This window comes from Pelodiscus sinensis, chromosome 7 (assembly GCF_052426305.1).
Source record: "Pelodiscus sinensis isolate ZL-2025 chromosome 7, ASM5242630v1, whole genome shotgun sequence".
NCBI lineage: Eukaryota > Metazoa > Chordata > Testudines > Trionychidae > Pelodiscus > Pelodiscus sinensis.
This window is the reverse complement of record NC_143058.1, coordinates 2,504,857-2,618,527: the sequence shown is the minus strand read 5'-3', so window position 1 is coordinate 2,618,527 and position 113,671 is coordinate 2,504,857. Positions and strand designations below refer to the sequence as shown.

The 113,671-nt window shown below is 53.0% G+C and overlaps 4 protein-coding genes across 8 annotated transcripts in view; 3 read left to right on the top strand and 1 right to left on the bottom strand.

Annotated features, from left to right (window-relative positions):
- The first annotated feature begins 9,143 nt into the window (after nt 1–9,143).
- Nucleotides 9,144–31,178, top strand: VIL1 (villin 1). Its single transcript, XM_075932971.2, has 20 exons — nt 9,144–9,289; nt 11,287–11,393; nt 11,743–11,817; nt 12,259–12,455; nt 14,389–14,497; nt 14,973–15,083; nt 16,998–17,200; nt 18,775–18,853; nt 19,250–19,348; nt 20,710–20,863; nt 21,850–21,950; nt 24,688–24,825; nt 25,488–25,646; nt 26,518–26,697; nt 26,838–26,983; nt 27,768–27,912; nt 28,386–28,574; nt 29,194–29,262; nt 29,714–29,848; nt 30,991–31,178. Exons 2-20 carry the CDS (start codon nt 11,319–11,321, stop codon nt 31,102–31,104), a joined length of 2,478 nt encoding a protein of 825 aa, XP_075789086.2. The 5' UTR covers nt 9,144–9,289; nt 11,287–11,318; the 3' UTR covers nt 31,105–31,178.
- A 2,450-nt stretch (nt 31,179–33,628) lies between these two features.
- USP37 (ubiquitin specific peptidase 37) lies at nt 33,629–88,241 on the bottom strand. 3 transcript variants are annotated; one of them, XM_075932969.2, is made up of 24 exons: nt 88,062–88,241; nt 86,307–86,519; nt 80,799–80,970; nt 80,165–80,268; nt 77,419–77,600; nt 76,971–77,045; nt 76,240–76,337; nt 69,836–69,920; nt 68,022–68,180; nt 67,437–67,568; nt 61,170–61,293; nt 60,749–60,954; nt 58,758–58,875; nt 57,296–57,375; nt 54,267–54,431; nt 52,197–52,262; nt 50,452–50,602; nt 47,886–48,141; nt 45,264–45,430; nt 42,767–42,827; nt 40,392–40,507; nt 38,627–38,696; nt 38,323–38,461; nt 33,629–37,575 (listed from the first exon to the last, which is right to left on the bottom strand). In XM_075932969.2, the coding sequence occupies exons 2-24, from the start codon at nt 86,460–86,462 to the stop codon at nt 37,488–37,490; spliced, it is 2,970 nt and encodes a 989-aa protein (XP_075789084.2). In that variant the 5' UTR covers nt 86,463–86,519; nt 88,062–88,241; the 3' UTR covers nt 33,629–37,487. The 3 variants fall into 3 exon arrangements, with proteins under 3 accessions (XP_075789084.2, XP_075789085.2, XP_089635745.1); XM_075932970.2 differs by having other exon boundaries at nt 86,358–86,519; XM_089779619.1 differs by lacking the exon at nt 88,062–88,241 and adding an exon at nt 87,154–87,507.
- Nucleotides 88,242–88,282: 41 nt separating this feature from the next.
- CNOT9 (CCR4-NOT transcription complex subunit 9) lies at nt 88,283–100,666 on the top strand. 3 transcript variants are annotated; one of them, XM_075932979.2, is made up of 8 exons: nt 88,283–88,439; nt 92,096–92,275; nt 93,043–93,158; nt 94,522–94,631; nt 96,060–96,169; nt 98,483–98,581; nt 99,361–99,452; nt 100,123–100,666. In XM_075932979.2, the coding sequence occupies exons 1-8, from the start codon at nt 88,416–88,418 to the stop codon at nt 100,289–100,291; spliced, it is 900 nt and encodes a 299-aa protein (XP_075789094.1). In that variant the 5' UTR covers nt 88,283–88,415; the 3' UTR covers nt 100,292–100,666. The 3 variants fall into 3 exon arrangements, with proteins under 3 accessions (XP_075789094.1, XP_075789093.1, XP_075789095.1); XM_075932978.2 differs by having other exon boundaries at nt 100,120–100,666; XM_075932980.2 differs by lacking the exon at nt 88,283–88,439 and adding an exon at nt 88,616–88,781 and having other exon boundaries at nt 100,120–100,666.
- A 3,761-nt stretch (nt 100,667–104,427) lies between these two features.
- The window catches only part of PLCD4 (phospholipase C delta 4), a 20,564-nt gene continuing 11,320 nt past the window's right edge, over nt 104,428–113,671 (top strand). Inside the window, exons 1-8 of the mRNA XM_075932973.2 lie at nt 104,428–104,592; nt 108,209–108,245; nt 108,843–109,001; nt 109,768–109,996; nt 110,324–110,453; nt 111,958–112,189; nt 113,012–113,213; nt 113,520–113,664. Of these exons, the coding sequence (XP_075789088.2) occupies nt 108,227–108,245; nt 108,843–109,001; nt 109,768–109,996; nt 110,324–110,453; nt 111,958–112,189; nt 113,012–113,213; nt 113,520–113,664 (1,116 nt within the window). The 5' untranslated portion in view covers nt 104,428–104,592; nt 108,209–108,226. The remainder of the gene's footprint in view (nt 104,593–108,208; nt 108,246–108,842; nt 109,002–109,767; nt 109,997–110,323; nt 110,454–111,957; nt 112,190–113,011; nt 113,214–113,519; nt 113,665–113,671) is intronic.

The window sequence follows — 113,671 nt, the reverse complement described above, 5'->3', positions numbered from 1 at the left end:
AGACCCAGGCCTGTGTGCGCTGCCCCCTGCTGGAGAGACCCAGGCCTTTGTGTTCTGCCCCCTGCTGGAGAGACCCAGGCCTGTGTGCGCTGCCCCCTGCTGGAGAGACCCAGGCCTGTGTGTGCTCTGCCCCCTGCTGGAGAGACCCAGGCCTGTGTGCGCTGCCCCCTGCTGGAGAGACCCGGGCCTTTGTGTTCTGCCCCCTGCTGGAGAGACCCAGGCCTGTGTGCGCTGCCCCCTGCTGGAGAGACCCAGGCCTGTGTGTGCTCTGCCCCCTGCTGGAGAGACCCAGGCCTGTGTGCGCTGCCCCCTGCTGGAGAGACTCAGGCCTGTGTGCGCTGCCCCCTGCTGGAGAGACCCAGGCCTGTGTGCGCTGCCCCCTGCTGGAGAGACTCAGGCCTGTGTGCGCTGCCCCCTGCTGGAGAGACCCAGGCCTGTGTGCGCTGCCCCCTGCTGGAGAGACTCAGGCCTGTGTGCATGTGAGTGTCAGAAACACACACACCCATCTCTAGCATTCTGCTGGCAGAATGGCAGGTTCTAAAGTTGTGTTGCACTGCCCCTTGCTGGAGGAAAGGCGGGGTATGACCTGCATGTATGTGCCTCATTGTCTGCTGGCCCAGGCCACTGGGTCTTGCCAGCACCTCCGCGCTGCCCTGGCGCTCTGCGCCCCCCCCCCCTCCCGATTGCCCGGCTCGCGGGGCTGTCCTGCCAGCTCTGGGCTGCGGGCGAGGCAGGGGCTGTGACCGGGGATGGTTCCTGCCCACGGCACAAGGGGATTTAAAGGCCTGTCTCGCAGCAGCCGTTCTGTGCGGCCTCAGCAAAGGGAAGAGCCTTGTGTTCGGTGTGCTGCCCTCGGGGCCACCCACCGGCGCCAGCCACCCCCCACTCGCAAACTCGCAAACTCTGGAGGATTCGGGGGGGCCCTGGCATTGCAGTGAGGGGAGGTGGCTAAGTCACAGGGCTGGGGTTCAGGAGACCCCCCCCCCGATTGGGGCAAAGGACTGACCCATCTAGAGGTACTGCGAGGGGGAGGCACAGGGCAGCCAACCCCCCCCAGGCAGCAGCACTCCGGAGCCAGCCTCAGGAAAGCAGCAGGTTTGGCGCCAGGTGCATTCTGGGCTGGGGGGCCGACCTCAGGTTGGGAACGCAGCCCCCAGCGCGTCTGAGACACATTCTGGGGGGCTGGGGCCACTCCGAGCACAGCCCAGCCTCTGCCCCCACCAAATCTGCTCAGACCCAGGATTGGGGGGGGGAATGGCCATTAGGTGACCTGACTCCCCTCCCCCCCTCGCTCTCCCTGGTTGGGGAGGGAGGCTGCTGGGGGGTTCCCCGGACCCTGAGCACCCCCCTTGGGCATTTGTGCTGGCCTGGCTGCTTCCAGGGCTCTGGGCCTCCCCCCCCGGCACATCCCACCGCCTTATGAATGTGTTGGCTGTCGGCCCTGGCATGCCCCCCCCCCTTTGGTGCACTAATTGCTGGAGTTCAGCTCATTAGCGGGCAGGAGGGGGAGGGGCGGTCTGGCGGACAGGCAGGGTCCCCTCCCTTGCCCAGAGCTGGCTGGCTGAGCCCTGGGCATAGCAACAACCCACAGCAGCCGAGAGCAGACGGACAAGTATTTGGGGGGGGGGACAAGCCCCCCCCAGCCCCAGCTGCCCTGTGCCAGGTAAGGGGGCGGCTTCCAGCTGAGCAGGGCGGGCAAACCCGGGTCTTGCTGTGGCAGGGGGGCCGGGCACTTGGAACCGCTGGTGGCAAAGGCGGGCGTGTTCTCGGTGCCACTGTGGGCGAGTGGGTCTCTTCTGGGCCCCACTGTGCCAGGCACGGCCCAGCCAGCTGGCACCGAGACCAGCCCCAGCGCAGGATGCGGTAGGTGGAACGGCCCACGGAGCAGGAGGACACGAGCCGGGGGTTCAAGGCTGCGCTCCCCGAGCCCAGGGGGGTAGCTGGTTTTATGCGGCAGCCAGCTCCGTGGGGAAGAGGGGCCCTGAGGGGGGTGGCCTGGCTCAGTGATGGGGGGGAGCCTCCAGGCCTGAGCCCCCTGAGGGGATGGCACAGGTAGTGGGGGCCGGGTGGCTGGGCTGGGGAGGGAGATGGGGCTCCATGGGGCAGGGCCTGCCAGGCAAAGCCAAGGAGTCTGTTGTGAGGAGATGGGACTGGGATGGGGGTGCCCAATCCGCTGGGCTCCAGCAAAGCAGCTATGGATGCCCGGCCTGCAGCTGGTGTCAGGCAGAGACTAGGGCTCCTGACGTCTGCTCCCGGCCAGGAGGTGGGCCTGGCCCCCTACCTCCCCCAGGCCACAGTGCGGCACAGTGCGGCACAGCCCAGCAGGAGCCCACCCCTGGCCTCCCGTCCCGCCATGCAGAGCCCAGTGCCAGGGTGCTGGCCTGTCACTCTGCCCTGCCCCACAGCCACCGGCTGCCCATTCACAGCTTGGGAGGCTGGCCAAGGGGGCCCTGGTGCCCCACACCTGGGAGGAGGGGTCGCGCTGCTCCCGGGAGCTGTGACCAGGCAGAGAGCCGGGGAAGGGGGTCCTGGCCCAGCTGATCTCAGCCCTGGCCCAGTGGGCAGCCAGCCCACCGCATTGGCCCCAGCACAGTGTGGGCCCCGCCGGGGGGTGCAGCCCTGTCCTTCGTGGGCGCCGGGGGCCATGAGAAAGTCCACAGGTTGCCGCAGAGTCAACACTATAAATTACCTCTGCACCTTCATTTACGGGCTGGGCCATAAATGGCCCCGGGGAGGAAACATTAGTTACTGTTTACAGAGGGCTGGGCTGGGCCCCCGGTGAGGGCCAATAACAGGGACCGGGGGCCTGTCCCCCTCCCCAGCTGGCGCTGCCATTGTCAGCCGGGCTGCCTGCCTCACAGACACAGCTGGGGAGCCCAGGGGCCCAGCCCAACACGGCCCCACCCCAGCCAGCCACAGCCCCGCGGCTCTGCATGGGGCGTGTTCCCAGCAAGGCTGATACATCGCGGTTAATTGACTGGTCGGCGACTCGCCAGGCACTTCCGCGTTCCTCCTGGGAACTGTACAAGGGCCCGCGCTGGGCCCCCGCTGGGGCTCTTGTGCATTTCCGAGGAGGAATGCGGGACTCCGTGTACAGCCCGGGGCCAGCGGGAAGTCCCCCTGACTCCGGGCTGCACATGGGTTCCAGCTTTGAAATGCACAAGAGACTCCAGTGGGGGCTCTTGTGCATTTCAAAGCCACGGAGCCCGGGGCCAGCGGGGGCCAGCGCCCCAGCTTCCTACACCAGCCAGGGCCAGGTGCTTCAAAGGGCACGGACAGACCCAGGGAACCATCGAGTGACCCATCCCCTGCATCCAGCCTCAGCATCTGGCCGCCAGACGCTCAGGACCCCGGAGCAGGGGGCTGATAGCCATTGATGGACCTGCCCTCCAGAAACGTGGCCAGTTTTGTTTGAAACCCGGTTGTACTTTTGACCTTGACAACATCCCCTAGCGAGGAGTTCCACAGGTTGGGCTGTGCACTGCGTGACAATGCACTTCCCACTGTTTGCTGCCAACCTGCTACCTGGTCATTTCCTTGGGTGCCCCAGCCCGTGTGATGTGGGGTGGGGTAAATGACACGTTCTGATTCGCTGAGGGGTGGATACAAACATGGTGCTTACGGCCGGCCGGCACTGAGGCCGGGATCATGGCTGGGGGTCCCAGAACTGGGCCACTGCCCCCGCCGGTGTGATCAGCCGTGCACAGCGCCCTGACGTGTCTTGCCTGGGCTCGGAGCAGCAGCACTAAGAAGGCCAAAGCCAGGCAGGAGTTCCCGGTCCAGGGGCCGCAGAGGCCTGGACCAGCCACGGCCCCTCAGCGCCTGAGGCCACGGAGACCCGCTGTGGGATGCTGTGCGACGGAGCCCAGGGCGAACGCTGCTCTGCCGGCCAACGCGCTCTGGACACCAGCTGCCCAATGGGCATCTGCTGGGGAGGCCACAGCCTGGGACACAGAGAGCCAAGCTTTCCTGTCAATGCCTGGCGCCTTCCTGGCTGTTGGAGCAGCAGGGATTCAGGGGGTGCGGAGCCGCTGGGAGCCCAGAATGTGGGGGACTCCGAGCCCCTCCCCGGCCCAGAACTGCGCAGGCACATGCAGCAAACCAGGGCAGTTCGGAGCACCCAGGACCAGTGGCGTGGCTGGCACGTCCGGCACGCACACGGCTCCAGCGCTCGCTCAGACCGGAGCAGACGGCCAGGCAGCCCTGCTGCCAGCAAGCCAGGACCCAGCCGGGCCAGGCCTCCCTGAGAGGTGCCACATGGCCTGGGGACCCTTCATTGCATCCCAAGCCCGGTGCCACGGCCCCACTGCTGGAGGGGCAGCTCCCTCTGCTGCCACCCTCCTGGTCAGCTGAGACATTCCCCCGCCATGCCTAGGGGCAGGGGCGCCCCCTGCTGGCCGTGTGGGGTGCTGCAGCAGCTGAGCCGGGGCAAACGGGGGACCCCCATGAGCTCCAGGACGCAGGAGGATTTTCCCACCGGTAATCTCAGCCCAGCCCAGGGCCTGCCCTTTCGCTTCCCCTCCGGGAGCCGCAGACATTGGCCCAGGGAGGAGGGGGACGCTGGCTCAGCGCAGGAGATTAGATAAGCTGGAGAAACGCCCCTGCACTGTAAAGCGATAAAACAGGGTGAAGGCTCCCACCGAAGCTTTCGCTCCCCCCTTGGGCAGTGCACGCGGGGGGCGACCTCAAGGGGGGATTGCCGGCCTGGCCGCTTGTAGGCCTCAAGGATCCCTGGCCCCGAACTCCTGGTCCCTGGGATAGGGGCTTTCCTGTCCCTTCCTGCCCCAAAGCCTCACAGAGCTGCCAATCCCACCCCAGAGGTGGGGCGTGTCAGCACCAGGCAGGCACGTCCCGTTCAACGTGGCTGTTCAACAGCTGCTGCTCCCCCACCACCCCCAGCAGTGGCTGCATTTAGGAGCTGGGCGAGGGACTCTGGTCCGCGGTACGAAGTGCTGGGTGAAATAGACACAGTCGTCGCCGGTGATGAAGGGCTCCCCGGGGCTCCCCCAGAAGCCGAATGCAGCACACGCTAAGGGTCTGGCTGGGGACCAGCCATGACATGACCGCTAGCTGCAAAGACAGACCCAGCTGTGCAGCCCCTGGCCAGGACCCCGGGGTCCCTGGGCGCCCGCTGCCCCAGAGACGTTTCGTCCCAGGATGGGGGCGGGGGAGTTGGGCTGCGCCCTGGGGGACGGGGACGCGGAGGGTGCAAGGCCGGTGAAAGTGCTCAAGGAGTCTTTTGGTTTTGCTTCTCATCAGCTGGGTAAATATTTACCAGGCCGGGAGGGATTCTCACCAGGCAGCGGGCGCTACCCGATGACCGCGTGGGCAGGCGTTCGCTCCTGCTCTGCTCACGCCCGGACCTGTCCCGCCCTCACAGACCAGGATCCACGGCCTCCCCCCCGGGCTCCTTGGGAGCAGGGCGTGTTTGGAGCAGCTGGCCCCTCTCGGCCCCTTGCCCCAACGGGGGGCTGGGCTAGTCCCTGCCCCTCCCCTCGGGCTGGCAGCATGAGGTCATAACAGCAGGCCCCTCCCACACCTGTGCCACCAATAATTCCCTCCCCCCCAGAGTCAGCCAACCCAAGAGCCCAGGGCCCGCCCCAGCCCCACGGAGGGATGCCGGGAAGCCAAGCGGCTTCAACCATTATTCAGCCACCTTTCCAGCGGCCAGCGAGCGACAGCGTCTCATTTCAGTGGCTCAGCCGGAGCAGAGAGCGTGCTGTGGGCGGGGCTTGGAGGAGGACCGCCCCAATGATTTTTGGGGGCGGGGCTTGGAAGAGGTCTGCCTCCTGTTACCCCAGTCTGACTCTTACAGCAGGCCAGGCCGAGTGGGACGCCCCCCTGGCCCTTTGGCTGCTGTGAAATGGGCAGAGTGCTCTGGCTGAGCAGGGGCACGGGGCGGACTCCCCCTCCCTCCCGGAGGCGTCACAGGACGGACCGGGGTGGCGCTAAAAGAGACGGCAGGGAGCTTCTAGGAAACCAGCCGGCGTGTGTGTGTGACCTTCTGCCTGGAATCCGAGCGGCCGAGCTGTGTGTCCTAGACCCTGTCCTGCTAGCCCTGGTGGGGATTCCCCTTTAACTCCACTAGCAGGTGCTGGGACAGTGGAGCAGGCAGTGCTGTGTTCTCGCTCTTGCTGTGCCCAGCGGCCGCACAGTCCAGTGGCTGGACGGGTTGTTACAGAGCCATGTGTCCCCGTGGCCCAGCTCTGAGCCGGTGTCTGGGCTCTGCTCAGAGGAGAAATCCTGTTTCCCTGCACCCAGGAGGAGCGAACCCCAGCGGGCACTCCCCTTGCGCTCCGATTCCATGCTGCTTCCAGCCAGTCCTGTGCCCCACAGAGTGCTAGCTCTGCCCCCATTCAGGTCCTGGGCTAGGCTGGTTCCCCGGCTGCCTGTTGGCTTCACTTTGCAGCCCCTGGGAAATCCCTCAGCTTAGCTGCCGCTCGGCCCTGCGGGCGTCCGAGAGCCTTGGGCGGTGGCTTCCACTGTCCCCACTCTCCCGGAGCTTAATTGCTTCTTCCGTTTAGCCCGCATGAAGGGCGGCTGGAACACCGGCCGGGCTGCCTGGGGGTCAAAGATGCAGCCGCTAGCTCCTCCGGAACCGCAGGGGCGCACAGGCCCTCCAGCCTTTGGAGCGAAATGCTTCCTTCCATGGTAAAAAAGAAAAGAAATGGGGGGGGGGGCTGACAATGTCTCTGTCCTCCTAAGCCAGGCCCGGCTTGGAACTGAACCAGGATCCAAGCCCCACTGCACCCCGAATGTCTGGGCAGGTCAGATCCGGCCCGGAGCGTGGCAGCTGGGCACAGCAAATGGCAGCGTTCTTTGCCGTGGGGGTTGGCTCATCCGGCCAGAGCAGCCTGCAAGCCCTTCGGGGACGGGTGTATCGGGGAGCCCTGATTCCTGCCGACCTCAGCAGGACCATCTAGCCCAGCGTCCTGTCTGCCCACAGTGGCCAGTGCCAGGTGCCCCAGAGGGAGGGAACAGAGCAGGGAACCATCCAGTGATCCCTCCCCTGTCGCCCATTCCCATTCCCAGACAAACTGAGGCCAGGGACTCCATCTCTACCCATCCTGGCTAATAGCCACTGATGGACCTAAGCTCCAGGAATCTATCTATTTTGAGCGGGAGAGATCCTGCATGATTGGAAAAAGGCAAATGCAGAGCCCATCTTTAAGAAAGGGAAGACCCGACGATCCAGGGAACTACAGACCCGTCAGCCTCACCTCAGACCCCGGGAAAATCCTGGAGGGATCTTCAAGGAATCCATTTTGAGGCTCTTGGAAGAGGGGAAAGTGATCAGGAATAGTCAGCAGGGATTCACCAAGGGCAAGTCGTGCCTGACCAATTGGATTAGCTTCTACGATGAGGTACCTGGCTCTGTGGACATGGGGAAGGCAGTGGATGTGATAGACCTTGACTTTACCAAGGCTTTTGATACGGTCGCCCACAATATTCTTGCCAGCAAGTTAAGGGAATGTGGATTGGATAAACAGACGGTAAGATGGATAGAAAGCTGGCTAGAAGGCCGGGCCCAGCAGGTAGTGATCAATGGCTCGATGTCAGGATGGTGGTCGGTTTCTAGCGGAGTGCCCCAAGGTTCGGTTCCAGGGCTGGTTTTGTTCAACATCTTTATCAATGACCTGGATGAGGGGATGGATTGCACCCTCAGTAAGTTTGCAGCTGACACTAAGCCAGGGGGAGAGGTAGATATGCTGGAGGGCAGGGGGAGGGTCCAGAGTGACCTGGACAGATTAGAAGATTGGGCCACAAGAAATCTGATGAGGTTCAACAAGGACAAGTGCAGAGTCCTGCCCTTGGGACGGAAGAATCCCAAGCATTGTTACAGGCTGGGGACCGACTGGCTAAGTAACAGTTCTGCAGAAAAGGACCTGGGGGTTACAGTGGACGAGACGCTGGAGATGAGTCAACAGGGGCCCGTGTACCCAAGAAGGCGAATGGCGTATTGGGGTGCATTAGGAAGAGGGATTTTTCCCCTTTTTTCAGCTCTGGGGAGGCCACATCTGGAGTCTTGTGTCCAGTTCTGGGCCCCCCACTACAGGAAGGACGTGGACGCATTGGAGAGGGTCCAGTGGGGGGCAACACAAATGATCGGAGGCTGGAGCACGGGACCTGCGAGGAGAGGCTGAGGGATTTGGGCTTATTTAGTCTGAAGAGGAGCAGAGTGAGGGGGGGTTTGAGAGCAGCCTTCAACTTCCTGAAGGGAGGTTCCAAAGAGGCTGGAGAGAGGCTGTTCTCAGTGGGGGCAGGTGGCAGAACAAGGAGCAATGGTCTCAAGTTGCAGTGGGGGAGGTCTAGGTTGGAGATTAGGAAAAACTCTTTCCCTAGGCGGGTGGGGAAGCACTGGGAGGGGTTCCCTAGGGAGGGGTGGAGTCTCCATCCCTAGAGGTTTTTAAGTCTCGGCTTAACACAGCCCTGGCCGGGTTGATTTAGTTGGGATTGGTCCTGCCTAGGGCAGGGGGCTGGACTTGCTGACTCCTGAGGTCTCTTCCAGCTCTATGAGTCTATGATTCTATCTAGTTCTTTTTTGAATCCTGTTCAAGTCCCTGTTCAACATCCCTTGGCGAGGAGTTCCACGGGTTGACCGTGCGCTGCATGAAAAAAAACTTCCTTTGGTTCGTTGTAAACCTGCTGCCTGTTCATGTCATTTGGTGCCCCCTAGTTCTTGTGTTATGGGAACAAGTCCGTCACTTTTCCTTCTTCACACCTGCCATGATTTTACAGCCCTCTATCATAGTGCCCCTTAGTCTCCTCGTTCTAAGCTGAAAGCCCCAGTCTCATTACTCTCTCTTCGGTGGCTGCTGTACCGAGGCCCTGGCGGTGGGTAGGTGCCATCTCCCGGGTACCCAGCCGCCCAGGGGCTGGGGCTGCTGTCCCTGGTGCTTCGCTGCTGGCCGCGCCCCACCAGTTCCCTGCTGATTCCCGGCACCGTGAGCTTGGGCTCCGCACCTGCCCGGGAACCCGGCCCTGGCTGCGTTCCAGGTGCCTGCGGCTGGCCCCGGGGCCAGATCTGTGCCGTGATAGCGCTGCCGCCCACCTGGCCATAAACGGGGAGTAACGGTGCCAGGGCAGTGGGGAAGCGCCCAAGGGACCTTGGCTCGCCTGCGTGTCCCTCCCAGGCTCCTGCCCTTATATGGCGAAGGCAGGCCGGGCAGAGGAGAGGACAAAGGGCACCTCGGCTCCGGCAGGCGTGCACTTTGCACAGGTGCCAGGCGTCTCCAAGCTGCCACCTGGACGCTGCGTCCCCCTGCGCTGAGCTAGCCCCACAGGAGAGGTAAGGGGCTGGGGCGGGCCCCCCTCAGGGCATCCCTTATGCCCAACATCGTCCTGCAGGCTCCGGGGCAGATCCAGGGCCCAGCCCCAAACAGCTGGGACCCGCCTGCAAGACTTTTCCAGCCCCGTTTGCCCCCCGGGCCGGGGTGGGGCAACCCTGGGGGGCAGGAGGGCACAAGAGGCTCCAGATGGACGAGGGCTGCTCCTGGCTGGTGACTTTTGGGGGAGCCCCCAGAGCCCTGAAAGGGGCTAAGGCAGCAGGGCCTGATCTAGAGCGCGGGGCGGGGACCCCTCGGGGCTCGCCCTCCTCCCATGGGGCACAGGCTCCGTTCCCTGATGGAGGCCAATTGCCGACCCCCAACCCTGCTGGGACGCACCTTGACCCCCCCCCCCCGGCGTCGACTCTCAGGTACCAGGCACCTGCCTGGCTGAGCAGTGGCCAGGGCCTGGGGCGTCTGCGTGGCAGCAGCAGTATTTCCATGGAACAAATGGGGGAAACTGAGGCAAGGAGCAACACCAGGCCACAGGGTTGCCAGGGGCTGAGCTGGGCCTGGAGCAGGTGCCCAGGGAGGCTCTGGGGCTTGATCGCTGTTTGAGGTCACTGCAGGGGGTTGGGTGGAGATGCAGCCGAGTGGAGGGGCAGGCAGGTGGGGGCTGGGTCCAGCCGAGCATGCGGGGAGGGCGGGGGGAGCGGCTGAACCCCACACCCAGAGCAAAGGCTCCATCTGGGCAGATCGTCACCCCTGCTACCGAGCCCAGAGCGGCCTGGCCGGGCCAGGGGGCAACCGACCCAGGCTGAGCCCGGGGGGGGGGGCAGATCAGCTGACTGCCGCTAGATCTCGGGGGGTGCCACCCCCAGGGCTCCGGGGGGCCATGGCGCCACAGCGGGAGCTGCCTGGGGCCTGGCTGGGGCTGGCGGCCCAGAAGGGCAGCACACGCTGGCTTTGGGGGTGGGGGCATCGCTCAGCGCTTGGGGACGGCGAGTAGGCAGCAGAGGACTTGGGGTTCCTCCAACCCGGCGTAGGGACCCCCAGCTGCCTTCCCCCGGCCCCACTGCCCAGCGCCTTGCCCTGCCTCCTGGGCCGCCCTCTCCTCACTCGTGAGCGCCCCGTTAGTCCCCCCAGGGGGAGTCACCCCAGCCTGGGCAGCCGCTGCTGCCACCCATTACACCCCCCCCCACCACCCCCGGGCACAGGGCTCCGGCGCCAGGTCTCCCACCTGGGGAGCGGGGTCCTGGCTGGGGGCAGGGTCGGGGTTCCCTTGCCCCCCCCCCCCGCAGGCGCATCCCACCCAGGTGGCAGCCACCTGGGCAGAGGCAGCAGGAGTGTTCAGCCAGCCCGGCTGGCAGGGAGCGCCCGGGACAATCCGCTCGCACTTTGCCCACGCGCCAGGTAACCCCCCCCCCCCCCCGCCCGGCACGACGGCTGGGCTGGGACCAGGGATTAAACGGGGCACCTCCGAGGCCGACAGCACTGGGCCCCCCAGCTGGAGCCCTGCAGCCCAGGCCTGGCTCAGGGACCCTGGGGCTGCCAGTCCAGCCTCCGCCCAGCTAACCCCGTAGCCCCCTCTGCTGCTGAACCACTGAGGCCAGTGCAGGGCGGGGCAGGTCTGCAGCTGCCCGGAGAGGAGGGCAATGCAGGGGGCAGGGTGCCTGCCAGTCCCGCTGCCCCCAGGTCTGTGCTCGGGTCCCTCCTGGCCAGCGGGTTCAGCTCCCCGCGCCCCTGCTCTGTGCCATGCAGGGCCCCGGCCCCCAAAACCGGCATCTCTCCTGGCCCCCCAAGGCCAGGCCTGAGATCACAGCGGGCCCTGGCACACGGATGGGCGCTGCTAGGCCCAGCCTGGGGGAGGGGGGCACCGAGCCATCTCTGAGAACGAGACCCGGTGCCTTGGAGCCTGGGGGGCGCACGGAGCCCCCCACCCGCTGGGGCTCGGCTCAGTGCCCCTGTTCTCAATGAGTGCTAACGAGGGCGTCACCAGCACTGCCTCTCCCCCCACCAGGCCCCCGCCAGGCCCCCGCCGCGCCAGCCACCATGCCGGAGCTCACCGCCCAAGTCACCAAGACGCTCAACAGAACCACCCCCGGCCTGCAGATCTGGAGAATCGAGGTGGGTGACGGGCCTGGCGAGGGGCCCTGGGGTTCCTGGCCAGTGTCCGGGCCTGGGGAGCCCTCTGGGGCAGCTTTGCCTGCTAGCATCTCAGCCCCACGGGCGGGGGACACAGCCTCATCCCACACGCAGCAGCCGCGGCCCAGATGGGTCCAGCTGCTTCCCTGGGACCAAGGGCTCCCCTAGGGCCACTGGTGCCAGAGGGGTGACCCTCCTCACGGGCTGTGATTCGGGGGCCGTGGGCTGGGACTTGGGGGGCACGGTTCCTTGGTCTGCAGCACTGAGGGGGCAGGGTCTGCCAGGGGAGCCCCCTCCGGACTCAGCGCCCCACCTTTCCTTCCCGTTCCAGAAAATGCAGATGGTGCCGGTGCCTCCCAAAAGCTACGGGAACTTCTACGAAGGCGACTGCTACGTGCTGCTCGCGGTAGGGGGCTCCGTGCGGGGGTGGGGGCAGTGGGCAGCCTGCTGCCTTGCCCCAGGGGGAGGGATCGGGGGGCAGGGTGCTTAACACCCGGCAATGGGTAAGAGCAAGCGGGGGGCACGCCCACCCGATCTGGGCCCAGCCCTGAGGGCACACAGTCACCTGCCACCTGCTGGGGCGCCATGCCATGTAGGGAAACTGAGGCACACACCGACCTCCTAAATCTGTTCCCAACGACGCCCACATTGGCCCCGTGCGAGGGGGCGTGCGAGCTCGTGCAAGTCACCAGGCAGCCCCCGTGCTGGAGCGAGCGGCACATCTAAGTGCGGGCCTGCCGGCTGGGGGCTGCGTCCGGCTGTCGGCGCCCTGCCGCGGTCCTGGGTCCCAGCCAAGGCAGGTACCTGGCTCCGGGCCCGTCGCTAGCGCAGGCTCCTTTGGCTGCAGACGCACAAGACCTGGAGCAGCTTCACCTACGACCTGCACTACTGGCTGGGGCGGGAGTCCTCGCAGGACGAGCAGGGGGCGGCCGCCATCTACACCACGCAGCTGGACGAGCACCTGGGCGGGGCGGCCGTGCAGCACCGTGAGGCCCAGGGCAACGAGAGCGAGGCCTTCAGGGGCCTCTTCAAGCAGGGCCTCACGTACGTAGGGGCCGGGACGCCGCAGCCCAGGGGCGGGGGGGGGGCTCTGTAACTTCCCCAGCCAGCGCCTGAGGATGCGCCACCCCTAGTGCATGGGACCATATCGCCCCCTGCTGGCTGGGCCTGGAAACGCCAACAGCGGGCTCCTACCCCTGCTCTCCGGGCCTCTGTCACCCCCTGCTGGATGGGCCTGGAAACGCCAACAGCGGGCTCCTACCCCTGCTCTTGGGGCCTGTGTCGCCCCCTGCTGGCTGGGCCCAGAAACGCCAACAGCGGGCTCCTACCCCTGCTCTTGGGGCCTGTGTCGCCCCCTGCTGGCTGGGCCCGGAAACGCCAACAGCGGGCTCCTACCCCTGCTCTTGGGGCCTGTGTCGCCCCCTGCTGGCTGGGCCCGGAAACGCCAACAGCGGGCTCCTACCCCTGCTCTTGGGGCCTGTGTCGCCCCCTGCTGGCTGGGCCCGGAAACGCCAACAGCGGGCTCCTACCCCTGCTCTTGGGGCCTGTGTCGCCCCCTGCTGGCTGGGCCCGGAAACGCCAACAGCGGGCTCCTACCCCTGCTCTCGGGGCCTGTGTCGCCCCCTGCTGGCTGGGCCCGGAAACGCCAACAGCGGGCTCCTACCCCTGCTCTCGGGGCCTGTGTCGCCCCCTGCTGGCTGGGCCCGGAAACGCCAACAGCGGGCTCCTACCCCTGCTCTCCAGGCCTGTGTCGCCCCCTGCTGGCTGGGCCCGGAAACGCCAACAGCGGGCTCCTACCCCTGCTCTTGGGGCCTGTGTCGCCCCCTGCTGGCTGGGCCCGGAAACGCCAACAGCGGGCTCCTACCCCTGCTCTTGGGGCCTGTGTCGCCCCCTGCTGGCTGGGCCCGGAAACGCCAACAGCGGGCTCCTATCCCTGCTCTCGGGGCCTGTGTCGCCCCCTGCTGGCTGGGCCTGGAAACGCCAACAGCGGGCTCCTACCCCTGCTCTTGGGGCCTGTGTCGCCCCCTGCTGGCTGGGCCCGGAAACGCCAACAGCGGGCTCCTATCCCTGCTCTCGGGGCCTGTGTCGCCCCCTGCTGGCTGGGCCTGGAAACGCCAACAGCGGGCTCCTATCTCTGCTCTCGGGGCCTGTGTTGCCCCCTGCTGGCTGGGCCTGGAAACGCCAACAGCGGGCTCCTACCCCTGCTCTTGGGGCCTGTGTCGCCCCCTGCTGGCTGGGCCTGGAAACGCCAACAGTGGGCTCCTACCCCTGCTCTTGGGGCCTGTGTCGCCCCCTGCTGGATGGGCCCGGAAACACCAACAGCAGGTTCCTATCCCTGCTCTCCGGGCCTGTGTCAGACCCGCTGGCTGGGCCCGGCAGCTGGCACGACCCATGCTCTCGAGCCCGGTTCGATCCCCCAGCGCCAGCACACAGCTGTGACTCACTCCCGGAACAACAGCTCTGCTGCTGCCCCTCCAGCCACTGCTGGGACCGAAGCCCCTGATGTGGGGCTGGGCCCAGGCTGGAGCCCGAGGCCAGCCAGAGGAAAAGGGAGCCGCCTGCTAGCCACTGCGGTATGGGGGGGGCACCAAGCAATCCCCACAAAGCAGGGCCAGCAGGGCGGAGGCATGGCCCCTCCACCCAGGCCAGGTCGGGGGCCTCTGCGGATCAGATGTCCTGGAGAACAGCAGGTTTCGGTTCCCAGGGGCTAAGGGACTCAGTTTCCCCAGGGAAGGAGACACTCTGGGCCAGGAGTTCAGGCACCGGCTACCCGTAGCGTGAGGCAGCAGAGTCTAGTGGGTAGAGCAGGGGAAGGGGAGCGTCTGTGTTCTACTCCCATGCCACTGGGGCAGGTCCCTGAACACCACCCAAATAGAGTGACCCTGAAAGGCCTGCTCCCTGGGGGAGGCGAGTCTGCAAACGGGGGCCTGGCTGTGGGCCCCAGGCTCCCCATGCTGACTCGGCCTCTCCCCCCCAGCTATAAGAAGGGCGGCGTCGCCTCGGGGATGAAGCACGTGGAGACCAACACGTACAACATCCAGCGGCTGCTGCACGTGAAGGGCAAGAAGAATGTGGTAGCTGGAGAGGTGGGTAGTGGGGGGGAGGGGAGGGACACGCGTGCCCCCCCCCCCCCCCGCTGCATCTTAAACCCAGCTCCTGGGGCCCTTTGTCCGGGCAGCATGTAGACAGGGGGTCTCCTTCACTTCCTGTCCCAAACATTCACACAGAGCCACTGGGTGTCACTAGCATCTGTGCCTCACCCCAGAGGTGGCTGCATTTTTATGGGTCGGGGAGGCTGTGGCTAATGAAATTCAGTGTAACAGGAGAGCGGAGGCCGACAGGCTCATATCATGGTGAGCCTGATGGCAGTGGCTAGGCACTGGGACAGGGCATGTGCAATGCTGCCCTCTGTGGGGCAGACTCAGAATTGCAGTGCTGTGTGTCATAGGCCCTATACTGCTGGTGGGGATTCCCCTTTCACTCCCCTCCAAGGAAGAGAGAACCCCGGCGTCCTGCCGCCAGCCCTGTGCTTTACCCCCTTGTGCTGCCTTCCTCCGGCAGGTGGAGATGAGCTGGGACAGCTTCAACAAGGGGGACGTTTTCCTGCTGGACCTGGGCAAGCTCATCATACAGTGGAACGGCCCCGAGAGCAACCGCACCGAGAGGCTGAAGGTAGCGGGACCGTGGGGGGCTAGAGCCCTTCCCCCAGAGGCCTCAGCGCTGGGTCCCGCCGCCCAGCCCGGCTGGTGATTGGGCGAGACCCGGGGGGGACGTGAGACCCGAGCGGGAGCTCCAGGGGCCTTGGCTGCTGGTGCCTGGGCGGCCGCTCGGCCCCAATACCTTCCCGGGAGCCACACTGCCCCCACCCCCCTCCCGCCCCGGCCCTGCAGCGCTCGGGGCTCAGCTCTGCCACCGCAGGGAGACCCACAGAGCCCTGTGGCATGGCAGAGGCTGGGATGGGGCAAGGGGAAGCTGCCCCCACACGCCCTTTGCGTGGAATGGGAGGTGGTCCTCATATCATCCCTGCCCAAGGGGAGGTCCCCCATATCATCCCTGCCCAAGGGGGGGGTCCCCCATATCATCCCTGCCCAAGGGGGGGGGGTCCCCCATATCATCCCTGCCCAAGCGGGGGTCCCCCCATGGCAGCGCTGCCAGTGCTCCTCAGTCCCGGCCTACAGCCCATGCCAGCCCAGCCCTGCCCCCTAACCCTGCCAATGCCCCTCAGTCCTGACCCACAGCCCCTGCCCCCCAGCCCTGCCAATGCCCCTCAGTCCTGACCCACAGCCCCTGCTCCCCAACCCTGCCAATGCCCCTCAATCCTGACCCACAGCCCCTGCCCCCAACCCTGCCAATGCCCCTCACTCCTGACCCACAGCCCCTGCCCCCCAACACTGCCAATGCCCCTCACTCCTGACCCACAGCCCCTGCCCCCCAGCCCTGCCAATGCCCCTCACTCCTGACCCACAGCCCCTGCCCCCCAGCCCTGCCAATGCCCCTCACTCCTGACCCCCAGCCCCTGCCCCCCAACCCTGCCAATGCCCCTCACTCCTGACCCACAGCCCCTGCCCCCCAGCCCTGCCAATGCCCCTCACTCCTGACCCACAGCCCCTGCCCCCCAGCCCTGCCAATGCCCCTCACTCCTGACCCCCAGCCCCTGCCCCCCAACCCTGCCAATGCCCCTCACTCCTGACCCACATCCCCGTCCCCCAACCCTGCCAATGCCCCTCAGTCCTGACCCACAGCCCCTGCCCCCCAGCCCTGCCAATGCCCCTCAGTCCTGACCCACAGCCCCTGCTCCCCAACCCTGCCAATGCCCCTCAATCCTGACCCACAGCCCCTGCTCCCCAACCCTGCCAATGCCCCTCAATCCTGACCCACAGCCCCTGCCCCCAACCCTGCCAATGCCCCTCACTCCTGACCCACAGCCCCTGCCCCCCAGCACTGCCAATGCTCCTCACTCCTGACCCACAGCCCCTGCCCCCCAGCCCTGCCAATGCCCCTCACTCCTGACCCACAGCCCCTGCCCCCCAGCCCTGCCAATGCCCCTCACTCCTGACCCCCAGCCCCTGCCCCCCAACCCTGCCAATGCCCCTCAGTCCTGAACCACAGCCCCTGCCCCCCAACCCTGCCAATGCCCCTCAGTCCTGACCCACAGCCCCTGCCCCCCAACCCTGCCAATGCCCCTCAGTCCTGCCCCCAGCCCCTGCCCCCCAGCACTGCCAATGCCCCTCACTCCCCACCCACAGCCCCTGTCCCCCAGCCCTGACAATGCCCCTCAGTCCTGAACCACAGCCCCTGCCCCCCAGCCCTGCCAATGCCCCTCACTCCTGACCCCCAGCCCCTGCCCCCCAACCCTGCCAATGCCCCTCAGTCCTGAACCACAGCCCCTGCCCCCCAGCCCTGCCAATGCCCCTCACTCCTGACCCCCAGCCCCTGCCCCCCAGCCCTGCCAATGCCCCTCACTCCTGCCCTCCAGCCCCTGCCCCCCAGCACTGCCAATGCCCCTCACTCCCCACCCACAGCCCCTACGCTGTGCCCGGGTTGCTCTCTCACGTGGCGCGGGCCCCGTGGCCTGTTCTGGTGCAGGGCATGAACCTGGCCAAGGACATCCGGGACCGGGAGCGGGGCGGGCGCTCCCAGGTGGGCGTGGTGGATGGCGAGGACGAAGACGCCTCCCCTGGGCTGATGAAGATCCTCACCCACGTACTGGGGGAAAGGAAGACGATCAAGGCCGCCATCCCCGACGCCGTGGTGGACCAGACGCTGAAAACCTCGCTCAAGCTCTACCAGTGAGTCCCCCACATGCGGCACTCGGGGGGAGGGGGAGGAGGAAGCAGTCAGCAAGAGACCCCTGCGCAGAGTCCTTCCCTGGACTCTCCCACCCCTGGGCCTGCCCCCACTGCATCTTAGCTGAGGCTAACAAGGGCTTCAGCCTCCAGGGCCATGAACCCAGCCCCCGAAGCTGTGTGGCAGCATCTTGCAGCAGTGAGTTCCACAGTTAATTGCAACGCCCTTTCTTTGCCTCAGTCTCCCTAGTATCTTTCCTGTGCTCTTTAGTGCCCCCTGGTGCTTGAATCATGAACTACTCCCCCTACAGAGGCAGCCAGGACAGGTCTGGAGCAGAGTGAGAGCCGGGTCGGGCGATGTCGGTTCCCATGTCTGTTTTAAAGTCAATAGCTCCAGTGCAGTCACCGTGTCCTGCCCACAAGCGCAGCGCTGCCGTCAAACGCCCGGCGTGCTCCCCGGGCCCTGGCCCCTTTGCAAGCCGCCGCGTCCCCCAGCTACAGCAGGGCTCCCCGACGTACTCAAGCACAACCCCCCTTGGGATTTCAGCGCAAGCCAGGAGCCACGGCAAACCCAGACCCCGCCCCGCCGCCTTCTGCACCCCGTCTAAGCCCCGCCCCTCCCGAGGCCCCGCCCCACTCACTCCAGCCTCCCACACCTGCACCAGGAGGTTGGGGCACAGGCTCTGCTCTTGGCCCAATGGGTGGGGGAGGGGGCTCTGATCTGAGGGGGTTCAGGGCAGGCTTGGGGGTGTGGGTGCAGGAGGGGAGCAGGGGTTCAGGATCTGGGCTCCATTTAACCTCAGGCAGCGGCACAGCTGGGCTAAGGCAGGCTCACCGTTCCCTGGCCCTGAGCCACTCCTGAAAGCAGCCAGTGAACCGCCCTCTTTTCCCCACCACGCTGTGGAGGGGGGCTGCAGGGCTAACAGGAGGGGGACACCCCGACATCAGGGCCCCCTCTTCTGCCTGCCCCACCCCCCACCCGGCCAGCAGGCGGCTCCAGGGGTCAGCGCAGCAGGTACAGGCACTTGCTGGCCTCCCAGCCAAACTGCCCAGGGTCCCCCTACCACTGAATCCCACTCTCATGAGCCCGACTCCGCAGCACAGAGGAGAGGCCGGCCCCTCCCCCGGCTCTCTGTGCCGTGTGGGCTCGTCTCCCGTCTGTCCCCCGCGCGGGGTCGCCTCTGGGGCGCAGGGCAGGTCCTGGCTTGCTCCTTCCCACAGCAGCCGGGTTCCCTCCCGTGCCCGGTTTACTCCTGACGCCATGTCATGCGCTTCCGTGGCCTCCTCACGCCCGCTGGGCCCTGGCCGAGCTCAGAGGTAACAAGGGTTTCACACGCAGCGTCCCGCATGTGTACCCGCCACGGGGCAGATTCGAACCTGGGATCTCTGAAGTGGAGTACAGGAGCCTCCACCCTCTGAGCTAAAAGCCATCTGGCTCCCAGCCCCCGCTGTAGAGGTCTCTTGGTTCTAGGCACCACGTGCACTGCTCAGTAACCACGCTGGGTGGGAGGGTTACGTGGGCCCTGCGCCAGGGGCTGCGCCAGGGCTGAGCGGGCGCTGGGGCTGGTGTCTTGCAGTGTCTCGGATGCGGAGGGGAACCTGTTGATCCAAGAGGTGGCCACCCGCCCGCTGACCCAAGATCTGCTCCGGCACGAGGTACGTGGCCCCCCGGGTTCCCGCTGACTCCCCCAGCTCCCCGGGGCTGGGCGCCCAGACGGACACGAGGGCCACTCGGCAGCGGATTCCTGAGCGGAGCAGCGTGGGTCCCTCCCTCGCACCCCCGCCACCCCCCGCCCACCCGCTGGCATCTCCTCGCTGACTCCGTGCCTGCTCCCGGTGGCCCCTGCATCTCCATCCCCTCTCGTCTCCGGCAGCCACCTCCCATGCCCCGGGTGACCCGCGGAGACGCCCCAGCTGAGCGGGTGCCGGGGACCCAGGGCGGGGGGGCCCTGACCCAATGAGCCACCAGGGGGCGGTGCAGCGCGCGCTCAGGGCCCTAGGCTGATGGTGCTGGGGGGCACCAGCCTGACCCCTCTGCCCCCCCCCCCCCAGGACTGCTACATCCTCGACCAAGGGGGCCTGTCCATCTACGTCTGGAAGGGCAGGAGCTCCAGCAAGCAGGAGAAGCAGCAGGCCATGAACAGAGCCCTGGTGAGTAGGGGTGGGGGCGGGAGATCCCCTGCACCCCTCCCCCCCGTCCCCAAGGGGGCCCACTGGGTGGGGACCACCTGCTCCCCGCTGTCGCCCCCTGCCAGCCCCGTGGGAATTAACCCCGAGGGTCGGGCCGGCTCCGGCCGGGGGGCTGTCCGGGAAGCCTCAGGGGGGGTGCAGGCCCCCAGGGGGTCCCACGGGCTGGGGCAGCCCTGGCTGAGTGGGGCGCGGCAGCAGGTGGGGCCCTGAGCCCCTGGCCCTGGGCTCTGGCTCTTCTCGCTCCGCTGCCACGGCGGAGCCGGGCTCCCAAAGCTCTGCCCCATTCACAGCACAGCCCCCCGGCAGGGCCTGGTGGTGCACACACGCACACGGGGATCCCCCAGGCATGCACACAGCCTCCTACACACACACACACACAGAGCCCTACACATACGCACAACCTTTCTTACACACACACACACACACACACACACACACACACCAGGCATGTACCCAGCCTCCTACACACACACAGAGCCCTACACATATGCACAGCCTTTCTTACACACACACACACACACACACACCCCAGGCATGTACCCAGCCTCCTACACACACACAGAGCCCTACACATATGCACAGCCTTTCTTACACACACACACACACACACACACCCCCCAGGCATGTACCCAGCCTCCTACACACACACACACAGAGCCCTACACATACCCACAGCCTTTCTTACACACACACACACACACACACACCCCAGGCATGTACCCAGCCTCCTACACACACACACACACAGAGCCCTACACATATGCACAGCCTTTCTTACACACACACACACACACACACACCCCAGGCATGTACCCAGCCTCCTACACACACACAGAGCCCTACACATACGCACAGCCTTTCTTACACACACACACACACACACACACACACACACACACACACACACACACACACCAGGCATGTACCCAACCTCCTACACACGCACACGCACACGCACATGCACACGCACACACGCACATGCACACGCACACACACGCACATGCACACGCGCACATGCACACGCACACACGCACACGCACACACACACGCACACACGCGCACACACACGCGCACACACACGCACACACGCGCACACACGCGCACACACACACGCGCACACGCGCACACACACGCGCACGCACACGCGCACACACACACACACAGCTGTGTATGTGCCGGGGCCTCGAGGAGACGGCTGGGGGCCGTGCAGCTGCCGAAGCGCCTGGCGCACCCCGGGCCTGGCGGTGGTTTCCTGGTGCCCCGCCCTGCCCCCCCAGAGTGTCCTTGACTCCCCCTCGCCCGCCGGGCCCTGCCCCTTGCAGGGGTTCATCAAAGCCAAGAAGTACCCGCCCAGCACCCGCGTGCAGACCGAGAACGACGGCGCCGAGTCGGCCACGTTCAAGCAGCTCTTCCAGAAATGGACCGTCACCAACCAGACCAGCGGCCTGGGCAAGACCCACACCGTGGGCAAAGTGGGTAAGTGCTGAGGGGCCGGGCACAGCGGGGAAGGGCCATGCGCCGGGCACAGCGGGTAAGGGCCGGGGGGGCACAGCGGGTAAGGGCTGGGGGAGGCACAGCGGGTAAGGGCCATGCGCCGGGCACAGCGGGTAAGGGCTGGGGGAGGCACAGCGGGTAAGGGCCATGCGCCGGGCAGAGCGGGTAAGGGCTGGGGGAGGCACAGCGGGTAAGGGCCATGCGCCGGGCAGAGCGGGTAAGGGCTGGGGGAGGCACAGTGGGTAAGGGCCATGCGCCGGGCACAGCGGGTAAGGGCTGGGGGAGGCACAGCGGGTAAGGGCCATGCGCCGGGCACAGCGGGTAAGGGCTGGGGGAGGCACAGCGGGTAAGGGCCATGCGCCGGGCAGAGCAGGTAAGGGCTGGGGGAGGCACAGTGGGTAAGGGCCATGCGCCGGGCAGAGCGGGTAAGGGCTGGGGGAGGCACAGCAGGTAAGGGCCATGCGCCGGGCACAGCGGGTAAGGGCTGGGGGCGGGCAGAGCGGGTAAGGGCTGGGGCTGGGCACAGCGGGTAAGGGCTGGGGGAGGCACAGCGGGTAAGGGCCATGCGCCGGGCACAGCGGGTAAGGGCTGGGGGCGGGCAGAGCGGGTAAGGGCTGGGGCTGGGCACAGCGGGTAAGGGCTGGGGGAGGCACAGCGGGTAAGGGCCATGCGCTGGGCACAGCGGGTAAGGGCCGGGGCCGGGCACAGCGGGTAAGGGCTGGGGGAGGCACAGCGGGTAAGGGCCATGCACCGGGCAGAGCGGGTAAGTGCTGGGGCCGGGCACAGCGGGTAAGGGCCATGCGCCGGGCAGAGCGGGGAAGGGCCGGGGGCCAGGCAGAATCCCAACGGCCCAGCCCAGCCCTCGGTGCCATGCTGGGTGGGGGCTGAGGAAGGGGCCCGGCTGCAGCCCGGTGCGGAGGGGGCAGGGCTGCTGGGTGCCCCCGCCTGAGTGCCCGCCTTGCCCCCAGCCAAAGTGGAGCGGATCAAGTTCGACGCCAGCACCATGCACGCCAAGCCCGAGCTGGCCGCGCAGCACAAGATGGTGGACGACGGCTCCGGGGAGGTGGAGGTAAGGGGCGGGCGGGCGCCGGTGCTGAGATGGGGGGGCGGGCGGGAGCCGGTGCTGAGATGGGGGGGCGGGCAGGCGCCAGTGCTGAGATGGGGGGGCAGGCGGGCGGGCGCCGGTGCTGAGATGGGGGGGCAGGCGGGCGCCGGTGCTGAGATGGGGGGGGCTGGGCGGGCGGGTGCCGGTGCTGAGATAAGAACATAAGAACATAAGAACGGCCGTACTGGGTCAGACCAAAGGTCCATCTAGCCCAGTATCCTGTCTGCCGACAGTGGCCAGCACCAGGTGCCCCAGAGGGGGTGGACCGAAGACAATGATCAAGAGATTTGTCTCCTGCCATCCCTCTCCAGCCTCTGACAAACAGAGGCCAAGGACACCATTTTATCCCCTGGCTAACAGCCTTTTATGGACCTAACCTCCATTAAATTATCCAGCTTCTCTTTAAACTCTGTTCTAGTCCTAGCCTTCACAGCCTCCTCTGGCAAGGAGTTCCACAGGTTGACTACGCGCTGTGTGAAGAAGAACTTTCTTTTATTAGTTTTAAACCTGCTCCCCATTAATTTCATTTGGTGTCCTCTAGTTCTTCTATTATGGGAACTAATAAATAACTTTTCTTTATCAGCCCTCTCCACACCACTCATGATTTCATAGACCTCTATCATATCCCCCCTCAGTCTCCTCTTTTCTAAACTGAAAAGTCCCAGTCGCTTTAACTTCTCCTCATATGGGACCCGTTCCAAACCCCTAATCATTTTAGTTGCCCTTTTCTGAACCCTTTCCAAGGCCAAAATATCTTTTTTGAGGTGAGGAGACCACATCTGTACACAGTATTCAAGATGTGGGCGTACCATAGTTTTATACAGGGGCAGTAAGATATTCTGGGTCCTATTTTCTATCCCTTTCCTAATAATTCCTAGCATCCTATTTGCCTTTCTGACCGCCGCTGTACACTGTGTGGAAGTTTTCAGAGAACTGTCCACAATAACTCCAAGATCTCTTTCCTGATTTGTCGTAGGCAAATTAGCCCCCATCATACTGTACGTATAGTTGGGGTTATTTTTCCCGATGTGCATTACTTTACACTTATCCACATTCAATTTCATTTGCCATTTTGTTGCCCAATCACTCAGTTTGGTGAGATCTTTTTGGAGTCCCTCACAGTCTGTTTCTGTCTTGACTATCCTAAACAGTTTGGTATCATCCGCAAACTTTACTACCTCACTGCTTACCCCTTTCTCCAGATCATTTATGAATAAGTTGAAAAGGATTGGTCCCAGGACTGACCCTTGGGGGACACCACTAGTTACCTCTCTCCAATCTGAACATTTACCATTTATTCCTACCCTTTGTTTCCTGTCTTTTAACCAGTTCTCAATCCAAGAAAGGACCTTCCCTCTTATCCCATGGCCATGTAATTTACACAAGAGCCTTTGGGGAGGGACCTTGTCAAAGGCTTTCTGAAAATCCAAGTATACTATATCTACTGGATCCCCCTTATCCGCATGCTTGTTAACCCCTTCAAAGAACTCTAATAGATTAGTAAGACAGGATTTCCCTTTACAGAAACCATGTTGACTTTTGTCCAACAAATTATGCTCTTCTACATGCTTCACAATTTTATTCTTTACTATTGTTTCGACTAATTTGCCCGGTACTGAAGTTAGACTTACCGGTCTGTAATTGCCAGGATCGCCTCTAGAGCCCTTTTTAAATATTGGTGTCACGTTGGCTACCTTCCAGTCATTAGGTACGGAAGCCGATTTAAAGGATAGGTTACAAACCACAGATAATAGCTCAGCAATTTCCCATTTAAGTTCTTTTAGAACCCTTGGATGGGGGGGGCGGGCGGGCGCCGGTGCTGAGATGGGGGGGGCGGGCGGGTGGGCGCCAGTGCTGAGATGGGGCGGGCGGTGGTGCTGAGATGGGGCGGGCGGGCGGTGGTGCTGAGATGGGGGGGCGGGCGGGCGGGCGCCGGTGCTGAGATGGGGCGGGCGGGCGGTGGTGCTGAGATGGGGGGGGCGGGCGGGTGGGCGCCGGTGCTGAGATGGGGGGGGGGCAGGCGGGCGGGCGCCGGTGCTGAGATGGGGGGGGGGCAGGCGGGCGGGCGCCGGTGCTGAGATGGGGGGGCAGGCGGGCGGGCGCCGGTGCTGAGATGGGGGGGGCGGGCGGGCGGGCGGTGGTGCTGAGATGGGGGGGGGGGCGGGCGGGTGCCGGTGCTGAGATGGGGGGGGCGGGCGGGCGGGCGGTGGTGCTGAGATGGGGGGGGCGGGCGGGTGGGCGCCGGTGCTGAGATGGGGGGGGCAGGCGGGCGGGCGCCGGTGCTGAGATGGGGGGGGGGGGGCGGGCGCCGGTGCTGAGATGGGGCGGGCGGGCGCCGGTGCTGAGATGGGGGGGGCAGGCGGGCGGGCGCCGGTGCTGAGATGGGGCGGGCGGGCGGGCGCCGGTGCTGAGATGGGGGGTGGGGGGGCGGGCCAGGCACAAGGCAGACTCGCCGGCGCGCGGCTGAGCAGGGCCAGTGCCGTTGGCAGGGGGCTGGTGGCCCCAGCCCGGGACGGGGCCGCCCGTCGCCTCAGGCCTGGCTGGCCCCAAGCAGGACCCCACACAGCGGCCCCCGGCCCATCCTCCAGGCGCCACACAGAGACGGAGAAGTCGGCCCCCTGGATCCCAGGCCCCGGCAGCCCCCGACCCCCCAGCCCAGCGCTGCCCAGGGCCCGCCCGGCTCACCCCCTGCTCCCGGCAGGTCTGGCGCGTGGAGGACTTGGAGCTGGTGCCGGTGGAGAAGCGCTGGCTGGGCCATTTCTATGGCGGCGACTGTTACCTCGTCCTCTACACGTACCTGGTCAGCAACAAGCTGCACTACATCATCTACATCTGGCAGGTGGGTGAGCCAAGCCCCGGGCTCCAGGGGGGCCAGGGACAGCAGGCATGGGATGATCTCTGCCCCCCCCCCCGGATACCTGACCGGGCTCCCCCTGCGTGTCTTGTCCCCCACAGTATGCCCAGTCCCTTGGCTGCAGCTGCATCATGTGGCAGGGAGTTCCACAGGCCACACACGTGCTGGGTTTAGCTCTGAATTTGCCCCATTTCAGACTTGTCTAACGTCTCCTGGTTCCCACGTTTGTAACCATGAGGCCAGAGCCCACACGCACGGGACCAGCCGCTCCCCATGGGGCACCCGCCAGTCACTGTGCAGCACCCCAGAGCTGGGGGTGGGCGTGGGGGTTGCCCTACCCACAATGCTTTGTGCCCTCAGAGTTAGTGCTAGCCAGTGGCCACACTGGGTGGGGGTTTGCATGTGCCACTCATATGCTAACTCGCTCAGTAATTCGTGCGCTCGCTCGCTGAGGGGCGGGGCCTTGTCTTCACTAGTCTATCTCAGATGGGGAAACTGAGGCCCGGCGAGGGGCTGGCCTGACTCTTGGCAGGGCTGGCTGCCCGCGCTCGATGCGACTCACCCAGTGCTGGGGGGTGGGGGGCCGAGGGGGCTGGGGCCCTGCCGCTCCGCTCTGATCCCCTCCCTCTGTCCCTCCGGCTCCCTAGGGCCGGCACGCCAGCCGGGATGAGATCGCTGCCTCGGCCTACCAGGCCGTCGCCCTGGACCAGAAGTACAATGACGCGGCCGTGCAGGTGCGGGTGCCCATGGGCAAGGAGCCCGCGCACCTCATGGCCATCTTCAAGGGGAAGATGGTGGTGTACGCGGTGAGTGCCCGGCCCGGGGGGATGTCTCTGCCCCCGTCGCCCCGTCTGCCACTCCCCCAGTGCCAGCCCAGAGCCCGTGGGCAAGGGCCGTCAGCAGCGTTCCCTGGGAGCTGAGTGCTTGGGCGGCCACCCAGGGGGGACTGAGGTGCCGGCCGGTTGATTAGCAGAGCGCCCCCAGCCGGCAGCGTGTGTTCCTCCTGGTGGTGCACACCTGCCCTTGTCTCGGTGCGCAGAACACTACTGATTCTGCACACGGATGGAAGCAATCAGAAGGAACATTGGCCGCGACACATGCTCATGCGTGTGGCCAGCCACTACACCTGCTCCCAGCCGGCTGGTGGGGAGTTAAAGAGCCTTGAGCAGGGAGGCCCTGGGCCCGCCGGCATCCCTGGGCTGGCCAAGTTTGGGCCCGTAGCAGCTGGGACTGGTTCTGCGGCAGATGCTGTGCAGCACTGGGCACCATGCCCCCTGCCTGCAACAGCCGCGCTGCTGGGAGACAGCTCAGCTCCCCGCCAGCCACGGAACCCCGAGGGGACGCAGGCGGTGTTACCCACTTTTGGCCACAGGGGAAACTGAGGCACGGGGCGATGCTGCTCGCTTGGGGCGGAGGCGCGTGTCACTCCCAGCCTTGGGCGCTGGCGGGGCAGGCGGCCTGGTTACTGATGTCCAGGGCTCTGCTTCGGAAACCTTCCCACCAAGGGCTGGGGTGACATCGGCAAGCGGCCGCCTGGGGCCGGAGCCGGGGTGGGCTCCTCCAGGCTGCTAAAGCCGGTGAAGGGGCTCCCGGCCTTGTGTCCGTGCTGCTGAGGGCCCCGTTCCCCGAGGCTGGAGGCCGGTTTGACGTCTTCTCCCCCGCCCCGCCACTCCCCAGGGTGGCACCTCGCGGGCGGGCAGCACGGAGCCAGCGCCGCCCACCCGCCTCTTCCACGTGCACGGCACCGACGCCTCCAACACCAAGGCCTTCGAGGTGCAGCCGCGCGCCTCCTGCCTCAACTCCAACGACGTCTTCGTGCTGAAGACGCAGGCCTGCTGCTACCTCTGGTACGGGAAGGTGGGTATGGCGCTCGGCGCGGGCTGGGCGTGGGGCGAGCGGGAGCCGGAGCCTGCCGCAAGAGTCCTGGGCTGAGCCGGTGGCGGGAGGCCGGGGGACCTGCCGGGAGCCCTGACCCAGCCCACTCTGGTTGCCCGCAGGGCTGCAGCGGGGACGAGCGGGAGATGGCCAAGAGCGTGGCCGACCTCATCTCCAAAACGGAAAAGCTGGTGATCGCCGAGGGCCAGGAGCCGGCCCAGTTCTGGCTGGCACTGGGTGGGAAATCCCAGTACGCCAGCAGCAAGCGGTAAGCCCCGGTCGGGCAGGGCACATGGCGCATGGAGCCACGCCCCAGGCAGGCCTAGCGGCAGGAGCCACACATGCATGATGCTCAGGGGGGAGGGCGCTCTCGGGGGGGGGGCACCCTTCAGGCTGCTTGGAGAACAGAGAGGAGCTCTGAGGTTGGATCTAGCCCTTCCCATCAGCAGATCCCGGCCTGCTTCCCTAAGGAGGGCAGCGCTGCCACCCCATGCCACAGGCAGGGGAAACTGAGGCACAGGCCCGTGACACAGCTCGCCCAAAGGCTACCCCCCGACCGAGCCCCTGCGTGGCGCAGTGCAGGCAGCCTGGGTGACTGGAGCAGCCGTGGCCAGGCCCGGTGGTGGCCGTGCCTGCCCCAGAGCGGTGAGCGTGTTTCCAGGCTGGCCGGCACGCTGCCCACCCACTGAGGGTAGTATCCTGTCTGCGGGTCCCAGGGGGTGGCCCTGACGTGTGCTGGGCGTGGGTGGGACGGGGCATGGGCAGGTCATCACTGGGGGCAGCGCGCGGCTGTCGCCCCTCCGAAACCCCTGGGGGGCAGACCGTGAGCCAGAGGAAATGGGATCATGGCCGGAGCCAAATATCCCTCCATCTGAGCAAACCCCTGGGCCACCCTTGGGTGCTGGCCCCTGGCGGTTCCCCGTGTCCCGTGGGCCGGCTCTGTTTTCCAGGGCAGATGCAGCTGAAGCCTGAATCCAGCTGGTGCCGCACGGGCGCCCCACGGCCGGGCCGGGTTCCCTGGGACCTGACCCCCCCACCCCCTTTGTCCACAGGCTGCAGGAGGAGACCTTGTCAATTACGCCCCGCCTCTTCGAATGCTCCAATCAGACGGGCACCTTTGTTGCCACGGAGATCACCAATTTTAACCAGGACGATCTGGAGGACGACGATGTCTTCCTGCTGGACACCTGGGACCAGGTGTGTGTGGGGGGGAGGGAGGGATGGAAGGGGGTGGCGGGGCACCTGTTGTTCCTGAGGTGGGCAGCGGTCTTCCAGGCTGTATGCTCCCGGGGAGCCTTCACCACCACCGCCCCCCCCGGGGGAGGGAGTGTGAAACATCCCCCCCGCACAGACGAGAGAGCCAAGGGGCCACTCTCCCCCACAATGGCTCAGGCAGGGTTAGAACCGGGGATCTCCCTACCCCTCGCGTGCTCCACCAGGCCTCATTGGCCGCCCACGGTCCCAGGGGAGCCCGCAGCCGAGAATTCCTGACCCCCGGCTCCCTGCTTTCAGCCCCAGCTCCCTCTGCGCATCCTCCCCTGGGAGAGACCAGGTACGGGGAAGCAGGATCCCAGCAGGCCCAGCCCGGGGCGAGCTGGGGGTTCCCCCGGTAGCGGACGAGGAGGGGACGCTGGCTGGCCCCGGCCCGGAACAGGCTGTTTCTCGCCCAGGTGTTCTTCTGGATCGGGGAGCAGGCCAACGCGACGGAGAAGAAGGAGGCGGCGGAGATGGCGCAGGAGTACCTGAGAACTCACCCCAGCGGGCGCGACCCCGACACCCCCATCATCGTGGTGAAACAAGGCTACGAGCCCCCCACGTTCACCGGCTGGTTCCTGGCCTGGGACCCCCTGAAGTGGAGCGTGAGTGCGGGGGGGCCCTGGAGCCAAGGGGGCAGGCGGGGCCCAAACGCTACGTCCCCCTTCAGAGCGAACTTGCTGCACGCTGACAAGCGGGAGAGACGCAGCCCTCAGGCTGGCCAGCTGGGGAGGCGGCTCCGGGCAGTGCTTGGGCTTGGAGACCAGGCCGGGACTGTGCAGTTCTTGGCTCCACTGAGGTGCCAGCGAGGGCAGGGACGTGGCAGACGCCCAGGAACCAGCGAGCCGGCCCCGTCTTCCTTTGCCAACTGCCCGAGAGTTACACCCGGTGGCTGTCGCTTAACGCACCCGGCAGCCCCGTCCCCGCCCTCCCTGGGTGCTGCTCACGGAGACACTCACGTCCCCGGCCGCGGCGAACGTTGCTCCCCAGCAGGTCCCTGGGGTGGGCTTGCGCCATGCGGCCGCATCTCTCCCTGATCCCTGGCCACCCCCTCGGCGAGCTACATGCAGAAGTGCTGGGAACGGGAAGGCCCAGGGGGAGCACGGCGCAGCCAGGGCATTACAGACCCGGTGAGGGAGCGGTTCTGGCCCAGTGCCCCCTCCAAACCCAGCCAGCTCTGCCGTCCCCGCCCGCCTGCCCCTGAGCCCTTGCGTCTCTCCCCAGGACAGGAAATCCTACGAGGAGCTGAAAGCCGAGCTGGGAGACGACAGCAAGTTCAACCAGCTAGCGACTGTGAGTGTTTGGGGGAAGACAGCCCAGGCGCGAGCGAGAGGGCAGCGGGGGGAGACAGGCCCGTCGCCGCTGGGCTGCCAGGATGCTCTACGTGCCCGCTGCTCCTGGCTATTGCAGGAGACAAACACTCCCAGGCTTCCCCCTCCTATGCTACCTGGGACCCAGCTCGGTCAGGAATCGCAACCTGGTTTATGGTTTGATCCCAGCTGGGGCACACCCCGCCCCACGGGGCTTGCAGTCCAACTGAGGCATGGCCCCCCGCAGAAGACTTCCCCCGTCCTCCGGAGGCCGTGCCAGGCCCTGGGGGTGCAGCCCGATAGCAGGTCCAAGCAGCCGCAGGGAGGGCAGAGGGCAACGGGATGCACGTTGGCCAAGGCCCAGGGTGAATGCAAGAGGCTGGGGGCTTTGCCGAGCTCCCAGCCATGGCGCTGAGCGACTCTCCCCCGCCCAGGAATTCACAAGCCAGGAAGTGTTCACTGCCAAGACCAGCCTGAGCCAGGTGAGCTTCCAGACCTACCCCCCGGAGGCGCTGCTGAACAAGACCCTGGAGGAGCTGCCTGCGGGAGTGGACCCCAGCAGGAAGGAGGTGAGCAGCAGGGCCTGGGGTGGTCAATGAGCACGTGGCCCCAACGGCAGCCATGTCTCTCTCACTGCAGTCTGCTCAGACGCCCCCCCCCCCCGTGGTAGGTAGCGGGGTGTTTGCCACACGGGCAGAGCAGGTGGCATTCACAGCAGGAGCTAGGCCCGGCCTGCAGGGCCAGGGGGCTTGTAGGGGCTGACCCGGCCCCAGTGAGATTAGCAGCATTTCCTGTGGCCCCGCTAAGCGCAGCTCCTCAGCGCCCCGCTAAGCACAGGTCTCCGCTGGGTGGCACCCCCAGCTCGGGGGCCAGGGGCCGTACATACGCAGGCGTCGGTTTAGGGGTGAGGGTTATTCTAGGAGCTCGGGGGCGGGGCTGGCACCTCCCTGCCCCTAAAGCGGTATGGAGGAGAGAGGCGGCTTAGCCAGGGGCCAGGATTACTCATTTGGGGCCAGTCGCAGTCCAGCGTGGGTTGAATGCTGGGTGCACTAAATGCTACCCAGGCCCCCAGAGCCAAGGCCGAGCCAGGGCAGCCAGCCCTGCATGGAGAGCAGGCTCGAGAAGCAAGGGGGGGACCCCACTCCCCACCCCCCACCCAGGACGGCTCCTTTGCCGTTTTGCCCCCTGCTGGGCCCAGCAGCGTTAGCTGGGCCAGAGAATTACACCAGCATGAAGCACCCACCACCGCAGTCTGAGCAGGAGGAAAGACCCCCTTGAACCTCCAGCCCCCGGCTCCAGGCCTGCCTCTTGCAGGCCTCCCCTGGGCCCAGCTCTGTGCCAACCGCTGCTGAAATGAACCCGGGGAAGGCGGGAGGGGAGCAGGGGTGGGTGCCTCAGCTGCTGCAGGCAGGGATGCAGCTTGGGGGGCGGGGGGGCAGGAGCAGTGTGCCAGCAGCACGGAGCTGTGCTCAGTTTTACGACAGCAACATGGAGGCCGGGGCGAGGGGCGTCCCTAGAAATGGAAGGGGAGGAACGCCAGCCCCCTACCCGGCTCCCGGAGATCTGCCACCGTCTAGCAGAAGCCAGTGCTCCCTCGGCCCCAGTGCTCTTCCCAGCATGGCAGTGCGGCCCAACAGCTCGGCGAGCCCCCTGCCCGGTAACGGCCCAGGGCCGGGGGCTGTGACTCAGCCTCGCCCCTTGCCTCCCGCAGGAGTACCTGTCCGGTCAGGATTTCAGTGGCGTCTTTGGCATGACCCAGAACGCCTTTGCGGCACTGCCCCCGTGGAAGCAGCAGGCGCTCAAGAAGGAAAAGGGGCTCTTCTGAGGGGGAGCCGCAGCGACCCGGGATGTAGGCGGTGGAGTATTTTTATTAAAGTAAAATTAAAGCTAATTCTGAGACCAGGGCTGCGTGCCTGCCCCTGCACCCCTGCAACGAGGCAGCCAAAACCGTTGCTCCCGCTGGAGCCTTTCTGAGCAGGGAGGTACCTATTTTGGCCAAGCTCCCAGCTGGGTCCGGTTGGTTTGACAGCTGCAATTTGTGCGTGGGATTTTGCCTTAAGCCAAGTAGCCTGGCAGCACAAAGGCCTGGAGACTGTTCACCAGGCTCCAAGTAGCTCAGCTCCTTCAACCTCGGGCTTCTTTTGACTATTCTCCAACCTCCGGCCAGGACAGCACAATCAAGGCCAGCACGGGAGCAGAGCTAGGAGTCAGAATCCCAGTAACCCAGACCTGCTGCACAGCACCGGTAGGGGTAGGGGGGGGGTCATGGCATGTCACGGTCTTAGTTTTCCCCGCTGTAAAGTAGGGCTGCTGGATTGGAGGTGGCTAAGCGGCGTTGGCGTGATCTTCCATCTGCGGAGAGGTCAGATCTTCGCAAAGCTGTTTACATTTTCACTTGTATTCAACCGCCTGCTGCAGCCTCCGTTCAGGTTTCGTGAAAAGACTTATGCAAATATTTGTGGTGCTGGAAGTAAAGGTTTCAGCCACAGCAGGGACTGACATTTAAAAACCCACACGCCAACAGTACTGAAGCACAGCGTGCCCTTCAGTGACCATGGCCCTGTTTGTCCTATCTGTATAGTCACACCTCCAGGGCCCGATCCTTTGGGCTAGGTGCTATACAGGCAGGGCAGGCTTTGTGGGAGCAAGGGGTCAGTCCACACATTAGCTCTAACTGAGGTAGGTAATATCTTCTAGGGCAGTGGCTCTCAACCAGGGGTGCGGGTGCATGGGGTGGGGGGTGGGCAGAGGGTGTAGCAACTCAACAAGCTGTTGATATAAAAAGCACAGGACAAGTCAGTGCAAACTAACATGTCAGACAAAATGAGCAAGTCAGCAAATATTCAGTAATAATCTGCATCGGGCGGGGGGAGCCGGAGCCAATACACATGGGGTGCTGGTGTTTAAGCCAGCTCCCCCACACACACCCTACCTACCACAGAGGCACCAGTGCAGGGGGGCAGGCAGGAGCCGGCAGGCTTTTAAGACAGCCCTCGTGTATGCTGGCTTCCTTGGAGCCGCCTCCCTCCAGCCTGCTTCCCCCAGATGAAGCAGGAGGCAGGCAGGAGCCAATGTTCAGGCACCGGCTCCGGTGAAGCTGCCCCTCCACGCCGTGCTGCCGCCTCTGATCAGAGGCAGCATGGGGGAGGGGGAGGGGGAGGGTTGCAGCAGGAGCCAGTGCTTCTCCCCCCCCCCATGTAAATGTGTAACCTTTACAATTTCAAGAGGTTACAGGTTTACACAAATCCTCGATAGTTAACATCCTATGTGAGACGACGGTATTTTAGGTCTGATTGTCCAAGCAGGTCATTTTTAAGTGAGGTAAAATTTGGGAGAACACAAGACAAATCAGATTCCTGAAAGGGATACAGTGGTCTGGAAAGGCTGAGAGCACTAGGGACGCAGGGCCTGTCTGCTACAGCAGGCATTGCTAGTTGGATCAGACAAATATTCGTGTGTGTGTTCTCAGTACGATTCCCACTCACTCCGTATTGAGATGTGAAAACAAAATTTCCCCTGGGACTTCAATTTGGGTTTTCACTTTGGGCTCCAAGGGAAAATGCAAACAACTTCACTACAAGCCCCACTTTTTGATAAACATCTGGGTGCAGGGGCAGAGCTGTGGCTCTACAAAAGAGCCATGGGAGAAGGGCCAGTAAAGGGGGTAAAGTACTGGAGTACCAGGGATCCTTGCTAACCACTGAAGGCAGGTCTGCACAGTCGTGCATAGCTCGAAATGAGCTACGAATTTGAGCGAAGCAATTTGCGGAGCTTATTTCAACAGAGCCTATTTTGAAATCTGGCGCTGTCTACACAGTGCCAAATTGTGACATAGAGTGCTGTTCTGACGTCTTCCTTTTACAGGAAGCCGGCTAAGACATCCAATATTTAAATGTATTTCAAAATAAGGGGTGTGCTGTTAAGACACGCCCGATGCTATTTCGGGATAATGGATGTTACTCCGAAATGGCGCCGCTGTGTGGACATACCCTGAAAGAGCTTGGAGCTGCACAGTCCAGATGCTCTTGTTCAAAGCAGCTTACAACTGAAATAAAGGTCCATCTCACCTGGGGGCATTAGAAGAGCCTACACACGCTAGTCTCTGTGCAGCAGCCAGCACCAGCAATGGCTTGTCACTAGCACTTACGGTCACTACAAAAAGCACACAACCCAGTGACTGAGCAATGGATCAGAACTGTGCTCTTCTACAGTCCCAATGCTTTTCTTCTTCACTAATGGTACAGTACAGGCCCCGATGTATGCAGAGCAGGGTCAAATGCTCCAGTAAACACATCTCCTGAAGTCTACGGAAAACGCCATCTTGGTGGAAAGAAGAGTCGCACCCATCAGAGGGTTAATAAAGAATTTTTAATTTCACAAAATTCTATCTACACATTTTAAAAAGGAAAAAAACAAGAGCAACCCTGTAAAGAACACAGAGGAACAGATCTGCTAAAACACAGAAAGTGCTGCTCCACGTCAGCTGTGTGCAGAATCAAGTCACTCACTGCAGAAACTAACCCAGTCATATGGCACCCACCCTGACTGCTCTCAAACACACACACTTGGGAATCCCCCCTCCCCTCACACACACACACCCTTAGGTTTTAAAGAATAATTATGTAGTCAGGAGGCACACAAGATCTCTGGGGGGACGGGGAATACTGAAAGCAGAGTGCAAGGGGTACATACTCCCCTTTTTAGTCTCTTTCTTTGGCAGTCAATTACAATCTAGATTAGATCAGTTAAAAAGTGACCCAGTTATAGTTCTTCCCAGCCACACACAGCTTCCCCCTCAAGCTCCTCAAGAAAAGAATTCCTCACGAGTATCTAAAAGCTTTTGTGAGTTTCAATAAAAATGTTAACACTGGATAATCAACTGCTTCTCCCTTCAGCTGCAGTGCAGACAGCATCTGTTAACCCTTCCAAGACATGAGAGAGAGCACACACAGAAAAGGAAGTAGAGTTCACATCAATCATGCCATCTACACCATGATGGACACATGTCTGGGAAGGCAATCAGCCACGCTGGAGAAATCAATGATCAAGTCCTCACATCAGACTGCAGCTTTAATTAGGAAGCTAGTACCTGTTGGAGTTTTTTTTGTAAGTTCTTTTGCACATCCCAGCACAACAGTCCTCTCTATGGACTTGGACACACACACAGTGCAGTATCTTGGACAAAAATTCCAGTTCATTTACATAAACACACATTTACCATAAAAAGTAGTCAAATACAGTGAAGGACTAAACCAAGAACAAGTTAGAACAGACATTTGATGAGGAGTGGGAGACAAAGGAAGAATAGCATTGGTGTTTTCTTTCTTATACTCTGAGGCACGCTCAGACCGAACTAAACTGGCTCTCGGGTTCTTTTGAAACGGATGACTCTGTATATTTCAGGAAATGCTGAAGTTTTATCATATGCACTCCATGTAACCCTCTTTAATTAGTAAGAAACATAATCCATACCAACCACCTTCCACCCTCTCCCAGAAAGCCCCATTCTCTTTAACAGGCTCCAATATTATGAACACTGCCACTCTAATAAAAGCTTCAAGGGTTTGTAGGCTCCTTAAATTATTTCCTCTCCAAACTATCTGATGCTAAACTCTCTTGTATGTGCTGGGTTTTATTTGGTTTTTGTCTGTCCTACATTTAATCCCAGATGGTTATAAAGGTCCCTCAGGGCTAAGCTCTACTGAATTTCAGAGTTATTGCAACAATGCAAGTAGTATGAAATGTAAAAGTTCATTAGGTATGAAACGGAATGCTGGGAACCCATATTTCCCCCTCCCCCCTGCCAGATTCTGAATAAAGTAGCCATGTTGTGCAACCCCCTAACGTATATATTTATACATACAACCCTTGACAAGTTGCATACTTCCTTCCCGATTGCCACCCTGGAGTGGAGAGAGAATCCATCGTAGATGGGGGTGCAGAGTGTTGAGCTGACAACCTGCTCTGTGTGGGAAAAGGCTCCTAGGGCCACTCAAGCAGTCATATGCCAAAAAATGGAAGCCACATGTTCACAAGTTGCTAGTAGCTATGCTAAGAACCTGGTTTTCACAAGAGGGACCATGAAATCTGGTCTCAAGCATCAGCTCTCAACTCTGGGTCTATGCCAAAACAGGGTTTAAACAGAAATTAGGATACTCAAGTAAAACTAGGCAACCTTAGATTTTATTACAAACAAACCGATCTGGAGTGCTGTGCCTCCAAATGATAATTAGCTCCCAACCAAGCAATCAGCAGTGCTAACTTGCTTGTAAGTAAAGCGTCACGTGTGCTGCTCTCAGCATGCAGGGAAAATGGAGATGCTGGTTAAAATGAGGAAGGAAGCTTTGTTTTAGTGATGGAAGAGATCTTGGCCACATTTTCACAGGTATGTGCCCTACTCTGTAAAAGAAAACTCCTACATTAAATCCCCCCCCACACATTCCATTCACATATTCACTGTTAACAATACAAAATCATACTGATTTATAATAAATTAACATGTCATGTACTACTGGTGCTGTACCTTATGAGGTAAAAACTTTATCCTGTTTGTGACAGAAGTTTAATGCTTAGGTTATTTACGATGAGACCAACACAACCAATACAATATTTTCCAAGTTGTAACAAAACTCATTTAGACTCGCTAGTACACAGACCAGAAGATCGGCCGCGGAGGAATTATTTTGCCTACAGCAATGGTTTGTAAAAGCTCTGGATGGTTTATTCCTGAGGAACTCCTAATGGTAGTTTAAAAACAAATATATTTGCACTATCTGTAACCAATTATTCAAATCGCAAAATCCAAAGAAGGACAAAAGAAGAGTAACTGGTCCAATGATTAGCAACAATTTTTTTGCAATAAAAGTAAATACCAATTAAGGAAATATTTGCCCATATTAAATAAAAGATTGTTTGAAGGTTCTAATAAAAATTAAATCACTGGATATTTTTGCCAGAGTCAGCTATAAAATGAGCATCATGTTACCAAGTACAATTAGGACAATAAAATGTAACAGTTCTGCCCTGTAATATCTTATTTTAACACTCTATATGGGTTTTCAAAAGCTTCTCAACTGATTCAGTTTATTCTGTCTGAGCAGCCAACATGCCTAAAACCCCACAGATCATATAAAAACATCTGTCTGTGTGAGTTCTGGGATGTGCAGGAAAAACGTGACATTATGGAATGGCATAATAGCAATCTAAGTGCTAAATGCATTTTTCAAACTTTCCACTTGAGGAGGACAGAGACAAACACTGATGCCTGCGAACCCTGAAGGGTTAAGGCCAGAATGCTCTTGAACCAAGGTGTGATGCGAAAAGAGTTGTAGTTCATTTCCTTTTACTGCTCAGTGCTGGCTCCGCTTCCCTTGAAGAGAATCTGCCAGTAGGCCAAAGCCTACCTTCCACCCCACTAGCTGCTTCGGTCAGAGTCAAAACAGGGCAGCTGGAAGCGATGTGAAGTCAATGAGAAGACGATAAACTGACAGAAAGATGTCAACTGCAGTATGCAAGGACACTATGAGGAAAATGCAGCCAGAAAGAATAAATTTTAAATGAAAAAATATAATCTCATTTCTAACCAAAGACAACGAACCGTGTAGGATGACAGAGAAGATATGAAATACATTCCCCAGCACCAATTGCTTGTTTCCTGGAAATGCATGTAAATGACAGGGCATTTACAACATCATGAATGTCAAAATGTGTCAACTTGAGTGATGTTGACACACCTGTTAGCGGGATAGACTGGCAATAGTGTACTTGTGATCTAGGGTTCCAGTGAATATTACTGACAAGATACATGCCAGGTTGCAGGCTGTATTGCTTTAATTGCTCGTGGAAAAAAAATAGAATGCCATGTGATATGTAAATCTTCCCCATTCACATACCATAGTTAATGGACTTTTAAAGTCTAGTCTCTCTTTGCACTATTGTTTCATCAGTTTGTGATCAGCTGTGATCTCGTGGCTTGATGGAACTCTTTTAAGGTTCCACGGTGACAAAAATGTGTCTGGAACAATACAAATCTCACTGCAGGAGGGTGCCAAAGGTTCACAAGTGTGGTTCAGGCCCAAGGTTTGCAGGTGTGGTTCTGCAAATTAAACATCCCACATGCCTTACTTTTTTGTCTCTTGTTTGCTACTCCTGCATGTGTGGCACAAGGTCCGAATGTTCCATGCTCAAAAGAAACAAGGGATTTGCTCTTCACAGAGGCTGACGAACAGACCGCCCCACTTCCATACTAAGTGGCTGTGTGTTCTTCTCAGTTTCTAGTAACTCATCGAAGATTTCCCTAGAAAATACCGGAAGGATGATTATGAAATCAATGAACACAAACCGGCTGTACAAGAGGAAGATAGTCCTGAGGAAAGGGAGAATGACATACAGGGACTGAGTGGTTTCACTTAAGCCTTGGAAATTTCAGAACTATAGACCCTCCTAGTGAAACCTAAAGAATTACATCTCTGCACAGATCTCTAAGCAGGGCTCCTGGAACTCTGAAACCATTCAGAACCAACTGGAAGCTGCAGTACAACCCAACAACACATTATAGCAAATCTAGGAGCATGTTAAGTCTTGCAGGGAAGAGGACAGCCAATATAGAATAAATTAATGCTAATAAAAGGGTTTGGGGGAATATGAGAATGTACAGATACTGGACTATATACCAGAGGAAAACATATATTAAGGACTAATGCTTAGCTGAGATACTCAAAATCCTCTTTAAACATGCCTTTAACTCAGCTCTCATCACACTACAACGAACAAACAGAATCATAAGATTAGAAGGGACCGCAAGGGTCATTTACTCTAATGTCCTGCCAACATACAAGATTTGTTGTGTCTGAACTATTCTGTATTAGCAAAGGATTATTCTGCGCTACTGAATTTTCAGAGGAAGCTCCAATGCTGGTCAAAATCATATGCAGCAATAGCAATCAAAATTAAGCTGCACTGACAATATTAGCTTTGGCAGCTCCACTGGAGAGGATGGTAGGGAGAGAGGCACAGAATTTCATGACTGCTGAGATTCTCTTACTTGTGCATGTAAAAGAAGATATAGCCACTTCGGTCTCTATCACACTGCACGGAAGCTTCTAGAGTTCTAGACACTTCGAGGTCGTTGTAGGTGAACCAGGACTGTTTCTTGATATCATAGACATCACTAATATAATGGCCTTTTAAAAAGAGAGGGAGAAGCCATATTTATTTTCATGCTATAGTTCAAAACAAATCAGTAAATTGCTGCTTTTCTGCATCTTTAAAAACGATTACAACCATTTTCAACTGCATTTCTTTAACCTACACAAGAACACAGAGAGAAAAATACCGTATTTCCCCACCTGACGAGGATGTGCTTCCAATATGGCTGACAATGCTGATGAGACGATAAGAATGCGGGAGCTCTCCTACCTGGAAAATACAATCCATTAATTTGCTTTTAAGTATGCTCTTAATTCCCCTTGCTCAGAACAACAGGCCTTACAGAAGAGAGACTCTGGCTTCGGGTACTCTCTACACAAAGTTCAACTGCTGGAGAAAAATGAACAAAGAACATAGGAACGCCCATACGGGATCAGGCCCAAAGGAAAACGGCTCTTTAAAATTGGTGTTTTTGTTGTTTTGTTTTCCTCCATTAACCAATCTGCTAATGGAACAGCAACCATGTAGTCATTTATCAGAGGGGTAGCCGTGTTAGTCTGAAGCTGCATCTGACGAAGTGGGTCTTTGCCCACGAAAGCTTATGCTCCTACACTTCAGTTAGTCTATAAGATGCCACAGGACTCCTCGCCGCTCATGTAGTCATTGTTTTGATTCCAAACCAGAAACATACCTAGTCCTCCATTTTGCTTTGCACTGCCAATTGTGTAGACCAACTATTTCTTGAGTGATTATTTTCCACTGGCATCAATAAGACCACAAAGTTTAAAAAAAAAAAATCAGAGAACTACATTGATTTTTGCAGTATTAAAAACCCATTTGTCTAATGAGGTAAATGAGTAGAGAGAGACTGGATTGGTGGCCTAGAGATGCTCTCTTCCCCTGCTCTGCAGAAAGGAGAAAATAGCCTTCTCCTCTTATTTGGAAGCAAGTTCTTCTCATCAACTCAGCAGCGACAATTAAGAACAGGTAATGCTGGCTGGCTTTAGAGAGATTTCCTAGTCCTCCTTGGCCTGACAGACCAAGTGATGTGCGGGGGAGGGATGTTAAAATGCATTTAATTAAGTAAGCGTGTAACAGTTACACTCCGGGGGGGGGAGGGGGGGAAGAGGAGGGGACAGGGAAGGCAATTGGCTCCCCACATGCACTGGCTCCCGTCTGCCCTCTGATGGAGGCAGCAGCGCAGGGGGAAGGAGGGGACAGGCAGCTTCCTGCGCGTCCTGGGAGCCTGTGTGTAACTGTGAAGGTTAACCAGTGAGCCAGGCTCATCCGGTAGCAGTGCACACAGATACCCTTTCACATCCCTACTGTGGGGATTGATGGGGTATGACAATACAGCTCTCTGATAAAGGTACAGCAACTGGAAGGGAAGTAAAACTTCTTTAAAGGACTTCCCTATAAAAAACATTAACTCTTTCCTTTCTAGATGGCCATATAGCATTCTCCTTACAAAAAAGATAAGTGACACTCAGTGGCTCAGATAGCATAGGCAGACAGCAGATGCTGCTGTTATATTCCATGCAGGTCTCATTTACAACTCGTCTGACCCTAAATGTTCCAGAAGCCAGAAACCCACAGCAGTTACGATCACACACCACTCCACCATCTGAAATGCTGTTTCTTCCTGTGTGCTAATTAAGCAGCCCATTCTTGTGCTTGTTTGACACACAGCAGAATGCTTCCAGGAGTAAAATGACTCTCTTTCTCTGTCCTCCTCCCCACGCATATGATTTCTCACAGCAACTGAGTAGTCTTGACAGCTCTTCTCACTGTAAGACATGATCTTAAGAGGGGGAGACTAACCATACATCATTTCCCAATGATAGTGGGAGACTGCTACTTAACAAGGTCCTCTAACAAAGTCCATATTTGCTCCAGAATATCTAGTGCTGACCATATGAAGAAGCATTAGTTCCCCATATGGTGCTTGAAACAACGGACCATCACCTCAGCATTCCTTTTCAGCTCTTCGGCTTCAGCTTCCGAGTACTCCATGTCGAGAACATCCTCAGTCCCAGAGTCCTCGTCAGAGCCAACACTGTCCAGAAGTGAGCTGTTAAATTCTAAATGGCATAAAGACACAAAGTTGCCATATCAGAATCTGCGGTCTATGTTCCTGTATATGTCGAAGAAGATACAGAAGGTTGGGGTATATTTATCTCCATAAGCAAACACAAAGGAAATGCTAACGCTAAAGATTCTCCCTTCTGAGGGAAGCAAGAGACATTGAAACTTTACAAAAAAACTACCTCTCCTCCCCTCTCCACCTATCCATCCATTTATTCAAAAAAGCAGTGACTTATGCTGTGTATGAGAGTCCAGTAACAGACTCTGAACTACAGATGGCAGAATAAAAAGTAACATACCAACCTTTCACCTTTTTTTTTTAAAGTCAGTCTATGTTAGAAAGTGCAAAACCAGTTAGTGCAACAGTAAAGCGGCATGGCAAACTTTTTTGCAAAGTCCATTTGACTCCACAGCTGTGTTTTTCATAAGCTTTGATGGCCCCTGGTCAAAATCCACATTAAATGAACTGTACCCATTTTGCTCAGTGATTGGGAAGTTTCCATGGTGACAAGCATTTCTCTATAATTCAACTATAAACTCTATTCACAAGTACATTTATCAATTAAAACTGGCATCTCAACCTCCTGCTGGCAGCATCCATCTTTTCATTGTTTATACATGATGAGAAGGGCTGCTCCCTGCAGGAACTTTCAAAATGCTTGGCTGAACAAAATGCACACCGCTTTCTGTGCAAGGCGGAAGGGCTCTCGTACACACTGTTCTTAATTTTTTAGGATTCTGCAGTTACGCAACTAAAGCTTTTTACCCAGCACTTATTACAGAAGCACTTAAACTTTTCCCAGATCATTTAAATTTGCATGTTGAATCCTGATTGGAGTTCTCTGCTCTTCTCCGCTCCCTGGTCTTTTAAAACAGTCATGATGCCAGTTATGATGGAAATACTTGCCAAAAGGAAGGTTCATGCAACTTGCTCTGTAAAGTCATCAGACACTGGATTAGACTAATCCTCTCATATGTGTTTCACAGTTGAACCCTCTTAACTGAGAATGTTTAATTGTCAGGTCTCATGATGCTCTTTGTTCAGAGCTTTGTAGGCTACACTGTCCCAGGGAAACGCAGGCTGATAAGTGTCACACATGGAGGCACAGTGACAGAGGATGCTTGGTTTCAATGCACTGATAACTAAACCAACAACGGACCATGTTAAGCTGGCTATATGTGAGAAGGGAATAGCAGCTTCATAGTGAAAACTTATTAGCTTCCCTTTCAGCAGGTACATGCTGTCCCAATTATGAATGACATGACGGCATATGAAAGGCATTTGACAATATTCATGATGTCAAACAAAATTAAGTGACTGTAAATCAAGAGGATTCTAAATTTCTGCTGCTGGACCCTGCCAGCCTGCTACAGACTTGAAGTGCTGGAGGGAGAGTGACCTTAAGCCTGGCTGGAGAAGGAACTTTCTTTGCTAAAACACCACCCGTAATATCTGATAAAAGAGTGAACAGTGGGCTGCAAAGAGAGCCTGAGGACACTGGTTAGAGTACACAGTAGTGACTGGCTGAACCTTTATCTATACAATGTGGCATTATGTGTATTATGTTGCATAACTCCTGTTAAAGAGCAGACAATAATAACTGTCTTCAGTAATAATCAAGGGAGGACTTCTTAAGGAACCTAGGCAAGCTTAAAAGCGAATTTTAAGTAACACTCTTGTATTTCACCCTCACAAATGATGCAACCACGGGGCTTACAGTGCTACCTCAGTTTAGAAAGGACAGGCAGTGTTCCCGCCCACGCTGAGTGCTCTTCAGTGCTACATCTTGCAGTGGGTTATTGACCTCTGTGTTCTCATTAGAAATAAAGCATTTTTCCATTATCCTAGGAAAATGTGTTACATTTAAGTATATTAAAATGTTAATCCAAAACTACAGAAATATGACAACCCAGGGCTTTGGGAACTGATTCGCCCTAAACGGTATTCTGCACCTATAGAGAGCTGACTTTTCGGGAACACAGAATTTAAAGATCCAAATATCTGTGTATAAAATATTTATAAAAAAATTGAACTTAGGAATGAAAAACAACTGCCATTTTCACACAAAGAATTTTTGCTGGCATTTACTTCCATAACTGAAAGAAATAAAACTGAAAAGAGCCGAGCCAAGTACAACCAAACACAAAAAAGGGCATGAAATCCCAGCTGCCTTTCAGATGCTTAGAGTTGCATTCACACACACAGATATTTCCCCTAAGAAGCAGCATTTTAGAAGCTGTTAAATAAATTTTACCTTGTAGACTTAATTCAGTAGCTCGTTTAAGGTCATCGTCTTCTTTTTGTTCTCGTGCCTCCTGATGGAAAGAAAACAAAACTTAGTTCACTGAGACACTTCACTCTTTAAAATTCGTGTAGTGTGCTTTTTCTATTGAACTGTGATGCTTTGGTTTCTATAACAAACCTGACATTGTACATTAAAAGTTCCATGTGAAGGAATGTTTACAACCAGCAAGAGACCAATGTTCCAGTGCAACAGAACCTGGGACAAACCTTAATTAAAGCTTGTCAAAGCTGCTGAAGCTTGGTATGCAGCAGAGCAAGTCCTAGTAACACCATGAGCTCTCTCTGGATCATTGCTCTGAAAAGCATCATAATGAGTTTGTGAACCGTTTGCAAAGTAAAACTGTCACTTACACACAACGGTCCCCAGACTACGACAATGTATTTACTATTTTCTGAACCAAGCTAACAGAGAACACAGGCCTCAATCAAAAGTGAAAAAAAATCTGCTACACTTTATCTTAAAAATTACTGAGAGGGGCTTGGCATGCACCTTAAAAATTATATATATCTATAAAACTCCTGAACAATGGGTAATCCTGTGGCACCTTACACCCTACCTAAAATATATATAATTAGTCGGTCTCTAAAAGTGCTACAGGACTACTTGTTTTTAAAAGTTACATGGCTACCCCTCTGAGATTACATAATTCATGGAATTTTTAGTGTATTTCCCAACTTCAGAAAAGGATTTTGAAGACATTACATCAATTAACCTTAAGAGGTGGACATAGATAATAAAAGTGAAATATTTTTAAGGTCTCTGCCCTGTCTCCTCCCACCTCTCTGAAAAGAGGTTGGTGATGTAGCAACATTTATTCCAGCTGAAGAGATTGTATGTGGCTGTCTCCAAAGCCAGCCAGCACTACTCTATGAACAAAAAACAGGACTATGTAGCACTTTAAAGACTAACAAGATGGTTTATTAGGTGATGAGCTTTCGTGGGCCAGACCCACTTCCTCAGATCTATGAACAGGCTCCTTAATTTAGGGTCTGAATTCACCTGCCTGAATCACAGGTGGAATGGCAGGTCCTCATTATAACTATACCAGAAGGTAACATGTAAATCCATTTTCCATTATTGTCATAGGGGTTTTTCATTTCAGTTCCTAAAGCACCTAGGAATCTGTATCTGAGATCACAGCTGAAACAAAGCAATCCATCAATGCGCTGCAAAACAAATTACACTAGAAGGAGGAAAATTTCCCCCTTGATATCTAGGTCAATTCCATCTCTTACAAGGAAGACCATGATAGCTAATGTCAACACAAAGCAGACAGGATCCTCAGTTTGAGGACTCCTAACAAATTATCTCATTCCCCTGCACAGTAAACTGTAGTGAACTCGATTTGTCCATGCGGGAAGGATGAAGAGTGAAGTTGACTGCAAGCTGTCTAAGTATTTCAAACTTGCAAAGAAGCAGGATTGGCAAAATTAGATTTTTTTCTAATGTTAACAATAAAAATAGATGCAGAAGATTTTTTTAATTTTAAAATATTTTACTTTTGACTCAGTGGTGCTGGAACAAGCTGTACAATGGGGCGCAGAGAGCCACTGAACCAAACTAAACCCTGTATATAATGGAAATCACTCAAGCCAGGGAATGTGGCAGCTCCCCAAGTTCCTGCACCCATACAGATGTTGGAAATTAAGGGGGGGGGGGGTTAGGGTTACAGTTAGAGCAGCACTGACAAGCAGGGCTGCAAGGGCTTCTCTGAACAGCTGAGGTGCCCAAGACAACAGGGCACAAGATGTGGGGGTGGCTGCTATCCTGGCCATAGGGTGCTGCTGCTTGCTTAGCACGCGACAGAAGTACTGTAATATCTGCACCAGCTCCCAATTTATCTTGGCATGTAATTCGAGTTCCTAATATTAACTTAAGTGGTTTGGGATCGAATTATCTGAGAAACCTGCCCTTTTCCCTCATGTGATACCTCAGCTGTTGAGCTCAGAAGAATAGTTTGAGCTAAGCCTGTTCTGATTGAAACAAGAGACCTGCTGGCATAGTTACTTGAGGGGGTGGTCATCTGCATCACAACTTGCTTCTTCCTGTCTCTTGACAGGCTGCAAGGCCTTCAAGTGAGGGATGAATTTGGGAGGTGAAAGGAAATTAGAGTGAGGCTTGTTAATTTTCAATACATAACCACGTGAGAGAAAGCTTTTTTTTTTTTTTTTTTTTTTTTTAAGTATAGGTGAATCTTTTAAATATCCAGATGTGACTGTCAACATCAACATTTACATACTGCTGTCAGGATTAATATAGCTGACCTCAGTGATCGCACTGGGTAGTGCATTAGAATCTGCTTTTCATGCTGGTCTCTCCTAGGAGATAAGTATTAGCAGGAGAGACAATTTGCAATGATTGTCCAAGCCTAGGGTGAGTTTTTATTTGGCCATCGGGTTTCTGAGGCTAGGACAGACTACTTAGGGAAGGGACTCTTCGCTCTTACTTGTTCTTGGAGGCTCTGAGCCAGTGCCTGCTGAAGTTCTTGCTCCTCCCGCTCGCGCTCCATATCGTACTGCTGCAGCCAGTCAACCTCCCCCTGCGAGCCTTCCGGCGTTTTGTTTTCCTTATTCTCATCAAAATCTTTAGTTATCTCAGTGAAATTGGCAGGACCTGAAGAAACAGAGGACATTTATGGCCCCTTGTTTGTTACCAGCTAAGTTCTTTATGCCACTGATTTCCTTGGAGCACAGCGGCATCTACTGGTAGAGGCTCAGCTCATAAGTTCTTGTGAATGTCTAAGGATTTGATGGGAGGGGAGAATGCTAGAACAAGTGTTCCATGTTTGGGACTGAGCAAGGTTTTATCAAAACCTCCTCTCCCCAGATTCTATACTTTCATAAGGTGTGCGCCTGCGCGGCCGTGCACAAGAAATTCGAAGCCCGCCCACCTCCTGCCCAGTGTCATGTAGCAGCACTCACCTTCCTATTGGACATGGAAGGTGAATGGTGTGGCTGCTCCGGCTGAGGCCACCCATGGCCGGCTGCCAGGGCTGCATGGGTAGGCTGGGACCATGTAGGGAGTGGCAGCTCTGCTCCAGCGGCCAGTGCCGCATGAAGAGTGGCTGTTCTGTTGTGGCGGGCTGGGGCTGTGTGGGGAGCAGCTGCTATGCTCCTGCAGACTGGGGCCGGTGTTTTAGGTGGCTGCATAATGCTAACAAAGAAGGAGTACTTCCTATGAAAACATAGCTTTGGCACAAATGCCAAGCACTTCTAGAAATCAGGCCATCAGGGTCTAATGCCAGCCCATAAGACCCTGAGTGACTTTCAGATGACACAACTCCTAGAAATTCACAGCACAGACCGTACCCATTACTAGAAAAGAAACGTAATCTGAATTCTGCCTTCTTTCCATTCCTTTTTCCAAACCTCACCTTGATTTTTCCTGAATTGAAAACTGAAACACTTAAGTGGCAGAGGAATCACAAATCCATCACCTGTTGATGCTCTGATGGTGAAAGCAATGTATTCCATCTTGCTTCTGGCAAGATGGAAAATATAGAAGGCACAAAGGGGGCTTAGATACACCTTTTGACCTTCCAGCATTCCTGCACCGATGCACTGTGGCCATGCCTTGGTAGCCTTATAAAAGTTGAGATGCTGTAATTCAAACTTTAATGCTGGATCTCATACTCTTGATATTGCTAGCAAACCTGCCAACATCCTGTTTGTGTTTTGAATTCCGACAGTAATCATAGGAGTGGAAGAGAGGCCCAAGAGATCATCTCGTCCAGCTGGGGGAGAGTCCGGGAGAGGGCTATAAACAGGCTACTGAAAATTTTGCAGGATTAATTCTCTTTTAGTTGACTTCATATAAAATATTTAAAGTCATGCACCTTGTTAACGATCCCTTGTTTTAATACGTTTTTTCCATAACATTGTAAATGTTATATACATCCAAGCAAGTGCACATGACCTCAATATAGGCGCACAAGACAAAACTCACTCTGCTCGTAAGTGGAAAATCTTAGCGGGAACACTGACTGCCATCCTAGATGATTTACAGATTTTTAAATAGTGCAAAAGCACAAGTACTTAAAAACTTTATAGTTCACCTGTAAGAAGAAAGAAGCTGTTTTACAAAGCTTCTGTAGGGAATATCTGTTGCCACTTCTCCTCTCTGCAGCATACTTTCAACGCCCATTTGGCTACAGGTAAATGGTCTGCATCTCCCTACAAGAACTTGCAAAGCAATCTATTCCTCCTCCCCCTTCCCCCCACACACCACTTTGAACTGAAAAAGCAAATTTCCACATTGGTTCATTAGTTATTAGAGGATTACAGAAAGCAAAATGCCAGCATCTACGACATTCTGAAAATGCAGGACTTCCAGAATCAGAATTGTAACTCTGCTCGGCCTAATTATTTTTTCATATATTGACTTCTGAGATGAAGTTTCATTTGATAATACCTAACATTTTTAGCAGGATTTGGGGCTTATTTGGGATTGCTTATTCTGAAGGATTTTCATAATTGTAAAGCAACATTTTAGTAAAACCCCTTTTTTAAACTGTATACAGATGAGACCAAATTAATTACAATTCTATTTATTTTTCATTACCCACCAGAGAGATTTGAGCCTTTATCCTCTGAATATATTAATCTTGCACAAAACAACTGTCTTCAGATGCTATTTCTATGCTACTCAGGACTGCAACTATCTACAGTTACAGAAAAAAGTGCACTCAGAATATGGAAGAGTAAATTCTGAATCCTGTTAATTTCAACAAATTTGAACTCTATAGTCAGAAAATCGACAGAGGTGACTGTCAAACAGGAGATGGAAAAAAAATAATCACCGAACAAAACATTGGTGATGACCTCAAGTTTTGCACAGACAAACTACAAATGTTTGATATGAGAAGATTTTCAAAATTCAACAAACAAAAAGCTTTAAAGACGGAAAAATTGTAAGGTGTTTATATTTCTCCCTGTATATCAGACACTGCATACAACCCACACTCACATGCAGTTTATGCACTGTATATCGCTGACCTCCTGTTGTAAATACCTACTTCAGAATCACCACCGCATCTGTTCAGTTAAGATAAAGTTACTTCTCATCATACCTGATTCTGTAGTTGCTTTGGATTTCTCCATCTCCATAGATTGCAGATTTTCTGGCAATTCCTGCATCTCGTCCTCTCCAAAACCAGTGTCTGGGCTGCTCGTGGGTTTATCTTCATCATGGCTCACAGAGAATGAGGATTCCCTCTTGCTAATCTCTAACACGGCTGCTAGCAACTCATCCTCGCTCATTCCATCGAAACCGGCATTTCCCAGGTCAGACGATTTATCACACTCAGGTTTACCTCTTTTTGAACCCTACAAAAGAATGGATATAGGCTTAAAAGGCTTTAAAGACATCACAGAGGTGTCACATCCAGTTTGCATTTACTGTGCACATTTCTTCTGGATTAGCCAGCAGGAGGTGGCACTTTTGGTCTTAATCATATTAGATACAGTTCAGATATACAGAATACGACTTTCAGGGACTAAGGTTAACTATGACTAATAGACCAAATACAGTGGTTTTCAACCTTTTTTCCATTTGCAGACCCCTAAAAAATTTCAAATCAATGTGCTGATGCCTTTGGAAAAGTGAGACAGTCTTTGACTCTCTAGGGTTCTACAGATCACAAGCTGAAAATCACTGATCTACAACTATTAGGATTTGGAACATGTGCAAGGATATAGTTCTCTCCATCTGTGATCACACTCCTCCTTCCTCTCGTGACACTCTTTCCAGGTAGTGGTGAGCCCTCAACCTCTGGTGACCAATGTGCCCTGCATGTGCAGAATACATTTTGTTCTGTGCACCAAAGCATGTGTGGATGTGCACCACCAGTAAAAACACATGCTGCCAGCTCTTGGCACTCTGCTAATCAGCTGGGTAGCACCTGAATCTCTCCTGGGTGGCTACCCAAGCAAAGAGCTGACAGGGAACACTGCTGATGACCTCCATGTACCACTTGCAAAGTCATCACCAATAGGAGTTTAATGAAGCTAGGCAGAACAGACAAGAGATAACGCAACTTGAACCAAGAGACAGAAAGAGAGCCACTGAACCTGGACCAGGATGAGAAGGGAACTGGAAAGAACTCAGTTTCTCAAATTAAACATAGACAGTCTGAGCACATGTAACCAGGAAAGAACAAAATATGACGATCAGGGCAACAAATAGCAAGGGATAAAAGAAAAAGAAATGGTTCTCTCACAAATAGACAGGACTGTCAACTCTGGCTAATGCTATATCTTTATGCTGCTGGTATGTTAACCAGCCCATGGACTGATGCAGTAGCCTTCTGTACTTATCAAGCAGCTGAACATACAAACTGGCTAATGCACTGGTTAACATAACCATGCACTCAGATCAGACATCTCTTACATCTCTGATTCTGTAAGATCAGTAGTAGGGGTGTTAACCTATAATTTTTTACACAATTACCTGATAAGCCCAATTTTACCAGTTAATCTTCCACAAGATTCCCCTCTCCCTTAGTCCTGCTTCCACAATCCTAATGGTTACATGTACTCCCCTTTTGCTGCCTCTGTATCAGAGGCAGGGGAGGGGATAGAAAGCGGTGCTTGCGGGGAATGCCCCGCCATCACCAGCTACCACCTGACTCCCGTGTGTGTAAAAGTGTAACCACTAAACATTTAAGCAAATACACAATTAACAACATCCCTAATCAGTACTACCACAGGCAGACCATGGACAGGAAAGGAAGACAGGTAGGAGGGTGAAATTTTAGAGAGAGTTAGCCCAGTTAGCAATAACTGGTGGACTAGAAATGACTGATTTGCTATTCACATAAATTGGCTTCATTACTCCATTTTTGCAATAACATCTCTTGTCCCAACAACACTGCAATCTCTCACCTATCCCTTGAGGAGAGTGCAAAGCAGAACCCTCAAAGTTTGTTTTACTTGCCATTCCCCTCCAATACAACCCCGAGGCAACTCCTTCCTACTGCACTTATAATGCCATCCTACAGGCAAGAAACATCTGTCACAACACAGACCTCAAAGGCAAAACGTATTGAACTATGCCCCATCAGAAACTAGGCCTCTAAACATGTCTAGTACTCATCACCTGAGCCTGACAGCTTCACTCTTCAGGGTCCAAAACACTTAACTTGAGAGATCACAAACTCAATAACTGTACATTATTATTTTTTCTTCCCCATCCTCAATGCATATCTTGGCACCGGATTTAAATAAAGAATTTTACTGGATAATTATTACCAGTGACGTGTTTTCATCCTGCATCAGCCAGTGAGCAGCTTCAACGGAAGATCATTCAAACACCCTCTAAACACTGAATAGTGAAACTGTTGTGCAGTTGGCACACCTGAGCTAAAGACTTCAGTGCAGTTCTAATACAAATAACTCTACTGCCAATGGGATTCCAAACCAACACATACAGCGAGGTCAATTAGATTCCCCTTCAGCAGCATTGTGCTAATTATGAACCAATCTTGTATTTTCATCTGTTTTATTCACAGTCTACTAGACTGACAGTCCAGACACAAATATGCAAAGGATTTGTTTAGGTTTGAAGGGGTCTGTTTTCCCCTCTCGATAACGGAAAAAGCATGTGTATTGTAAGTCCTACAGAGAGGCATCTTTTACCTTTTCAGGCTCTTCTTGCTGTTGCTGCTGCTCTCTGCTTTGTACATCACACAATCTTTGACTGTGAGCAACAGAACGTTTCAATGGCTCATCCTCACTATCTGAATCCACATAGAGTGCCACGGAGCTCTTAGATTTGAATGTATATTTTCTGCAAATTAAAAATGCAGCTATAATTTTCTAACAACGTAGAAACCTGTTAAATTGTTTTAAAAAAGGAAATTTGGGTGCAGATAGGACAGTTATGCAGACTTAGATCAGACTCCAGCTTGCTGTATTTTAAAATCTATTTACTTAGCAGATCAGTGTTCTATCCTAGCTTATCTTCTGGTACATGTTACTATATTCCTTTATAAGGTATTCATAAAGAGAACTTCCCCGCACTTCTATGTTTAGGTATTTACAGTGCATGAACAACGTTCTGTAAACATTAAGTGGACTCCACTGTAGTATACAGAACACATTACTAATATACTGCTTAATTTGGGAAAATTATATAAACACTACAATTATTCTCTGAAACCAAGCTGTATAGATCATAGGGATGCTAAATAGTCTTGGCAGGACAAAATTTCAAACACGTAATATTTTTCAAATTTTCCATTTGGCCTTTTGGGTGTTAGCTTTTGGTTTTATTAAAACCAAAAGCAAGGATGGCACCAGAAGGTGTCAAATAAAAGCACTTTATATAGGTTGAAAGAGAGGCTCGCTACCTTTCCAGACTACTGTACCGCTTTCTGGAGTCTGATTTGTATTGCATTCCCTAAGTTTCACCTCACTAAAAAAATAGTTTGTTTACAAAATAAGACATAAGAATACAAAAGTGTATTAGCACACTATTACTGATAAATTGCTGACTTACCATATAATTATAAAAATAAATCATTTGGAGTATGAACATTGTATTTGCATTATAGTGTATTGCATATAGAGTGATATAAACAAGTCATTGTATAAAATTGGACTTTATATTGACTTCACTAGTGCTTCTTATGTAGTCTGTTGTACAAGTAGGCAGTTATCTAGATGAATTGATGTATTCCCTAGATGACCTCTGCATACCACCACGAGTACACATATTCCTGGTTGAGAACCAGTGGGTTAAGAAAACCTGTGCTCTCCACATGCATCTTCAAGTGCCTTCACTTTTATACAATGTAACATTACCCTACACTACAAGTAACACAGTTTCTCAGAATGAAGTATAAAAACAATGTCCAACCCAACATATAAAGCCTAGGATTAAATGACTCTTCCAGAACAACTTTGGTGTGTCAAATGTAAGGACAGAGAAAAGAGCTAGCTTTTCAAATAAGAGACTATTTTGCTTCTCTGGAAAACAACTTCTAAACCAACTTGCTTACTGTTCTGGTTATAACTGGTTCTTAAGAGTGGAATGATAAGAGTACAGACAAACTAAGTTCAGTTGTCCTAACTACTGGAAAAATCTAGTCTATGTTATAATTATAAACCTCAGAATACAGGTTTATAAGAATTATGTGGAAAGATAAAATGTGGGATGTGTGACAACCCACGGTGCCCTTAATATTTGAGCCCTTGAATATGCAATTTAAGCACAACTTTGGAGCATGGAAAAGAGCGTATAGTCAGAATAATTCAACAGAAAAATCAACAGGGAGTAAAAATGGTAAAGGAAAACACAAGTGGGAGAGAAAGGCAATATTGTTATTTACATGTGCAAAAGAGAACCCCTAACTCATGGAAATGTCATAATTTCAACTCACCTACAAGGTGTGGAAGTGCTTACAGTACAGGAATTCACCATTTGGGAGGCTTTCAAGGGTCGAGAACTATAAAAAGAGCAAAGTAATTATTGCCTCAGTTACATGCTGAGAAAAATGTGTTTTTTACTCATCTGCATGTTAGCACATGACCAAAAAAGCCATAAGGGAAATACCCATTTGTATTTGTTTATCACAGATAGTTAGAATTAGAATGCTATGTTATGAATGTAGAAAAGGTGTTCATAAAAATAATTAACCCTTTCAACTTGACTCACCTCTTGCTGGCACACCCTAGGACAGCTCTCGGAGTTAAAGCTTGCAGTACTCCTGTCAGGAGAGCAACTCATTCCTTTTTCTACCACCTTCCCTGCTCCTACTGCCAACTAGGACCCTGCTCTCCCACAATCTGCCCTAGTGGCTTTACTGGCTCCCTTATCTAGTGTTTTTCTTTCTTTCTTGAAAAAAAAGTTTTCAATTATAAAAATATGGTGTTGAAAAACTGTATTCAAAACTAGAACATGTGGGTGATATTGCTCAACATGCCAGATACATCCCAACTCACTATGCTATTATGGTTATAGCACTGGACTGGAACACAAGAGATCTGGATGCTGTGCCTCACTCTGCCATCCGTCAAAATGAGAAGCTGTGGTACACCCACACTTGGAATGCTGCCTGCAGTTCTGGTCATCCCATCTCAAGAGAGATATTAGCAATGGAAAAGGTGCAGAGAAGGAAATGAAAACTATACGGATATGGAACAGATTAAAAAGGATAAGGAGAGATTAAAAAGACTGGAACGGTTCATCTTGGAAAAGAGACAACCAAGAGGGATATGATAACGGTCTATAAAATCATGAATGGCATATGGAGAAAGTGAATGGGGAAGTGTAATTTACTCCTTTAAATAACACAACTGGAGGACACCAAAAGAAATTAATGGATAGCAGGTGCAAAGGAAAGACTTCATCAAATGTACTGTCAGCCTGTGGAACTCATTGCTATGGGATGTTGTGAAGGCCAGAAGTGTACTGGGTTGAAAACTGAATGAGGAGAAATCCATCCGTGGCTATTAGCACAGACTGTCAGGGACACAACCCCGTGTTCCACGTGTCTCTAGCCCAGGGGTGGGCAAAAGCCGTTCAGCGGGCCTTGATCCAGCGTGCGCGGCAGTTCCAGGCCTCGCCCGCTAGCGTGTTGCCTGGGAGCCGGAGACGTGCGAGCCCCTGTAACTGCATCTATTAAAAGGGCTCGCACCTTCCTTGCACTTGTCAAGTAACGCACTGCCTACAAGAGCAGCGAGCCCTTTAAATAGCAAGAACTGAAAGGGCTCGCAGCTCCCATCCCCCTCCTGGGAGCTGCAGGGGAGGCGCGAGCCCTTTCAGCTCCTGCTGTTTAAAGACCCACCCCTTCCGCCCGAGGCTCCATCCCCTCCGGGGCAGCCTATGACCACTTCAAACATTTTTGAAGTGGCCCTTATTGAAAAATGATTGCCCACCCCTGCGCTAACCCCTAGCTGCCATAAAATAGGACTGGATGATAGGGTATGGATAATTAAAGACTGCCTTATTCTATTCATTCCTCCTGAAGCAGCTGGCCCTGGCCAGGAATAGGCTACTGGGTTACACAGACCCTTGGGTTTGATCAAGTATAGCCACTCTCATGTAATACTCCCTTCCTTCACATTGTATGAGGTAATAGATACCGTAGTGACCAGCAAGACAAAAAAAATCCTATAAATAAATTAATGGATAGGACAACACAGCAAAAGGTGCAGGGGAAAATCAGCAGTGAAAGGATATGAAGTTACATCTTATGGTAAGGTCTATCTTGGTGCACCAAATATGTAGGGCCCTACCAAATTTGCAGCCATAGTTGGTTTTTAATTTCATAAGGGGAATCACAATGACCTTTCAGAGGGTAGGAGCAATTTTTTAATTTCTTTTATTAATTTGACTCTCTCTTTAGTAGGTCTTAATAACCTCTTGATATCATCCCCTCCTGTGTGCAACACATGAACTTAATGCCCGAGAATAGGTAAATGTGGTAAATTCTGCACTCCATACTTACACTGCAGAATGTGCACTCCATCCCAGAGTAAGCGGGGGCCTAGTGCTTTCTGTACAGTGAGATAGCAGAGTTAAATATCTTGGTATAACCACCTGCTGTCCAACTTTGTGATTGAGAGAGAGTGCCACATTGAAGCTATATCGTTTCAGATGAAGAATCAGAACCCTGAAAGACAGGAGGCAGGGCAGAAATAGCATTAAGTTCAAAACCAAAGTCAGTAGCCAGTAAACGAACACATCCAAAACCCCACTTGCCCTACCTACAAAATAGTCACCTCAGTTTCTAACATTTTATTATAGTTCTGGGAATTAGGCCACTTAGGGCTCTGTAGATAATAAACAGCCTCCTGAACATAATTGGGGTATTTCCTGGCTGCTAGTTCAGAATGAAGAGCACTGGTACAACGTGCTCTCAGACTGAACCTCCGAGGAGACAGTTCTGTGACCGCTGCTATCTAGCAAGACCCCAAAGTTGCAAACCATTTTACCACTGGTATCCTGCTGTGATGGAGCAGTCAAGACTCTGCCAACTCATAAGACTTCCTGCTTCAATCAGCATTATTTCGTTCATGCCCAGGACGAGCTTACGCCAACTGGCATTTATACAAGTCCTTATTTCCCGCCAGTTAAAGAGAGCGCTAGGAAATAACTGAGTGCTTCCAAACAGAGCCAAGCACTATGATCACAGACTAGAGTCACCAGCATATTCCCATTGCCTCAAGGTATGCCCGACTGACTTAATGCACGTTTAACAACAGGAATGCCCAAGATCTGGTCTATGCTACCGTGATAAGTCAACCTAAGTTACATTACTCCAGTTACGTGAATAAAGTAACCGAAGCTGACATAGCTGAGATCCACTTACTCCTGTGTTTACACTGGGCTGTGTCAACTGGAGATGCTCTCCTGCTAACTAACCTGATTCTTCTTGAGGAGCTGGCATACCAGGATCAACAGGAGAGTGCGTTACCATCTACTTAGTGGGTCTTCACTAGACCCATAACATCGACCCCTGCTGCATCGATCACAGCGGTGCCAATTTACTGCTAAGCCTAGACACAGCCTTAGACTGATGGGCCCTGAAAATCAAGCATCCTAGAGGAGGAAGGGCATCCCTAACACACACAAACTGTGCACATGGGTTTGTTTATGAAATTACCACCAACCTTACAAATATTCACTGTGCTGTGAGCCTTCCCTCATGCATTGCATTTGGTGTTTAGTTAGACTAAGCAGGGGCCATGTGGTATTACTTGAATTATGGTATCATCAAATGGTCTAAATTAGGGACCCTTCACTCCATATGCTGGGTACTGTAAAACATACACCATGACAAGATGATCCCTGTCACAAAGAGTTTACAAAGGTCCCATCTGTATGAGGAAAAGCACCAGTACACTATCAGTACTGGTTCAAGAGTACTGTGTATTTCTACTGATATCAGCATGCCTAGTCTCTCAGCTACCACCCAGATACTCTGCTCTTTCTTTAGGACAAAACAGGCAGCTGTAAACCTCTCTTCACAAATGGAAAAGATCCGATTTTCCAGCGGGAAAGCCATATAGACATACTCCTCCTTGCAGCCCTACTATGCTTCTTGTGATATAGAAAGACAGCAAGAACCAAGGTGAAAGGGACTATTGGCCAAGAAAAGTGAAGTCCTACATTCAACTTGATGGATTTCTCTGTCAGTCTGGATGCAATGTGCTAACTTTTGAATACCACATTTAAGGGGGGAGGGCTAGCTCAATGGTTTGAGCATTAGCCTGTTAAACCCAGGGTTGTGAGTTCAATCCTTGAGGGGGCCATTTAGGAATCTAGGGCAAATCTGTCAGGGATGGTACTTGGTCCTGCCATGAGGGCAGGGGACTGGACTCGATGACCTCTCAAGGTCCCTTCCAGCTCTATGAGAGACAGATATATATATGGAGATATACCTAATCTATTCCAAATGGAGCTACTTCAGGGAACGTTCTAGGCATCAGTGGACAGACTCCTATTAATTTTAGTGAAAACTGGAAGGGGAAGTGAGGAATGCATGGAGCACCAGGTATATATCATACACATCAGCTTCAACCAGGTCCACCATAATTTAAAGATCAAAGAGTCACCTGATTGCAGCCATTAACAATTTCCATGTCACTCTCACTCTGACGCCCATCTCAGCCCTGTGCTTTCTCTCAGATGAGTTTACAATATTGATAACATGCATGATCTCTCCCCCAGGCCTGGTCTACCCTTCAAATTTAGGCCAACACAGCTACAGTTGCTCAAAAAGGAGAAAAATCCACAACCCTAAGCGATGCAGCTATGTAACTTAGCTCCCCTTGGGTAAGATAAAGGTAGGTCAATGGAACGTGGTTCTGCAACTATTATTGGTGTAGCTCTGTCTAACACAATGGGGTCATGCCAGCATGGTTAAGGCACTGCAGCTATGCCAATATACTCTCCAGCGTACACCAGACAGAAAGAAAATACATAATGGGGGGAGGGAGGAAGGTAAAGAGCTGCATGCATGGGGAGGAGAAGGGGGAGGGAGACATCAGAGCACAGCACCACAGGCATGTGGAAGAGGGGAGGAATGATGAGGGAGAATTCAGAGCCATTGGCTCTGGGGAGAAGATTGGGGGACATGGATATGGGGGCACACAAATACCCACCCAGGCATGTGGCAGAAGGAGTGAATAGGGGCATATAGAGCTCCTGGCATTGGATGCTGGGGGAAATGAAGGATAAATCCCCAGCATGAGCTGAAGGAGAGGGGTTTACAGGGAGTCCTGAAATAGAGGAAGCTGGAATGGTGGCACACAGGAAGTTGGGGGGACAGGATGGGGAATGGAATAAAGGAATGTAAGCCTTCCTTGCTGTATGCAGTGAGCTCTGTAGATAGAAGCAATGATACAGGCAATTTTCTAATGATATCTTCATTCTTTCCATTACTCTAGCCAAGCTGTCCTACATACCAACCCTTGTGTCCACTTTTGTGACATGCTTTTTGGGGAAAGTTCCAGAGTAGGATTTTACCCTTACCTGGGAAGCCTATTGAATTTGTGTGTAACAACTGCAGACTTTCCATTACACTTCTCACAAGAATACTCAATCTCCTCTGCCTATTAAAGACAAAGCAAAATATAAGGAGGTTTCAACCAGATGGCCATTGAAAGCAGATGGCCTTTTTCAGTCCAGTGGTTCCTCTGAAAGGAGTAGTCTATTTCTTAAGTTACTTCTAATTTCAACATTACATCCCCCCAAAAATGCATCTGATAAGAGAGCAAGAAATTAGCTTGCAACTGAAGATCTGTCAGTTAAGACAGGTAGAATTAGTTAGGGAGAAATCACTTTCTGCAAATCTGATACATAGAACTAGAAAACTGAAAGGGCAAAGAAATATTAATATTCAAAATGAGGGGGCAACAATTTTGCAAGCCCTGCAGATTCTCCTCTCAGAAACATTTACCATGTGGCTTTTCATAGCCCTTGCTGGACAATATTTAATTCTTCATATTCCTAGTCCAAGGCTCCTAATTTTCTCTCCTGAAAGGCCTTCTTCCTCTAAGATCATTACTGATGTATTGCAGTTAAATGGGATTTTGAAGCACAGATAGCTAGAGGAGATGAAAAGTATTGTGCAAGGAATATGCAGACAAGAGCAATATTTAGACACTGGCTGTTATTTATATAATTAATTTCTGTAGTCAGAGGTCAGGACCACACCACTACTCTTTTATTAAGGATGGTCTGTATCTCAAGTATAATCAATGGGTTTGTTATTCAGCCTTAGAAAGGATAAGTCTGAATTTCCAAGCAGTGTTTCATAATAAAATGAAGACTAGCGTATATAAAAGGGAGCAGAGCAGATTTCACAGATTAAAATATCTTACTACTGATCAGTTTTGATTTCACAGGGGACTCTTAACAAAATGCAGTATTGTGAATTTCACAGGAAATATTTATCTCCTGTTTTGAACAACCTCTATTTGCTATGTATGCATCTAGATATTTCAAATACTATAACTACTTTTAAATAAACAGATATATATGGCCTCTTTTCTCTGTACTGATTTTTAAAAAGACAGACTAGCTGTCCAACCACCCTAGCACAGGACTGAAAGCCAATAACTTCTGAGTTCTAATCCTGAGGTAGACTCTTCTCTAGATTTACATAATTTGTCTGTACTTTAATCTCCCTATTTTTTTTTTAAAGTATAACGTGCATCATAGGGGAACTGTGAGTATCAGTTTGTGTCTACACAGTATTTTAAAATGAAAAGCGTTAGTGTGTTGCTTTCACACAATCCATACAAAGGACTCCAAGGTTGGATAGTCTGTATGCCTACAACCCCTGTTAAAGACCCAATAAAATGATTTGTAAGAATACCCCTCCCATTGCATGGAAACACACAGAACGGAATACTGCTATACTCTAAATATATATTGATATAATGTGTGAGTGTTAGATAGATGTGAATAGTAATAAATAAGCATTATGTACCCTGAAAAAGAGATCAAGGGAATCCTGGATGGACCGAGATGGAAGTAATTTCTTTCTTCGGGGAAGATCAATGGAAAGATCATTGAACTGTTCTCGTTTAGTGACCGTTTCACCACACCTATAATTAAAAAAGCACACATTTTACTTATGCATAAGCTGGAAATCTCTCACAGCTTACATGGTTTATTTCACAGTAATTTTACCCACATAGACATATTGTGCCCATTTTAACTCATCAAGATGATAAAGTCTCTCACTGGACTGAACTTACAACTTCAGTTTTGGAACCTGGATTTGATATTTTCATGTTTTAAAGCAGGGGTGGGGAACTATTTTGGGTCGGGGCCACTGACCCACAGAAAAATCAGGAGGGGGCTGCACACAAGTGAAAAGCACAGTGAGAAGCCCCTGACAGAGGGAGAAAGACACTCCCCCCATTCCCCTTGCACACAAGAGCCTAAGAGGGCCTAGGCTAGCAGATTGTGTGCTCCAGTCCTGTGGGTGGGTGGCAGAGGGGCTGGAGCACCAGCATGGACTCCCCAGTGCTGAGTCTTGGTGGTCAGATCCAGGCAAGCTGTGGGCCACATCCTGCCCCCAGGCCTGAAGTTCCCCACCCCTGTTTTAAAGAAAGATTTCCTGTGAATAACAGTTGAGAGCAAGCATGAGCCCAAACTCTAACAAGTACTTTGGAGTCATCAAGGGATCTATCCTATAGGAAAATCATCATGCTCATCTGAAAGCCTTCCTATCTGCATCAACTCTCTTGGGAGGAAAGAAGTCAGCCAAACACCTTGGCTGTGTCTACACTGCACCCCTTTTCCGGAAAAGGGATGCAGATTAGACACTTTGAAATAGCAAAATCCGTGGGGGATTTAAATATCCCCCGCGGTATTTGCATTAACATGACTGCCGCTTTTTCCCGGCTTGGAGATAAGCCGGAGAAAAGCGGCAGTCTAGACGTGATTCTCCGGAAAATAAACCCTTTTCCGGAGGATCTTTTATTCCTACTTTCAAGTATCAGTATCAGTTCAAATAGGAATAAAAGATCCTCCGGAAAAGGGTTTATTTTCCGGAAAATCACGTCTAGACTGCCGCTTTTCTCCAACTTATCCCCAAGCCGGAAAGAAGCGGCAGCCATGTTAATGCAAATACCGCGGGGGATATTTAAATCCCCCGCGGATTTTGCTATTCCAAAGTGTCTAATCTGCATCCCTTTTCCAGAAAAGGGGTGCAGTGTAGACACAGCCCTTGAGACAGCAAAAGGAAATCTGATTTTTTTTAAATGAAATACTAATATTAGCGCACCTTTAAAAACCTTAATTTCATTTCAGGATCTAAAAACTGGACTCAAGTTGGTATCATACAACTTTTAACAGCCCAACATGAGACACACAAATCAACTCCAGTTGTCTAGAATGGCATTAACACTAGCACACTACCAAACGTAACTGGTACTGGCCATATAGGGTGAATGACCAGGTAGATGTGCCAATTCAACATACCTTGTAGCCTCCACAGGCACAGCTCCTTATGGAGCCACAGGAAAACCATGGAAGAAAGATGGAGGAAATGCAGCCTGCCCACTTCTGGGAACAAGCCCCTTGCTGCTGCAAAGCCCTGACCTTGTCTAGTTGGCATGGATAGGAAAGCAAACAAGAAAGCATCTACACTGAGAAACTATGTTCTCTTTCTTGCAAAAAAGAGGTTTAAAAGCTAGTAGGCCGCTGGGCAAAAGTGTTAAAGAGCCGTGTGGTGTGAGGGTTTGCCCTATGAAGACATTTAAGAACAATCTTCCTGTGCAGTTTCAAGCATTTGAAACGTTTTCATTTCTGTTTATATCATATGTAGGAAAAGAAGGAAACTGCTTAGTACTACACATGGTCAGATGGTTTCTGGATGAATGAGCTCAGAGAATATGGCAATACTTCCCTTCCACCTGAAAAACTTTTACTTCTTGGACTTCAAAAGTATTCTCTCTCAAAAATACTTACATTTTACATATGATAGAATGTTGAACCTCAAACTCTAAGTTAGAGATAACTGGACAAGTATAAATTTTGGTGGCTGAGATGTCATCAGAGGCCCGTCCTGGAGAGTTATCTTCACCAGACACTGGCTCACTCTTCCAAGTTTTGTTTAACTTTTCCATGTCCTCCTTCAGCTGATCTAAACACTGGCTCAAAAATTCATGTGCATCCTAGAAATGATGTAAATTCTTTAGATTAAAATGACTCTCTGCGTGTCCTGCTTTCAATCTCTCTACTATACGAGTGTAAGTAAAAACACAGATACAAACATACAGCCTCTCAATACAATTGTCTTAGATAGGATCACATGAAAGTTATGTTATAACCACAAACTGGGATAATAACTATCCATTCAACTTACAGCTTTTAAAGAGAGAGCACTTACATTTTGCATGTAACCTGAGAATCTCTCTGCAGTAGCTGAAATGGCACTTTTCACTTTCTTGAGCAGCTCTTTCTTTACTTCAGGGCTGCAAACATCCTTTTTAGCAAGCAGATGGGCAAAGCGTCTGAAGAAATTAATGCAGTGAGAAGTTGATTGGTTGACTTTCCAAATCTTATGGTAGGTGGTGTAAAACCTGAAGATTCCTCTCTAAAAAACATTTGCCAAGTCTGTTTTCCATTAAGGGATGAAGCAGACAAGATTCAACTTGTATAACATCCCACAATCTGTCCCTACTAGGGATGTGACAGTATATACGTTTAAACGGTTAACCAGTGAACTTGGTTACACACAAACCCCCTCCCCAACCTGTGCACTGCTGCCTCTATCAGAGGCAGCAAGGGAAGTGGGGGAGGAGCAGGCAGGAGCCGGTGCTCCTGGGGAGCAGGCTTTTAAGCAGGCTCCCTGTGAACACCAGCTCCTAGGGAACTGCCTACCCTTCTCCCCCACAGCTGCCTCTGAAACAGAGGCAGCAGTACAGGGGGGCAGCCAGGAGCCAGTACACACAGGGAGTCAGTTTAAAAGCCAAGGGAGCTGTCTCCTCCTTTCCTCTCCCCACTCTCCCTGCTGCACCAGAGGAAGCAGTGGGGGAGGCTTAAAAGTCGGCTCTCCACTGGGGATGTCAAATATCGGTTAATTGAATAGTCGATTAACCTCATGAATTCTGTAGTCCCCGGGGATGAGGCTGGTAGCCGGTACGCTCTGGCCCCTCTCTGAGAAGCCCCCTGCCGCTCTGCACTGCTGCCTCTGTATCAGATGGCAGGCGGCAGCTGGACTGTGAGGAGAGCTAGTTTAAAATTCAGCTCCCCTCATAGACTGGCTGCCTGTTGCTCTGCGCTGCTGCCTCTGTATTAGAGGCAGCAGTCCCTATCCAGCGCAAGTCGGAACTGAGCCAGGCTGCCTGCCCGCCTGGCTCCTAATACACTTTAAATGTAAAGCCTCAGCAGAGGTAGGTCTTGGACCCAGCACAAGCCAGAACTGAGCTGGGCTGCTGGCCAGCCTGATAATAAAATGTAGTAGCAAGGTGGGAGGTTGGGGGGAAGAAATGCATGTAGTCTATAACATTAACCTATAAGCTTTTGCTTATTGGTTAATCAACTACACTATTTCATCCCTAGCTCCCACCTGTCCCCCCCATGCTGCTGCCTCTGATACAGTGGAAATTTTCAGCGGTTATACGTTTACCACCACCCCCCATCTGCATTTTAAAATACCTAGTCCCTACCCCCTAAGACTACAAGAATTTTAAAACATTACTGCTGATACAATCATTTCAGTGGCACTCTGTGTTTAAAAATTCATCAAATTTAAAGACCACTATTAGAAATGTATGTAAAATATCTCATGAAATAACTTCCTATTAAAATAAACAGATAATTATCCCTAATTCTCATGGCAACAAACGCTTTTGTAAATTCCACTCCCCCAGATGAAAGTCTTATTTCTTTTTGCAATCCAAGAAGTTGCAACATACAGCTTCATTCATTTATGTAACAGAGGCTGAAGAAATCAGGCAAGATGAAAGTTTGTTTTCACTTAGATAAACCATTGCTGTTGGTAATTTTATTAATACTAAAGTGTGATCTTCCCTACCCTTCAGTTACTGTGATTTAGTTAATTTCATAGGGATCTTCAATGGATAGATTAGATACCCTTAGAACAATACATTCAAAGCAGAACAATCTACACAATCAGATTTTATATAAGCAGATACATGAACTCTTCATATTGTAGAAGGCAGCAGTATGCATGCATTCAAGCGATATATGAAAAAGGAAAGAAAACTAAATTTGTTAAAATAATTTGCCTGAAAGAAAGCCACAGAAGGCAGACACTATAAAGCATTCAAATCAGTCTTGTACAACTACAATCACACATGGCCCTCCACCAGAAGATCTTCTTATAATGTGTCACATTATAATGTATCTACATAGTTTGCCTGCCAAGCTATAGAGCACCACCTTTAGTGCAGCTTTATGGTGTATTCATACAATTACAAGAGGAAATATATGCACACTATCCCCTCTGACAGAACAGGATTTAGTTGAGAGCCCCAAGTTGGTCTTCCGAAAATCTTTTTTTACTTTATCTGGGCTTGGAAGTAATAGTAGACAAAGTCTCCACAACATGGTTATTCTATGACTGATATCCTAAGGCCAAAACAACAAGGACTATGACTGGCCTGCCTCTCAGAAGTTACCTACTATAGGACTTTAAAGACTAACAAGATGGTTTATTAGATGATGAGCTTTCGTGGGCCAGACCCACTTCCTCAGATCAAATAGTGGAAGAAAGTAGTCACAACCATATATACCAAAGGATACAATTTAAAAAAAAAAAAAAAGAACAAATATGAAAAGGACAAATCACATTGCAGAACAGGAGGGGAATGCAGGGGTGGGGGGAAGGAAGGTAAGTGTCTGTGAATTGATGATATTAGAGGTAGGGAGAGTGGGATGTTTGTGAGTTAATGGTATTAGAGGTGATAATTGGGGAAACTATCTTGGTAATGGGTGAGATAGTTCAAATGTTCAGCTACCCCAGACTAACACGGCTACATTTCTATCACTATTCTACTATAGGACAGATTCCATGAAGAAAGCAACAGAATGCCAATGGCTATTTCCTACAGCCCCAGCTAAAACCTCTCCAATACACCATGAAGGCTTAAAACCTTACAACCTAGGGAATGTCTACACTACAGAGTTTTGTCGGAAAAACAGCTGTTTTTCCCACAAAACTTGAGGAACGTCCACACTGCAACTGCATTCTTTCGCAAGTAAATCGAAAGAACAGAGGGGGTTTTCTGACACTGGTAATCCTCATTCTACGAGGAAGAATACCTTTTTGCGAAAGAGCTCTTTCAGAAAAAGGTGAGCATGGATGGGGAAGAGGGAAGAGGAAAAAGCACAGGTGCCCTGGTGGCCATTCAGTCCATAGCAGTCATTGCTTACATGTGAGACAGCGTCCAGGCAGTCTAGACCAGTGGTCTCAAACCTTTTTACATCCAAGATCACTTTTTAAATGACAGACCAAGCCAAGATCTACCGCCCCGCCCCTTCCTTGAAGCCCCGCCCCTTCCTTGAAGCCCCGCCCTCTCTATTCTCCTCCTCTCCATCACTTGCTATCCCCAATCCTTATACTGCTGCTTTTTTAAAAAGGTTTTTCCAACATTTGGAAGAGGTTTTTCAACATTTGGAAGTGGTGCTCAGCCAGGGTGCACCACGCTCCACGTGGGCTGGTGCAGAGAAGAAGCTGCCTGGCCAGCTAGCTGTGGCCTTCAGCCCAGAGGAGGCTGAACCGCACTCCAGCTGATCAAGCAGCTTCCTCTCTGTGCCTGCCCACGTGGAGCTTGGTGCACGCTGGCTGAGCGCCATGGCCAGCTGGCCAGGAAGCCGCTTCTCTTCGCTCCCGACCGGCTGCCCTGCGCTCAGCCTGGGAAGCTTGCTCCAGCACAGCTGGAGCTAGACGCAGCCTCCCTGGGCTGAGCGCAGGGTAGCCGGGCGGGAGCGAAGGGAAGTGGCTGCCCGGCCAGCTAGCCATGGCGCTCAGCCAGGGTGCGCCAAGCTCCACGTGGGCAGGCGCAGAGGAGAAGCTGCTGATCAGCTGGAGCGCAGGGCAGCCTCTTTCAGCTGAAAGCCACAGTCAGCTGGCTGGGATGTTTCAGCCCTCCCGACCTCACAGCTCCCACCATTCCACACAGCTACTCACCTGTGTTGTTGCTCGGTGAGTAGCTGCTCCTCAAATGAGGAACTCAAATGTAAATGTACTGTGCAGGCGTGCAGTTCAGAGAGGGCTCAAGAGCTACTCTTAGAGCCACTGACATCTACCGGTAGATCACGATCTACTGGTTGGTGACCACAGGTCTAGACGCTATCTTTCGAAACAGCACATCAATGCGCTTTTTCGATGCGCTTCTGCAGTGTGGACGCGCTCTTTTGCAATAAGTTTTTACGGAAGATCTCTTCCGAAAAAAGCTTCTTGTGCAAGCCTGTAGTCTAGACGTACGTAACCTAGTCTAGTTGATTCCTTGCTTCCAGACTTTGAGGCTATGTCTACATGACAAGGTTTTTGTGCAAAAACTGGGAGAGCGTCCACACCTCAAGTGCGTTTTTTTTTTTTTTTTTTTTTTTTGCACAAAAACACAGTACAGAGGGCTTTTTCTGGTAGAGTTATTCCTCTCCCCATGAAAAAATAACTCCTTTTTGTGCTACAGCTCTTGCACAAAAAGGCACGTGTAGACGTTCTGCAGAGGTTTCTTGCACAAAAAGAGCCTATCAGAAAAAGCACAGGTGCTTTGATGGCCATTCTGTTAACGGACATCAGAGCTTTCTTGCGCAAGAGCGTCCATGCAGCGTGGATGCTCTCTTCCTTTGAGGTGTGGACGCGCTTTTGCTCAAGAAGATCTCTTCCGCAAAAAGCTGCTTGTGCAAAAAACCTGCAGTGTAGACAAAGCCTGGGAGGCAGGCCAGTGCACGCTTGCAGACCCACCCTCCTGCCCACAACCTGAATCATATGCCACCAACCACGTAACAGAAACATTAATCCAGAAGTCAATCCCTGAAAAAGACCCAGTTGCCAACTCTGTCCACATTGTCCACACTTGAGGAACGTCCACACAATTTTCTACCTTAGTGACACCATCATGGGATCTAACCACAACCACCACACCGCAGGCTCATTCACCTGCACATCTGCTAATGTGACATGTGCCAGCAATGCCCCTCTGCCATGTACACTGGGCAAACCAGGCTGTCTCTATGCAACAGACTACGTGGATACAAATCAGACATTAAGATAGGAACATCCAAAAACCAGTGGGAAAATATTTTAACCTCCCTGGACACACAGTTACAGACTTGAAAGTTGCCATCCTCAAGCAAAAAAACCTTCAAAAATGAGCTGCAACATAAAACTGCTGAGCTGGAATTCATATGCAAATTTGATACACCATCAGAATTGGTCTGAATAGGAGCTGGGAACAGCCCTCAGTACAAGAAGTTAATTTTCCACTTGATGTATTCTCACCTTCTTATTCACACCCACCCCAACTGAATTAGCCCTGGTGTAACACTCCCATCTCCGTGTCCCTACTGTTTAATTTCACGTAATGCAACTGATGAAGTGAGTTGCAACTCATGAAAGAGTACATCATAAGAACATCTAGTTTTCAAAGTGACGCTGGATATGTTTTTGCTGAAACAGATTAACACTGCTACCTCTGAAACCTGTCATCCTAAGGCCAAAGAGAGGTCTTACTGCAAATCCTGGCAAAAGAACATTTCAAATGGCATATAGAACTGCCAAGTTAGTCCAAAACAGTGCAGGAAGAGTTCAAGGAGCTGAAGAAAGATTTAACAGAAATAGAAAAGGTCTGAAGACAGACAACAAAAGCAATTACAGATATATAAAATGCCTTCCATAGGAGGAGAAATTAAGACTAGAACCATTTAACTAGGAAATGGGACAAATAAGGATAGCAGTATTTAAAATACTGAATGGTCAAAGGAGGGTAGATCAAACACCATTTGCCCTTTCTGATAATACAAGAACCAAGGGATAGTCAGTGAAATTTGAAAGGCAACATAATCAAAACTGGTAAGAGACTAAACTGTTTTACACAGCACAACTCATGTGCTGTTTAAAACCCAGCATCGAACTCACTGCCACAAGGTATAACTGAGACCAACCAAAAGCTTGGCAGTATTAAAAAAAGATTAGAAGTCTTTATGAACAATAAACCTCTACAGTTACATTAAGAACAAAAAAGTATAAAACATATAAGCCCTCATGTGCTAGAGCATACATCAACTATCAACTGCCTGGGACTAAGAAGCAGCTTCCTCTATTGGGAACAGGTTTCATATCTGTCTTATGGATTTACTTCTGTTTTTTTCTGGGGCAACTATTTCTGCCAATGTCTGAATTAGACAGACCACTGGTGTGGCACTGGTGTATCAATTCCTATGCAAGCTACTTTATGTGTCTAAAATCTGTCCTGCAGTAATTTATAAATTCCCAAATTATGATGGATTTTCAAAGAGAGCTAGAATTGTGTGCTGATTTCCTAATTTTACATTACAGCCAGGGTTTAAGGCACAATGAACTCCTACATGCCGTACTCAAGCATCATGCCCTACAAATTCACCCCAAGCTCTAGAAACAAAGTTATCATAAAAAAAATTCCCACCCAAGCAAATTAACATTTACCTGATAAGTGCATTGAGTGGAATTTTTTTCCAAGGGATACCCTGCTTAAGCAAATCATTAGCGAATGACTGAATTGAAAACAAGGACTGCAAAATGGCATTCATGTAGCAGGTATTTCCCAAGTTTGAAAACCTGAAAAGAAACAAAAGATACGATTGAACACTGACCTATCAAGGCATGTGCTGTGCTCCAACATAGCTCCTCCCCTCAGACCATTAGTTCCATTTCTTATTTGTTCAATTTTGTCTGTCAGGCTAAGCTGCCTAGACTCTACGGGTATTTATACAATCTAAACATGAAAATACTGTGATCACTCATTTCATACAGAGAATAATTTTCAAATAAGCTTATTCCTTCCACAAGTTTGTTGGATTCACTGTATCAACTACTTACTAAGTTCTCAGGTTAGCATTTTGGCTAACAATGTTCCTTTTCCCAAACTGGGAAAGGGCTCCTTACTCAGGCACAATTCTCCCTGATTTCAGAATCAGGCCTTGAATTTGTTTCTATCCAATTAGTATACTTGAGTCTGCTCACATAACTGGGGGGGCAAAAAAGGCTGATATCGAAGTAGCTGAAACTTACCCTTGCAGTTGCTGTGGGTGGCTGGAAAGCGGCACTCGAGGTTTGTTCCATCCTGTGTAGTCTTGATTAGATCTCATTTTTTTAACAGAGAGTGGGGCAGGCTGAGAGAGAAACCCCAAGCTTCTTTTGGCTGAGGGTGTCTGACTTGATATGCTAGACCTAGGGATGTAAAAGGTTAGCTTGTAAGTCTCACCCTTAATGGTGAGTTAACCGGTAGGGGCTGGAGCAGCTCGCTGCCTGCCCCAGGCAGGAAGTTGCTCCAGCCCCACGGGGACCATCAGAACAGCCCGTCTGGAGTGGGCCCAGACAGACGCCCATATTCTTTAGGTCTAGCTAAGTATGTAAAAATGCATTTAAAAATGTGATCACGTAGCTGCTAAAACTCATAGTGCTGTGGGCTCTGCAGTATAAAGCTTACATATACTTATTTATATTTATTTATTTAAGCTTTATACTTCAGGGCCTGCAGCGCGTGTATCCGCTGTGATTTTTCACATGTACACAGTTACATTTTTAAATGCATTTTTACACCCCTAGCTAGACCCATAGTGTAAAAAAAACATACAATGTAAGCTTTTGACCGCATTATTCTTTCAAGAAATGGCAAAGACAACAATTATAACCAATGATAAAAATGACAACCGAATCAGTCTTACCCATAGCTCTTGACAAGGAGCTGCCTACTTACTCATGGCAATTTAAATGGGATTGAGTTGCAGGAGAGAAGGCTGCCCTACTCTACCTTTATTAGATTATGACTTGAAGAATCTCAAAACAGGACTCTCATACAGGAATCAATTCACTAATAAAATGGTGTCGCCTTTGTAATGAAGGGCAGCAGCCAGGCAGACAACTGACGCATGCTACATTGCAAAATAGCAGCCTACATATGGGAAGGGAAAACACTGAACACCCAACAACAGACAAGCCTTTGGCTTTTAAAATACCATTGGCAAATCCCTACACAGTAAGCTCTGGGAAGGATGGTTTTGAAATTAAACCAGACTAGACCACAACCCAGGAGATCTAATTTGAATTCATGGCTCTGCCGCTAACTTCCAATGGAAACCCCGGGCAAGTCACTTGATCGCTATACCTCAGTTACTCATCTCTAAAGTATGAATATTTCCTCCCTCCTTATCTTTTGGCCTAATATTTGGGGGCAGGAAATATGTTTGGTACTTAGCACAAAGTAGCCTCAATCTTGCACTACTGGAATGTAACTAGTGCTTATAAAAATAATCCAAGTTTATTTGGAAAGGCCGAAGGCTGATTCAGTCTTGATGGGATTTCAATCTGGAATTCTAGAGTTTAAAATATCTAAACGTGACAGTTAAAAACATCCACTCTTCCTGCAGAGCTTGTTTCTGATCCCAGATTCTTCCAAATCCTTCAAGTAACATGGTGTTAAACAATCAGGCCAACAGAACTGAATCTGGGTCTCTGATCTTCACTGACTCGGTGACTTCTTTACTCAGCACCAGCAAAGCTTCTCAACAGAGAAGTCTGCTGTGTATGGCTCTGATGCAACCAATGCTTTTCTTGGGGAAAGCTTACAACATGCAGATTTGCTTAGGAGCTTTTAGGAAGTTCATCTAGCCCAATGGGCATACAGACCACACAACAACCGAAGTCTTTGTACAAAAATATAGCACATTTCAGCAATCCTGCATTATCTGTTTTACAAAAATGAGATGTATTTGTTTTCATGAATAAAATATGTATATCATTTGGTAAACATGAAAATTCAAATGCCTAAATTCCTGAAAAACAGTTTTGTCCTGCAGGGATAAACATTATAGAGTCGTGCCTACCTGTCCAGGTTGGAATTGCCAGTGGAGTAGTCCTTTGATGTAGACCTGCTACCATAAAAGGAGGATGATTGTAGAGGCAAAACCCCTTGAAAAGCAACAGAAAAAAAGTTCGTTATTTTTCCAAGAAGCTCAGCTATGAACTAGGGATGTGAAGGACTAGTCAATAGGCTAGTTGACTAATTGCTTCCCACCCCACTTGCTACCTCTATCAGAAAGAGGCAGCGGGGGGGGGAGGAGGGGAGGAGAGGAGAACTTCAAAGCAACAGCACCACTTGAAGCCTGGGGCCAGACCCCGGGCTCCGTGTGGCACTACCGCTTTGAAATGCAGCATGCAGCCCAGGGCCAGCTGGGGTGTCCCCAGGCTGCATGCGGTATTTCAAAGTGTCAGTGTTGCATGGAGCCTGGAATCAGCAGGGGACTCCCCTGCTGACCCTGTGCTCCGTGCTGTGTTGCTGCTTTGAAATGCCGCGGGGAGCTGATCATCAGGCTGCACGCGGCGCTTTTGCCTTTGAAGTGTAGCAACAACTGTTGCTACATTTCAAAGGCGGAGGCGCCCTATTGATTAATCGAATAGTCAATGCAAAATTAATTGACTATTTGATTAGTCAATTAGTTGGTATTTAACATCCTAACTATGAACTCTATTTGAGGAAGGTAAATGACTATACTTAATATGATAAAGGGTTAAAAATCTTTTCACCAAGCCATTTTTTCAGAATTGTGTAATGAAGAAAGCACTAGCTCGAAATACTATGTGCACAGAATCACAGAACCATAAAGTTGGAAGAAACCTAAGAAGGCCATCAAGGCAGGACCAATCCCAACTAAATCAACCCAGCCAGGGCTTTGTCAAGCCGAGACTTAAACATCTCTAGGGATGGAGACTCCACTACTTCTCTAGGTAACCCATTCCAGTGCTTCACCACCCTCCTAGTGAAATAGTTTTTTTCTAATATCCAACCTGGACCTCTCCCACTGCAGCTTGAGACCATGTAGTTTTTTTTCTTATAAGCTAAAGTTCTAAACTAAATGGGCTTGTTCCCTCCACCTGGACATTCTGATTTTCTCATTTCAAAAAGGCTGTTAAAAATGTAGAAGTAAGTAGTGAAACAATGTAATATGTTTGAACAGCTGATAAATACATGAAAAGGCATACGCACACACCCCTTCTTAGCTATGATTTTCAACACAGCGGATGCAACATCCAAAGTGAATACCTTGTACTGAAAAATTAAAAGTTTATGTTCCCACTCTCCATTTTGTTGTAAATTAATGTTCATTTGGAAGCAAAACAAAATTATTTAAATGAGATGTACTCTTAACACCCCAGTGATTCAAATTATAAAATGTTGCTACATAAAATCATAACCTTGCAAGACAGAAGTATGTCTATTAAATATAAACTAGCTTGTACAGAAAATTATTGTTCACTTTCATCATGCCTTTGGGAAGGAAGATGCAAAGGTCAAGGCCACCTGGATATGCAGGGAAATTTACTGTGACTACCTGTACATGCAGATAAACAGAGAACTTGGTTCTCTAATTATGAAGTCATTTTAAAACCTCTCTTTTTTTTAAAAAAGACTTCACTCATTACTTCAGCATCAACCTTACGTATTCAACTAGCAAAATAATTATACAGTCCGAGCAATATCAAAATAAAGCATGTTCACATTTTTAATTCTGCACCAATGTTTCTCATAAAAAAAGAAAATAAATTAATTCCCTTTTGTGAATAAAGGCTCTCAGTGTTAAGAATTGCAATAAATTACATCTTAGCATACTCAAAAAGCTGACCGAGGAGATATCAGAGCCATTAATGATTATCTTCCAAAACGCGTGAAAAATGGAAAAATATAGACCCAATATATAAAAACGAGCAATGAGGACAATGAGGGGAATTACAGTCCAATCATCTTAACTTCAGTATCTGGAAAGATAATGGAGCAAATAATCAATTTACAAACACCTAGACAATAATAAAGTGATAAGCAACAGTCAGCATGGATTTGTCAAGAACACACCATGTCAAAGCAATCTAATAGCTTTCTCTGACCGGGCAACAAGCCTTATGGATGGGGGAAGCGGTGGATGTGGTAGATCTTAACTTTGGCAAGGTTTCTGAGATTGTGCCACCTGGCCTCTTCATACATATATTAGGGAAATATAGTTTATATGGAGCTACCAGAATGTGGTTGCATAATTGGTTGGAAAACCATTCCCACAGAGTAGTTATCAATGCTTCACAGTGAAGCTGGAAGGGCATAACAAGTGGGGTCCCACAGGGATTGGTACCAGGTCCTGTTCTGTTTAACATCTTCATCAATGATTTAGATAATGGTATGGAGAGTACATTTTTAAAACTTGAGGATGATACAAAGCTGGGAGAGATTGTAAGTACTTTGGAGAATAGGATTAAAATTCAAAATGATTTGGACAAACTGGAGAAATGGGCTGAAGTAAATAGGATGAATTCAATAAGGTCAAATGCAAAGTGCTTTAAGTAGGGAGGAACTATCAATTGTACACCTATAAAATGGAAAATGACTGCGTAGGAAGGAAATGAACCTGGGAGTTACAGTGGACCCACAATCTAAACATGAGTCAACAGTGTCACACTGTTGCAAAAAAAGTAAAAAGCATTCTGAAATGTATCAATATGAGTGCCATAAAGCAAGATAAGTAATTCTTCCATTCTACACTGGTAAGCTGCAACTGGAGTACTATATTGTGTCCAATTCTGGGCATCAGGAAAGGTGTGGACAAATTGAAGAAAGGCCAGAGGACACCAATAAAACGTATTAAAGGTCTAGAAAACATGACCCATAAGGGAAGATTAGAAAAAACATTTTCAGTCTGCACAAGGGAAGACTTAGGGGAAACAATTTTCAAGAACATAAAAGACTGTTACAAGGAAGACTGAAAAATTGTTCTCATTGACTTTTGGTGATAGGACAAGAATCAATGGACTTAAGATGCTAGCAAGGGAGGTTTAAGTTGGACATTAGAAAAACTTCCCAACTGTCAAGGTAGTTAGGCACTGAACAAATGCTTACACTTCTAAGATGCTCAGACAGGGGTGAGGAAACCTCAAGTCCACTACTTAATTTCATCCAGGTTGTGCCAAGTGTCCACACTGCAACTCAGCCTCAGCAACGCTCTTCCCTCCCCCCCCCCGTCCCACACACACACGTGGGACTGAAGCTGCGAGCACCAGTTCACAGCAGTCGGGAAGCTCCATATGCTATCCTCACCTGCAAACACTGCCCCCACAGTTCTCACTGGCCAGCAATTGTGGGGGCAGTGTCTGCAGATGAGAGGAGTGTGTGAAGCTGCTTTCCCCCCCTCTGCCCCTGCTCCCCCACCAGGAGCTGCAGGGACACGTGCCAGCCACTTCAGAATCTGGGAGCCGCAACCCCTGCCCCAGCCTTGAGCCAACCCGCACACTCCAACCCTCTGCCCCAGCCTAAAGCCCCCTCCTACAGCCCAAACCCATTGTTTTTGGCCCCACCCCAATAAAGGGTTGCCAACTTTCCCAACCGGACAGACAGGATTCCATTTATCCAACCAGGAAAGTTAGTAGCCCATAAAGCCTAAGGGAAGCCCCAAGCGCTCACCCACACACCTCTTCCCCCAGCCCCTGGAGCTGAGTGTGGCCTATGACTGATTTTTTTCTGCAGGTCAGTATCCCCTGGCAGGTTCTCCACCCCTGTTCTAAAAGGGGGGGGGATGAATCTATGACTGACACTTATGTACCTTGACTTGTCAGGACTATTTATTATGACCTGTCTAGGTCCCCTTCAGTCCTACATTTCCATTTCAAGAATACAGGCACTCCCCGACTTATGTCAGATCCGCAGTTACGAACGGGGCTTTTCTCGCCCGGGAGGACACGGACTGCGGGACCTCGTGGTCCCGCCGCCTGTGTACTCCGGGGCGAGAAAAGCTGCTCCGCGTCTCCCTGGTCTGCAGACCAGGAAGACGTGGAGCAAAGCCACAGAGGGGCTCGGGCAGCGGGGCAGCCCAGGCGCGCTGCGGCTGTCCCTCTGCCGGCGTCCTCAGAGGCTTTGCTCCCCGTCTCCCTGGTCTGCTGGTCCCCAGCAGACCAGGGAGACTGGGAGCAAAGCCGCGGAGGACCCAGGCGGCGGGACCGCGGTGCGTCTCGATCCGCTGCCCGCGTCTTCCTGGTCTGCGCAGCCAGTATGCCCGCCCCCCCCAGCAGACTAGGCTTTTCTCTGGATGCCTGTGGCAGAGCAGCTGAGGCGCTGCCGGTTGGTCCCGCAGCGCCGCTCTGGGCGCTACTGGACCAACCCGGCAGCACCTCAGCTGCTCTGCCCCAGGCGTCCCCAAGTCAGCTGCTGCTGAAACTGACCAGCTCTGACTACAGGAAGCCCGAGGCAGAGTTGCTCTGCCCCGGGCTTCCTGGAATCAGCCGCTGATCAGTTTCAGCAGCAGCTGACTTGGGGACGCTTGGGGTTTTTAAGTTGATTCTGTATGTAAGTCGGAACTGGCAGTCAGTTTCAGCAGCAGCTGAATCTGGACGCCAATTCCGACTTACATACAGATTCAACTTAAGAACAAACCTACAGTCCCTATCTTGTACGTAACCCGGGGACTGCCTGTAATAATATTCTGTATTATCATCAAGCCCCAAGAACCCATTGTGTTAGCTATTGTACAGTCTAGGGATGTTAAGTTGCAATTAATCAGCTAATTGAGCAGTCGATGGAATTTCCATCAACTAATGGGGCGCTCGCTACCCCTGCTGCAGCTCTGCAGTTTAAATGTGCCTGGCTCCAACTACATTTAAACTGCAGAGCCACAGCAGGGTTAGCTCTGGGAGGTGGTGTGAGCGAGCCAGCCCCAGGAACTAACTCCACTGCACCTCTGCAGTTTAAATGTAGTAAGAGCTGCCAGGTTAAAAGCCAGTTCCCTCCAGCACTGTCTGAAGCAGTCCCCACTCGCGCCAGATACCCGACTGCTGTGGCTCTGCCTTTTAAATGCAGTAAGAGCCAGCCAGCTCTTACTACATTTAAAAGGCAGAGCAACAGCGCCACTGTGCCTCTGCCTTCCCTGCCCCCACCCCACCGCGAAGACACTGCTGGAGAAACCGGCTTTTAAGCCAGCTCCTTATTTCCTTCCCCTACCTTGCTGCCTCTAATATAGAGGCAGCAAGGGCAGGATGCGAGTAGTCCTATCAGGGGGATGGGGGAGGGAAAATGCGATAGGCTTATTGGGTAGCTGACCATTGGACTACTCTTTTACATCCTCAGTACAGACACACCAAAAAGATAGTTCTTGCCCTCAAAGATCTTCCAGTCGAAGTATAACACAAGAAACAACAGGAGGCTAGCACAAGAAATAAACGAGGGCTGGTCTACATTACCACGGTAAATCAATCAAAGCCATGTATATAACTAGAACAGCATAACTACGTAACTGAAGTCAACGTAACTATATCCATTATCGCAGTGCTTACACGGCTCTGTGTCAAAGGGAGATGCTCTCCTGCCAATATAGCACCTCTTCACCAGACCAGCTAAATCGATGCTGCTGCATTGAGCGCAGCAGCACCAACTCTGCGCAGTAGTGAAGACCTCTCCTGTGACAACATTCGTCAACAAAACAGACAGTGGTGCCAACATACCAATGCTCTAAATATTGCCAAGTTTTGGGTAGGTATGGTGGCAAAGGGAAGATAAGGAGCGATTTGCAGGACAAAGAATAAGCGTGGCAGATGTTTATGGGAAGCTCCTCCCTAGAAGGAGGGAGGGACAGTGTGAGAGAAAACACAAAGGTGCTTGAATTTTCAAACAAGTGCATGATGTGACTGGCATTAAGGGCCAATCGAAGTTGAGAATTCAATAGTGAATGAGAGACGATAGGTTAGGTTGGGATTAGGGATGTTTGAGTATAACCGATTAACCATCTAACCAATAAGCTGATGTTTATCGGTCAATGGTATCGGTTACAATCTCGGAGAGGTGACTTTGTTGCGTCAGGGCAGTAATCCTCCTTCCCAGGAGTCGGGCCGGCAGAGGCTGGCAGCCCCGCTGCTGAGGAGACTTTGCTGTGGGCTCTGAAATATAAAAGTTAAGCTTGATACCGCCGAGCTCACTGCACGTGTAACTGCTAAGGTTTTCAGTGGCTACATGGTTACCCTCTTACACAATTTTTAACATCCCTAGGTGGGATAAGCTGGGAAGGGCCTTGAAAGTGAATACAAGTAGCTTATGTTTGTGGTAATAGAGGGGCAAGCCAGTGGAGGACTTCAAAAAGACGGCTGACACAGTCAAAGCGATAGAATAAGAAAGCTACTTTTGCAGCAGCTTTCTTAATTGACACGAGTGGAGCAAGACAGCATTTTTCAAGGCCAGAGAAAATTGTATAAAATGCGTGTTTACCTGATGTCCTGATCTCCTCTGACTGTTTCAGATTCAGCTGTTTCTCTCTGCTACTATTTAAAAACTTCCATGCTGGATCAGTCACAGCTTTGTTATTGCTACAGAGAAACAAAAGCTGAAGTCAGAGCAGTTATATGAAGCACAGGGTTTTTTTCTGGTTAATGTTACACTTTTAAATGTCCTTAGATATTTAATTCACATTGTCCTTTGTTATAATAAAGCTTGAAATATGTAAATCTCATCAGCAAAAAAGTTTAGGTAACTGATTCATTAAATAGACCCTCTCATTATCATGTCAACACATAGCTGACATATCTCTGCTGAATTAAATACCAATCCCATTTGTGCTTTGACCTCTTACTAGTCAAAGTTCAAATCCAGTAAGACTACACTTCTTGCAAAACAAGGGCAAACTGCCACCAATAACCAAAGATCCCAGATATGTATTTAGCATCCAATACCATTACAGATGTGTTCAGTTAGTGCTAACTCACAAGGCAAACACTTTGTCAGAAGATAATATACAATCACAGAATTAGCACACCACTACAGGGCACAGGACTATATTTCACTACCTAGTCCCAAATCCTTTCCAAACATATATTATGGTATTATTTTGACAGAAAAAGATCAGACTATTCTTTTCAATCAGACTTTCATATTTTAAAAGTAGTTAGACAAATGCAGGAGGAATTTACATAAGAAACTAGAAAGAATCAGCAGTAACTTACGTTGAAGAATCATTCTCTTTGGGATAATCTTCATTCATCTCTGAACTGGAGGGCTGTGTTCTTTTCCTCTTTTCACTAAAAAAAAGCACAAGAATAAATAATTCTGGAATCATTAATTCAAAAGGACATATATAAACCTCTTCCTTCACCATAGACATTATATATGCTCTCTGTATTTCTCACCATTCACAATTTTCAAGTTTATAATATAAAATACAGCAAAGAATGTTGCATACATAGCAATTTTATTAGGTTGTTCCCAGAGCCCTTAGACCAGTCATGAGTTGGAAATGCAGTTAACACTGTTTTCAAAGCAATATAAAAAAAATTATAAAAACGAACCAAAAGGGGTTGTATGAATTTGTAGGTAAAGTAAATTGCTATTAAGATTACATATTTGTAGCGCTAAATTTTAATGATAGCATATTAAAGGAACTTTATTTCATACCGGTTTTCCAGTAAGCCTGTTCTGTGAGGAGTTGATGAAGTGGGAGACACTGAAATGTTAACCCTGTTGCTAGATGTTCCACTTCCTGGGGAAGTCTTAACAGATGCTCTACTTGGGCTGCCCAGCACCTTTCGAAATGGATTGTCTTCCTTTCCCTCCACAGTCACTCGTTTTGAAGGAACCTGCAAAATGCAACAGGGGAAATCCTCAATAATCAAAAATTAAAATTACTTTACAGTTATTCTAAAGCGGCATTGGCACGTCCCTCCCACAAATGCAATATCTGAAAACAGGGAAATGCAAAGAGGACAATATTTTAATGCTACTCAGGTGGAGTAAAGTTTGCATATGTGAAAAGCCATTGTAAAACCACTAAATTGTGGACATGCATGAACAGAGTATCCATGCAAACTTTATCCTTCTTCCGTTCCCACACTATCAGTGCCATTTATGCTGTCTACAGCACACTAAATTCTTTCAGATACAGACCATGACTTAGGTTTTCAGAGATGAGCACTGCACATCTCTGAGTGCCATAAAATAAGGTGCTATAATAGTAAGACATGTTTTAAGAGCAGTATCCTGTAGTTTTTGACCAAACAAAAACAAAAATAATTTAAGATCATGGAAAGATCAATAGCTGGGTAATTCTAAGGAATATGGGTAGGTTTCAGGCTTGGGGACTAACCAGCAGGGTTAAACCACATCAGTGGTTACCACATACCACACAGTTTATATTTTACAACTTTTTAAGCAGCACTGAAAATTTGATGGAAATAATTTTAAAACAACTTCAGTTTGGGGTTGGATTAAAAGGACTGACTTGGTTCATTCACAGAGTTGTTATATAACCTTTGACTACAGAGCGAAACTTACAATGACTGACCAAGGTCCCTTGGCAAAGGATCCTCTGTTCTTTGCAAACAACTCTTATCTCAGACCTGACAATCCCACTATACCAAACACATCTTACAGGATATTCATCCATAAAGAGTTACATGTAAGATACAGAAAGCTCAGAACATGTCAAAATTCATAATCATTGAGAGATTATGAGAAAGTGTATTGGTAGTATTTAAGGAATAGTGTATTTACACTAAAAGTATGCTTTATATAGGCTTGGGCGTTATTTTCTACTGACTAATTTCTCCTCCAAGCTATGGCCCACTTGGATAGGGGGGAAATGTCACCCTGTCCTGTTTGAGCAATGCAACGCTCACATTCTTTAGACCTGCACAATACTAAAACTTAGAAGAGAAAACCATCTAAGGCAACAATCAAACCCACTTCTAGAGAGCACCACACAATAAGACGGGGGGGGGGGAGGGGCATCTGTGACTAGAAACAAGTGGCTATTTGTACTATAACAGGAGGAGGAGAAGCACTCTGTATCCATTCTCTGAGGAAACCCCTTGTGGAACAGGGGTGTTTTCAGGACCATTGGGACCCTGATTCTTGAGAAACCAGGCAACGCCGCAACAGGCTGTATTTTGGTAGCAGGGGGAGGAAGAGACTCTACCTCATTAGACAGGAAAGATGACCATTGATAAATGCAAACCCAGGGTTGTGTTTTATGGATTTTGTTCTGTATTGGAAATAAACAGGGTATACCACACTATTTCTATTACATTTTCATTTTTTTCTTAAATAAACCTACTTTTGTTTTATTGCAAGTGCTCACAAGTAATTTTGGTTTATAGGAGTGGGAGTTTAAGGTAAAACTGGAGTACACTGTACCTTTCAGTGCAGACGATCTGGAATTTCTGTGAGCAATCACTGTGTAGGGATGTTAGATGTTGTTTAATAATTATGTAACCACACCAAATCTTAGCGTTTACCCAATTATTCATTAGTCCCCGGAAGGAGGCGGGGGGGGGGGGGAAGGGGGGAAAGGTCGGCACCAGCAGCCAATGCACTCCCAGGCAGCCCCCTGCCACCCAACGCTGCTACCTTTATACCATTTAAAAACCAGCTCCCCGCACAGACCGGCTCCCACCTGCTGCTGCTTCTGTGTCAGAGGCAGCAGCGCATGGTGGCAGCAGCCCCTGTCCACGGGGGTTGGCGCCCAAGCTTCCTGCAGATAGAGCCTGCACCAGCATCCCACAGCATAGCCTCTGTCTTGCCTGCCCCCATCCCTACCGTGTTGCTGTCTCTGATAGAGGCAGCCGCATTAGGGGGAGGCAGCTCCACGAAGCCAGTGCTTGGGAGGAGCCAGCTTTTAAAAAAGTTGGACAAGATTTTTATATATAAAATGTCACTTGCAGTCAAATCTGCCAATTACCAAACACATCAGCTTTGCGTTTTCATTGTATCTATCGTATCCAACTTCTGTTTGGTATTTCAGCAGAAAAACATACAGAAACATTTGGAACTAAGCTGGATGCAGATCCGTAAGTATGTGTTTTACTCCTTTATTACACTGCTCCAGCAACGTGACTTGCATATCTAATAATGGGATAATGCTCTTTTCAAGAGCCAGTCAATGACATTCCTTGATCATGCAGAAGATTTTGCTTAAGAATGGAATGCACTTTTCTCCCATTACCCCACTAAGGTCTCAACTAATGGCATGTCTGTCTGTCCAAACCTGTCCTGATTCAGAAGGCTTGAGACACTGGAATCAACTATTGTGCTACAACAATGTGTGTCACACGCAAAATGAGGGCAGAGGGAAGAGAGGAAGTGATTAAAAGGAATTTGAAGGGAAAAGCAAAGATCTGAAGTGTAAACGAACTGTTTAACAAACCTGATTTTCTATATACTGAAACTGCCTGGTGTTAGCTTCCTTCTGAGTTGTCCTGCTGCCCAGAACACCTCCAAAGCTGCCAGATCCCTGAGATGGTTTCACAGCTGATAACAAATGCACATGTCATTTAATCTACTTGTTATTGTATTTACCCTCGCTTTGTCACAAATCATTTAAGATTAGATTTTCAAAACACTCACCAGATGTACATGTAAAAAGCAGAATCAATACATGGCAGGTAATACAATATCAGGCGTACATGGGTTTAAAAAGCAAAGGTTTATAGATTTTCCTCATACTGTTTGTATACTTAATGTGCACCAAACCCAAGCGTTCAAAGAAAGGAGAGGAAACTGTGCATGTCTTTGAAAATGGTAAACATTTGGTAATCATTTTTCAAATACTAGCATACTTTTAAAATTAAATACCATGAATGCCAACATTGCAAGAAAGTTACATAAACATTAAAATGAAGCTGAATTCAATGGCCCAAAGAAAATTAAAACAAAATCAGTGCGAGGCATAAACAACTTTTAATAAACAGAAGACAAAATAAAGGTGAACACACACAAACTAATTCAGAATCTTATCTTTATCCAACCTGCTGTTACCAAAATTCATTCTTTGCACTTACTCGTATGAACTCTGTCCTGGAGGACTGCATCCAGATACATCCTCATTTCGTTTGCATCCTTAGAGGGTACTTTATCAATAGTCAGGAAGCTGGCATCTTTTAGAGTTAGCATCAAGCAACATAATTTTCCACCATTTGGTCGAAGGACCACAGTTTTAATGTTATGGCTTAGCTGGAAAGAAAGTAAAGGTGACTATAACAGAGATCATTGTAAGAAATTATTAAGTACTTCCACAAAAAACTCAAAAACCAACTATGTTGTCCAAGAGTTACAAAGAAAAAAACATATTTAAATACAAATATTTAATACAAATACAAACCCTCCTTCTCCTCGAGTCATAACTAAAACTCGTTAATCTGGTTAATGAATTTTAAAAATGCTGCTCAGAAAAGACAGCACTAACACTATCACTGACAAACCCCTATTTTCAAGTGTTTACAGTATTCTGAAACTTCCTTCGCTGGATTCATATTTCTTGTTTCTCTCAGTGCTCAGTAAAATTTCATTTAGCTGCTACAAATATAAAAATTAAAGAAACTTTTAATCAATTAAGAATATTTTTTCAGCTTTTCCTCAGTTTTTTAATAATTCAAGACTTACAAATTTTCATATAGTTAGCCCTCGAAGTACAAAATTCTTGACAAGTTGTAAAAAAAGTGCTTGGTAACCAGTGAGTACCAAAAGATTGCTGTATATTCCATATAAATTTGACTTTGTTTCATTATATATCCATCTGTTTATGCAAGAACTCCTCCTAAATGGTAACAGCTAGGGCCACCAAATTAACTAGGCAGCTTACTCTTAGCCTACCTTACGACAAGGTCAGCGTTTGGTTGTGCTGGGAACATAAGTGGCGGGAATGTTCCCCCCCACCGCCAGTGGAAAGGGAGGAGCAGAGAGAGACACGATCCTCACACTGACTACTGGGGGCAGCAAGTAGGGATGGGATACTGCAGAGTGAGTACTGGGGGCAGCCACAGCAGCACAGGACTGATGGGCTGGAGATGGGGCTTTGGTGTTGCAGTCCAGGTCACTTTCTACAGGTAAGGTTCCCTCCCCGCACCTATAGGGCCTGGTCTTTCTCCCTTTCCCCCCCCCCGCTACAGGGCCTGGAGTTTCCTCCTCACCTTCAGGGGTCTGCACACTCCCCCCTCCCCTCCTCCTCATGCCCATGTGATTTCCCCTCCCCCCATCTGAGGGTCCTATGGGGTCTAGTGATTCCCCACCCCTGGCCACTTCACCTAGAGAGTGGAGATTCCCTCCTCCTCCTCACGCAGCGCAGGGCTCCTCTCTGGGCCTAGGGGTACCCTCCTCTCTCCTTCCCACATGGCTCCTCACAGGATCAGGATGTGGCCTCTCCCTGCACCTCCTTTTAGTTCCCAACAAAACCCAATAAACCATTCCTGGAGTTACACACCTGAGCACCACCGGGTAAACCTGCTAGTTTTAAATAAATTTTAAAAGTACTAGTGCAGCAAAAGTCAAATACAATGGTAACATTAAAAAAAAAAAAGTACCTCTCCCTAATTAATCCACATTAAGGATGTTAAGAGGCAGGTAACTGGCTAAACATGTTGTCGACAGAATTTGTATCGACTACACAATTACTCGATAGGGGAAGGCGCTCAGTCCTGGCTTGAGCTGGGTCTGGGAGCTATCTCTGCTGCGGCGCTGCAGTTTAAATGTAGTAAGAGCTCGGCCACTGTAGACAGGGGCTACTGGTGAAGCAGCCTCTGTTCGTAGCCAGCCTCTGTCCACAGCCAGCCCCGGGCTTGCTGCAAACAGACTGCTCCGGCAGCAGCCCCTGCCTACAGAGCAGCCTCTGCTCGCAGTGAGCCTGGGCCTGTCACAGACAGGGGCTGCTTTGCAGCCGCCTCCCCTGCCCCACCTCTGCACTGCTGTCTCTGATAGAGGCTGCAGTGCAGGGGAGGAGGGGGCAGGCAGCATGGCAGAGATGGTACTCTGGCTTTTAAGCCAGCTTCCCCAGCACTGGTTCTTGCTTCCCACCCCCCTTGCTGCCTCTGATACAAAAGCAGTAAGGGTGGGGGTAAATGCAAGTAGTCGACTCCACTATCCGATAAGCTTAGGTTTACTGGGTAGTCAACTACTCACTCACATCCACATATCCCTTCTCACTTTCTGCTAAGTTAGCTACAAGAAATCACCTGACCAATACCTGTACATAGAGAAAAATGTTTTTAAACAGATGAATCACAGTTCTTGGCATCCTAAGAAACCAAGTTTTACAGCAGCATCATTAGAATGTTTCTAGTGTAGACATAATGCACTTCAGTCCATGATTTGAGTTTTTCATTTGGAGAAACTGACGTCACCATATTTAGAACTGTCATACTGGGTCAGACCAAAGGTCCATCAGCCCAGTGCCCTGTCCGCCAACAGTGGCTAATACCAAGTGCCCCCAGAGAGAATGAACAGAACAGGGAATCATCAAGCGATCCCTCCCCTGTCACCCATTCCCAGCTTCTGACAAATCGAGGCTAGGGACACCATTCCTACCCATCCTGGCTAATAGCCATTGATGGATCTAACCTCCATGAATTTATCTAGCTCTTTTTTAAACTCTGTTAAAGTCCTGGTCTTCACAACAGCCTCTGGCAAGGAGTTCCGCAGGTTCGCTGTGCGCGGTGTGAAGAAATACTTCTTTTGGTTTGTTTTAAACCTGCTACCTATTAGTTTCATTTGGTGACCCCTAGTTCTTGTGTTACGGGAACAAGTCAGTAACTTTTCCTTATTCACTTTCTCCACACCAGTCATGATTTTATAGACCTCCATCATATCCCCCCCTTAGTCTCCTCTTTTCTAAGATGAAAAATCTCTGTCTTTTTCATCTCTCTTCATATGGCAGCTGCTCCAAACCTCAACCATTTTTGTTGCCCTTTTCTGAACTTTTTCCAATGCCAATATATTTTTTTTAGATGAGGCAACCACATTTGTACGCAGCATTCAAGATGTGGGCATACCATGGATTTATACAGAGGCAATAAGATGTTCTCTGTCTTATTCTCTATTTTTTTTTAATTATTCCCAACATTCTGTTTGCTTTTTTGACTACTGCTGCACGTTGAGTGGATATTTTCAGAGAACTATCCACAATGACTCTACAATCTCTCTGGAGTCGTAACAGCTAATTTAGTCCCCATCATTTTGTATGTGTAGTTGGGATTATGTTTTCCAATATGCATTACTTTGCATTTATCAACATTAAAATTAATTTGCCTTTTGCTGCCCAATCTCCTAGTTTTGTGAAATCCTTTTGAAGCTCTTCACAGTCTGCTTTGGTCTTAACTATTTTGAGCAGTTTAGTATCATCTACAAATGTTGCCCCCTCACTGTTTGCCCCTTTTTCCAGATCATTTATGAATATGTTGAATAGGACTGGCCCCAGTACAGACCCCTGTGGGACCCCACTAGTTACCTCACTCCATTCTGAAAACTGTCCATTATTCCTATCCTTTTTTTCCTATCTTTTAACCAGTTATCAAGCCCTGAGAGAACCTCCCCTCTTATCCCATGACAAGTTACTTAAGAACCTTTGGTGAGGGACCTTGTCAAAGGCTTCCTGGAACTCTAAGTACACTGTGCTCACTGGATCCCCCTTGTCCACATGCATCAGTACATGCATCTGACAAAGTGAGTCTTTGCCCATGAAAGCTTATGATCCAATAAATCTGTTAGGCTACGTCTACACTGGCCCCTTTTCCGGAAGGGGCATGTAAATTTCACCAGTCGTAGTAGGGAAATGCGCGGGGGATTTAAATATCCCCCGCGGCATTTAAATAAAAATGTCCGCCGCTTTTTTCCGGCTTTTAAAAAAGCCGGAAAAGAGCGTCTACACTGGCCCCGATCCTCCGGAAAAAGCGCCCTTTTTTGAAGTAGGAATAAGAGCCTCCGGAAAAGGGCGCTTTTTCCGGAGGATCGGGGCCAGTGTAGACGCTCTTTTCCGGCTTTTTTAAAAGCCGGAAAAAAGCGGCGGACATTTTTATTTAAATGCCGCGGGGGATATTTAAATCCCCCGCGCATTTCCCTACTACGACTGGTGAAATTTACATGCCCCTTCCGGAAAAGGGGCCAGTGTAGACGTAGCCCAAGTCTATAAGGTGCCACAGGACGTGTTGTTGTTTATGCAGATTCAGATTAACATTGCTACCCTTCTGATACTTGTCCACATGCTTGTTGGTGCCCACAAAGAACTCTAGTAGATTAGTAAGGCATGATTTCCCTTTACAGAAACCATGTTGACTTTTCCCAACAAACTATGTTCATCTATGTGTCTGACAATTCTATTCTTTACTATTGGTTAAACTAAGTTGCCTGGTACTGACATCAGACTTATTTTATACCCAATACTTGCTTTTTTGGTTAACTAAATATTTTCAGTACAGGAAGAATTTAAGGATGGCCTTCAAATCTTCCACTCTCCCCTAAAATAAGTACAGCAGAGAAGAATTTCAACCACATGACCATTCAAGGTCAAACCTATTACAACACACAAAAAACTCTTATGACTTAACAGCATTCATCATCATCCATATTCTCCAGCCACCAGTTGTGACTCGTTTAAACTATATTATAAAGTCTCTTTGGGACAAAGATAATCTTTTACTTTATATCTGCATCTAGCACTATGGGGCCCCAACCTGACTGTGGCTTCTAGACACCACTAACAAATAAAAAAGTAATTTTGACAAGTATGAAGAGCTGCCAGTTACTGAAGCGAGAGAAAGATTTAGTTCAATTTGCCTCTATAACATGACAGTAGGATCTCCCAAATCTGCAGATGAAGAGGTTTCTGATTAATCTGAACCGGAAGACAGAAAAAAGGCCTAAAACTCCTCCTAATGTTTCCTGTCCCAAAATATGAATATCATCAAGTGCACACATTTTACTTATCGCCTTATAGTTGGTATGAACCTTATTTTTCTGACAGCAAGAGCTATCAAAGCTCCAAAAGGAAGTGGTGAAAATCAAGTTTCTTGGCACACTAATAACCTAGACTGGACAGAAGTGTAGTTGATGTACAACAGTGAAGAGTTTTGCACCTGGACTAAGGGTATATTTACACTGGAAATGTTCAGCACTTCCACTGGAAAAAGTACTAGTGTAGTAGAAAAGGCATACGTGACCTAATAAATCGCCACACAGATGGTCTGAAAGTTTGTCAAATAAGCAAAAAGAGTTTAAAAAAGCGAATACAAAATAACAAGATACTATATAGTGTTTGGTTCATTTTACTTTCATGTCTTAAGCATTTTCATTTCTTCCCAATAATTGGTTTGTCCACTCCTGCCTTGGCATTCTACCCAATGATACACCTGAATACTGTAAAGTATGTTTATACAAAAGGATTAATGTTCTAGAAATGAAAACCAAGAAACAGTAACAGAGGGAAGTCTGTGAGATACTTAGTAGTCTTTGAGATGAAAGCTGTTCACAAAAGGGAACAATCCATGCATTGCTCATATAAAACACCTTGATATCTGAAGTACCTGAAATGTCTTTGGAATTCCTCCAACATTGTAGTGAACGACTAAACTCACTTTGTTGTCCTTCTCCACAATTTCAAAGCTTCCTTCTTTCCATTTTGTAATCCCAGTTTGCATGCTGCGCATCCGTACAGGCCCATGCACCTTCAGTGGAGCCATTTTTCTTGCAGATAAATAACTTAAAACAGTTGAACTAAATTTACTTCACTTTGAATCCTGTTAAAAATAAGAAAAATTAAAATTGGCAACTAGCAAATAAAAGTATCTGCATAAAGTGTAAAAATCAGGAACAGCATTTTTTGCAGGAGTCTAGAAAAAATAGAATACAGTAAATGAAATATGTATTAGGAAATCTTCCATAATTTGGCCAGCATTACTTTAAGCCAGTGGTCTCCAGACTCTTCAGGGTTCATGCTCCTTACCCAGACTGGGGGCAAAACTGTGGCTAAGGGGAGGAAATGTAGACAAAAGTAAGGAACCTGAGGCTGTGGTCACAGTTGGAGGCCAGACTCAGGGGCATGAGTAGAGCTGAGGCCTTGATGTGGGGAATGCCTCGCACCTTGGGGAACTCTGTTTTAATCCCTAAATATTTAACACTGAGTGAGATGACTCAGTACAAACAGTGAAAGATCTTGCAAGTCTAAGAATGACATTTACAGAGTTACCAAAACAAATTGATCTTGAGCTAAGAGCAAGCAGGGAAAGATGAGGGGGAAAAGACAACAAATTTTCCAAGAAACCATTTGGTTTCCAAAATTGGACAATAAAACCTCTAATGAGAAACTGACTTTTTATAATAAAATGTATTCTTTGTATTTGCAAGTTTTACTTATTGTCACCTCAACGTCACCTGTTTCTCTCTCTCAGCCACCTGTTGCATCTTGTCATTGATCTAGATTATCATCTTTTGGTTATAGATTGTGTTTTGATATTGGTACAGCACTTTGTACAACGAGACTCCAACTTGACTGAGGCTGCTAAGCAACGTTAATACAAATTACTAAAACAATGTGACAAATTACTCTTTAAATAATCCACATTTTGATAGGAACTGTCTGATAAAAACCAACGAAGGAAGGAAGCTTTTCATAGGAACACACACAGCGCCCTTTTCTATTTAACTTTTGAGGGGGATGCAGTTCAATACAAGCTAGGGACACGCAAGCGACAATCACCAGGCAGCAGGGCTCGCAATGGTTCAAGTGTGAAGGGCGTTTCTTTCGGGCCAGTGAGCGGGTGCACGGCAGCCTGGCTTCCCGAGCGTGCCTTCCTTCCCCCCGACACAGAGTCCGGGGAAGGGGAGGCCGTTCCTGCACAGGCTGAGAAGCGGCATCACAGGCCCGTGCCCAGGGCAGGGCGGCTCTGCGGGGCGACCCCGACAGGCACAGGGGCCAGCTGGGTCCCCGCGCGCTCACCGGCAAAACCCACCGGGGGGGGGGGGGGAGACGGGGCAGCGGTCACGTGGGGGCAGCCCAGCGCGAGGGGCACCTGTGGCGCGCGCGGAGGGCAGCCGGCCCCAGGGACTGAGCAGCGCGCGGCCGGGCTCTGCCCCGCGCGCCGGGGGGGGGGGGGGGGGAGAGTGACCCACTCGCCCCGCCCCCCCACCTGCCGTGCCCGGACAGCGCCCCGCCCGGGCGGGGGAAGGGCTCGGCCGAGCTGACCGGGGGCTCTCGCGGCTGCAGGCGGCCGGAGGGGGAGGGGGCGGCTGAGGGGGCTCGTGGGGGCGGGGGCCGCGGCTCCCCCCCCCCGGCTCGCTACCTGTCGCTCGGGTCCCGCGAGGCCCCGCCGGGCGCTGCGCTCGCTCCTCAGGGAGGCAGATGGCGGGAAGCGGGCAGCCGCGCGAGACGCCCCGCGCGAGACGCGGCACGTACGGCACGCGCGGTGGCGTCACGGCGCTGCGCGCAGGCTCGCCGCGGGCCCTCCGCCGCCCCGCAGAGCGCGCCCTGCTCGCCCACAAGCCACCGCGCGCAGGCGCCCCCCCCACCCCCCGCGGAGCACGTGACGGGGTGAGAGGGCGGAGGACAGGGGTCAGGGCGGCGCGCAGGCGGCCTGGGCCCCATGGCGACGGCAGCGGCCTCCTGATCCCGGGCCCGGGCGGCGGCGGCTCCGAACATGCACAGCCTGGCCACGGCCGCGGTGAGTCCCCCCGCCCCTCCCTCCGGCGCGGCCCCTCCCGCCGGCCGGGCCCCTGCGGGCAGCGACGCGGGGCCGGGCACAGACCCCGCCCCCCCGGCGGGCTTCAAAACGGCGGCGCCAGCACGAGGCGGCGCTTCCCGCACGGGCGGAGTCGCTGCGGGCCGGAGGGGCCTGGAGATCCGCCCGGCCCTCGTGGCGGCCCCGCAGCCTCCCCTGCGGCCAGGGAAGCCCCGAGCCTCCGGCCTGGCCCAGGGCCCCTCCCCCTCCTAGCCGCTCTGGACAGCTGGTGCCCTGCCCAGCTCGGTCTCCCCTAGCCCGGACTCCGCATCGCGCCGCCGCGCAGTGAGTCAGGAGCGCGCGAAATGGTGAAACGGCGGCGGGGTCGCGGTTTTCATGGGTCCTTTCAAACCGCGCGAGGGGGCTGGGGGCGCCTTTGAACAAGTCTCCCAGAGCTTTAACCAACCAGGACTAGGCAGCACTTTACAGACTCACAAGATGGTTTATTAGGTGATGAGCTTTCGTGGGCCAGGCCCGCTTCCTCAGATCAAAGAGTGGAAGAAAATTGTCACAACCATTTGGTATCTATGGTCGTGACAATTTTCTTCCACTATTTGATCTGAGGAAGTGGGTCTGGCCCACGAAAGCTCATCACCTAATAAACCATCTTGTCAGTCTGTAAAGTGCTACATAGCCTGGTGTAGCTGAAACAAAGAACAGGACTAACACGGCTACATTTCTATCACTATCCCATAGCTTTGTGCGCTGTGATCGAATATACTTCAGGTTCATTCTCCTGCTATTTACATTTGGTAAATGCAGCTGTCTGCAGGGGGGGGGTGGCTGCACTACACAACACTATCCTTGGTTGAGCAAGATGGAGCATTGGCCTTTTACGACGTGAGACCACCGGTAGAGTCTGTATTTAGAGTGCTAATCTGAAAAGAACATAACGTAACAAAGGGGAGGTCCAGAGAATGGAGCAAACACAATAAAAACAGACAACTTGATATAGAAGCATGAGCGTGAACTTACAAATCAGTCAGTGCCTTGCAATATTGTTGTTAAATAAAGGCTTCATATTGGTGTTACCGTGTTGAAAATCTAACAATATAGGCAGAAAATAGACAATTGTATGTATGTATTGATGTTTTTACCTAGAATGCTTCAAGGCAGTTGCCAGTTGGAGACTGTTTCTTAAATTATGTAAAATCAAATCTGCTATGTAATAGGGATGTAAGTGACTAGCCTGGCAGCTCTTAATACATTTAAAAGGCAGAGCCGCAGTGGGATTAGCTGCCCGGGGCCGGGAGCTAACCCCACTGCGGCTCTGCAGTCCCGCCCCCCCCATCAACTAATCGACTAGTTGATTAAGTGCAATTTACATCCTTATTATGTAATAATCAGAGTTGCAGTTTGGCAGACACTGTGTCCTGAGCTCTTCAGTGATCCACAAATGGTCAGTGTGTATGGTGTTTTAAAACAGCTATGGCCTCATTCTTGCATGCATGAAGCACAGCAGAGTGCATTAGTAAGATCAATTTGTATCTGCAATGTTTGTGATATTTGGCATTACCCAAGATCCTAGGGAAGGAGAATGATACCTTCAGCCTTGAGAACAGCAGTTTAAAACTTAGATGATTTTATCAACAACCGCATGAAATATAGGTGGGATGTACAGAGAAAAATAACATCAGATGGGAATCTGTATGATCTGTGGGGAGAAATTTGATTCTTACTGAGGAAGGCACTGAACACTGTGGATGTATGCCTGCGTTGCTAAGGAGTGAGTGTATTTGAACTGTTAACGTGAACTGAAGCTTTCAATATGTCTAGTGAATTAGACCTGAACGTATAGCTCTCCAAGAGCCTACCATCATAAACAAACACAAAGTAGACTTTCCCATTTTCCCTGTATTTCTAAGCCCCCTTATAGGGAGTGCTAATAGGATTACACTTGTCACAGTTCACCATGCTCACGAAATATCCTGGCTTCAGGATCTGAAAAAGAATCTGGAAAACAGACGAGAGAGTCAGAGAAGGATTGATTTGAGGAAAGTTGAAGAGTTAAAATGTATGGCGAACTTTGCAGGGCAGGGATCAAGTGTGGATAATACATCTATAGATCATCTGATGGCACTAAATAAATACTTTCCTAAGTTAATAAGAGCAAACAGTTAATAAGTCTACAGGTTCTTGATCCTATAAATACCAAAGGTGAGAGAGTTAGTTAGAATGTGCATGGTATATAATGGGATTGAATGGATGAAACAGAGGGAAAAATTTTCGAAATGTCAAGAAACACTTGCTGATATTGAGAAGCGAGTCTGTAGAATGGTATCCCAAAGACTTAGTCCCTAATATGCATCTCTAACCTCTACAGTTCGGTAAAGATTGATCCCAGTTGTATAGTTTCACTTCTAGTACTAGCTGGTTTCATTTCATAGTTCTTGAGCATGACGAATTGTAGAGGAGATTGCAAGGGAATACTTAAACCCAAATACACTGCAACTAGTTGGCTTAACGTTCAAGAAAATAGTCCTATTGAGATCTAGTTAAACCTAAATTTTGAGCTTAAACTACCAAGCTGCTACTTTACTTAGTGCAAGAGAATTTAGTTTATATCGCTGTTTTAAAGAGCATTTGAAAGATCATGAAACTTTGTTTTTAATGAAAGTTTAACTTCTCTGAAAAGGAAATCCCAGAGATCTTAAAATCCTGGGTTCCCCAGTGTGATTCTTTTATTTCTGAGATTTCACTGTCTGTGTTACCCTTTCACTGATTTTGTGGAGAAGGGGGATGGAAATAACTTTTAAAACTGTCCTGCTTAATCTTAAAAATATTTTTTGAGTGTAGGTACAGATTTACCCTTCTCGGTTGTAGTCTGGGAAGAATTTTTCTCACAAAGCAAAGTATCAGGGAGTTCCCTTTGAGAGAGATACTTAGGGAAGTGGCTGAGGTTCTTGGGAACACAAGCAAGATGAACAGGGTGGATTTGTGCGACACCTATTTGTAGCACAATGTCTCTCTAGCAATACTTTTTAAATTCTTCATTGTATAAAACATGAGAATTTTTTTTCTTTTATGTGGGACCCTTATTTTAATGTAGATTTGAGTGAGCATTGCTGGTGTTGAAAAGCTGCTGCTTTAAGTATTTCGGAGGTTATAAAAGCAGTGGAATCTAAATAAAAGTATTTTTCTGTACTTTTAAGTAATCCTTTAAATATGTTTTTATTATGCTTGCACTTGAGTCTGTGGATACTTAAGGTAGACAAGGCTGGTGCCGTGATCTAGCACAGATTTCCACTGGAGAGAATTAAAAATAACTTGCCCTAGGGCTTGGCTTGTAGAGATGGGAAGTTTTGTGATTCACTGAGTGCTACTGAAGGAAGTTACTAGGGAACATTTTGCCACGAGATACAGAGAAACTGCAGTAGCGATAGGTTTATTCCATGAAGCAAAGCACCTGTCCATGTTTTGTAGTGGGTGAAATGCTAAGCATTGACCTGAGATGTGTTCTGGATACAGGTAACTGATTCCACCTTTGCAACTGGAACTCAGCATTGAGTGGGTTCATCTGCCGCTCTCCAAGTGAAAAGGGGCTGGTCTGAATCTGATAAAATGGTTGTGTCTCACATATTGTATTGTCTGCTCTCCAGCCTGTGCCCACAGCACTGGCTCAGGTGGACAGAGAGAAGATCTATCAGTGGATTAATGAGCTGTCCAGCCCTGAGACCCGGGAGAATGCTTTGCTGGAGCTGAGTAAGAAGCGTGAATCAGTCCCTGACCTCGCCCCGATGCTATGGCACTCGTTTGGCACAATTGCGGCTCTTCTCCAGGTGGGTGCTTTCCCTTTCTGCCAGAAAGAACTGCTCAGGGTGAGCGCACTCATTGATGTGGCTTTTCTTGGGTCACTTAACCCTTCCTGTTGCAGGGGAGTCTTAGAAATCACACACCTCCTCCTTCCCTTTTCCCCCTCCCCCCGCCTCAGTCCCTTCGTTCACCTCTTCATCAGTCCAGCTTGTTTCATGGCTGCTGCTGGACTCTCAGCATGAGACCTGGGGATTCCTTGAGGCACTGTGAGCCTCCTCTTCAGCATACACATGGAACAAGGGAAGGAAGTCAGACAGGGCTTAGGTTAGAAATTGACAGGCATGGGTCAGACTTCTTCCCCATGCACACTTCCCCCGTGCTCATACACTTCACCCTTCTTGGCATCTTCAGCTAAGGGGACCAGAGGTCCCGGCATATGACAGATGAGAGCAGAGCTTTGTATGCTGGGACTTCTGGCACAGTGAACTTCCAGGGCATCAATCCCCATACTGTCTGTCTAACCATTAAAGGCAGCTGTCCTATGCTTCATTACATGCAAAATAGATGTGTCACCTTGTCACCTGGCAATTTTCATGGTGCAGCCCTCAGTTGGGTAAAGTGTGGCCTCCCATGTTGTATAACTTCCTTTTACAATTAGGCTTGAAGCAGTGATGTGGTGGCAAATAGAAGGCAGCCGTTTCTCTGGCACCTACAGCCACGTAGCAGACAAACACGTTTTTGCAGCGTGATCCAGTTTTCTCCTTTGATTTTGTTCTTTCTTTAACCTCGTTAGGAAATTGTAAATATTTATCCATCGATCAACCCCCCAACCCTGACGGCCCATCAGTCTAACAGAGTCTGCAATGCTCTGGCACTCCTGCAGTGTGTTGCATCGCATCCAGAAACCAGGTAACTGTCGGACAGAGCATTGGGTAGCGCCTGGGAATTGTGTGTTGTGCTGTGTAAATGGCTGGCTTGGTGCTACACTGGGCAAGTGGCGAGTTCGTTCATATTACCCCCACGTTAAGGGCAGGGTGGCATTGGACACTGGATGGCAGAGAGCAGTGTTGTGTTGTCACTGGTTCCTTTGGGGATCAGTGTAGATAGCTGTGCAGAGCCCCACACATAGCACATGGCCTTTTGAGACTTCTTGAAATGCCCCGGGCTCTAAAATCTGATCTCCCCAAGACACCCCAGCCAAAATTGTGCCAATGCCTAATGAGAGACAGCTTCCACCTGGGGAGCTTGCAGTGTAATTGGAGAAAACAAGGGAACATGTCCCCAGCTCGCTCCCAGGCCCTCTGGAGTCCCAGCCAGTGCCTCATTTGCTGGAGAGCACGGCGTCTCCAGGTCCCTGGGGACTGTGCCCGTTGCTTGACTTCCTGGCAAAAAGTGATCCAGGTGGCTGAAACCCAGCCTCGTGGCCACGTTCCTGCATGTTCTGCTCCACCTGTGAATAAGGCCCTGTCGTGAAACAGGCTGTGGGAACAGTTAGGAAGCAGAACATCGTTCAGCCTGTACCAGACGTGGTTTAACGGCACCGCTCTTTGAGCCAGGCTTGGGTTCCTTTAACTTCATAACAACATGAATGCGCAAGATCAGTATCTGCAGGCTGGATTCTCTTTACTCCGAGCACAATCCCGGGTCTTTGGCAGAGAGCGATCCCCCTAGGCCGGGCTTTGGAAATGAAATGTCAGCAGGGGAACCCCTTCCTCTGGGACTTCCCGCAGTCTGAGTTCTCTCCAGCCCATCCTCCGAATGGGTTCTGGGGCTAGGAGCCAGGCATGACTGAGTGCTGTGGGGGCTGCTGGTTTATGTAATATTTATTATAGTAGAGTGGTGCCTGGAGGCCAGGCAAATTGCAGTCCTGTCATGCCAGGACCTGGGCATGCACCTGGTAAATCAGACGCTGCACCAAAGCACCTGCAGCCTGAAAGATCAGTTGTAGTGTGGTGAGACAAGCAGCAGATCAGGATGGGGGGAGATGAGGCAATACAGAAATGTGGGGATGTGTACTCCATAGCCTGTTGGGAGCGGTACCTGGGCCCCATCGCCTGCCTGCTCATCTTGCACCAGTAGTGCAGCTCAGAGCACATCCTGTCCCCTCTGTCTGTTTGTAAAGGAGGATGCTTGGCCTGCCCGGCTGAGCAACGGGTGCTAATGTCTGATCAGGCGGTTAGAGGTACTCCGCTGCGTTAGTGTTGTGTGTTCTGTGTAGCCCTCTTGGCTTCTTGTGGTGTGTGTTCAATGTGTCTTCTGCCTTTTCTTCCAGGTCAGCCTTCCTTGCAGCTCACATCCCTCTCTTCTTGTATCCCTTCTTGCACACAGTTAGCAAGACTCGGCCATTTGAATACCTGCGGCTTACCAGCCTCGGTGTGATCGGTAAGCACTCCTGCAAAGGCTGTGAGCCTTGGCTCCTCCTTTCCTATGGCCGGTTCACTCCGTGCCTCCTAGCGTACCAGGACCTTACATCGCCGTTACTGTTCTTCCCTATGTGAGAACATCTGACTTCCCACTGGCGTGCCGTGCCTTGCCTGCCTGACTCCCATTAATAGGAGTGGGAAGCGTGTGTCTAAGTGCTACGTGGCCCTGGAGGCTTGGGACCTGGGCTGTGCTGCTGGTGGGGTTTGTCACGCACAGTGCAAGAGCATCTGATGTTTCCATAGCATGGACCAATAGTCCTTTCTTTTGGTTGAGCAGGATCAGGCTAACACGGCTACATCTCTGTCACTGCCTCTTGCTCTGGCACCGGAAGCTCCGGTTCCATTGGGACGTTCTGGCCTGAAAGCAGGCGGGGAGTTTGCTTGTCAGGGATGGTCAGGCGGCTGGTTCTTCAGCTACGTGAAGGGAAATGGTTAAGGGGGCACCACACTTCCAGGGACTGTCTCCATTTTCTCGCCGTTTCCCTGCACGGTGGGGCGGGCGGGAAGATGCTGTCTCTGAGACACATTCATGTTTCATCCGGGCAGCCAGTGGTCAGCTGAGGGTTCGATTCCGCTCGGGTTTGTTCCATTGCTGGCAGGGGACAAAGCTTAGACTTGACCTGCCTTTTTTATTCTGCTGAGGTTCCCTCGCCAGACACCTCAGCAGATTCAGCATGAGGACTGCACTGGCTGCCCAGTGCCCCCTTTAAAATCCCTGGGTGACTACATGCCCCAGTTCGCGTAGCTTCCTCCTATGCTGGTCACGCTGATCTTCACTCAGACTTATCGCCCCAGAGCAGCGGTCTGTGCTCCATGCACAGCGTGGCGAAGGTGTGAGGCTTGGAGAACAGTTACAAGGCCCTATTGTTGCATGAAGCCATCTTCTCTCCCTCCTTTTTCCCCATGCGGTCACGATGTGCTAGTCGGTGTCTGTGGCGAAAAGGCCCAATCAGACAGAGAGCAGGAGGGGCAGTTTGCCCTGGTGTGGGTAACAGCAGCACTTCAGTCTCTTTGAAAGGGATCTGTGACCCCTTCTACTTCTCTCTGCGACTCAGCTAGGTCCACCCCGGCAAGCGGGGCCTGGATAGACCTCTGCCGGCAGTGACCCCCTTTAACAGCGAGCGGTGGGCCGCTTTCAGCAAAGCAGCACTAGGATGGTCCCCACTGGATGGTAACAGTTTGAGAAGCTGAATTTGGGGTATGGCTGCTGCTAGAGCCCGGGTCACTGAAATATTCTTTCTTTGTGCGCTGGCAGTGCCTGCAGTCCGTGCCATCCCGAGCAGCACCTGCACCCCGGCCACGGTGGGGCCATACAGATCTTTGCCTCCTGGCTCGGGCTGCGCTTTCCCAGTACCTGCTCTCTGACGCTCTCTTGTCTGTTTCTAAGGGGCCCTGGTGAAGACAGATGAGCAAGAAGTGATCAACTTTTTGTTGACGACAGAAATCATCCCCCTCTGCTTGCGCATCATGGAGTCTGGCAGCGAACTTTCCAAAACGGTATTTGCCTGTTGTCGAAGTCTGAGATTTGGGTTTGTGGGCCTCCTGGCCGCTTTCCTCTGGGGCCTCTGTGTTCTGTTCATCATGCCCCTGCCCGCGGCAGATCAGCGTCGCTCACCACTTAGTCGAACTCCCCCTGGTGTAACATGACACTAAGGTGGCAATCGCGCTGGCAGCCTGAGCTGGACGTTACCTGCTGTGCTCTCGAGCTGCGCGGGGGGGGGGGGGTACTGCCTGCGACACCCCCCTTGCTGCGGAACGGCCTTCCGTTGGCCTGTCTGGGGTCTGTTGGCCCTGGGTTGGGGACCGTAGTGACTGTGCAGTGCTGAAGCGTGAGAGCAGCACCTCGCTCACTAGCCCTGCCGTCCCCTCGCCGCTAGCTTGGATTGGTGGATATTAAGGTGGGAGGGTACTATGAGTGTAGTCCTCCTCCTCCATAGCCCAGGCCTTTGGTGGTTGATTGAAGCAGCCAGGCAGTGTAACATTAGAGATGAAAACTCCAAGCTAACTGGGCCAGGCTGTATAGAGCTAGGCAGGGCTGTGGGGTGGGCTGCTCCTTCCTGTTTGCCCTTCCAAGAGCCTGATCAGCCTGCATGAAGAGGTCACAATTGCCCATTACCTGTGGTAGCGTGGCAGGAGTATCCCATAGCCGCACGACTAGCCCATGGCTGCACTGCTGCTTACGTCCCTCGGGGTGTGAATGTTCCTTCCGGTCGAGCAAGGTAAGTGACACCGGCATGAGCATGGCTGTGCACAGCGCTGTCAGCGGGGGAGCTACTGCCACTGGCTGCGGGTGGTTTACTTACCCCGACAGAGGAGCTTTCGCGCCCCAGCAGAAGAGCTGCCTGAGAGCACTTGCACGGGTGCGTCAGTTACAGCTGTGCCGCTGCGAGCTCGCCAGTGCAGACAGCCTCAGTGATCGAATGGCTCCGTACAGCCCTTCGTTAATATCCAGCTCTTGTATCTGCCTCTCTTCCCTCCGGAGTGTCATTGTAGCCACGTAAGCCCCAGGATATTTGAGGGACAAGACAGGTGAGGTCAGATTTGTCATTGGCCCAGCTTCTGTTGGTGAGAGGGGTGGACTTCTAAGAGCTCTTCGTCCAGTCGGGGAAAAGCGTTACAGCTAAATGCAAGGTGAAACGCCTTAGCTAGTTCATACGTATCCTGCAGGGCCTTTCCCGGCAAAGTGGGCCATGCGCAACCCTGCAGCCACAGGACGAGAGGAGGAGTTGGTGGTGTCCAGTTGGGCGTGATAAGCCATACGTCCAGGGTCTTTATTAGGGTTGCATATTTAGTGTCTGGCAGAGTTATGAGCTGCAGCTCTCGGCCGCTCTTTGAACGTGTTGGGCAGGTTTCCTTGAGGTGGCGGACTCGGCTAGAGCGCGATCGCTTTGACGGGTTCACCCGCAGCAGATGCGGAGTGGGGTGTTGTCTTATCGCTTTTCTGTGCGAGTCCGTTCAGGCTCCTATTGATTTCATCCCCGTCGCTGTGACTGGGGCGTTGGCTGAGGACACCACGCCTCACCATAGCCACGTCTAGTGACCGTGGAGCTCGGAAGGTGCCTTCTGGGGTGTGTTTCTCACGGTAGCAGTGGAGATGTGTCTGCAGGTTTGGCATCTTCTGTTCAGGGTGGACTCTAGTGCTGCTTTGATGTTGGAAGGTCCTGGTCTGTGGAGAGCATCTTCCTTTCTCCCTTTCCTAGTGAATTTCAGCTGTTCCTTCCCGTTTGAATGGGAGTAAACCCTTTCCCACTAGGGATGTAAGCCACTAGTCGACTAAGCTTATCGGATAGTCGACTAGTGATGAGATTAGTCGCTTGCCCCCCTTGCTGCCTCTATCAGGGAGCAGGAGCCGGTGCTGGGAGGAGCCAGCTTAAAAGCCGGTTCCCCCAGCACGGTCTCCGCGGGGGAGCAGGGGTGGTAGAGGCACAGTGGGACTGAAGCAGTCTCCACTCGCGCCGCTTCTGCTGCGATTCCACTTTTGAAATGTACAGCAGTCCCACTTGTGCATGGTAACGGCTGCAGCGCGCAGGGAGCCCGGCAGGGTTCTGGAAGGCGCCCTTGTAGACTAATCGAATAGTCGATGGAATCCCATCGTCTATTCCATTAATCTACATTTAACATTAATTAACCAATCGGATGTTAAATTTAAATTAACATCCCTAGTTCCCACTCCTGTTACGATCCCCGATCCCCTGGTACGTGTCCGTTTGTAGAGGATTGGGGTTGCTGTCAGAAGGGCAAACGGGACATGGTCCCTTGTCTGCCCGTTACGGGTGCGGTGGGCCAAGCAATTCCTCCTCTCTCTTCCAGGTTGCGACATTTATTCTACAGAAGATCCTGCTGGATGACACAGGATTGGCGTATATCTGCCAGACGTACGAGCGGTTTTCTCATGTCGCCATGATACTGGTAGGGGCGGTTGCTCCCTTCTCTTCCTAAAGGGTCAGGCTGGGACAGGCGGCTTGTGATCGTGAGCGTACACTTGCTGCTGAGGGTCTGTCCTATGCCAGCTTCCCGCGGCTTTGTAAATCCACCCGCAGCATGTCATGGAGCTCAGGCCGCCACGGGTGGAAAGCCTGCCACTGGTATTCATGACTAGACCTGCACAGTGAGACTCTCCCAGGAAGATCCCTCGGGAAGTGGGACACAAACAATACGAAAAGTAGCTTTTTTAGCAGCCGGGGCCTGAGGTTGGATTATGTAGATTTCTGCCAACTTCCTATTAAACATTTGTGCCTGTCTCTTACAGCGCATGGGGAAGGGAGGGGAGGGCTGTTACCTACAGGCAAACCCAGCGAGCGAATGCTAACCGCGGTCCTGGGCAATGCTTTCCATGCTGAATCTTGGACAGCGCTCAGGGAGATGGAACTCCTGCGGTCCTTGGTTGAATGAGAATTCAGCTGGGAAGGGACTGGCCTGGGGCTGTGATCGGTGGGGACACCTTGCTCCGTCCAGGGACGAGGGAGGGCCAGAGCTCTGCAGTAGCGGCTCCGCTTTGAGCAGGATCTTTGAGTTGGTGCTGTCTCCTGGTAGTGTTACAAGCGGGGCTGGAACAGTGACTCTCTGCCTGTCAGTGGGCACAGTCATCTCTGCCTTGGTGGCTGCCGGACCCCAGTCCCAGGAGGCATTCAGCACTTCCCGGTCCTTTTACCAAGCGCTGTTTCTCTGACTCTGCTCCTGTCGCACAGGGCAAGATGGTCCTGCAGCTCTCCAAGGAGCCGTCAGCAAGGCTGCTGAAACACATGGTCCGCTGCTACCTTCGCCTTTCCGATAACCCCAGGTAAACATTTCAGGAGTGTGCCAGGGCCGCGGGGGGCGAGAGCCGAGCTGCTTTCCCCTTCTCGCTGGACGGGCCGTTCCGTTCCCGCTCCGTGTGCCTGCCTCGCGCTCCGCCTGGGAAGTGGGGCTTGTCTCCAGACCAGCCGCGAGCTCCCTCCGCTCTGCCCAGCTTGTGCATTGTAGCCTGTAATGCAGGTTTGGCAGGGTGAAGGGCCGTAATTGCAGCTGTCCCAGCACGCCTGCCCCGGGTCAGAACGTAGGGACCAGAGCCCTGTGCTCTCCACCTCGCTCGCCTGGAGCTGAGACGTGCTGCCAGGGGCTCGTAGGGGCAGAGCGGTGGAGTAACGAGGGGCCACGGCCCCGGCTAGCTATGTTCACGTTGGCTCTGCGCCCATCCCAGCTGGCTCTGGAGCCCGACTCCTCCGCCTCCGCATGCGGAAGGGGGTTGTGGCTGGGCAGGTGTTGGGACGCGGGGCCCTTGGCTCAAGGGGAGGCTGGGATCTGCCCGGAGCTCGTGGGTTTGGGGAAGGGGCGAGACCAGAGCCGAGGTCTGGGGAGGCCAAGTGGGCAGGAGCCCCGGGCTGCAGTGACTGGGCTGTTCGAGCGGGAGGCCGGCTCGCTCCTGTCAGTGTGAGTGTCTGTGTTGGTGCCCGTTTCTGTCCCCGCTGTAGGGCCCGGGAGGCTCTCAGACAGTGCCTTCCTGACCAGCTGAAGGACACCACCTTCGCCCAGGTGCTGAAGGACGACACCACCACCAAGCGCTGGCTGGCGCAGCTGATCAAGAACCTGCAGGAGGGTCAAGTCACCGACCCCAGGGGCATCCCCCTGCCCCCGCAGTGACGCCCGCGGAGGCGGGGGACCAGGGAGGAAACAGCTCAGGTTTACAAAGAACCAGGAACCCATGACCTCTTCCAGGACTGCCTGGGGGCGCAGGCCGGGCTCCGGACTGCCCACCTCCCAGCCAGCAGGGCCGCTCCCCCAGCATGGGGCTCTGGGCGTTGACACCAGCACATACTGTTACTGCAGCTTGCCAGCCAAGCACCGCCTCTCCCCAGCTCAGCTGGCATCTGCCCGGTGCCGGGCCAGGCCGTACCCCTGCGGACGTGAACTCTCCCCCGCGGCGTGTGGGGCACGGGCTGCCTCCTTCGCGTTCCTTGTCCCCTCACCGGTTCCAGGTCTGTTCAACGAGCGAGCTCAATAAAAGTTGACCCAGTCGCTTTCTCCCCTCCTCGGAGCACAAACCGGCTGCGTCTCGCCCCGGGCGGCCCTCCTGACGCAGAAAGCTCCTTTCTGGCGCTGCCTCCCCGGCTTCGCTGGCCGGAGCTCTGCTAGCAGGGGGCGAGGGAAGGCAGAGGGCCTCCTGGCTTGTGGGCCCTTCCTTAGGGCCGTCGTGTTTCTGGGATGTAAATCCTGCATTTCGGGCGCTCTGGCGGCTGGGTGGCGGCTGTACTCCACCTACCCGAGCTGCTTGTCCGGCATCTCCTGGGCTGTAGTACAGCGCTTCTCCCAGCACCGCCTGGCCGGCAGGAGGCTGGGCTTTGCCTCCTGAGCCCGCTTCGCTGGACAGGTGCGTTAGCGCGGCCGGTTGGCTGTCAGGCGCTCACCGCATGAGGAGATCCTGGCAGCAGAGGGCCCAGGGAGGAGCAAGTTGGGCAGGGGCGGTGCTGTCAGGGAGGTGCCAAGGGCAGCAGGGACGTCGGCTTTGCTGGGGTGCCAGGCGTCGAGGCTGCCTTGATCCACAAGGGCTCTTGCTCCTCCCCCTTCGTCCACTCCTCGTCCCTGGCCCAAAGGCGGCCGCAGCAAGGCCGTCTGGAGAGACACCTGCCCGCGTCGCTCTTCAAACCAAAGGGGGGAGGCGGATTGGCCAGCGCTTGTCCTACAGGCCGGGGGCCCCCAGTGCCAGCGCTGGCCTTGCCCTGCAGTGACGCTGCTCGGCCCTGGCACCCAGCAGACGGCAGCCAAAGCTCGCGCTTCCTCGGGAAGAAGCTTTTCCCCTTTTGCTGATCATCGGCCATGTCATTGTGCCAATAGTGTCTTAACCCCCTCCAGGCCTCTCCTCCCCCGCCCGCGGGCCCCCGTGCAGCACGGGGGCAGAGCGCCGGGCCCCCTCCCTCGCCCCGGGCTCTGGTTTTATACCGCTAGGCTCATTTTTCCATCCCCACCTTGACACGACTTAAAAATGCTTCTGTTTTGTAACTTAAACTTAATAAAAAAAACCCAAAGCACCTCCGCTCCCGTCTGATCTCTGAGCGTGGGAGCAGAGGCGCCTGCAGGCAGGGGGTGCGAAAGCCGGACAAGCACGAGCTCCCGGCTCCTGGAGTCGGTACGGGGGGGGGGGGGTGAAACTGCTCGGGGGGGTCCTGGCAGGTTTAAGTGGGGGACCACAGCTTGGAGCTGCCTTGGCCGCCTCCTCTGCCGGTCTGTTGCCTCGGCCCCTCTCAGGGTCTTGGCAGCATCTGGCTGCAGGAGCTGCTTGTGTGTTGCCGCCGCTCAGAGAAGTGGGCCGAAGCCACCTGCTGCTAGAACGTATCGCTGGGCTTGGGAGAAAATCTCTGGCTCCGAAACCCCTCCAGGGAGACGCTGCCCTGCTTTGAGTGTCTGTGGCGGGAGAGGGGGAGCTTGGTTCCTTCCTGCCCCCTCCCGGGGCTGCACTCCGGCGCCCGCTCTCCGGCAGAGCAGCTAAGACGGTTTGTGCTCGTCACTAAGTGGGGTTCCTGCTGGCTGACTCCCCTGGCAGACACCCGCCCCTCCCTGGCGCTGCCAGGCCAGCCCAAGGGCTCAGCCCCGCTGGAGGATCTGCACTTTGCTCGGGGCTGCTGATCTGTTTCAAGGGTTAATTAGTGAACTGCAAAGCGGCAGGGAGGGAGCCTGGGGCCAGGTCTTGGGCCTGGGAATTGAGCTGGGACCCAGCTGTGAACTAAGCCTCCTGAACCCAGTTCAGCTCCTGTCTCAGCCCCTTGGATGGGGCTTTTCCCCTTCCAGCGCGGGGGTCCTGGGGAGAGTTGGGTGATTTGTGGCAGGCGTTGGCCTCCCCTGGGGTCCCGTGGGGTGATAAAATCAGAGAAAACTGGTCAGGACCTCACGAGGCCATCAAGTCCCGTCCCCTGCCCTCCCGCCGGGGCCAAGCACATCCGCATCCCTGCCCAAGCTGCTCCTCAATGTCTCCAGCGATGGGGAATCCACAGCCCCCCCGGCAATGGATTCCAGGGCTTCACCCCCTGACAGGCAGGACGTTTTTCCTAATGTCCAACCTCAACCTCCCCTGCTGCAATTTCAGCCCGTTGCTGCTGCCTGGCCTGGCCTGGCCTGGGAGAACACTTGTGACACCCTTTCAGGTCCTGAAAAGCTGTCGTCAGGTGCTGCCTGCAAGGGGGAAATGACATTTCTCTTCCTCCTGTGGGGGTGAGATTAACCAGGGGCCAGGTTCTGCTTGGCCTGGCTTGTGCCATGGGCTGGCCTGGGGCTGCAGACCCTGAGGGTCCTACAAATGGTGCCATCTCCTCCAGCCTGATCATCCCCCTCCAGCACCCGCCTCGCTGCTCTTTGTTCCCTTTCCCAGCTCCTGCTCTCCAGGCCTGGGCTGGCGCCAGCAGGGCCTTGCTAAGGTTCTGGGTCTGTTTTAACCTGTCTCCGTCCCTCCTTCAGTTGCTCCCAACTGGGGGGTGCAGGAGATGGGGGCCAGTGCATCTCCCTCACGGGGCCACTGGCCTGGGGCACCTTCCTCCCACTTGCTGGGAGGTACCGCCTCTCCAATCTAGGGCCGAGGCAGTGCGCTCTCACCACTAGCCTACACTGCTGGCAGGAGAGGGCTTCCCTCCAGGCGGGGCCTGGTTCCTTGCCCTGCTCAAAACTCCCCTGAGCCAGATGTTTTCTAGGACCATAGCAACGCAGGGCTGTGAACAAGTCTCCATTGTGTTACATATCCTGCTGCCCACCCTGCATCCCCCCAGTCCCGTCTCTGTGGGGTGGGAATTCTGGGCATGGCTGCGTTTCCAGCTCCTGGCAAGGAAGCAGACCCCCTGGGGCATGCTGCGGCTGTCGCTGCCAGGGGGCACAGCTAGGGGCTCGGGAGGGCACCACAGATACCCGGCCCCCCACCCGGGGTCGTGTGTGAAACCCAGGTCGTAAATTTCCAGTAGCTCCATTCTGGTTCGGGTCACCGAGTTCCCTTACGTCTCCCTCCTTCCTTTATTGCTCATTTTATTTCTCTTCATTTCCTTAACCCCCCTCCCCTCCCAACAACCGTCCTTCTGCCTAACCTGTGCCCAGGCCCCTCCTGCAGGGAAGGATGGGACCCTGCGGTGCCCGGGCTGGGGAGACGCCAGCGACTCCATTTGGAAATGAAACCCTGGCTCGTCGCTGGCTGAGCTGAGGCTCACGTGGGCTGCCGCTGTGACCCCATTCCCAGCTGAGGCTCCACAGCTCATCCCAGGCTGTTCCTGGTCCAGCTAGAACGGGGGCGGGACCCAGCTTCGCACTTGCCCTGGGAACAGGCTGGAAGGCCGGGCCGGTCGGTGTGGGGCAGCCTGGGAGGTGGGACAGCGGCCGAGCCCCTGCGTGGCCCGGGTCTGCCGTTGGCCCCGGCGAGCTCGGAGCCCCCCTTCCACCCTTGCTTTTAGGGGAAGAAGGCTCATCTCTCAGGCTGGTCTTGGTGCCCCCACGCAGGGGTGCTCTGTGCCAGTGTCCCCGTGCAGCGGCCGACGGGATCGGAGCCCAGGGAGGAGGGTCCCGGCCGGTAGTGCAGAGCGCCAAGCGAAACAGGCCAACAGCAGCTGGGGCCAGGTGAGTCTTGCAAACAATCCAGGCCCTGGCGAGCCCTGGGGGGAGGAAAGTGAGTCCCAGAGTCCCAGACTGGGGGCTCCTGTGAGCCGGGGGCTTCTCGCCACACGCAGCCAGCGAGCAGCTGCCTGCACCGTCACTCCAGGCAGGCTGCCAAGTGGCAAGGTGACAAGGAGGCCCTGGCTCTGTGCCTTTAAGGGGAGAAGGAGCCGCCGGGCTGGGCTGAGCTGCTGGGAGATTATTTCTCCTTGCAAGCTCAGCTGCTGGCTCAGTAGCTGCCCGGAGCGCCTGCAGCATGGCACAGGCCCCCCGGAGCGAGGGAGCCCAGACGGGAGCCAGCCCTGCCCAGGCAACAGCAAGAGGTAAGGGCGCCCCGGCAGCCGCAGCACCACTTCTGGGGGAGCGGGGGTGCTGGGGTTCACGGGGCACAGCCCTGGCAGCACCACTTCTGGGGGAGCGGGGGTGTTGGGGTTCACTGGGCACAGCCCTGGCAGCACCACTTCTGGGGAGCGGGGGTGCTGGGGTTCACGGGGCACAGCCCTGGCAGCACCACTTCTGGGGGAGCGGGGGTGCTGGGGTTCACGGGGCACAGCCCTGGCAGCACCACTTCTGGGGGAGCGGGGGTGTTGGGGTTCACTGGGCACAGCCCTGGCAGCACCACTTCTGGGGGAGCGGGGGTGTTGGGGTTCACAGGGCACAGCCCTGGCAGCACCACTTCTGGGGGAGCGGGGGTGTTGGGGTTCACTGGGCACAGCCCTGGCAGCACCACTTCTGGGGGAGCGGGGGTGTTGGGGTTCACGGGGCACAGCCCTGGCAGCACCACTTCTGGGGAGCGGGGGTGCTGGGGTTCACGGGGCACAGCCCTGGCAGCACCACTTCTGGGGGAGCGGGGGTGTTGGGGTTCACGGGGCACAGCCCTGGCAGCACCACTTCTGGGGGAGCGGGGGTGTTGGGGTTCACGGGGCACAGCCCTGGCAGCACCACTTCTGGGGGAGCGGGGGTGTTGGGGTTCACGGGGCACAGCCCTGGCAGCACCACTTCTGGGGGAGCGGGGGTGCTGGGGTTCACGGGGCACAGCCCTGGCAGCACCACTTCTGGGGAGCGGGGGTGTTGGGGTTCACGGGGCACAGCCCTGGCAGCACCACTTCTGGGGAGCGGGGGTGCTGGGGTTCACGGGGCACAGCCCTGGCAGCACCACTTCTGGGGGAGCGGGGGTGTTGGGGTTCACTGGGCACAGCCCTGGCAGCACCACTTCTGGGGAGCGGGGGTGCTGGGGTTCACGGGGCACAGCCCTGGCAGCACCACTTCTGGGGAGCGGGGGTGCTGGGGTTCACGGGGCACAGCCCTGGCAGAGCTGGGAGGTGTCTGCAGGGCAGGGGCATGCAGGGTATGTGTGGGCGTGCGGAGCTCCCGCCGCGTTTACGGCTCTCGCAGGCGGCAGCGGTGGGTTTGGACGGTTTCCCAGCTGGCCTCCCGCAGCCTTAGGTAGCCCAGGCCGCTCAGTGCTGCAGCCCCTTGGCAGCTCCCAGGGCTGTCCCAGTTCCCATCGCCTTCCGGCTCCAGGAGCGCCCGCCTGCACCCCGAGCGATCCGGCCCTGCTTCCCTGTCCCCCTTGGCAGCTTCTTGGGCAGGAGCTGCTGCTTCGCGGAGCCTTCGCTGCCAGCCGAGAGCCTGGGCTTCCTAATGTTCAGCTGCTGCCTAGACGCCATGGTGATGGGCCTTTTACCACTGCCTGGCATGTTCCCCAGCGTGGCAGGGATGGGGGAGGCAGGGCTTGCTCCAAATCCCTGGGGCCAGATGGTTGCCCCCTTCCACCTGAGGGTCCCAAAGCACACTGATGCGCTCAGCATCACGCAGCCTGCTGCAAATGGGGGGAAACTGAGGCACGGGGAGGCCAAGGCTTGGCGAGGTCCCAGTATGAATCTGTGGCAGCCCTCATGCCCCACAGATGCCTCGCCCTGCTCCCAGGGATGGCTGCTGGACAGTGTCTCCATCGCTTGGTGTCCTGGGGGAAGAGATCCGGCCCCCTCCCTGCCAACACCCAGCACGTCCCTGCACCCTGGCACCGCCTGCCTGCCACCAGTGAAGCGCTCTGGGGACCCTACGCTCTGCCCCATCCTCCTCCTCCAGACCCCGCGGGGGCAGGAAATCGCCTGGCTCTGCCTGTGCACTGAGTCCATGGGGCTGAGGGCTCCATCCCCTCCCAGCTGCCTGTTGGACGCTTCCCCTGTGTTCTCCCACCCCCAGCTGTGCCCTTTCCATGAGCAGCTGGGGCAGCTGCTCTTGCCTGGGGCTGAGCCATGCCAGGAGGAGGCCTGCCCCAAAGCGCAGCTGCTGGCTCCAGCCTGGGACACCTGGGGGAGGGCAAAGGCTGCACCTGGAGTCTGGCTGGACGACTGGGGCCCGGATTGCTTCCAGCTTTGGGCGCTCTGCTGAGGAGGCCACCGTGCAGCCAGGTGGGGGGCAAGAGGGGGCTTCTCTCTTCCCGCTGGCTTTCCCCCCATAGAGTCCAGCCGGGACCCCCCCACCGCAGTGGAGTCTGCGAGGCTAATGCCAGAAGGGCGGGGAGCAAAGCAGGGCGCAGAGAAGTCGGGGCCGTTCGCCCGTTGCGCCGGGCTGAGCTGACTCACTGGGGTCTGGCTAAAGCAGCGTCCGCAGAGGCGGCCGGGCCGGGGGACCCCCATCAGGAAGGTGCCCACGCCCTGGGGGGCTGCCTCCAGTCTCGCATGGGCCTGTGAGCGCTGAACGCCAGGCAGATGCCTCCAGCACTGGTGAGATTGCCCCACGCCAGGGACCCACGTGCCCGGCCCAGTCTCTCGGCAGCGTCACCGACACGCCCGGGCCTGGGCACTGTCCCACGGGCTGCGTCGTGGGGTGCTGCCTGCCCTGCTCAGCCCCTTGGGTGCTTGGCACCAGCTGCTGGTGGCAGGCAGGACCCTGACCTGTATGGGCCACTGGTCTGACCCAGGCTGGCCATGGTACTGTGGGGGGAGCAGGCTGGCGCACCCAGCCAGGGGCAGGCGGGATACCAGGCTGCAGGGGGAGGGGGGATTGGTCCTGGGGCAGAGGAGGGGGAGTCCCTGTCCCAGAGGGGGCCTGGGCAGGGGGGTTTCAGCGAACTGTGAGGGCACCTTCCCTTGGCAGGTGCTTCCAACGCTGACACCTGAATGTCTCTGAGCAGGGCTTCGCCTGGAAAGACACGTGAGCCACCCAGCTTGTACCGGCCTGCCAGTGGAACCAGCGCTCTTCCATGAAGGGCGGCTGGAGAACGAAGGGTTCCCACCCAAAAGGAAGCTGCAAAGCCCCCAGTCTCTGTCTGTGGCTGGCTTGACACACCCCTGGAGACAGTCCCAAGGGGCTTTCTGTGTCCACAGCATGGGACACCTGCCATTTCAGCCCCCCGCCCCCAGGGCTGCTGAGTGCTGTGTGTGACGCAGGGGGGGCTGTCTGCTCTGTAACCCAGTGTGCTATGGGGGGGCCTTGCTGGATGCTGGGCTTGGGCCGTGGGTGACTCCACTGGCGGCTGTTTGTAGCACGGCCCAACAGGACAGCGGGTGAGTCACTAGGCAAGGGGCTCCCAACCTGTCCGACGGGTCGCCTCCCAGGAAGGGAGACAAAGGGAGGCAGGTGGAGACCAACCCCGGTCTGGGGGGCAGGGCTCCAGGAGAGGCAGTTTCCGTCTGGGGAGAAGGGGCTAGGGAGGGGGCTGGGATTGCAGGGTCCAGCCACCCCCATCTCAAGGGGGGGCGAAGGCCTCCTGGCCTGAGTCCCTGTAACCAGATGACACCTGTGCTGGGCTGTATCCTGGAGGAGCAATAAACTCCCTCTGTTCTACTGGCTGGCGGAGTCTGTCTGTGCCACTCCGGGGGTGCAGGAGTCGGGGGAACCGTCACACCATGGTCCCGCAGAACAGGCGCTGGTGGGCTGAGACAGGCAGACGTGACGTGGTTCAATGACTCTGGTGTTTTCTCTCGCTAGATTCCTGCTGACAGCACCATGGCGTCGCCCATCCCCCGTGAGTGTCCCCGGAGCCGAATGGCGAGTGGGCAGGGGCGAGGGCATGGCCTGGCTGGGGGGAGGGAAGGGCCACGGAGGGGGGAGTCCAGCCAGGAGCCCGGCGGGTGGCCCTGCCTCGTCCTGATCCCTGGAGGACCAGCAAGCTGGAACGGGGCTGGAGCAGAGAACGCCCAGGAGGCAAAGCGGCGCCTCACGCAGTCCAGCAGACGCAGGTCGACCCCGGACGGCTCCTGGGGACGTTCCGGCACGTGGGAAGTTGGGATATTTGGGACTCTGTCTCCAGGCTGGAGTTTCCCAGGGGACAGACGTTCCCGCGGGGGTCAGCGGGCTCCAGAGAAGACGCCCCACAGCCCAGCAGGAGGAGGCGGGGCTGGGGCTGCCCCACACGTCCCTGTCCCCAGCTGAGGCCCCGCAAGGAGCAGCCTCTTTAGGACAGGCCGGTGCAGGCTGCTCTGGCCCCTGCAGAGGAAAGCAATGGCCCAAGGGAGCCTTAGGACACCCCACGTCGCTGGCTCAGGGGGTGGTAGCCATGCGCTCCCATGGCAGGCCGCTCCCAGCAGCGCAGCCTGAGCCCCGCTCCCCTGGCCCCTCGCAGGCCTCCAGCTGGACGAGACCCTGAGGCAGATGCAGCAGGGGACGACGATGCAGAAGGTGAAGTCCAAGAGCTGGAAGAAGCCGCGGTACTTCAAGCTGCAGGACGACTGCATGACTGTCTGGCACCAGTCTTCTTGCACTTGTGAGGCCAAGTATACCTGTGAGTACAGCCGCGGCTGGGAGCCAGCCCTCAGTAGGGTTCAGAGTGAACGGTGTGGCTGCACCCCAAACCCCATCAGTGTATGCACACCAAGGTGTGTGCGTGTTAAGCGTACAAACATGACCATGAGTACGCGTGTGATTGTGTGGTTGGATGCACACGTGTGTATGTGTCTGTGCAGGTGTGTGCGCATACATGTCCGTGCAGGAAGGTATCGCCCATGTCCCTTCTGGCTGGAGCCTTGAGATTTCCCCTGCTTCGCTGTGTGCTGCTTGGGGTGCCCCTTGCCCGTTGGGAGCGAGCCCGCCCGCAGCAAAGTCCTGGTATGGAGGAGTCACTGAGAGCCCAGGTCCCTGCAGCGTGTGGTCCCTCCGGTCGGACACTCACCGAAATGATCAACCCGCCGCCTGACGAGCCGGGCCACGCAGCAGCCTGCTGCTAACGGCGCGCTCCCCGCCCAAGGGCTTGCAGGCAAATCTGGGACTACAGAGCGACAGGGCGAGTCTGGTCACACAGCAAACGTGAGACCCAGCGTGGCCAGTCTCACGCTTCCCCCAGGGCGTGTGCCCCAGACTGTCAGACCCTCCCTTCTCCAGCCCGGGCCCGAGGGCGCTGAACGGGTCTCCAGACGGCCTCCCCATCGCATAAGGCCTCCCAGCGCTTAGATACCCCGGGACAGAGCCCAGAGCCAGACGGACGGAGGGATGGGGGGGCATCTGGCACAGGCCCCGCCCCCGTGGGCGCCTGACTCGCCCCTCCCCTCCAGTCTCTCTGAGCGAGGTGGAGGCGGTGCGGGAGGGGCACCAGTCGGAGGTGCTGCAGGGCCTGGCAGAGGAGTTCCCGCCCGAGTGCTGCTTCACTGTCGTCTTCCACGGGCGCCGCGGGCACCTGGACCTGGTCGCCGGCTCCCCGCAGGAGGCGCAGTGCTGGGTCCGGGGCCTCCGGCGCCTGCTCGACTTCGTCACCAGCATGGACCAGCAGGAGAAAACGGATCAATATCCTTCTGCCGGCCTGGCCACGCCCTGCCCCCCTGCCCTCGCGGGCCAGGGGACCCAGCTGCCTTGGGGGGAGGCGCTGGCTGCCTCAGTGTCCCCGGGGTGTCTCTTTCCCCGCCAGTGGGGAAGGGCCCCTAGGGCAGGGCTCACGTACGGGGGGCACTGGGCCCCAATGGGTGTGTGGCTCTGCACCCGGCCTGGCTGTGCGTGGGCAGGTCAGTGGCGGGGGGGCTACCACCACTAGCTATGGACAGCACCCGCCTGCCTGTTCCCTTCCCCCCTCAGTGCAGGGTGCCCCCCCCGGTCGCTTTCCTTAGCCCTCAGCAGGTGGATCCGGGACTGGTTCCAGAAGGCCGATAAGAACAGGGACGGGCGCATGAGCTTCCCGGAGGCACGGCAGCTCCTCAGGCTGATGAACATAGACATGAATGAGGACCACGCGCGCCGGATCTTCCAGGTGAGCGCCGGGCCTGGAGGGCAGAGCTGGGGCAGGAAGGGCACCACCGCCTGCCTTGCCCCCAAAGACAGGGGGCAGAGGGCCACAAGGGGCTGGCGGAAGGGCTGCCGCTGTGGGGGCCTTTGTGTCTCGGCTGGAGCCCACAGGGGCCAGCTGCCGAGGTGCACTCAAGAGCCTCTGGATTGAAATCGGCTCCAGAGATTCCCTGAACCCTGGCGTGTCTCTCAAGTCCAGGAGAATCACTCGTGCGAGTGTCTAGCACGTACACTCCCCTCTCTCCAAGCCCTGCTGCTCTCGGACCCAGCCTAGCGGCTAAGAGTCGGATGCAGACTGGGCATGCCGTTGGCCCCTCTGCCTGCCTCCTGGGAGCTAGCAGCCTCCCCCTTGGCTGCGTCTAGACTGCACCCCCGTGTCGGCAGAGGGACGCAGAGCAGGCCCGTCGACATTGCTAATGAAGCGGGGATTGAAATACCCCGCGTGTCCTTAGCATAAACAGGGCCGCCGCTTTTTTTGCGAAACGGAGCTTTTTCGAAAAAAAAAAAAGCGGCAGTCTAGCCGTGGATCTTTCGAAAAATAAACCCTTTTCTGAAAGATCCTGGATGCCTCAAAACATGAGGTTTAAAGGGTCTTTCGGAAAAGGGTTTATTTTTCGAAAGCTCCGTTCTGAAAAAATGCGGCGGCCGTGTTTATGCTAAGGACGCGCAGGGTATTTCAATCCCCGCTTCATTAGCAATGTCGACGGGCCTGCTCTGCGTCCCTCTGCCGACACGGGGGTGCAGTCTAGACGCAGCCCCAGGGACGTTTAAGGGGGACACAGCCTATGAGTTTGGGAGCCCAAGTTGAGGTTTAGAAAAATAGAGGAAAAGACATTTTCCCAACCCTGTCTATTCCCTATCCATCCCCCCGGACTCATCATCCACCCATCTGCCCGTCCACCCATTCATCAGTTCTCAGCATCCAGCCTCCTGCCCATCTCTCCATCCACCCATCTGTACCCTTTATTCATCCATCCACCCACCCCCACCATCTGTACCCATCCGTCCATCCATTCATCCAACTGTACCTATAATACATTTGTCCATGTATAGCCACCATCCATCTGTCTGTCCTGCACCTATCCACCCATCTGCCTGTCCATCCATCTGTACCCATTATACATCCATCCATCCATCCATCTGTCCTGCACCGGTCCATCCATACCCAACATTCGTCTGTCCAGCATCCAGCCATCCATCTGTACCCACCATCCATCCAGCATCCTGCACCCACCCCTGCTGCCATGTTGTACTGCCTGGCTGCCTATAACGCCCATCATGGCATAGTGAAGGGTGGTGAGTGGAGGCCAGATCTCACTGGCTGGCAGAGACGATTTTGGTAGGGGCCTCACGCCCGACTGACAGGATGGTCGGGGGGGGGGGGGGGGTGGTTAGTGCCGGGGGCTGGTCAGTGCCAGGGGCTTGCAGGGTCAGTCCTGAGGCCTGGCCGGGCCCTGCTCTCGCTGCAGGAGGCCGACCGGTCGGAGTCGGAGACGCTGGAGGACGAGGAGTTCGTGCTGTTCTACACGGCGCTGACGCAGCGAGGCGAGGTGCTGCGCATCTTCCAGGAGTTCTCGGAGGCGGGGAAGAAGTTGACCCTGCTGGAGTTTGCGGATTTCCTGCAGCAGGAGCAGCAGGAGACGGAGAACTCCAAGGAGCTGGCCATGCAGCTGATAGACAGATATGAGCCATCCGAGACCGGTGAGGGTCAGAGAGAGGGCAGGGGCCAGTGCCTACAGGGCCTGGTCTGTTTCATGGGCAGAAACGGGCTGTCGGCCTCCCCGGGAACCCTCCGGCTGAATTGCTCTCAGGGCCTGGGCGCAATGGGGCTCACCCCTTCCAGAGCGGCACCCCCTTCTTTGCAGTGCCAGCCTTTTCGTGATCCCCTTGCAGCTGCTGTCAGAGTGGGAAGTGTACGGCCATCAGTGAGCCTGCTCTGCGGGTGTCTCTGGGGGCGGACGGAGACCCTGCAGGGTCCGGGCACATGGGGAGTGGGGGATTGTCTTGGTATTAGATTGTAATAAAACTGCATCTCAGGCTCCCCCCGATTGTCTCTTGCTGCCCAGGAAACGCTGCTCCAAACCGGTGCTGCTAGGAAATTAGACCCCTGGGCACCAGCGGAGCCTCCTGACGGCAGCTGGCCCAGGCTCCAGGGCAGAGCCAAAGGCAGGGAATGTGAATGGGCGGCGAGGACGGGTTTGCATGTGGCGCTGTCGGGCCGACCTGCTGCCAGGGGCTGGGATTCCAGCTGGGTTTATTCCAGTTGCCCGTTGCCCGTTCCCCTGACCCACGGGACAGCTTAGGGAGTTTTTCTCTCTGCCTCTCAGCCTGGTGTTTCGTGAGCTCTAGTCATCGCCAGGATCTCTCCTCTCCCCTTTGGGGAAGGCTGGCCCCACACTTGCCTCCAAGCAGCTAGGAGCACTCTCTTTGCCTGGGCTCACGGCCCTGCTGGAGACGGGTCCCTGGGCAGGCGGGGTGGCCGGACTGAGCTTCCCGGTTCCTTGACGCCTCCTTCGTCCCCAGCCAAGGTGCGCCACATGCTGACCATCGACGGCTTCCTCCTCTACCTGCTCTCGCCAGACGGCGACATCTTCGACCCTGCTCACGAGTCGCTTTGCCAGGACATGACGCAGCCCCTCTGCCACTACTTCATCTCCTCCTCGCACAACACCTACCTCCTGGCGGACCAGCTCCAGGGCCAAAGCAGCATCGAGGGCTACATCAGGTGGGGGGAGAAGGGCCCTGGGGCGTCGCATGGTCTCCGGGGGGCCCAGCGCTGGGTATGCAGGACTGCGGAGGGTCTCTAAGTTCACATGATTGTGGTGCCTTTCCAGCGAGCTGGGAACCCATTGCCCTGAGCATCAGCTCCCCCAGCCCCTTTCTGCAGAGCCCATCGGCCCCGGCCCAGCTCACGTGGGAAACTTGGTTCTCCCCCATGCCCTGCCTGGATGGATAGTCCCGCCGTGTCCCGCCTCGTGGAGAGCTGCTGTAGAGGACAAGGCGGTGGCTCACGGGCATCTCCCTTCGGCAGGGCTCTGAAGCGGGGCTGCCGCTGCGTGGAGGTGGACTGCTGGGACGGGCGCGGCGGGGAGCCCGTTGTGTGCCACGGCCACACGCTCACCTCCCAGATCTCCTTCCAGGACGTGGTGGCCGCCCTGGAGCAATACGCCTTCCAGGTAGGAC

Coding starts and splice junctions, on each gene's coding strand:
- VIL1 (XM_075932971.2), top strand. CDS start 11,319: ATGCCGGAGCTCACCGCCCAAGTCACCAAGACGCTCAACAGAACCACC. Junction 15,084..16,997: donor ACCGCACCGAGAGGCTGAAG/GTAGCGGGACCG, acceptor GTTCTGGTGCAG/GGCATGAACCTGGCCAAGGA. Junction 28,575..29,193: donor GGGACCCCCTGAAGTGGAGC/GTGAGTGCGGGG, acceptor GTCTCTCCCCAG/GACAGGAAATCCTACGAGGA.
- USP37 (XM_075932969.2), bottom strand. CDS start 86,462: ATGGCTCCACTGAAGGTGCATGGGCCTGTACGGATGCGCAGCATGCAA. Junction 69,921..76,239: donor AGAGGAGATCAGGACATCAG/GTAAACACGCAT, acceptor TTGCTTTTCAAG/GGGTTTTGCCTCTACAATCA. Junction 52,263..54,266: donor TGGAGTGCACATTCTGCAGT/GTAAGTATGGAG, acceptor CTCTTTTTATAG/TTCTCGACCCTTGAAAGCCT.
- CNOT9 (XM_075932978.2), top strand. CDS start 88,416: ATGCACAGCCTGGCCACGGCCGCG. Junction 92,276..93,042: donor CAATTGCGGCTCTTCTCCAG/GTGGGTGCTTTC, acceptor TAACCTCGTTAG/GAAATTGTAAATATTTATCC. Junction 94,632..96,059: donor TACCAGCCTCGGTGTGATCG/GTAAGCACTCCT, acceptor TCTGTTTCTAAG/GGGCCCTGGTGAAGACAGAT.